At 35.7% G+C, this 121,896-nt stretch overlaps 1 protein-coding gene across 1 annotated transcript; it reads right to left on the bottom strand.

Annotated features, from left to right (window-relative positions):
- Positions 1–21,236: 21,236 nt before the first annotated feature.
- On the bottom strand, positions 21,237–109,399 carry LOC143149077 (uncharacterized). Its single transcript, XM_076316153.1, has 6 exons — positions 109,082–109,399; positions 95,823–96,245; positions 30,924–31,067; positions 25,604–25,935; positions 24,802–25,076; positions 21,237–23,896 (listed from the first exon to the last, which is right to left on the bottom strand). Exons 2-6 carry the CDS (start codon positions 96,133–96,135, stop codon positions 23,200–23,202), a joined length of 1,761 nt encoding a protein of 586 aa, XP_076172268.1. The 5' UTR covers positions 96,136–96,245; positions 109,082–109,399; the 3' UTR covers positions 21,237–23,199.
- Between the last annotated feature and the right edge of the window lie 12,497 nt (positions 109,400–121,896).

The raw sequence follows: 121,896 nt of genomic DNA, 5'->3' as shown, positions 1-121,896 counted from the left end.
GCGCATAGATCCGCAGCCATTCGCTCGGCTCAATCCAGAAATTTTTCCATGACCCTAACCTCAATCTCTCTATTTCACCCACCGAGTCCCATTGATACGCGGAGATTTTTCCATCGAAGTGGTCCCGCTCATTACATCCACGCCGCTCATCACGTCCTGATGATGATACCCTATCCACCTGGAAAGGAGTACGAGATAGTTAGCCGCTTGTAACGACGACGGGGTGATAAATTTTCACGCGTCGGCTAACAAGGCCGCTTCGGAACAGGACTCGAAAATTGCATAGCCTTTCTTAGAAATTCACCGGGTCCTTGCCACGGTTTAGCTACGTGGCTGGCTCCAGACGAAACTACGTAGGCGTGCAGGGACAACGTCCTGGCTTTCAGGGTGCGTTCACCCGCGGCCACTCGCGAACCTTTGATCCGAAATCCTTAAAGGGGGGCTGGAAGAGCCGATGACAAGGGTACAGGATCTCTGTAGATCGTGGAGATCATTGTGAGAAGAGGGCATCGCGCCCACGTTCGACAAACCGGACCTGTCGGACGGTCTTCTTTCTCCGAGCTGTCCGTGATGGTCGCGTTTCTCATCCACTGCTGGCTACCAGCTCGTTTTCACCGCCAAGTCGGCTGACTAATAGCGAAACGATCGCACGAAGGTGTTGGAGACTTTTCACTTAACCGTTTCATCACGGACGGAGAAAAAAAAATACTCACGCTAGTTCTGTACCGGCTTTTACTTCGATTTGTCACTGGAACGAGAATTGTTGCGTTTTGTTACGGATCTGCTAGTTTTATACAGCAAACTCTTACATATGTCTATTAGATGTACAGGATTCTTTGATCGAACTCAACTGTGAAGAAAATCTTAATAGCAGGTATCTTAGGTAAGAAGGAAATTGTTGAAATTCAATTGAAGATAGATTTCTTGTTGCTGAATTCGATCTAAAAACTTTACTAATAGATGACTGTTTTTAGGTAATATGTCTATTAGTTGTACACAATCTATGGATTAAATTTAGCAGCGAAGATCTTAGTAGCAGCTATCTTGGGTATGAGAGAAAATGTTGAAATTAAATCGAAGATAGATTTCTTGTTGCTGAATTCGATCTAAAAACTTTACAAATAGATGACTGTTTTTAGGTAATATGTCTATTAGTTGTACACAATCTATGGATTAAATTTAGCAGCGAAGATCTTAGTAGCAACTATCTTGGGTAAGAAGGAATATGTTGAAATTCAATCGAAGACTGGTTTCTCGATGCTGAGTTCGGAGACTGTATTCGGATAATAGGTGAACAGATACTAATTTCTTTGTCATTTTATAGTTTACAATGTTTTGTCGTCGAGTTTAATCGTTTTAGAAATTTTGTGAAACCTTTACAGAGCGTAACTCTGATAATAGGTCTACCTCTATACTTATCTCATGAACATTCCGCAGGTTCTTTATGAGATGTGTAAACTGAAGCTAAGGTAAGACCAAAGTAAGATTCGTGATTTATTTATTTATAGCTTTTTCTTCTGGAATTAGAATTTTGTGTAATTCTAATTATAATTCGTAACAGGAAATACGTTTTAAAAATCATGTACTATGGTACATCTCCATTTCTATTATATTCCATTTTCAACTTTATAGAAATAATCCAACAAAATAAGTCTTTTCATTTTTTCACTATCAAATTGATTCACTTTTTCATCAATATTGATATTAACTTTAAATAAGGTGTGTAATACATAATTGATACAAAATTAGGGGATAGGTTTCGAAGAGTCAACAATCGTGCAAATATACTACGTGGAAAGTAATTAAAAATATTTGGACGATTATCCAGACAAAGATTTATTCGAAATTATTTGAATAATCTACGACTTGTAGATTAACTATAGTGGTACAAAATATTAAACAATAAACAAGTATATGTATATGTATATATTAGACTTAAGTTTCGAAGTTAATATTATAACTATTTACATTTTATTATTTACATTATTTTTATATATTACCCTCAATTGGTTCATTTTTGTCTCCAGTAAAATATCTGAGTCTTTCCATAGTGTTTCACAGAGCTATTCCTTGAACTCTGTACAAAAATTGTGATTCGAAGATGGAAATTACCGTACATTTCTCTAAAAACAATGACAATTTTGATAAATATGTGACACTTGTACACCATACTTGGAAATCGATAACACAAATGAGAATGACATAGGCCCGAGCCATTACCCGTTACTTCGAACTTACAGAATGATTTCTCAACATCAGTTTCCTCGCCCATAGGATGCTCCGCTGTGTACTTATTTATGTTAACTATTACCCCGACTGGAAACGATGAATTTTCTTAAGGATGGTAAAGTAACAGCGTGCAGGGTGTGTCAATTCCAAACACAGCGAAGAGGTCATCCTTATCGCGAACCGCATCCCCATCCCTGCCCTTAACAGGTCTCTCTTTCAACACCTAACTCGGCAAACGCAGAGTTAACGCTACAGAGTGGACAAGATTCCGCTCACGCCTCTCTCTCATCGCTCGCAGAAGAACTGTGTCAGTGTTGCATGCCTCGTTTCGCAAAGGAACGTCGTGAATCTCATGCATTACGCATCGACAGCAGGCTAACCCTGAACGCTCTCGATTGCAAGCTTTCGCGAAGCCTAGGCAGAGGAATTCCTCTTCGTCAGCGTGTCTGAGGCGTTCTCGTAGGCAGGCAGGCAATTCCTCGTACATGGACATGCATGGCAAGGCGAGCGATGTGGCACGCGTCGGCATTCTGAATCGCGCCGCTGTTTTCCGGTTTGCGCCTTCGCTGGTTCCGTTAGTTGCGTTATGTGATTGTGTTAATGGGTCAAATCGCGTCCGTCGTTAACGAGCCGTTGGTTACGTGGGCGGTGTAACCTTCCGAACGAAAACGATCATCGTAGATGTCAACTACCGAGCATCGGCCACCGGTACGCTCGGCGAACGTAAAATTACTCGAGCGACACGATATTTGAATATTTAGCGGCTGTTCGTGTACTGGAAGTACTCGTTGGATACCATTATTCGAATATTATTATTCGAATACCATTATTCGAATATTATTATTCAAATACCATTATTCGAATATTATTATTTAAATATTACTATTAGAATATTATTATTCAAATACCATTATTCGAATATTACTCATCGAATACCATTAGTCATATATTACTTATTGAATACCATTATTCGAATATTGCTCATCGAATACCATTATTTGAACATTGCTCATCGAATACCATTATTTGAACATTGCTCATCGAATACCCTTAGTCGAATATTACTTATTGAATACCATTATTCGAATATTGCTCATCGAATACCATTATTTGAACATTGCTCATCGAATATCATTAGTCGAATATTACTTATTGAATACCATTACTCGAATATTGCTCAACGAATACCATTATTCGAATATTACCTATCGAATACCATTATCAGAATATTACCTGTCGACTATAATTATTTGAATATTACCTCTCGAATACCATTATCCGAATATTACCTGTCGAATATAATTATTTGAATATCACCTCTCGAATACCATTACCTATTGAATATAATTATTCGAATATTACAGTTCGAGTATCATTATTCCACGAAAATAGTGGGAAATTGAACAAGAATTTATGCCATTTTTTTTGTTCAAAGTGTATTTTCTGTAATTGGGCACACATCGATGAAGAAAAGAAGTTCACAACCGAAAAATATAAACACATTAGATTCTTTTATCAAAATGGAAATGTTTGATTGTGTATCGTGAATAAAATATCTTAAATAAAAATAAAATTTAAAAAAGAACGACGAACGACTGAAATACTCGAATAGTCATGTTATTAAATAGTATTCGAATTATACTTGAATTTCTCAAATATTTGAATTGTATTCGAATATAGATAAATTCGACAAGTATAATACTTCCAGCTCTAGTTGGAAGGTTTCAGCCACAAAGATCATTACTTATTGAACTATAAATTAGGTTCTGTGCTAATTCAATATCAAATAACCTGAATAACTTCTTACTTCTGCCATATATGTTCAGTTCTTCATTTTGAAGAACTGTTTAGACTTCTAAAAAGACTCGGTTTTATGCTTCACGATAGATATTGTGTACTAGTACTCGTACGTTTAAATATCTATCTATGCGTGTGTATTTATTTAGAATTCTTTATCAATGATACCTTCGGAAAAAGAATCCCAACCATTTTATATCTCCAAAAAGTATTAAATATATTTTGTCAGACGACGATTGAAATAAATTCCAATACGTGTGCGGACGTATTATTTATAATTCTTTGTTATCAATGATACCTTCGGAAAAAGAATCCCAACCATTTTATACCTCCAAAAAGTATTAAATATATTTTGTCAGACGACGATTGAAATAAATTCCAATACGTGTGCGTGTGTATTTATTTAGAATTCTTTGTTATCAATGATACCTTCGGAAAAAGAATCCCAACCATTTTATATCTCCGAAAAGTATTAAATATATTTTGTCAGACGACGATTGAAATAAATTCCAATACGTGCGCGGACGTATGTCCCAATTGTCACTCTGCAGATATCAGGTTACTTCAACTATCACGCACACTCTGAATCTCGAGCACTCAGTCAGCCCAAGGTCGTCACTCGAATAAGCCATCCTCCTCTTATAGCGAGCAACGTAGATCTACTCACGCGTTTCTTTTTTTTCCAATTTTAGAATGGTGTTCGAGTCTACCGTTCCACCAATTTCGAGCTCAGAGACTGGGTTTCGTGCATCAAGATTGGATCGATTCTCAAGAACGAGAAAGTAATGGCCCATGAAAATTCACGAGCCGCGCTGCACGGCGAGGTAGGCCGCGTGGTAAGTGGCTAATCGTGATCATGAATAAACATTATCGCAGAAATTGTGACATCTCTGCGACGATTCTTGCGGTTACCTCATCGTGCAGGCCTCTCCACTCATCCTACTTTACGGTCCCTTTAAAATGCATTGGGCTAAGCTAATTAATTCGGCTCGGAGTGTCAATAATTAACCGTTGAACCTGAGCCAGGAGAGAAACAATTACCCTTTTGTATTTCTCGAAGAGTGCAAGCGGTCGCGTGTAATTTAACGAACGATAGTAACGCAATAAACATTTGGTTTCTAAAGAGCGTTATTCGTACAAATTGAAATTTTAATTATTCATAGTTACGACAAATATCATAAGGAATATAATCCGAGCGAGCACAGCCTGTTTTAAACGAACGTTTCGATCCTCGATTCGAGTACTCTTCGTTGTACGAAAGAAATGTACGAGCAATTTAATTGTTCGGGAAGAACGTAACACACATAAATTAACATAACAATGAGAGTACTTACAATAAGAGCATGTTGAAATAACTTCTTCTTTTCTGTAACTTTCAATTGCTTCATAATCGCTTCAGATTAGTTACGTTCAATTCGTTTTTCTTTGTTCGTTCACGATACTGAGATAGAAATGTAACTGTTCGATTCGATAGAATGAAGTGACCTTGACGTGACCTTGAAAAAATAGAAGAGAACATTTTTTTGTTTTCGTATTATCGGATTCTATATGGAAAATGACGAATAATTAATTCACGTATCGATATAAATTCCAAGTACATATTATTGTTCTCTTATTCCATCTTGCCTAATTTCGAAAGTAGGGTCGAGGGACCCTTAATCGTGTGTTAAGGACGCTCAATGACCTTTCTTCTCCAAAATATTTTAAGATTATTGAAATTGACGAGATGGTCAGTATTGTAAATAATCATCCAATTTTGTTTACCTTTCATTTCGTGCAGTCGATCGATTTTGTTTACGATAGATTTGTGAGTTAAAGTTTAGGTAATCTTATGTAGGAGCACATTTTACATTTTTGTAATGGAGTACCAAAATCTATAGTCCTACAGTGATAATATTTTAAATATTAACGAGGCGACGAAATGTTAGGATTTTTCAGAGTAAATAATTACTAAATCTCCTCCTATTAGAAACAAAATTTCAATATTTCAATATTTTAAACATTAGAAGCATGCGACGAAACGTTATGATTCTTCGGAGTAAATAATTACTAAATCTCGTCCTACTAGAAACAAAATTTCAATATTTCAATATTTTAAACATTAGAAGCATGCGACGAAACGTTATGATTCTTCGGAGTAAATAATTACTAAATCTCCTCCTATTAGAAACAAAATTTCAATATTTCAACATTTTAAGTATCAGAAGCATGCGACGAAACGTTAGAATCTTTTCTTATTTTCTATCACAATTCAGAATTGGAATCACACTCAGTGTAACCTTGGAGTAAATGACTAAATCTCCTCCCATTAGAAACAAAATATCTCTTGTAAATGATTTTAATGAAACGATATTTCCGATCTGTGGTGGCAATCGGCTACCGTTTCGACCTAACAGTGCTATCCGGAGTGTGTCTACCGATTAATTGGCGAAAATTCTCGAACACCGGCAAAAAAAAAAAAAAGAACCTGGAGCTCGAGCCGCGTCCTTCATCTCCTCGAGTGAAATTCGACGAGGAAAAAGAGAGGTAACGCAGACGTGGAAGGTGCAGTCGCAGTGAAACGACCGGTAGGTAGGCTGTAAAAGGTAAACCCGTCGTACCGGCAGCGTTCGTGGTCCGCGGGCATTCCAGGCGACGCCAACGTGCCCTCCTCCTCCGCCTCCTCCTTCGCCTCCTCCTCCACCTTTTCTTTCTTCTCCTTCTTCTTTTCCTCTGGCCCGGCCACCTTCTTCTGCGCCTCTCCACCGCCGCCCCTAGGAGCCTCTCCCATCGCTGCCTTGCAATAATGCAACTGCATGCAGTTGCGTTATCGACCAACTATAGGTGGACTACCGTGCCGGAGGAGAGAGTGATACTGTTCCAGCAGTTACGTAAAAGTCGATAAAAATTTCGATTTTTCTCTCTCTCTCTCTCTCTCTCTCTCTCTCTCTCTCGCCTCCTTTCTCTACTCTGCAGTTGGGTTTCACACAGTGAGACCGAGTTTTATGATCTTATCCGATCTAACTTGTGTTTGAATCCTCGTTCCACGTCGCTTTAGTGATGCAACGTCTCATTGGGTACATTGTGGCACTCGACTTGGGGTGTAGCATTTGCATTCAGGGGGATGTTATTTCTACTCTCGAGATGAGATTCTTTATTGGTTGTAGAATTTGCATCTAAAAGGGAGGTGTTCGTAAAGTTGGACGGAGGTTTCTCCGAGTCTGAGCAAGGACTGGGTTTGAAATAAGGGTTATTTTTAAATTACCATTTTTCAATATGTGTATGGATGTGGTAGTTTCTTTCTGATCTATATCTGACGAAGAATTCTAGCTACTATTGTACCATTGCGATGGTATTTTATCGAATAAAGTTATCGCTAATTTCGTAAATTCCTTTGACTCCTCTGTGTTCTCTTATCGAGGTGGAACGTGTAACTTTTATGAAAAGTATAGTGTATTTAATACAAGAGATTGTAAATGCTAGAAATCAGGAAGTGTTGCACGATGCGAAAAGTTTGCCCTCTTACAGTTATAATAAGCACTTATTAAAATATTTATAGACTTATTACCGTTTGACCTTTAGGATTTGAAATTTTTTAAATGCCATAGAAATTATTGAAATTTTGTAAATTCCATCGAAATTATTAAAATTTTGGAAATTCTATCACGATTGTTGAAATTTTGGAAATTATATCACGATTAGTGAAATTTTGGAAATTCTATCACGATTAGTGAAATTTTGGAAATTCTATCACGATTGTTGAAATTTTGGAAATTCCATCACGATTAGTGAAATTTTGGAAATTCTATCACGATTAGTGAAATTTTGGAAATTCTGTCAAAATTATTAAAATTTTTTCGTAGTTTATAATACTAACCTACTAGGAGTATTTTTTCTTTCAATCCTAAAGGTGATGATAATCAAACTAAAGGTTTGAGAATGTGTTGCAATTTCTATAATTGTCTCCCTATAATAGTTTCAATATTTTCGTGACCCAATGTATGCACCGCAGACCGGTGTATAAGCTGCAAGGCCAGCCAGGATAAGTTGATTCATTCGATTCCTCCGCGGACTGAACTTTACGAGCTACCGACAACTGATTTTCTAGACCTACTTGTTATGCATTGAACAGCGTCGTGGACGATAGGGTGTCGTCTAATGGGGGTTCCGACGTTGCTGCATCGGCTGCACCGTGTGTTGCATCTGCTAGCATTGAATTAAGTCGGCGCATAAGCAGCAAAGAAGTGTCATGGCAATTTTTTTAGTGTGTTATATTTTATGTAGAAATAAATTGAGTTCTTGTTTTTGCTTATTTAAAAGCTCTTCATTACTGTCAGCTACCTGGGACAAATTAACCACGCTGTAAGATATCTCTTTCAGTATGAGATAACTTACACTTTACGTATCTTCTCGAATAAATTTTCAAAGTTTTGAAAATATTATTCAACGATGCTACTATTTATAGGTGTTGCTCGACGAATTTCTTAAAAGATTTTCAATTTTCAGAAATATTTACAAAGAATCGTTACCTTATATGATACACGAAGTATGCTGTGTAAGGTAATTTTTGGTAAACAAATTATCTTATTGTGGTTTGAATAGTTCTGAGAATACAGTAGTGTCTCGCTTAATGTTCGAAAATTGGGACCACCAATTATCAAAATGCGAAGCACGAGTAGAGAATCTTTTGTTTGAACTGAACCGAGTTGCTCGAAAAGAACAATGACTGGAATACTATGGAATGAAATTCTTGGAAATGATGATCGAGTTGAAGAATCACCAACAGTGGCAAGGGTGAGATCTGATCGTGAATTCGAGCAATAAATTTGATTACTGTATCAAGGTAATGTCAGTTACTGGATTAGTTTGTGTAATATTTGAAAAGGGATTTGTTCAGATGGATTTATATTTACAAAAACTTTACTAAACTTTATCCTTCGTGTTACTTATTTTCAAAGGAAGCCTAGGATCCTGGGAGGTTATTAACTTTTTCAACACATCCACACATTCTCGATAACATCGTATTCAATGAATTTGTCAATGTGTGAGATCTTGGCGTTAGTTTTTGTCCTTCGTTATCTTTTATGGATCAGTGTCAAAGTATTAAATTCAACCCTTTAAGAACCTTGGACTGGCTACGAAACTTTTAAACTTTTCAAAATACTGTAGTCAGTCCTATCAAAAAGAGTTTTTACACTTTCTTGTATATAAGTTTGAACAACCTCCAGCTGAAAGACTCTTGATCACTTGAGACTTGAACAAACTTGAACAAACTTGAACAACATAGATTTGTGTGTGTATGCTGATAGTTTTGAAATTTTTGAGCCATATGAGCTTAATCCACTTAATACTTTTGGGACATTTCCATGCTTTATTTAATGCCACACATTACAACCTTTAATTAAAATAATTATGTAGATTGTACGTGGAACTTGACTACCATTGGTTACCATAGCTCAAGTTAGTTTTTGGAATATTAATTTCTTTTATAAGCTCATGATGTACCATATATTCTACGTATTCTTACCAAAGAGTCATTACCAGTATAATAATAACAATAATTTGATGTAATCGCGTAGACGATGTGGGTGTTGGCGCTTGCAGCTCTTTGAGTTTATAATTTGATCGTGGTTTCTTCTTAGCTTGTGTCATTCATTTTGTATTAAACACACGTTTAACACCAATAAGGAACATCCCGTTGGGAGGATTTATTAACTTACTGTTTAGAATATTATATCTAATTGCTTCTCTCAATCTAACTGATGCATTGTAGGGTGTGTTTAGAAATTAAAAATTACATATAAGATTGGAACATCGGCTCTGAATTAATGACGTGTTAGGAGGATGAGTTGAAAGTTTATTGAAACATCAAACACTTAATGCCTTCGAAAGCAATTAGGCTCTAGTACTCCGTTTTCAGTGAACAGTCATTTGGTAACGATAAGTAATTATGCTTCGCGAGTTGCGAGTTCATTTGGACAGTATTCAGTTAACAACTACTAAGACAAACAGGTTTCAGTAGCTCACTGTTCGCTCAGAGATCGATCAATCAATTAGTATCTGAAACGATTAGGCTTCAGCAAGCAGTGTTTAGTTAGCAACGACTCAGTCAGCATTTATCAAAGCAATTAGACTTTGGTAGTTTAGTTTTAGTCAAAATTCTTCGTGCAGGAAGCCATCAGGCTTAAACAGTTCTTAGATAAAATATCTGCAAACTTTGGACTAATTGTCGGCAAGTATTGATATAATTAAGAAGATAAAAAGTAAACGTTCTTCTTGCTCGGTGGACTAAATTTTGTTCAACACTCTTTCCGTGTATACATGTATCAACTATTTTTATTTATCTTCCTCTTTTGTGGTCACAGTTCACTGTTTGCGTTTCAACTATTCTTCGAGATTTAAGAGCACCACAATTATTTAAAGAAAGGTGTTTGGATACATTGTTTCGTTGTTAAATTTTATCAATCGACAACTATTATCGACAGTGGTGTAAAATTGTGTAATTTACTCCCATTAGGTATCAATGCACCACATATTAAAATGCATTTTTTTATCTAGGTGTATTTTTATATTTTAAGTTAAAATCGAGTTTGTTTTTCATTCAATCATGTCGAAGACAACTGATATTTGTGAACAAAACGTCTATGAAAACCTCTGCTTGGTGATCTACTTATTCGATGATTGGGTTTTTAAATATGACAAGCAATACACATTATATTATATTCTATATAATACACTCTGTATAATACTTCTTGGCAGAGTACTTTACCTTTGTACAAAACTATTTAATTTTTCAAAATGGAAGTTTTGTTAAAGTCCTTCTCCGGTACTTAATTTCATATAATTCATCTATCAAGTACCAATGACAAACTGAACAGGTCCTAAAGTGGTCGAAACGTTAATGAAAAACACCGTTTATTATTCACTTACTCGATAGTTGCGTTTTTGTTAGAATTTTCTCAAAGGTCAACTGGAGTATTTAATTTCACCTAACTCATCTACCAAGTATCAATGACAAAGAAGTCCTAAAGTGGTTGAAACGTTAATGAAAAACACCGTTTATTATTCACTTACTCGATAGTTGCGTTTTTGTTAAAATTTTCTCAAAGGCCAACTGGAGTATTTAATTTCACCTAACTCATCTACCAAGTATCAATGACAAAGAAGTCCTAAAGTGGTTGAAACGTTAATGAAAAACACCGTTTATTATTCACTTACTCGATAGTTGCGTTTTTGTTAAAATTTTCTCAAAGGCCAACTGGAGTATTTAATTTCACCTAACTCATCTACCAAGTATCAATGACAAAGAAGTCCTAAAATGATTGAAACGTTAATGAAAAACACCGTTTATTATTCACTTACTCGATAGTTGCGTTTTTGTTAGAATTTTCTCAAAGGCCAATTGGAGTATTTAATTTCACTTAACTCATCTACCAAGTATCAATGACAAAGAAGTCCTAAAGTGGTTGAAACGTTAATGAAAAACACCGTTTATTATTCACTTACTCGATAGTTGCGTTTTTGTTAGAATTTAGTCAAAGGCCAATTGGTATATTTAATTTCACCTAACTCATCTACCAAGTATCAATGACAAAGAAGTCCTAAAGTGGTTGAAACGTTAATGAAAAACACCGTTTATTATTCACTTACTCGATAGTTGCGTTTTTGTTAGAATTTAGTCAAAGGCCAACTGGAGTATTTAATTTCATGTAACTCGTTTATCAACTATCAAAGATGAAAGAAAAACAGTTTCGTACCAAGATTCATCTGGAGCGTGCAAACGTCTCTAAGAAATGGTTCTACTCGGTTTTTCCAGGCTCGGTCCGATGCAATCGCTCGACGCGTTATTTGTTACCGCTGCAAATCGCAGATACTCTCGCCCGCGGCACGCGATCCTTAATACCGGACTAGAGAAAGAGTTTCGTGTATCGTGACAGATTGAACAGGTACAACGCGAATAATTGAGTCGTTCCGATTTCCCTTTTCCTCTTCTTTTTCTTCGTTTTTTTCTTCATCCTACCACGGCCCTTACCTTTGACGCTATTGATGACTGTTCGTTTAATCTCGTTCCATTCTGTGTCTCTGTATAAAGACTGCTCGTCCATCATACCGAGATTATGATAGGAGGGCCGCTTTACTGAAGATATTACGCGTACGATGGCTCGAGGATTCATCTTGGTCTCTGTACGGCCGCGTTTGTGCGCGAGTCGCCTTGAAACGCAATCTGCGAATCTACGGGTGATTTTTGCGAAGTAGGATGAATCGAAGATAGAGCCTGGGGCTTTCACAATCGCAGCTGTAGGAACATACAGTGTTTTCAAGAACGGAGTGGTGCGCAGTTTTTATTCTATTTCTCTTTGTTGAGTACAATCGAATTTTCAGTTGGTACTATTCGAGTGAAATCTGTCATATTGAACCTTTATTCAAACTTACAGATTAGAAATTACTGGAGTCTATAATATACATATTAGAAGTTATTAGAGTCTATAATATACAGATTAGAAGTTATTGGAGTTCACGGTATATACATTAGAAATTATTGAAGTCCATAATATATAAATTAGAAATTATTGAAGTTCACAATATACAGATTAGAAGTTATCGGAGTTCACGATATATAAATTAGAAATTATTGAAGTTCACAATATACAGATTAGAGGTTATTGTAAGCAAAGCTCGTCAGTTATCGAGGAATTAAATAATAAAGATAAGTTTTGGAAGTAACAGAATCGTAGGAATTGAGTAACCCCGAAATTTACTTCTAATTTCAAAATGATCAAAAACTAAAAATACTGTCGAGAATATTTAAGCTAGAAAGATTTCTACTCTTCAAGTGATTATCGTATATAGATTAAAGCTTATTGGGTTTCAGTCACATGTGGAAAAATGTTGTATAATTGAATAACAAAGAGGAATATCTCTGACAAAATTTCAGTGTCGAAAACAATGAATTTCAAGCAGTAAATTTTAAAATAATGATAAGCCGATGATATTTTTCAATATAGAAATAATAAGTAGTACATAAGTAATTGAACTTTAATCACAGATACTAGACGATGGACTAAATGTAAGTCTTCCCATGAAATTACAGTTTCTTTTGGAGCCAGCTTTTGTACAATACAAAAGTCATTATTAAAAATGTTTCGATACTTAAGATGACTCAATCGAGCGTTATCTTCATATTAAATGAAAACTCTAAATCTTGTTATCACCGAAGAGATTTACTCGACACTCGAAAACACACGAACAGCAATATCCATTGAAATCTTCCATTATTACAATTCATTGCTGACGAGAGGTCGCTCCATCCACATTGAACTTAATATACGCAGTTTTGGAGTAAAAATCCACTCGGAAATTTCTTTCACCATTTCTCAAAATAAGATTCTAAAAACCTTTTCATCCTTTTCGAATCGCTTTCAAAGAGGAGACAATGTTGCATCGAACGCCTCGAACTCTTTCATAGTACGCAGTACGACATTGTCCAGTTTCTCGTTCCTTTTGGACTCTTCAGCGCATCCCCTTCGCGAGAAAGAAAAAAATTGTAGGATGTCTATTACGAGTCGTTGATCCGACCTAACCCGGACCCTCGGGGTTTCCATTGTGCCGTTTCACAAGCACAAGCGATCCTTATCCTCGAAATCTGAAAGAAAGTGTTCCACTTCGTTGTAGTAATGAAAGACATTTGGTCGCGATGCCCCACTGTGCATGGTAAATATAACCTGAATACGATTCACGGGAGAAAGCAATAATAATATTGTCTTTCATCGCTCGAATGTGTAATGAGGCATTTTTCAATCGAACGATGACTGCCGATGAGAGCTGAAAATAACATCGAGTACAACTTGCTACGTTAGAATTTTACGGATCGCTTGAGCAGATCTCGAGTAATTTCACGAGTCTCGTACTGTCGTCGATCTTTCCCATTCGTAAGTTGGTATTTACATCTCTTTACAAGGAAACGAAAGTGTGGTATTCCAATGAAATACTAATATAGCTCTCAGCCATTGCTTACACTTACGTTACTTTGCACGTTAACGTTGAAAAAATCCCAACGGTACAAATTACACAAAAATAGCAAAAAAGTTTAAAAAAACGTTGAAAGACACAACTCGGTAAATCGGTAAATTGGAATTATATTTATTAGATGTCTTACCTATTTTTCATTCGTAAGATTCAGTTTCTATACATGATCTTTAACAGTACTGTTTCTCCAAGGTGAGTTTTCGTACGAGAATTTAAGTTGATCGAAATTTGGTACGAACAGCCCAGTATTTATGTAATTTTCAGGGAATTATTATAATTATTCTTGCGTAATACGTGTTGCGATATCGGACCGGAGAAATTGATACGAAAGACAATTACACGTATCGTGAACGAGTATAATTCGTAAACGAGGTAAAAAATGCGAATAATATCGCGTATAACCGAAAATTATTTCGCCATTAGGGATGACGATTAGCCTGGCTTTGATCAAGGAACAGCAAGGGTGGAATCAAGAGTGAACGCGTACGGGGAGGGGGGGTTAGGCGGATTATTTGCATTTTAATTTGCATATTAAAACATGCCTCGTCGATCAGCCGAGCGGGGCTGCGAAATATGATAGCCTGCGCTCCGCGGCCGTCGCATTAACGTTGTAAAGGTGAGTTACACGACCACAAGGCAACCCGACGGCCATGAAATCGTTCACGCATGCCGATCTTGAAATATGCACCCATGGACCAAGATTGCCGGACCCCGATAGGGCCGTTGTTTCGATACGAGTATATCACGTCCTTGCGATTCACTGTTTCAACAGATTCTGGCACGATCGAAACCAGACGGTTGACAATATTGTTAACAATAGAAACGTGAACCCAATATACCAATAGTATGTGGTATTTTTCTACCACTTGTTTCCTTATCGTGAGTTTGAACAGTTACTGAACACTCTTGCTTCGTTAGTTTCACGATAATGTGTTACCACGTGACCTCGACGTTGTACTGTGTTCATCGACAATCTACCTATTATTTTCTGGTAATCTGTTTCATTTTCTTCCTTTAATGTTGAATTTAATATTCTCGCCATACTGACACACCATGCTATACTCTTTTCGTCGGTAACGTCCCTTAATAATTCGTATTATTTTATGGTAATCAGTTTTATTTTTTCCCTTTAAATATTGAATTTAATACTCCCGTCCGTCAAGTTTATCCACTTACGGCGGTGGATCACTACAATGGGATACCTCGTCTTGGGGAAGCGCGAGGAATCTTTATTATGTTCGAGGAAAAATATGGGAAATCATAGTTTTGAGTTACGGATTTCACGTTCATCATTTTTAACCCATTCTAGACACATTTTAATTTAGTACCTTACTGAGGTATCTTTTTTTAAAATTAATATATTTTCCCTCGATTCTAGGGAGGGAAGATAATTAGTGTCTTGTATATTAATTTAGTATCTTATTAAGGTATCTTTTTTAAAATTAATATATTTTCTCTCGATTTTGGAGAAGGAAAGTAATTAGTATCTTATATGTTAATTTAGTATCTTATTAAGGTATCTTTTTTAAAATTAGTATATTTTCCTTCGATTCTAAGGAGGGAAGATAATTAGTGTCTTATATATTAATTTAGTATCTCATTAAGGTATCTTTTTTAAAATTAGTATATTTTCCCTCGATTTTAGAGAAGGAAAATAATTAGTATCTTATATATTAATTTAGTACCTTATTAAGGTATCTTTTCTAAAATTAATATATTTTCCCTCGATTCTAGGGAGGGAAGATAATTAGTGTCTTATATATTAATTTAGTATCTCATTAAGGTATCTTTTTTAAAATTAATATATTTTCCCTCGATTTTAGGGAAGGAAAATAATTAGTATCTTATATATTAATTTATTACCTTATTAAGATATCTGTTTTGAAATTAGTATATTTGCCCTCGATTTTAGGACCTTAGTTCAATTCCCATTAAGTTGAAAAATTATACGAACCATTTTGTTTATGTATGACCTCGAATGACATTCCATTATAAGTAATTGAATTTGTCCTCAAAGTCGCTATTAAAAACTATTAAGAAAATTGTACAATATTATTATACACGTCCTCGACACCTCCATTTAGAAGAAAACTATTTTCGACTTATCTCTGACGAAACTATATACCATCGTACAAAATATTACTTCAGGATACCAAAAGTGGTAAAATTAATTTGGAAAATTTAACGTATATAAAAAAATTATAGTTCAATCCTGAAGCTTCCACGAAATATACTTAAAAAAAAATTTCATTCGTCAATACGATCTTCATCTTCATGATTTACTGTAAGAGAAGAAAAAATCCGAAACGGTGGAATATTAAAATTCGTTGTTCGTAGCCTCTGTTTCATTCGGACGCGAATGCATCCCCTAAAAATGAAAAGATGCAGTTGGTCTCGCACCGTGTTGAGCTCTAGGGGCCACTATCCAATCGGTATCGTCAAGGAAAACACCTCTGCGTCTGTTTAACTCTCCCTTATTATTGTTATTTCGAGCCGTTAATATTAATGGACGTAAACGTGTATCGCTGTACTGACGATGGAAACGGCCAAACAGGGAGAACGAGAGAGAAGGCTCGTGGCTATAATTGAATAGGTGCAGCTGTGCGTACTACGTGCTCGTAAAACATTAATGACCTATAGCCGCTGACGATCGTTTCGCGTTATTATTCCTCAAAGTCAGAGCCAGCTGGTGTGTTTATCTCGGTATTTCCAATTTTCTTAACCATGGATGAACCGACTGCTACGTGGACTGGGCTAAAGCGTAATGGCGATTGGAATTGTGCGCTCGAGTGCGCTCTAAAAACTGGCCTTTAGCCGATAACTAGAACACGTTATTCGAACATGGGATATTCTTCGGTTACCTTTATTTATAGTTTTACACCGTTCGAAAGAACCGAAGGGTCCATTAGGATGATATTATCGTCACAGATAGGTTTTAGACACTCGAATTCAGATTGAATTTTATGATTTTCAATTCTGGGATCATTTAATACGAAAAGTGGGCAATAAGTGGAGAAAAATTGCGATCACAATTGGAAGGGTATTGCTTCTCCCGTTGATGGCTTTGATAAGTGTAACGAGAACGACGAGATTGGACGAGGATAGTTTTGGATGATCTGGTTCCTTTTACTTTGTACAAACAAATGATAAATGAACAAAAATTGTTTCCGTTAACGGTATACTATGTATAAAGATTTTGTGTAAATTAAAAATTTTATACAATGCGTTACAAGAGAATAATACAGTATGTACAAAAAGTTGAAAGTTGAAAACGTCTTTGTACATTTACGATTCTAATTATTCTTAGGATTGAAGATTAGGACTAAAAATGCTTCTGAATGCACATTTCGTGCATCAGTTTTGGTAGATACTTTTTTTTCATTTCTAAATCTTGTATTATTTTTCGAATTATAAAAGTGTGATCCGTTGTTTCGAAACATTATATAATAATCTTTCTCTCGTTTCCTTAGTAATGTGTTTCGTATCATTATCTCGTTGAAAATGATACGACTCATTTATTACCACTTTAATTGCATTTTCTTGTAAACTGTGACGTAACGCCTCGATATACGTATCGGTGTTCGTTATGGCAATATTCTTAAGGTCATTAAACGTCCATGTATCGTAACGTGTCCTTTGTCGTGCTTAAAAGTCAGTTGTCAGATTCTTCGGCTGAGTTTTCTCCAAACGAATTTCTTTCCATCTGAGCCAAATACAGTAAAGTCGCCATAGTTGGGAATCACGTGACTACTCTATAGATGGCAGTCGGTATCCCCACTCCACAAGGAGTTTTCCTCGGATCTAGTCAGCCGTTTAATCGGGTAGTCAACTTGAAGATTCCTTTTGTGTAAATAATTCGAAACGTTTTCGCGACGTAAAATATCTATTATCTATTCTGTCGTTGACACACGGATGTCCCGAGTTACTTTCATTTATGAAGATTTTTCAGTTCCTCTAATTACATCTCGCTGTTCTCTAACTTTGTTCTCTAACTAGGTTTGTTTTATTTAATTTCGACGTCTTTGCATTTTTTAATAAAGCATTAAATTTCATTTTGAAATAACACCGTCTCGAACGAACGCAAATACTTCACTTTTCTTCCCTGTTATGGCTTCCATACGAGGCTCGAAAATGTCTCGATTCAAATGTCACAATTCTCCTCGAATTTGTTACACTGTGAATACTTGCACATGACAAATAAAAGGCAATGACATTGTCATGGTGAAGAAATATAATATAAAAAAACATACTGATACTGGTGTATGTCCTGTTCTTGACCAAGTTATCAGTATCCATGTTACGGATCATTGTTGATCAATCACAGGTAGTTTTAATCGCTCGGTTGAACAATTAAGAAATTGGAATGTATTCCAGATGGAATTTAATCGACAACTCTGCCTCCGTTAATACTATCAGGGTGGTCAGTAATTTCTCAAAGTTTCCCATATTTTCTAGAAAAATCCTTCACTTATAATTTGATGTTTCTAATACTGTTAGGGTGATGAATAATTTCAAAAAATTCTCTACATTTCCTAGAGAAATCTTTCAGTTCCATCATTTGATCTTTCGAAATGCGAAATATTTCTTGACACGACATAAACCATGGTAAATATCCAACTGTATATAATAACAATGAAAATCATCTTCACGGTGATGTTACAGAAGCTTGAATCCTTGCCTGATAAGATCCTAAGTTCGAAAGATCGTAACTCGAATCATTCGAGGATCAATGTTTATCCGATACTTCTCGATCACCGTAGACAGTAATTTATCTATATATACTCTCGAAGTTGAGCACGATCGTTTAGCAAAGCTTCGTACGTGAAAAGTGCAAGCGTTGTTGTAGACTGTTTTCGCAGACGATTCGAGAGGAAGACACGGAAAGCATCGGAGAAGATTATGCCTCTCAGGGATTTTTGAGCGTGACAGGATCCTGTTCACCCTGAACTCTCCACGACCCTCTTTCCGTCCTTTTTTTCGTTGTTCGTAATCCCGGTTGCATCGTGACGCGGCTTTCCAGTTTCCTCGAAGCGTTTCGATGCACGTAATCACACGTTCAACGAACGATCGCTTCGGCGTCACGCAACGAAACCTCGAGCAGCTCTTGCACGAAGGAGAAACTGGTCTCCGCGCGGTATGACGAGTTAATAGATTAATCGTCAGCAACTACCACCCTCACTGCCTAGCCAGACCATTCGTCAGCAATTTCGACCTAGACCTCCGAAGGATGCTGATAATTTCCTGTTTCCAGAACGTTCTGGCTCGTTTACATTCAGCCAACGATTTCTCTAGATCTACGTGCCTCGAAAGCATCACTCCACGGTGCTTGCCCTCGGAATTCGTTCGAAGAGGACTTCTCGGTATAATGGTTCCTGGGGCGATGTCTAATCGCATGCCGGGACACCTCCGGACTCGCGAAGAAAGACAAGTCAATGGTACGAAGTGCAACAATGAAGTAATGAAACTAATCTTGATCTATGTGATTGGCTTGCCTTGTAAGGATGAGACGTGTCCGGTTGGATAGAGTAATCCCCGGTACTATTAATCGTGCCGGTTTTCATCAATTATGTGCGTTCAGGATTGAGCAATTCGCAGTTGCGAAGGTTAAGTCTACACAGAATCCGAGATAGTTCCAGCTGAACATTAATCTGCAGTATAATACTGTGAAAGGGACTCAGAAGGGACTTGAAAACATTTTTTGTAAACTAGACACTGAATTCTTTTATTCAGAAGGGACGTAAAACCTTTAGTGTGAATAAAATCATTGAATCTTTCGGTTCGGAAGGGACTTGAAACACTTGGGGTAAACAAGACACTGAATTCTTTGATTCAGAAGGGATTTAAAATACTTGGAGTAAGTAAAACACTGAATTCTTTGATTCAGAAGGGACTTGAAACACTTGGAGTAAGTAAAACATTGAATTCTTTAATTCAAAAGGGACTTAAAACATTTAGTGTAAATAGGATACTGAATTTTTAGATTAAGAAGGGACTTAAAACATTTAGTGTAAATAAGATACTGAATTTTTAGATTCAGAAGGGACTTGAAACACTTGGGGCAAACAAGACACTGAATTCTTAAATTCAGAAAGGATTTAAAATACTTAGAGTAAGTTAAACACTGATTTCTCTAATTCAGAAGGTACTTGAAACACTTGGGATAAATAAGACACTGTATTCTTCGATTTTGGTCGGTGCAAGGTCTGCATTTATTTCGTGCAGCGAAGATTGTAGGACTTTGTAGTTTTAACATTGGTGCTGTGTCGTATTACACAAAAGTATTAACCAGCTGATAGGTCTAAATTGTAAATGATTTTGATTAATGCTATGTGTATGACGGACGTGAAATATCGGCCATTAACATCATGTTTTTCGTTTAAAAAATATTTAACGTGCCTTTGTTGGCAGTAGAAATTATAATAGGATTATAGTTCTTATATAGAGCATTGGTATCGATAAATTTTTCATGTGTAAGATTTTTAATTACATTCAGATGACTACACACGGCAGCATAGTGTAAAACAGTAGAGTAACGTATGTTTCTAACGTTTAACATCAATATCTTTTTTAATGTTATATTCGTTCGTAATATTAGCATCGTTATATTTTTCAGTCAGCAAGTATTTGGTTACATCAAACCAAACAGTACAGTGTGGAAGATTATTATTACCATTAATTTGAAAATCTTCTTTTTTCCTACATTTGGTGAGTATTAATTGTCCTGAAATCCTGCACCACTTTTTGTTGATACCCTGTATAGACTTCCAAAACGGATAGTTTTGATTGTTCTAAATTTTTACATAGATATATCATTAATTGTCATCCTGGGATGAGATTCTTGTATTCTGTAATCTACAATTCTTGAAATCTACGACACATTATCCCATCAACACGAATATGGCGAACCCGAATAAAAAGATAATTTTCTTGCACCAATTAAGTGAGTCAGTTTTCATTAAGAAGTTAGAAATCAATACCGAATTACCAGTCAGTTGATACAGTTTAGATCCAGATTCGAGAGAGAATAAAACGTATCAAAAACTTTTGTTTCTAACAAGACTCAACGTATAGGCACACGCAAATAATTTCCTTGAAAACAATCCAGACGTATTAGACCCTGAAACAAAGTTCCTGGTAATTTTGCAGACAGAAACGATGCACCGGTACTCGGGTTATTCGAAACAAATAAAACGTACTGATTACTTGCAAATGAGTGTATTTTAAAATAATAACTATACAGTAAGAAAATTACAAATGTTTTCTTGCGAACGTTCACAACCAGCATGCAGAGTATTAACAAATGTACAAAATGCCTGGACGCCGCTTCAACCACTACATTAAATGGTACCAAGAAATTTACAGAATGGTACACAACACACGATCCTCTCTCAGTCCGTCTAGGATCAAGAGGATTCGATATCGTTCGAGACATCCAGAAGCTCGTTGACGTGTCAAAGAATAGCGAAGCTTCTTGCGTGTATTCGTACAGGAAGGAACCGTTTCGAGGTGCACGCCTAACGTTTCTGGTTCCTTCGAAACGTTAGGTTCCTTTTTATTTTTTTCTTTTCCTTCTATCGTTCGTATTATCGAATTTGAGAAAATTCAGTCACTTTATTGTCACAGCTCGCGGCTCGTCTCGCGGTTACGGACGCTTCGGTACGTTCGAAAAGAAACGATCGCTCGGTTCTAATAATATCGATCGGCCATAGCACAGATTCCCCACTACCGGAAGTCGCGCGGCGTCCCGAAGAGGCCCGCTACATCCTCTGTACACGCACGGGACCGTAATTACGCGATCATTTTCCCCGGTCAACAGCCTTGTAAATCTTCCGCCCGGTTCCCCGTGAAGGACGCCGCCGCTTTCAGCTCGGGAAAAGGGGAGAAAAAGACCTCGGAGGGATAATTTCTTCGGCAAATGGCGTTGTAAATTCCGCTCGGTGCATCGCAGCGCCGTATTTTGCCAAGAACGGTTCTCCAGTTCGACCCAGGAAGTCGCGTGTTATTCCCATCAATGAACTTCGAGGGCTAATTTCGACGCTGTTAACGAATCCAACGACGAATGCTCGTAAATGGACACGTGACGATGATAGGCACTTCGGTGAGACACCGAGTCAGGCTGCTCAAAGCAATCGGGTGATCACGTTTTGTTTTTTTACGAACGAGTCGAGCTAGTTGTTCGATAGTTCGCAGAGGAACGAGTGGACGCGTTCGAATCGAGACTATTTTATCTTAACATCCTAGACGAAGAGATCTGTTCGTTCCAGTTCTTTTATTCTAGATCGAGGCTGTACGACGTTTAATATTAGCTCTGTACGCGGCGACTTGTTTAACACGGTTCGAATCTGGTACATGCAAAAATATGTTTCAAGAAGTATTTAGGTGAGTAATTTTTAGTGCCGTGTTACAGTGATTCCCGTTTTTAAGTAACAGTTTCTTTTTTTTTTTATATTGGATTCAAGTAACGGAATTTTATCATAGTTCACATTTATGTAGTCATTGACTCTTTACGGACTCGGTTTGCGATAAAACTGCTCACCCCGTTTTCAAGCGAACCGGTAACCCCGATTTTATCACGAAAGCGGGAATTACTGTACAGTCGATATCGAAACGAATCACGTTGGTGAACTAATATTCAAATTGTCCATACTTCGACAATGTTCTTCGTGAACTCTTATCACCGAATTTGCGATTCTTGAAAATGATATATTCAACCAAAAAGGTATACTTTGCAATCTTGACTACATTTGACACCCTGTGTCAATACTTACGTTTCCAACTGTTTCAAATTTCAACTTGTACAAATTTAAAAAAAAAAAAGAAAAAGTGACAAGGTATCTACGAAAGTATCGCAGACCGTATCTGGAAGAATGTTTAAAAAATTTGCAAAGCCTGCCACGAGTCCAGACATTTGAATTAGTATTATTCTCTTCGTACCTACCGTTCGTAACTTCGCTTCCTCGTAACATAATTCTTCTCTAATGTTTACCTAACTCTAAAGGACTCTTCAGAAACATGAACCCTCGATTGTTTTGAGCAGCTTGAATCCTAGGTATCCGAAGACGATGCGCCAGCCCTCGGCTCATCCTAGAGCTTTCATTTCTGTCTCGTTTAACGATACAGTTTCTTTCCCCGGAACACAGTTCACGTTTGGTCCAGGTGGAATCACGATCAGCATACGGTATTATAAATCCCCTCTTCGTCTTCTCCAGCATTCGCGTCAGAAATCTCCGACTGCGATAGCGCCAGCTTCACGTATCCCCTGTCTTTCTCTCTGGTCCCATTCTTCCCTCCAGGTGGTGGTTTCTCCTCAGGTGGACTGACATTCGTGGGTTCGCAGATTTCAGCGTAGATCTCCTCCGTCTTCGGTGGCGGAGTGGACGGCAGCGGTGTTAGACTGTCCCTAACCTTGGAGTATGGTGGATCAAGGTCCTGTTGAGTCTGAACTTCCAACACGCTGGTGGAAACCGACCGTTGAACCTGTTGCCTCGAAGAAGCGGACGCTTGGAGTAGATTCGTCTCTGACTCCAAACTGGCGTATCTCTCGGATCTCATGCCAATTTCTGGGCGAACGGCGAACGTGAAGGAGGCCGACTTCTTAGCTGGATTTCTGCTCCTTCCACCCTGAGCTATCCTCGAGATTCGGTCGAGAATGCTGTGGTTGTTGTTGCTCGTTCTGCTGTTACTGCGATCTCTGATAGTCGTTCTCTTGATGTGCTCCAGACCCTCTTTCAAGCTCTGAAGGATTGGCTTTGCTTCTGTTTTCGACTTAATCTCTTTCAAGTGAAGCTCCTTCAGTTGGCCGTTGCTGCTGGGTGGCTTCGGAGGCGCGACACGGGGTTCCGTGGCTCTCTGGTCTAGGGCTCTTCTGTAAATTGAATAAAGGTACATGGTCGATGGGTGAGTATGAAAGTTACGTGTCTGGGCGCGACTGAAGCTTTTTCGAGAATGGTTAAACTCGACTACAGATCTGTAGTTGGTGACCGATGATCAGTATCACGAGCATTGGTACCATAGACTGACTCAATTTACTTTCATAGTTCCAAGATATTAACGCTATTTGTTATTAGTTTGTCCTGTATAGAAATATCTGATCGATTCCCAAAACTAGTTGTAGAGGTGTTTTGCAGTATAATTGGCGGAATGTCCTGATTCCTACTATTATAATTTAACACTTTGCCCTTAGTGACTAGGGTCAGTTCAGTAATAAAACTGACAATAAATTTGTCCTAAACTGACTCAGTTTACTTTCATAGTTTCCAAGACATTGACGCTATTTGTTATTAGTTTGTCCTATATGGAAATATCTAATCAATTCCCAATATTTATTGTAGAGGTGTTTTTCAGTATAATTGGCGGAATGTCTTAGTTTCTATTATTATAATTTAACAGTTTGCCCTTAGTGACTAGGATCAGTTCAGTAATAAAACCATTCAGGCATTTGTCCTAAACTGACTCAGTCTACTTTCATAGTTTCCAAGACATTGACGCTAGTTGTTATTAGTTTGTCCTGTATAGAAATGTCTGATCAATTCCCAAACCTAGTTGTAAAGGTGTTTTTTAGTATAATTGATGGAATGTCCTGATTCCTACTATTATAATTTAACACTTTGCCCTTAGTGTCTAGGAGCAGTTTAATAATAGAACCATTTGGGCATTTGTCGATTATCGTGTACGTAACTAGGTTCATTAGGCATCAGAAGTGCGGGGCAGTGGAACCAGAGTCTACAGTAACACCTATATTCGTGGAAGTGTTGTGACACTAATCTTTACCTGCAAGCTGAAAGTAGTCGCTGCATCTTCGGTGAAGCTAGCAACCGTGCTTCAGAAGGACAGCCTAACCGCGCCCTTTTCACACGAGGTGCTGTAGGTCCTGTGGCAACCAATTCAAGGAGTTCTGGGACAGTGGAATTTGGCACAGGCCTCTCGGGTACCAGTGGCACTGCGCAACCTAAGACTATGGGGCCCCTCGTTGCACCTTCCAGTTGCATCAGACCGCTGTAATCTCGTGGCAATGGTATTGGCAGAGGTCCAGCGACCAACCGTACCTGTCAATCGGATTGCAAACTCCTTGATCAGTATTTTAGAACCATAAATGGCTCGATGATTTCCTTCAGCGATCGCTTGTTCTTCGTTATTAAATTTAATAGCGTGTCGTTACAGAGATTTTCTTTTTGGAAAGATACAAGTCACTTGGACGAAAGAGACAACTTCCTTATTCGATGCACGGACTTTTTAACAGGATTTCATCCCCACCACTGTTTCTTCAACCCTTAAGTGTATTATTGAGACTATCACGTCCATCTGCGTGTTTGAACCAATAACTGTCTAACGTATGTCGATGTAATTTTTGGACAATTTATATAATTTTCCATTACCAATTCATTGTGTATCATAATCACGATCAATCCCACCGTATCGAAAGAGTTCAACGAGACATCATTATAATTACAACCTAACAAGAATCAGGTCGTAAGATGTTTCAATTATTTTGGAAGGAATGAATCTATTCAGCACGAATCCAGTTCGTCAGAGTTTGTATTCTTCGGTAAAGAAATAATCTGAATAAATTTACCCTCAGAGGTAGATCCCTTCTGGCAAGCTGATGAACTCTGTACAACACGGCGTCGCTTCCGGTGTCGAGACTTCCGCTCTGGCAAGTGGCGTAAAATTCTCCTCTCGCTGAAAGCGGTGCGAATAACTCGTGCCCATGGGAATCCAGACACTGCGCGTACTGATCTCGTTCCGATGACCTTGAACTCTTACCCTCCGGAACGCCGCTAACGACACCGGAAATACCGCTGGATACTGGCGCCCTCCGCGTGTCCTGGAACACCGCGGCGAGTCGTAGAACTTCCCCCGCGCGTACCGTCGTCTTCGTGTAGTGTGCCCTTAGATTGCCATTTTCTGCGACAGAAAGTTGCATTTGTTCTGATTTAACTGTCACGAACCATACCCGAAGCAATCCCTCTTTCTCTTCGACGAAGCTTTGTGGGTTTGTGGAGAGGATCAGAAATAAGGAATAAGAATGTTTTTTAAGGTAACTCAATCTTAAAGGGTGTAACTATCCTTCAAAGTTGCACCTCCTCGATACTAACTTGATAAAACGTACAAAGTAGTTTTCGAAACAAGTTTCGTATGATTTATCACAATGGTGATATGTTACATTGGTAGAAAATATATAAACAGTAAAAAAGAATCACTTTTACCATTTGTATTCTCAATATTTTTGAACAAAAAAAGAAAACGATACAATGGAACATTTTCGTTTTAAATTCAGAATTAATTGTAACGACCTTTATTTTTTATCCACTTTGTAGATATATATATTGACAACTGTCACGAACCATTCCTGAAACAATCCCTCTTTCTCTTCGACGAAGCTTTGTGGGTTTATGGAGAGGATCAGAAATAAGGAATAAGAATGTTTTTTAAGGTAACTCAATCTTAAAGGGTGTAACTATTCTTCAAAGTTGCACCTCCTCGATACTAACTTGATAAAACGTACAAAGTAGTTTTCGAAACAAGTTTCGTATGATTTATCACAATGGTGATATGATACATTGGTAGAAAATATATAAACAGTAAAAAAGAATCACTTTTACCACTTGTATTCTCAACATTTTTGAACAAAAAGAAAAAACGATACAACGGAACATTTTCGTTTTAAATTCAGAATTAACTGAAACGACCTTTATTTTTTATCCACTTTGTAGATATACATATTGACAACTGTCACGAACCATTCCCGAAGCAATACCTCTTTCTCTTCGACGAAGCTTTGTGGGTTTGTGGAGAGGATCAGAAATAAGGAATAAGAATGTTTTTTAAAGTAACTCAATCTTAAAGGGTGTAACTATCCTTCAAAGTTGCACCTCCTCGATACTAACTTGATAAAACGTTCAAAGTAGTTTTCGAAACAAGTTTCGTATGATTTATCACAATAGTGATATGATACATTGGTAGAAAATAGATAAACAGTAAAAAAGAATCACTTTTACCACTTGTATTCTCAACATTTTTTAACAAAAATAAAAAACGATACAACGGAACATTTTCGTTTTAAATTCAGAATTAACTGAAACGATCTTTGTTTTTTATCCACTTTGTAGATATACACATTGATAAGTTTACTTGACAAGTTTAATTTTCTAATTTCAGAGGGTAGTTTTATTCCTTAAATTCGAGTTACAGCAACTGACGATAATACGTGTGCCTTATTGTTGGCCGTTCTGAAATCTTATAAAGTTTCATCCTAATTGAGGGAGGAGGGGAACACTTTGTGGATGTTCCTTTAAGTAAATTGAAATTTGAATAAAAAATTGAAAACAATTTGAATAGAATCGGTGTTTGCTTACTATTGTGAGATGATAAAAATTGATTGAAAATTGACAGATAGCCTGAATTATAAAGTAAAAGAGTTTGAAGGTACCAGTGCAGTCGTTTGTTCGATCCTAAAGTTTTGCTTATTCAAAAGAATATAAATATAAATACAAATTCGTCTAATTAACAACTACAGTACTATTAACTACTACTGTCCATTTATAAGAAACCGAATGTCTGCTAGTTTGCACATATCCGTATAGGATGATAGTTTTGGAATAAGTAATTTGACGATCCTGTCAAACTTTTGTTATAATACACTGGTTGACCTCTTCAAATCTGCCAGATGGTGGAATCAGCTGAACAAATATTACTAAGCAAATATAGGGAAATTATGCCACGCACATAGAATGTGTATGAATACTCTAACATCAGAAAGTCAGTTTTCATTCAGTCATTTAGAAACTCAACTCTCAATCAAACTGTGTCACCCTCTCGGTCGGTTCTTGCACGTCAATCGTACTGAAATGCATGGGTACTAGATCTCTCAACATTTTTATATTAATTATCGTAACTATTCTTAGCTACGATCTCTCCTTGTAATATACTACCAGTTGCTGCTCCTTGATAAGGTTGAGTTGAGGTAGCCATACAGAGAAAGAGGTAATAAATATCTTTCTTGGAAATTAATGATACACCAACCACAGGTGAGTAGTCTCTCCTCTTTTGACATCTGACATCTAGGTACTTTCTTTGAATCACTTTACAGTTTCTCAATATATTTATTTTGTTCAAATTGAATTCTCCATCGCATATTACTTTCCCACCAATGAAGACCCCTAAAAAATCTAATGCACTTTGCAATTTAGGTTGGAATAAATCAATCTTCATCTCGTCATTTTGTAAAAGTTACTGGACTATTTCGTTATACGTCCTACACCTAACACCATCTTACATAACGAGTAACATTACTCGATCAATAGCCCTCAAGTTTTATAAAACTCCAAGCTGTGGATGTTAAATCTGTTTCGTTAAATCTCTCAAAAACTAACGCAGATAGAAAATATGTTCAATACAAGAAATATTTAGTTCTTAATAATAAAATTTGAATACAAATGTCACCAAGACATGCAATACAGATGGTACCACTATAGGTAATCGAATATTTAAAAAAGAAATTAATTGGTCACAGTGACCCTACTTTTTCCTGTACAAAGTTCACATTCGTACGATTGCTCGTCAAAATCCAAATATTTCTTATATTTCTATTTCAATTTTTTCCATCTCCACTAGTTTCTCAAATATTTCCCCAACTAGGTATTTCACCTTTCGAACCCAAATATCGATCGATGGAAGATCGAATATTTTCAAAAGTTCCATCAGTCTGTCGAGTATCGTTGGAGCGTGAGATCGGGTTGTAATTTTGAATTTTGGAATAATTAAATCGCCACGAGTGGGATAATTGTAAAGTGATCGACGAAATGAAACGATACCGAGTTCCTGGTGGTGCGCGATTTCACGTGGTCTCGGGTTAAAAACGCGAAATTACGAGATATCGCTAGGAGAGACACGGGCACCGCGATGCTCATAGAAATCCCCTTTCACGCGCGACCATAATCGTTATAGTACGTAATGGCATAACGCCCGTGTGTATCGTAAGAACCCCAATGGCTTTCACCGGCCCGCATGCCTATTACGTTACGTGCCTCTCGCCTACGTTTAAAAGCACGAACAAGCGCGCCGGAGAGTCGCATTAACAGACACATTGACATTCGTGTCACGGCCAGTCGCTGTACCCAAGGGAATAATCCGAAGCGCGGATCGTGCGTGAGTGCACGCACAGGTTTGGATGCATTGTCACGTACTAGACGAGTGACGTACGCTGCGACAATCCTACCTTCGCCACGGTTTTACGCTTATATACCGCGTTGAAGCCACCTTTCCGTAGTATCTATCCGAGAGATAATCGTGTTCCGCATTGAGGATAGACGCAAGGGTGAGAAAGGAGTGTTCAGGACCTGCCAGCCTATCCATCTGGGGCAATGAAAATCTGTCGCGGATATAGGTTCCTGACACGACTGCACCGTGTACCTGGTCTTGGAACGTTTGGGTGCACTTTGGGGTTTAAGTGATAATTGTTTCAGTTAAGTTGGTAATCGTAGTGATTGGAAGAAATGAAATTCTGGTGGTGTGGCGTAGGGATTATTGTTCGTTAGTAGGATTTTAGTTTGTATACTTTTTCTGAGGAAAAGTTAGGCTTAGGTACACATTTGGGTTTGAGTGGTTTTGGCTAAAGTAGTGATTGTATAGAAATTAAATGGTGTTGGTGTAGCGTAGAGATTATTGTTTATTAGTGTGATTCTAATATGTATACTCTTTCTGAGGAAAAGTTAGGCTTAGGTACACATTTGGATTTGAGTGGTTTTGGCTAAAGTAGTGATTGTATAGAAATTAAATGGTGTTGGTGTAGCGTAGAGATTATTGTTTATTAGTGTGATTCTAATATGTATACTCTTTCTGAGGAAAAGTTAGGCTTTGGTATACATTCGGGTTTGAGTGGTAATTATTTTGGCTATTTGGTTAAAGTAGCAACCGTAGAGATTGTATAGAAATTAAATAGTATTAGTGTGATTCTAGTTTGCATACTCTTTCTGAGGAAAAGTTAGAATTTATAAGTGCTTCGGTTGGGGCCTACTCGAAGATGCTAATGCGCAGCATTTATTTGAGAGATAATTACCCTATTTCTCTACTTAGGAAGTTCTAGTTTTAAGTGATAATCTTCTTAAGTAAAATAGGAACTGTAGTGATTACAATAAATAAAATGCTATTTAAGGGAGGTGGTGCAGAGGACACTGTACTCAGATTCTAGTTTGCACCCTATGTGTAAATGCTACACATGTGGTTCGGTTGGAGATTCTAATCGACTGTACCGAATAATATCGAGTCTTTAAGATCTGCGTTGGAAACGATGCCGTTATTCGAATCGTTATTGTTAGGACATCGAGGAACACACTAGTCGAAAACGTCAAAAGAACTCATTTACATAATAAGATACGATACCGTCATTTATCTGGAACAGTGTAAGTATGGTATCGATTCTTATTCGTGTCGTCAGTAATAAGATACGATATCTTTAATTGTCCTGATCGGTATGTATACAGTATCGATTCTTATCCGTGGCGTCAGTAATAACCTCGTGTATGTTGAAAGTTGTGGCGGATATTAACTATATTATCCTAAGTTCCTTCGTTTTACCTGGTCTAGAAGTAGGTTAATTTACATCAAATTAACGTCGAACAGCCCGCGGTGGTTCCTTGTCAGAGAATGTAGACGTAATCACGATATTAAAAGTGTCCACGTAACAACCATTATTACCCAACGTTGTAACAGTTAATTATATTATCGCGCATTCATATCATAGTAATTCGTGCACGTAATCACTTGCAACGGTGTTGTCTTCTTAATGAGCGAAAGGGTAACCGTTACTCGTGAAACGTGCAATTATGCGCTATACGTGAAGCGACTGTTCCACCTAGCTGATTTATTATCCGATTGAAAACTACCAAACTTACCCATCTTGGAGTGTGTCAGCGTGTAAGCTCTGAGAGGTTTGGCGAGCAGAAACGCCGGGACACCAGCTCGAACCAATGCGCCCACTCTTCTGTACACCCTGGCACTTCCAGTACCACTGTTGTTCGAGACAACGGAGAACCAGCCTGCAACGAATATTTTCACATGAAATTTGACCATTTTCAGTCAAATGCGATCGAATCCCTTAAATTCTGCAGCATTAAATATTCACTTAATTCGAAATTATTTTACTTCTACATTTAGAGGTAACATTGGTGCTATATTCAGAGTCAACATTGGCGATATGTTTAGAGCTAATACTGGTGCTATATTCAGAATCAACATTGGTGATATATTTAGAGCCAACATTGGTGCTATATTCGGAGTCAACATTGGTGCTATATTCAGAGTCAACATTGGTGATATATTTAGAGCTAACATTGGTGCTATATTCGGGGTCAATATTGGTGCTATATTCAGAGTCAACATTGGTGCTATATTTAGAGTTAACATTGGTGCTATACTTAGAGTTACTATTGATGCTCTATTTAGAGTCAACATTGGTGCTATACTTAGAGTTACTATTGATGCTCTATTTAGAGTTAACATTGGTGCTATACTTAGAGTTAATATTGATGCTCTATTTAGAGTTAACGTTGGTACTATACTTAGAGTTAATATTGATGCTCTATTTAGACTTAATATTGGTGCTATATTTAGAGTTTTTTGAGTTACATAGCAACACTTTGAGCTAGATGAGCACATATGATACTCCATGTGCAATTAAAAGCAATTAGGGTGTAGGTAATTGTTTTGCTGGACTCAAATTTCTTCGAAACATACTGGACGTCGAAATTTGCGTTAAATCAATAATAATTGAATAAAATATAAATCAATTTTTAACTCTAAAACTGTCAACAGTATTAGAGGAATGGAATAAATTTGTTGTTAGGCCGAACAATTATTTTTGCAATGTGCTAATTATGAACAAATCCTTATTTTGCAAAATATGGTTTTATTTTTTTGAAGCTTCTCTTTAAAAAGTCGCCCACGAGCTCGGCTGCTACGGTTGACTGTACCGCTCTCAAATTACATTGTTTCAATGAGGACTATAATAAAATTGAAATCGGCAGGTCAGATAGCCTATATTAATTTAAACACGGAGCGTACCAGAAATTACTGATTCCGTATAGAAAACACGCTGTAAGGCGAATACATTCTATTTCCACTTTATAGTTATTTCATTCGCTTAAAATCTTCATAAAAGTAATAAATGGAATGTTTTAAAGTATATAATCGGGATTCTACTCGATTAAAGTTTTCATTGATAGTTTATACTTTTTGAACTCCACATAGTATCAGATATCACATTTAAAAGTACTTTTCAGTAATACATTATTGCTTCTTGTAAATTCGCGAATGCATTTTCCAAGATGGCGCGTTACTGATGTAAGAATTTACAACTGGAAGAGTCATTGATGATATACGAAAGTTCTTCGGAAAGTGTCGCTGAAAACGAACAAACCATTGTCTATTCTTACGAAAAGTACATACAGGTGATTGTCTCACGAATTTACACATGGGGACGAAATATACCGAAACAAACTAAACCTGCATTATTCGAATTAGAGTCATCTCGAGAATTATCAATGGAGGATATATAGCGATACCGCAACAGAAAGCAATCATGGAGTTGGTAAATACCGAGAATATATAATTGTTATTTATAAGATAGGTCACTTTAATGCGTAAAACTTAAAAATTTAAGAACAATCGAAGAAGTGTAACAAAATCATTGGAACGATTCAATTTTTTATCTTTGAAATTTGTTTCTCAATGGTAAAGCTAAATGATGCAACAAGTATAGAAAAAGTAGCATTTATTCCTTCCTTTTTACAATATATAGAAAAGCATCGATCGAGTCGGTATTCCACCTACGGGTCCGAGAAGACCCAGACATCGCAGTCGCGTTGGAGTTACTCTCACTGAAAGAAGCTCATCGGTGGTATTGTAACGAAAAATATAAATAATTCGTCGATAAAGGTGTGTGGTTCGCGCTACGTAAACGTAACGGTGGGCATAATTCCGTTACTCGAATTTCGCGTGAAAACGATCGCTCGAAAGCGGGGATCACCGTAACTGGAAAAAAGCTTCGTGCGTCTTCGGACGAAAAGACCCAGTTATCTCATTCGGTTGACACGGTAATTTTCGCTTTCTCGTGGAAAGGACACGCGAGCCGTTGCATTTGTGTCAGGCCCGGCGCAACGTCATTCCACGACTCGTTTTGTAGAGCGGTGGTTCGTTAACGTGTTCTCGGTTCATTCTGATACGAACGTGACAAACGTTACCGTTGCGCCGTGGAAACAGCGTTCCAGTTCCCGTAGAAAAACCGGCCTTTCATAAACTCACGTCCGTGCCACCATTAAAGCAGCCCTCCGACGGCCGGTACTTTTTGCAAAGTCACAATGTCAATTCGTCCGACGTTGCTAATACGATCGAACGGCGCAAGGTTCCATCGAAATGAACAGCGACGTTTACGAGCTCGTATAATGAGATTCTGAGACTCACTTTCACACGGGTAATTTAACCCCTTGAGTGGAAACGACGAGTCTCGGCCGCGTGAGTTCTTTCTGCCAAACTCAACTTCGACGAGTCGTTCACAATATTTCACCGGTGTAATTTTCTTCCCCTATTTTCTTATTTACATAGTTGGTTTATAAATATACCAACTAACAGTTTGCACATTATCGTGAACAAATGTAACACAAGCTGAAATATTTCAGTTTTCTTTATTAATACTTAGTAATATTTATCATTTTTATTGAAGTTTGCCAAAGAACTGCAAATAAAATAATTTACACATGAATAAGCGTGACGCAAGCTGAAATATTTCAGTTTTCTTTATTAATACTTAGTAGTATTTATAATTTTTATACATTTACCGAAGAACAACAGGGAAAAACTGAACTAAGGAATTGTTTAAACGAAATGTTTATACAGATGATCGTTAGAATAAGAAGTTACCTTATTCGATTGTATATTACCGTCTTTTATCTATAGGTTAGTTCTCTCAAAGAAGAAAATAATTTTTTCTGAATTATTTTACTACTTGATTCCTAATCGAATGATTTTTATTCGATTTTGAATTCGATGAAATAAATTATGAAGTAATGTGGCAAATAATTGATCGACGTGAGAACAACAATAATACGAATACATCGTAGTATTTAAAATAATAGTTGAAAATACTATTGTTAAGTTTATTTACCGATTTCGTGCTTTCTTGTACATCATCTTGTACAGAGGAAACGAAAGAACTAGAAGTGCTGATCCAGTGGACGATGCTCGATTCCAGGGCTTAAATTAATAATTTATCGATGATTTTCAGAATACACGCCCGATTCACTTTATAATTTATAGCAGAATGTAAACATCTGCCGGTTGTCTCGGCTCTACGTACAATGGGGGCGTATAAATCGCTGAATCGATTTCCAAGAGGTTTACATCGTATTTCCGCCATCTTGAATTGATTTACAGCTAGTACTAATGCGCGAGTTCCAATGATTGTTCCGTCCTTTCCGCGAAATGTCCTTTCCACGAATGTATTACGTGGGTGTTTTATCGTCAATACGGTACGTCGCGTTTTACGAGTGACGTGGAATTTATCGCCAATTGATCTCGTCTTCCAGGCTAGATTAAATTACAGTGTCGTTTCCGAATACAACGAGACTGCCATTACTACGTTTCCAATCTGCCGTAACGAATATTTTTACGTCGACTCGCGTTCCCTCGTCATAAAAATGTCCTGCCTGTACTGGTTGAATTGATCTTTACGAATTCTCATTTTTATAAAATTTACAAAAAACTTTTTTAAGTGAACAAAAGAACGTATAAGCATGCAACTTTTCAGGCATGTTTATATGTAAATCAAGTAGCTATGTGATTTTTCTTGTATCCATGTATATAATTTTCCAGGAAAAATATTATCTCGACACTTTGACACGATTTCTTTGATTGTAAAGTTAAATATTAAATTCGAAAAGTGGCTCTGTTATTGGAAACTCAAAAACAGAGGAAATGTCGAAAATCGTTGAGAAAGCAGTATTTTTAATTAAAATTGCCCTTTTCGGTTCTCGAATTGACTCGTTCTTTTTATTAATATAGTAGAATATAGCATATTGTAGTCAATATTTTGCAGTTTCGGTAACAAAGGAACATTTGCTGAATATACGTGCCAAATTTCAAATTGATCGGAATAATAACTCTCAAAATATATATTCGGGCAATACGGTGATCTAAATGTTTACACACGAGTAATAATACAACTTCCATTCGTTTATAGTTGCACAATATTCCCAAGTTCCACCAAACAATAAAATCTCACTCAGTTCATCAAATGTTTCAAGACATTTCATATCTATTATGATATGAACATTTAACATTTATAAACATACTTAATGGGTTAACTAATAGCTCACTCGCTGCAATGACTTTTAATTATCTTTTAAAAGAATATTGACAAATATTGAAAATGACTTTTTTGCATATTGTATCGATCCATGTATTCTTCTGCACATTTGAAGCATACCTTTGGCTTGATTATTTACTCGAAATTATGACAATATCTAGATATATGAAACAGAGTAATCCTCATCACGATTAATTCCCTTTGAAAAATACTGTATTATTTATACAAGTGATCGTTAGAATAATAAGTTACCTTATTCGATTATACATTTAATAAAAATGCTGATTTATCAAGATACATGAAAACGGGCGCATCTGTGCCTGTTTCTTATAAACGGGGTAATATTGGATATTGCGAATTTGTCGCGCGAAAGATATTGCGTACGCTGAACGATGTTCTTAACTTTTGATGTTGCAAGTTAACGAGTTAATGCGATTAGAAGCGCTTTTATCCCATCACTAGCCGCAAGTCGTGTGCATTTCGTATAGTTCACGCCGCGATCCTCTGTTCAAATACTATACCCAGATAAGAAACGACCCTCGCTTGATGATATGCATTAATGCATTGGCGTTCGAGTTCGTTCTATTACGGCTACCAGGTACTGTTTTGTCATTAATATTCGATTAACCTCCGATTAATGAAAGTACGACGTTGTGTTTCGTCTTATAATAGAACAAAAGTTCACCTTTTCTTTGAATTTTTTTAGTTTTTGAGCATTCTCAGTCCACGAGTCGATCGAATATTAACGGGAGATACGGTTATATGGAAATTGAAGCCACAAATATGGAAACAGAGGATTTGTCAATATTCTTTTAAAAGATAATTAAAAATTCACCAATACAATTAATTGTTAATATTTGCTAACGGTAAATGTTAAATACAGTGCTTACAACAAGTGAGATTTAAAGTAAAATGTGAATAATAGAATACTTGTGTAATAAAAAAAAGAACATAAGTAACTGTTTTGAGAATGTTTCAAACGGATGAAGATTTGAACCAGAAGAGCATGGTTTTGATAAATAAATGCTTTATCAGCAACATTACTGCTATTTTGCGTTCTATTTCAATAGAGCCTAACCCAGACGTAACCTAATCTGCTAATCTTCCGCTGTTAAATTTAGGTATATTAATTTCAAGTACGCTTTAAGAAAACAACGTGTGGCAATCCTTAAATTCAAATATCTCTGGTAAGACGTTCACAGTTACCTCGAACATAAACGTCACTCAGATGTCTCGAAAAGCCATAAAGGACTTTCGAGTCAAAACCATCCCACCAATATATGGTTCAGAGACTCCATGAGAACTGACCCGATCCGTATGTAGGTCAGGAACAGTCAATGTGACAAATTGCAAACCGTCTTCCTTCAAAACCATACATTACCGACTATACGAGTTCAAGATTTTTTATTCCCAAGCAAAATCATTAAACAATCAATGTTACAACCACGGGCCTCTCCTCGTTACGTAACCTCGTCAACAATAATATTCTCAGTCACTTACTTCGAATATTTTTATTCAACAGCAGCTGGACCACAAGAATAAAAAGTCGAATTAACGAAATTGCGAAGTAATTAATTCAATTACTGAGTTAAACACGTACGAAAAGTGAAACGTGTACCGGAAGGTATTTGGTGCATGACACAAACCATATTTGTGCGGTTTTTGTGTCATAAGAACAGCCATTTTTTAAAAAACTTCTCAACTTTTTGTACCATTACTCTACAAACATATTTATTCACATTCGCCAATTCTTCCTCTGGTTCGATAACTACCCAACTCAGTACGATTCTCAAAAACCCATTATAATATTGCACTACAATTGCAAATGCCCTGATCGAGTGTACCTCGATCCCGATATTCAAGAGATGTTGAAGCTTGTAAGAACACAAGTTCGGTGAAGTTATGGCTAAGTCACTCTTTTGGTTAAATCACATTCGTTAAAGAAGTCCAGTTTCATTATTTATTTCTCCCTCGATCATTAATTCTCTTTTCGATGTCTGTGACAGGCATTGATCAAGGCAACGGCATCGTATGCAAAGTAAAGCGAATCTCGTTAAAAAAGTCTTCACAGTTTCTTTCTAAATATGGTACACAATAAAAATGGACAAGGTACGCGTAACTTCGTCCACTCGGTTGTATCGCTTAATCTTTCGGCCAGACACGCGCATGCGCGTACGGAGGGGCCCAATTACGTTGCTCGGAATTACGCAAGGAGCCACGTAGAGACGTATGCTAATCGTTCGTTGCGAGAAATGAAAAGAAATTGGGGTATACCGATAGTCATTAGGCTGGCAAACGTTACCAAATACATACCGATCGAAATTATTCAGATCACTCTCATTATCCCGGAGGTCAGGGCAAGCTGGAAGTAAGAATGAATTCCACTCGGCGACTTTCACGCTGCGTAACTCGCGTTCTCTCTCGTACGCGCCAACGCACGGCCCTGTTGCACGAGTACGCAATCGACGCTACTTTACTAGCGCATGAAATTCGCTGAAAAGCGCTATGGTATTGTTGGCAGAGTCATTTAAGCGGGAACATCATTTTTCAGGTGGAAAATAATACTGATATTTGAGAATTTATGGTTTACTGATATGGAGAATTTTTTTCGCCGATACGGAATGTCTGATATAAATGTTTCATACATGTGTTAAAGGTAGATACTTTGAACATTTGGTCATTAACTTGTCTAATTTTATCGTGTTGTAGAATATCACTTTGCATACTAATGTAATAGAATAGACTTGGAATTTTTGGAAAGGAAATGAATGTTGCTGTTGTTGTACGTATGGTTTTTTAGAATATTGATTTGCTCAGGAACGGAAAATAAATATTTTTCCGGAAAAATTGATAGTTTTTTTTATGTTTTCTCAAAGAGTATTAGGGAGAAGAAGAATCTTTGCGTGAAACGATAAAAACTGCTCCAATTACTTTTGAGGTGTTTAACTAAACAGATATTGTATCCTCAACTTTGAAGCTAGAGTATAACAAATTTGTTTCTAATGTTCTTTAATATTCTTTCCATTTGCCAAACATTGTTAATCTGTCAAGTGGCACTTGGTTAGTGTTTCTTTTAATTATAAGCTAGAACCCAAAAATCAAACTCAGATTTTTAAATAACCATAAATAATCCTCACACTTGGGTGCAAACTCATTACTTGATCTATTCACTCTAGTATAAGCTACAATCCAAACACCAAACTCACATTTTTAAATAACCATAAATAACCCTCACACTTGGGTGCAAACTCTTTACTTGATCTATTCAATCTAGTATAAGATACAATCCAAACATCAAACTCACATTTTTAAATAACCATAAATAATCCTCACACTTGGGTGCAAACTCTTTACTTGGTTTACTCACTCTAGTATAAGCTACAATCCAAACACCAAACTCACATTTTTAAATAACCATAAATAACCCTTACATTTGAGTACAAACTCTTTACTTGGTTTACTCACTCTAGTATAAGCTACAATCCAAACACCAAACTCACACTTTTAAATAGCTATAAATAACCCTCACAGATGAGTGCAAACTTTTTACTTGATCTACTCACTCTAGTATAACTTAGAACCCAAGCACCAAACTCTGATTTTTAAATAGCTATAAATAACCCTCACACTTGAGTGCAAACTTTTCACTTGATCTACTCACTCTAGTATAAGTTAGAACCCAAGCACCAAACTCAGATTTTTAAATAGCTATAAATAACCCTCACACTTCGGTGCAACCTTTTCGCATGTTCTGCCCACCCTAGTTCAATGCCTCGATGTAAAATAATATATTCAACGTTCAGTCTACTAAAACGTGTTGTAAAGACTCTACTTACAACGAAGTGTTTTAGTATATAACTCGACCCGGTTTTAAGGCACTTGAAATTACCGGACACTGTGAAATTTCACTCTCAATGCGTCAGCCGTGGTCTATATTCCATCCACCTTGACACCTACAATTTGTCTTCGAGCTCATTTCCTCTCATCTCGTTCGCTAAATCCTCACGGACATGATGAGTTACAAATGGCGAGTGTCAACGTGCCAACGAGGATGACCGATCCCTGACCACTGTTCAACGAACACGTTGCGCAAGGTAGCCTTCGTCTCCCCTTTTTGAAGATACTCTCCCGTCGTCGACAATTTCGCATGCAAATTCCATTCTCCTTTCGTCCAAGACACGGGGATCACAATAAATAACGATCAACATGGGCAAATTGCCACTTCTTCAAAACTTCACGTTGCTCTTTCCTTCGCGTTACGTGGCCGGTCGTACCGCTTGTTACGTGCACGCATGATCGCTGAGAATTAATGGTTTTTGCAAATGGATCGTAAAGAACCGTGCAATTTCTCAGTGAGCAACATTGAGAAAGTGTCGTGGGTCGCTACTTCGTTTTTTTTCTTTATCCTTTTTACCGTCGCGTGTATTTTTGGAACACGAATCTTTAAATAGAATCGAGTTCACGAGATGGACTAGATTAACCGTTTGTTTTAACATTTTCGCGACTGCTTTTCATGCAAATCAGCATTCAAGAATCGGATGGAAAGCTTAGCAATACGATAAATCGCTAACCCATTTTTTGAGTGAACTATTTGAAGTTAAATAATATTTTTGGCTACACTGCTTGATACTTGGTTTCTTTGAGGTTGATTCGAAACGTCTTAATTACTTGAAATGAAACATCCTAGTTGTCAAATCGACGATGTTAATTAAAATTTAGAAACATACGTTTCGCAAAATACTCCAAAATTTGTATAATTCTTCCTGCTTATTTTGATCTCACGAGTAAGTAGTTAATAATATTTATCTCTATATGTCTCACTACTGATTGAATGATCAGGTTTTTAGAAAAAAATTTCCCGATACGAAAATACAGTTTCAAGCTCAACAATTACACGACGTCATCGTGCTTTAGTAAATAATAAATTAAAAATTTGAAAATGAATCTACCAATTACTGTAATACTTGGAACGGATTTCTCAAGATTATTATTTTAGTTTTACATTTTATTCCAATAAATTCAAATTATACTTCAGCAAATCATTGCTCTTGATTATTACTTTATACTTTCACTTATTCATTAATATAATATTAATGTATACGATAATAATTCCCCTGCTAACAGTTTGTAATATTCTACATCTCATAATTCAATGATCATTACTTATAACAATTAATAGTACGGGTTACTCTGTTATCAGATCGGTCCACGTAGCAACGTTCATCGTTTTTTTATCACTTAAAACTACGCGCAACGTTCCTTTTTTTGATATTTATATACCAGGTTGTTCAATAAGTTTCGTCGTTCGATCAAATTTATTGCACAGTATAGTACTAGGTTGCTCGATAAGTTTTATCGATTGACGAAACTTATTGAACAACCTATTACGTTAAGAACTGATCAGCCTTCCATATAACCGAAGCTCTTTGGGTATCGTTCCGTAAGAGATACTTTCTTGGCAAGTAGTTCCCAGGTACGTGAATAATCTACAATATTACCACGGATAAATGCATTACACTACGAAGGAAGCTTCCGCGACTACACTTTCCAGCTAGTTCTATTCCAGCGAATGCAGGGATTCAAACGGTATTGTGAAAACGTTTCCCTCTTTCCCAAACCTCCCAACTGAAATGAGTATCGTCGCGTAACAACGTAACATCGCCACGTGAAAGGTAATTTTTTCACAATAACTGTGGGACTAGGAAGTCGATGGATTTGTGCGGTCTAGGAAGACGCGATACACACATAGTTCACGCGTTTGAGTGCATATTTACCGAGGAGTTATCAAGATTGACGGTTCGTTGGCTCAGTGTCGTAATAATGCACTTTTTAATTCGAAGACAGTACAGTTTATTATCCGGGTAATGAGAAGTGTTCGTTACATTACTTGCATTATATTTTAATATTATGTTCATTCGTCGTGGAGTTTATTATGTGTACTTACTTCTATTACTTTTTTTTTATCTATGTGTAACTGGAGTGCGTTTCTGTAGGATAGACCCAATTAAAATGAAAGCTGCGTTGCATCGTAGATTCCTGTCAGAATGGAGTTGCAGGGTGATGCGCCAATCGTATCGCATACGATGTTTAGTTTATGATCACGTTTGCAACAGAAATGCATTTTATATATTTACATATATTTTAATACGGTTACATATGTGTTAATAATAATTATGTTAATGTACCGTGGGATTTATTATGTAGATTTACTTTTATTCTTTTATTATTTATGTATAACTGGAATTAGTTTCTGTAGGATAGACCCAATTAAAATGAAAACAGGACGGTGCATCAGACACAGCACCTACGCTTATGATTACGTTTGCAACAGAAGTGCATATAATTGAATTTATTATATTGAATTTACGACAGTAAACGTGATATCAATCTTAGCAGTAAGAGAGCGGTGACAGAGCTGCGTTCACTTATGCTTGAAAAAATAAAATAAAACATACATATTAAAATGATTTGAAATAATTTTCACGTTCAAGTAATATTGGACAATTTAGCTAGATTTTGAAATGTTTCGTATGAACTCACGTAATGTATATTTATTTATCACTACGCAAATTAGATATATAAAATCACCTGCGGTTACTATTGTTTTTAGTTTATAATTATTCAAATTTTAGAACAATAAATTGCGTAAATGCAACATTACGGTTACATCGAAATATATTGGCCACTCGAGGCCACGCCCCAACTGTGTCAGCATGGTAGGGATAGGCGCTGAGTAGCCTTGAGCGAACGATTGATTTCGACTTTTTTTTATCTAGATTCATTTCCAAGTAAAAAGATATCTCCCGTACAAGATGAACCTATTATTTGTTGAATTATAATAAAACCTCTAATGATTACTGCATTGCACTTTTGATTGTATTTATTGCATTCGGCAATACTAACGCGATTTATGAAATTAGATGTTTGATCTACATCGTTTCATTTCATTTATTTTATAATGTAATAATGATGAAGTACATTTCAATGATAAACACAGAGAAGTAAGTCTTGGGTAAATAAGTACTAGCTTCCCATGCATCAGCAAGCCGTACTTAATCTAAATTGGCTCGAGATAACCCGAAGTTAGTAATTAATTTTTTACTTGATTACATTACTTAGGTAATGCATTATGCAACGATTGATTTGGTTTTTTTATTAGACTCGTTAAAAATGGTTCAAACAATTTAGATATACATACGCATACATTTGAGATCGTATTTGATTCAATTTGGATGTTGAACCTGATCTTTAATAGAATTTAAATGTTTAATTAAATTTTAAAGATTAAGAGTTTGAATCTACATCATTATCAACTATTGACGTTTATATTATGTTAGATTGTTCGGAAAGTCATTTCGGTTTTTTTTTTGGTGAAAAGGAAACACGATTCCTTTAGAGTGTATAAACATTTTATTAAATTATATATTCTCCATTTTGAAAAACGAAATGATTTTCCGAACAACCCAATAGCTAAAAGTATATGGAAAGAGCATTTATTATTTAGATATGCCTTGAGAATGAATTGGAACGACAAAATTGTAAACCAACATGTTTGCATTTCGAAACGAAAATGTAGAAAACATTTACGGTTTACGATCGACGAAAATATAGAAAACATTCTAAACTGAGTGTCCCACTTTCCGAAGTAGAAACTCCTATTACTTCCTATTATGCACTAACCAGCCATCGTAAGAACCAAATAATAAAATTTTACATTTTACGCCGCCCGTATCAGACTACAACGCAAATTACTGCGTGGATTAATAAAAATGTTTGTTTTAAATTTGTTTTCCGCAAGCTTTCGCAATTGTTGACATTTACGTGGGTTTTACAGTAGGCTTTCTAACACGAGTTTCTCGCAACCCGAATGCGTGTTCGTTTTAGAAATTTATTACGTGGCTTTGGTGTTATGTAAACAAAAGTAGAATGCAATCGTTGAGAAATTAAGAATAGCAACGAAATATTGTACGATTTATTTCCGAAACGATGAAGATATTGTCAAATAAGACGTAAAGTATATTCGAGGTATGAAATGTTTACAATCATCGACGTATGAAAATCTGTGATTTTTTTGTAAGATACCAAAGGAATAAATTGCTGTGAAAAATACTTTACGTAACGAACGTAATATTCTATAATTTGTACTGACAAACGTGTATTAATCTTTTTGTTTTATTATTTTATCAATCCTCAGGGTAGTTATTTTTTCAACGTACGAGGGGAATAAATATGATCGCGTTGCAAGAATATTTTATTGTATTTCTTATCGAAAGTATCAAATGAAATAATACTTTTTAAACTTATTCAGTAATCAATTACACTCTCTACCAAAGTTATCTTGAATATATGTATACCTTGCCACGCATGGCTGACCAAATGTAAACTCTGGCTTACAACTATATTTGAACGACTCATATAGTAACAGTTTTATGGTTTTTCTATTTCTATCAATGCGCGTTTACCACAGATACATCCACTGATATCACAGACGAATCGTTGTTTAAACAATACGAGAACGAAACATTATGTAAGTAATAGTTACAGTACTTTGGTTATATGAAATAATTTAATTATATAAAAAAATCGTAATTGTTCTTCTTTTTTCTTATAGAACAAGAATCTGTGAATAAAAATATAAGTTTTAATTTAAAAAAGTAACTTTGACAACGCCCAACAAATAATAAATAAATAGGCAGTTGTATTTCTTCCTCGAAACCGAAAAGTTTTTTTATTTAACATTTTTCCCTAAAATGTGTATTTCTAAAATATTAAAAAGTAAAATTTTCAAAGGAATACCTTATAGTTCGCGTGTGCAAGTATCCAATATATATTTTTCATAACTCGTCGACGAAATAACTATTTTTATTCAATTTATCGGAACGCAGTGCACATAGACTCTATACTAATCTTACTTTTATCACGTGTATCGAGAAATCAGTAATTTGTCACCATTGTTGCGTAAACAATTTGTCCGATGAGAATGGACCCTCTTCGGTGCAAGGAAGTATAAATGCATAATTCGATTGTTTTTGTGTACATGGAATGCACGACTGGCAATTGCTGCGTGGGCGTTTCACGATACTCTGCTCAATGACAGCTGTTCGGCCGGAAAAGTATAGCACTCCTCGAGGTAACCGACTTCTCGTTTCTGGTCCACGAACCATGACGGAGAAACAGTTTCCTCGGATTGCAAGCGAGATAAAGCAACGCACTTTTGTTGTGGCTTCTGACTGCGGATTTGGAACGGATTACTGTGTCAAATTATCGTTTCGTAAAATGTAGAAACGTTTGAACACAAAACGGGGCATCGATTAATACTTATAACGAGGAATTCTTTAATGCGTATTAAACTTATAAACATTACACCAGTGATTAATATAAATTATAAGGCGTTTTGTATCTTTAGTTTTTAGATCTCTTACAACAGAAACGTTAAAATACTTTAACAATTTAGGTAAAACGTTATCTCTGCAAACTTTCAAGGGAAAATATTCGAATTTGGATATTTGAAAAAAAAAAAAAAAAATAGTAAATTGTACAGACTAATGTTCAGATAATACTAATTTTCGTGTAATGAAGTGGCGGACGAAACATGCAATATAAACTATGTAACTGCTGATGCTATTACCACGCATTAAAATCGTCAAATGGTAGGTGATTTCATTGCGTGGTAATAGTACTATCGTTGAGTTGTCTACTTGTCCAAATACGTATGTAGGTAAGTACTTGTCTACTATTTGTATGCATGTGATTATGATTCATTTGTTTCTTCATTTTGATAATAATTTTTTAACCATATTAATTTTGAATTTTTTCGTTTCTTCTTTAGTGTAATAGAAAATATAAGCAATTCTTCTAAAATTAATAAAAATAGTGCTAATATTAATGTATAAATAATGTAAAACGAGTTATTACTTAGTGTGTGGTATTTACACTTTTAAATTTTATTATTTATTTACCACTATTGTCATAACATGTAGTTCATTTCGCTGTGATAAGTAGAATCAAACGCTTGAAAAATATTCGTTACTTCGTTTCTTTTCATGTAATTAGTTCCATGATAAAATACTAGCATAATTTTATCATTTTTATATCAATTAATAACAGTTATTACAGGTATTGAAATATTCCTTCTAAAGACCAATATATACAAAACTTATTATTTAATATATATATAATTGTTTGTATAACACTCTGATGTTTTACCGATGTAACAATAGTTTAAGAAAGTATAAAATTGTTTGTAACGAGCCAAGAGTAAACATAATTTATTCAACACAAAATATTCTCGACATTCGAACTGAGAAAAAAACAACTGTATATTTACAATGTAAATTAAATATTGTTTTATCTTAGATCATGGATAAGTTGTTTTCTCCTAAACTATATAACGGTTGCAAACAATAGTGGAAAATAATTTGTCAGGAAGGGCATTACAGTGGTCGCAAATAATAGTCGAAAATAATTTGTCAGGCACAAGTTACATTTATTTCGTTTCTACGACAATCTTTCACCTCGAAATATTTTTATTATTTTTGTGAAAGCAACTTTTTTCGCATTTAACCATTCATTCATCGTACGGAATCGTTCAATGAAAGGACTCTCAATTGCCTCGAGCAGCACGCTGTTCGGACAGAGTCTTTATAATTAAAAGCGAATTAATCAATCCGAAGGCTAGCGGTTAGACAGAACGTTAATGCACAATCTCGTTGCATTCAACGATTCCGTTCACTCATGCATATGTATATCTCTGCTTCGGTTTCCGTCATTTTAAACTCCCGCCTGAATAGTTCCACGTCATAATTACCGGCTGAAATAGTTGGCTCGTTTTTCAAGCGTAACACACTGGCTTGTGACAGTTATGCACACGGAAGACACCGTTCAACGTGAAACGAGTTCCTATTAGCGATGGGAACGATACCCACGTGATAGTTTCACAAAAATTAATCGGTTTTTATCAGAAACATTCTACGTACATGTGTCAATGCTAAATCCAGTCTGCTGATATTTGAGCAAATATTTATATGGTTTCAAAGATAATTGAATCTGCAATGTTATCGAACTTCTGAGAGTTAATTTACTTTTTAAATGGAGCTGATATTGTTGTCCTGTAATACTATCGGACATTTAATTACTATTAAATCATATTTAAAGGACTTTGGTTTTTTCAATACTACTGGTACAGTTACTGGTTATTTTTAATCGATTTTAGTTTCAGACCTATCTTTGATTTCATCTCAAAGTTTCTATTTTCTTTTTACTTTTACTTATTATCGTTATTACGTGTACACGCATTTATTCTTTTCAAGGAAATCATTTATTTTCATGTAATTGAAAATAAGTAAGTTGCTCTTATCGTAGAGGAGATTTACTCCTTCCAGACAGTATTTACGATAAAATTGATCAAATACTTGAAACGATTCGGTATACAAAACGATGTTCCTTATTTGATATTTTAGTCAGTCATTCTATTTTATATCTTAGCGATTAAAAATATTCTTTTCTTTAATACACCATTGCTATTTTTCACTTCGATACTTATACGAGCTAAGAATTATTTGTGTTAACGTTTATTGAAAATCTTCGAACGATTACGGAATCAGTCCCATCGCTAGTTTCTAGTCACCCGTGTAATATATTCTCGAAGAAAATCGGTGACATGCGATCGCCATACGAAACATATTCATTTTTACCTCGCCCAATCTGATAGACAATCTGTGCCACGGTCGTTCACACGACTGGTCATTTAACGCTACAAGTTCGTGCAGTGTACGCGATAATTTGCAAATGAATCGACACAATCATTTATCATGTTTTCGTCTGCTCGGTTCCAGTCAATAGTGTCTCTTGTTCGCTAAAAAGGAACAGCCAGTATATGCTTTGTAACATTCTTAACAACACTGATGTACTAATTTTTCAATGCTTAATGTCTTCTTTCAGTTTTGAGGTTTCGTAACTGGTTTACGATTAATATAGACGCGCTTTATGGCTTTCGAATACATATATAACTACAGGACATTTACTGTGTTCAACATGACAAGTTCTGTGAAATAAATTGGAATCTTTTTTCATTTGATTTTACGACAGAAAAGGAATTACTGTTTTTGACGTATCGACTTAAAATATATCTAACATACTTAATGCAAAATATTGTTGGATATTATTCAAATAGTGCGTTTCGAGATCAGTATCGAAAGCTTCGATAGGTTATGGAAAGGGGACAACATTTCGAGAAGAAAAGACTTTGATAATAACTTTAGACAATGTATGTAACTGCATATAAGTTAGATAAATATACATATTGAAAGACAGTTGTGAAGAGATCAAGTAATTTATCCAGTAATTATTAAAAGAAAATTGATTGAAAATGTCGAGTTTGAAATCATTGAAAGATCAAGCTTGGAATAAAAACAGTTCCGACACAACTGTGTGAAAAGGTAACATTCGATAGACAAATTAATCAGGAAAGAAGTTTGAGACAGTTAAAATATGAGATTTAATCCAACAACTGTCAAGAAATTAAGATTAATTCAGAAATTAAGATTAATATCAGTGACCTATTTTTGACAGTCCAAATGATAATTGTCTTAACTTGCACCGTATTAGATATTACAGAATTTGAAATGTATTAATTGACATTGACATTGAGCATTTCGTGTACATTTTACATTTGTATTCGAGCAATTTTGTTGTATCTCTTTTCATAGATGTAATAGTTACTTTTTACACTTGATTTACACCAACAACGTCGATGTAAATTTAATTGTTGTTCTACATACATTATTCTTAACCATGATGGTTTCCCAAAACGATCAACAAAGCTGACAAGTTCGAAGCGAATGAAAATTTCAAAATCGAACACAGAAACGTGTCCGAAATTACTTCCCAAAAGAACTGTCGACAGTCGTCGTAATTTTCAAATCAATTCCAAAAGAAAAAAAAAAAAGAACAAGTTTCGCAATTTTACGTGCAGAAACGCTGCAACACGGACGCGTCCGATCGCCGTCGATTCAGCTCCAATCATTAATCAAGCTCACGATCGGCTTGTTCTAATAAATATCGAATTATATATCACGGACGTAGGCTATATCTCGACTTTCTATCTTCGAGATCGTTGCACAGGGTCTCGCATTATATTCACGATCGTCGTAAATCCGATCGTAAACCGTAAAAAGTAGGCTGGGACGAAAAATTAAATCGATCCTCGCCCATAGCCCCGAGCTTAGGATCGTTCGCTTATGCAACCAACCTCCTTGATACTTTCGAGAACTCGGACTGGAGAACCACACGGATTCAGTTAAATGCTTTCTCTCCTTTCCAACCTCGGGATTACGACCTTGTCCCAGCTCTCTTGTCGAGTCACTCTCGATTTCTTCCGGGCTAGCCAGACAGCGGTGTCTAGTGACTAATCTGATGCGTTTTTCAATGTCCCATCGCGCTAGGGAGATCGCACGTTTCGAGAGTGAGTATGATTTCTGTTGGCGTGAGTTAATTTATAAACGGTCGTTGTGCGATAATTGAGCGATACGAACGAAGTGAACGAGCACACCTTCAAGATTTTTGGACGACGACTATTCTGATCGATTGAATTGCCATTATTTACCCCGAGTCGGCATCGAGTTCTTTTATCGGTCAGTCAGAATATACGTAACATCTTCAAAACGTATTACTCATCGCAGCTTTCTAGTTCAAAGGTCAGTTTCATGCACGGTCCAACTTCTATCTCGCTGAGTGACTATAAGGATTAGGGTTGGGTCTATTTGAATAATTTAATATTCGAGTATTTCATACGTATTCGAATGTTTTACAGGTTTGCGAATATTTTATATATAGTCGAATATTTTATAGGTATTCGAATAATTTCATTTTGGAATATTTGATAGGTATTCGAATAATTTAATATTCGAGTATTTTATAGGTATTCGAATAATTTCATATTCGAGAATTTAATAGGTATTCGAATAATTTAATTTTGGAATATTTGATAGGTATTCGAATAATTTAATATTCGAGTATTTAATAGGTATTCGAATAATTTAATTTTAGAATATTTGATAGGTATTCGAATAATTTAATATTCGAGTATTTTACAGGTATTCGAATAATTTAATTTCAGAATATTTGATAGGCATTCGAATAATTAATATTCGGAGTATTTCATAGGTATTCGAATAATTCGATATTCGAATACTTCATAGGTACTCCAATATTCAAGATTTTCTCGCCCGTTCAAATATTCAAGGTTTAATTGTTTTCAAATGTTCAAGACTCTTAAGCCTTTTTAAACATTCACGATTTAAAACTTTTGGTATTTTTAAAATTAATAAGTTTCAAATTTTCGAGCCTATTTTAGCCTCGAGGCAGTCTCACAGTGGCTCGATACTTCATATGGCTGGATTTATTTGAAAATTTTTGAGCGACGATATCGAAATCCCACTGTATACTATTGTGTGATATTTCGCGATCGTTACGTAATTCTTCTTCGCTCAGTTCGACGGATTCGTAACGTTCTGGACACGTTGACGCTCTGACATTCTGGCACGCTGGTTCGTTCTGCGTGATTGCTCGAATGCATACCGGATTAAAATGGCACAGTCGATTTCCTTTTGAATTCTGCTCATGCTTTGGATGCACTGCGGGTAAATTGATGTGAGTGTACGATATAGTACTTGGTCTTTTCTTCAGTAATCTAGCTCTGTAATTTTATCTGTTTACTTTCAACATGTACGTAGAGGGTGTAACTGAAATAGGTGGTCAAATTTTGAAAACAGTTTTTACTCGTCTTAACGTGCTACTAATTGGCTTGTTTAATCACTAACACCTACCACCAACTTTTTTCTTACAAGTGTCATACTAAGATGAACGATATATATTTCAGAAGTTTGCTTATTTATATCAGTTACACCTTGTACAAAATGAAGTATTTGTTACGATACGTAACAATACGAATTTAGATAATAAAAATAATACAAATATATTACACATACAATTGTTCTATTTTTATTTACTTTTTAATTCGACAAATAACCCGAGTATATTCAAATATTTCAATGATTCAAACATTTGGCGAATACAATTCGTTCACTATTCGAATACTTGTATATTTTGAATACCCATCATGTATCCAAATATTTGTAGCATCCGAATAGTGCGATGTATTATTATCTGAATACTAATATTCATACAGCAATATCTAACTAATGATATTGAAACATTTAAATATTTCAACAATGGGATACGGATACTCAATTATTTGAATAATGGTATTCGAATACTGAAATAATCGAATAGCTTCAGACTCGATCAGAACTCCCTCTACTGGAACGATGAGAGAACTTTCCTCCGAGAACTTCAGATCATTCGCATTTCTCTCGACTTGTAGCATTCTCCAGCCTTGAAATCGTAACCCCGGCGATTCTCACAAGTCAGAGTTGCTCTGTTGGCTGGTGATCGCAAGGTTATGCCAGTAACCAGGAGAATACGCTACGATCCTTTCGAGCAAACCGGTCACGAGGACCCGCGAGTTGCATCGTGTTGCAACGTCAGAAGGGTGCACGCGGCTGCACATTCCTTCGAAAGGGAACAAAGTGCGGCGGTTAGACACTAACAATACCCGCAGACATGCCAGACGTTCTATTAGCTGTGCCGTGTATCGGTAACGATTGGCTGCGGACACAGCGGGCTCGCCAGTTTCACCGGAAGCGACTGTTAAGACGATTGCGATGCTATGAAATACGCGCTGCTATCGTTTGGTTCCCAGACAGAGTTAAGGCTAAGGTTGGAACTAGTTGTCGATCTTCTCTGTATTCGAACATTCAGCGATTCGAATATTCGGAGAATACTACTCGTGCACTTGGCTATTCGAATGTTATTCAAATATTTGAATACTGGAATACTATCTGAATATCTAAGAATTAGAATACTATTCGAATATTTGAGTATCAGAATACTATTCGAATTTTTGAATATCAGAATACTATTTGAATATTCGAATATTTGAGTATTAGGATATTATTTGAATATTCGAATATTTGAGTATTAGGGTACTATTTGAAGATTCGAATATTTGAGTATTAGGATACTATTTGAACATTCGAATATTTGAGTATTATAATATTATTCGAATATTCGAATACTTGAGTATAAGAATACTATTTGAATATTCGAATATTTGAGTATTAGGGTACTGTTTGAACATTAGAATATTTGAGTATTATAATATTATTCGAATATTCGAATACTTGAGTATAAGAATACTATTTGAATATTCGAGTATTAATATTTCATGACGTATAATAATATTATACACAGATAGTATCCAAGTATTCGAAGTATTTGGATAGTATGATTCGCTAACTAGTCAAAGCCTTAATGCATTATACAAATACTTTTTAAATAATGGTGTTTGAACACTCAAATATCAGAATAACGGTATTCAAATAATGCACAAATAACTTCCAAGTACCAAATTCATTTTTCCTGTCATCTTCGCAGTATTTTTTGGTTGCTATTCATATATATCGAATAAATATCTTTCTTCTTAACTTGACGTATGAAGATTAAAAATCAAATTTCCGATACTATTTATTTTTAAAATCGATAGATCCGATACTACTAAGTATTTTTTAAATCGTTTCGAGCATCCAAGTTGGAGGTGCAACGGAATCCGTGCGTGTAGATCCCGATTGGACGCGGTCGCAGTGAACTGTATTACAACACGGGGTTAAACACGTGTTTGCAAGCGTGAATTAATATATTCCCTACTATCGATAAGAATACTAATTCATCTATTTAATACAGATTCTCACAGTTATCGTACCATTCAAACTTTACGGAAACGACACATGTCGTATGCAGAAACAATTTCATTTCGTCGTTCCACGATTGAAAATATTTCAAACTTTAATTACGAATAACAAGACTCAAAGTCTCTCGTGAGATCTCCTCGTTACTTGTACCACAATGCAGAAGATACCCTACGTACATTTGAACGATACGAAACCAGATCCAACTCACACCAGTTAGATCGGAACGCATCAGAGAATCTATACTCGTACACGCGATATCCAGTATATACTTAATTGCAGGTTGTTCTTAATGAGTCGCCAGTAGGAACACAGTGTGTCACTCGAAGCGTTACGATGGAACGCCTAGCTGATCAGCAAGTAGCGAATAATCCTAGCTCTTTCTCTCTAAAAAGATGATCAACCCGTAGGGCAGGTATTGCAAGGGAATCAAAAAGCCACGTAACGAATAACACAACCTGTAATTAACGCGCACGGGCCTAGGAAGACTCACCAGGCCCCTATTATCGTTCAGCCACTAGCTAGACCGCTATTACTTCCTCTACCATCGCCTCTGTTTCCTTTACCGCGGGTCAAGGTCTTTCAGCGCACGCTGCTATCGATGCAATGAGTATAAAGAACCGCGGAGACCCAGGAAGCTGATCGATGGCGCGATACTGCAAGTCACGATCGCGCGAAGAAGTCTGATGCCATACGTCGTTCGTACTGTTACGTTGGGATATAGTATGCTGTCATTGCTGTACGATTGAACCAGTGAACCAAAAATACGTCTCCGAGTACCTGGGACCAAATTTTTTCATGCTGTACAATATCGAAGAGGTAGCTCAGCAAACAATCAGTCAGTTTGCTTTAAGTCACCCAATGGAGAGCAAAAGTATTCAGATAGCTAATAGGTTGTTCGATAAAAATTTTTTGAACAACCTAGTATTTACTCCGCTTTGCTTCAAAAGGGAAATTAATTGCGAGCTGTAGAATAAAGATACTTCTTTCCTTTTTGGTTACAAACTTCTGGAATTTGTTATCCAGGTCTTGGTATGGAAATTTCAGTAGATCAAATTTTTCAATTGGATTGGAAAATTTAGTTAGTTTTGTTCCGTTTTGTTTCAGAAAGAAAACTAATTGTGAGATGTAGAATAAAGATACTTCTTTCCTTTTTGGTTACAAACTTTTGGAATTTGTTATCTAGGTCCTGGTATGGAAATTTTGGTTAATAAAGTTTTTTAATTAGATTGAAAAATTTAGTTAGTTTTACTCCGTTTTGCTTCAGAAAGAAAACTAATTGTGAGATGTAGAATAAAGATACTTCTCTCCTTTTTGGTTACAAACTTTTGGAATTTGTTATCCAGGTCATGGTATGGAAATTCTGGTTGATCAAATTTTTTAATTAGATTGAAAAATTTAGTTTGGAAAACAATTTTTGGGTATTTTGGACGACGTGTAATGATAGTAGAATGAAACGAAGAGGCAGAAGTTGTATGGAGTATAGTGAACCTTGGCAGTGGGTTTAAATAGGTAATTGTTTGGAAATTTCTACATATTGGCTTATGTACGAGATTATTTACATACTAATTTGGTAAGAAAATGACCCAAACGACATATTTTTATTAATAATAAGAACAACAAAACCGAGACTGACAATCGATCGTTACATACTTATAAATATTATTATCATTATCGCAACAACAACATTTCTATCATCAAAAAATTAATCAACTTCGCTAGAAACAATAGAAAATATCGTTCAATTTAAAGCAAAATTCGACAAACCATTTGCTTCTTCTAAAAAGCAATGTTTAACGCGTTGAATACCATAACGATCAACGATGACCAGCGTTTCGAACCTGCAACGTTTCCTCAACAGTTTCCAAGAAACGAATCCTAATACTTGTAAATAGTTAAACAACCGTTACCATCGTTATCAATGCTACGAAATAACAAGTGTACCGACATATCCCATCGAATATTTATAAATTTCCTACGACAGTACGACCAAACACCGAGAACACCTTTAAACACGGAGAAGTGAACGCGACGGTTAACGCGTTAAAAATAACATCCGATCGAGGTGCAGAAATTGTATCCAATTCCATCTCCGATCGAGACGCGTGAATCTATGAAAAAGCAAAGTTGCCTCGTTGTCACCGGCAAAAAGCAGTCCGCTATCCGCGTTGACCACGAGTACCGTGATGCCCCGGCAATTTCCCATCGATGGGGTCTCATCGATCCAGGAATAGAATTCCATTACCACAGGCAAATTATATTACTAATTTTCCAGCGAGACGCCGGGCTGTCGTCGATTGCAACTAGAACATTCAACGGAGAACCGTGCCCGTAACCTCGGTCCCTCGTCTCATCGAGCGATTCGTTCCATCAGGCTGCGCCGCGGGCGTCCGCCATTTTTTTCCCGCGCGGCACCTAAAACGTCCGTCCGTCCGCGTGGTTCGAAGCACCCCGGTTACCCACATGCATCCCTTCGCCGACCCCCCACGATTCGGGGTTAAACGACGCGTTTAACCTCCGCGTCGTGGCTGTTCGCGACGGATCACGCGAACCTCCTTGCGGAGGACTGGGATCGTGCGGCAGCCGTATCATCACCGCCTCGGACATGGTCTGGTATTAGCTCGCGTGGCCATAATACTGGAAGCGAGTCCGCGAAACCGGAAGCGATTAGTCAGATTACGTGATCGGAGGCACCGTTCGACCGAGAACGTTAAGCGTGCTGCTGTGTACGTGTGCTACCGGTTGTCACGTACGAGTATATACGGGTCCCTGGGTCGCGTCGTCCTGGAAGCCTCCGGGACTCGTTTTAGTGGATTAAGTCGATTCGCCGTGCCGGTAGCCGCGGATTTCTTCACACGGGGATGCTGGAACGATGATACGCTTCGTACTGTTACCGTGGAAGCGTTGGAAGATTATTAGCGAGGTGGCTGACGCGCGTTGGGGAGGTTTCGAGAACGGTGAGGTCAACGTTTCGGTAGATTAAGTCGATAGTCGCGATTTTGTTCACACGGGGATGCTTCAATTGCTGGAAGATTATTAGAGAAGTGTCTAACACGCATTCAGGAAGTTTTGAGATTATAGAGGTTAAGTTTGAGAAGAATGGTCGTCTCACTTGTTTTAATGGATTAAGTAGGTAGCCATGATTTTGTTCACATGGAAATGCTTGAATTTCTGGAAGATTATTAGAGAAGTGTCTAATATGCATTGGGGAAATTTTGAGACTGGAGAGGTTAACTTTGAGAAGAATGGTCGTCTGACTTGTTCTAATGGATAAAGTAGGTAGCCATGATTTTGTTCACATGGAAATACTTGAATTTCTGGAAGATTATTAGAGAAGTGTCTAATATGCGTTGGGGAAATTTTGAGACTGGAGAGATTAACTTTGAGAAGAATGGTCGTTTTTGAGTAACTTTTGGGACTTGTTTTAATGGATTAAGTAGTAAGCCACGATTTTGTTCACATGGAAATGCTTGAATTTCTGGAAGATTATTAGAGAAGTGTCTAACATGCGTTGGGGAAATTTTGAGACTGGAGAGATTAACTTTGAGAAGAATGGTCGTTTTTGAGTAACTTTTGGGACTTGTTTTAATGGATTAAGTAATAAGCCACGATTTTGTTCACGTGGGGATACTTAAATTGCTGGAAGATTATTAGAGAAGTGCCTAACACGCATTCAGGAAGTTTTGAGATTAGAGAGGTTAAGTATGAGAAGAATGGTCGTCTTTGAGTAACTTTTGGGACTTGTTTTAGTGGATTAAATCTATAGCCACGAATTTGTTCACATGGGGTGCCAGAATGATGATAAGCTTCGTACAGTTACTATGGAATCGCTGGAAAATTATTAGCGAAGTGTCTGAAGGTTTTGAGAACGGAGAAGTCAACTTTGAGAAGAACGGTCGTTTGAAGTTGTAATTTCAAGTAAATAGTAGAGCGAGAGGGACTCTAAAGGGACTCTAAAGGGACTCTTAATACAGGTATGATAATCAAGTATCGGAGTATTCTAGAGTTTTCGTGGTTAAGTATTTGAATAGTCGAGAATTCGAATACTCGACCATTCGTTACTCGTTATTCGAGTATTCGAATGTATAAGTATAGTAATCTTAGTATTCGTAACAAAAGAATAAGAAATGGTGATACGCTCTTTGAGTGTTACAACGTTGACTGTAAATTTAGAGTAGATACATTTCTCAGTTTGATTTCGAACAGTTCCTATATTCTGTATGTCTGTAACTTAACACGAAGTGAGAAATTGTTCTATTAGCTGGGAATTAACTTACGTAGGTATTGGTGACTTATTCATAGCGATCTATAAGTCATACTCATGTATTCCTCTCAAAATGTTAAATGGACTTATTACACTTGACTCAATAGTCAACACTTGACTATTCGAGTGGTTTATTCACATTCTTGGATATTTGAAGTTACCTATTCAAATACGTGACTATTTGAAGTGGTTCATTCGAATACTGAATTACATAAATTCTTGACTCGAATACTTGGATATATTCGATATTTGGCAAAAATTCGATCCCCGATTCAGCACAAAAGGAAAGTAATAGAATATTGCAAAATTAGATCAGGTAAATGGAAATCTCTTAATGTGATTCAAAATCGTTCTAGCGAGGTCAAGACATGCAAACAATTTTTTACTATCTAGAGGAATAAGAAATAGGAATAGTTTCTTCGAAAATTTTTTTCTACAGACACACACCTTTCATAACGATACAATACTTTTAAAAATCTTCTTTCGATAATTTTTGTAATTTATGAGTTATAAATGCATATTGTATCATACGAGAAGAACAATTCGGTTAAAAAGAGCGATGTTTCCTTTAAAGTACAAAAGTAAGACCAATCGAACACGACAGATTTCTTAGATCGGTTTGACGAACGATTTCACTGTTTCGTCGAAATCGGCGTGTCGTTCATCGATCGTCTCTTGTTAGTTATACAATTCATCGAAGTATTATACAGTACTCCTGACCTACTTGAATCCATTTGATGTAATCTAACTACGCCACACAGTCTCCTTTCCCTCCGTGAACATTGCGGACCTAAGTGGCCACTCTCGTAGTGGCGAACTGACAGTGGCGTTCTAGAAAAGCAATCGGAGATGACTGCAAAATTACAGGATGCCAAGTGCAACGGGAGTGCAGTTAAACTGGTACGCTCCTGACCCGTTTTCCTCGATCGGTATCCAAAGAGAATCTTTCGGTCAGTAAAGTGCTGTTTTTAGTTCGCTGTCACGTTTACCTCCAGACAGCGTAACATTCTTACGTGTCATTCCCCAAGAGAATGCACTTCGTTCAGATGATTGTGCAATGCTTCGGTACCCATATGTGTGTATGCGTGATTTTTTTTTTTTTAAGCAAAGGCTGATCATTCGTTACTCGGACCAATATTTATTGGGGACTGATTGTTACTAACGCGTGAAAATGATAGATTTGGCGCGAATCATTATTGTTTCCCTTTGGAAAGAATAGAAAAGTAGGAAAGAAATTTTCTTTGAAAAGAATTATAAAACTAGGAAAGAATTTTCCTTTGGAAAAAATAGAAGACTAGGAAAGAATTTTTCTTTGGAAAAAATAGAAGACTAGGAAAGAATTTTCCTTTGGAAGTAATAAATTGATAATAAAATATAAAGAATATTTTACTGTTGACAATTCTTTTCTCTTTGTTCGTTAGAAATTTTAATTTCATTGCTCGATTCTCACGAGTATCGACTCGAAACATTAGAATAATTATTTAGAGCATTTATGAAGAAAATAAATAATAAAGTAGAAAATCATTGTTCCTTCCAAGGTATGTATTTGGCGAAGAAAGGCGTTTTTGGTATAAAACTAAATAATTGGCAGCGAATCTTTGATTTGTAATATTCCCTTCTCGTAATTTGCATTCATTTTTATAGTTGTACCTTTCGAAGATGACTGAAATTACGATAGAACACGTTACAACGAATGCCAAGAATTTTCATGATTTCTTACAAGCAAGTAATTACTCTAAAATTTTTTCTATTTTTCATTATACTTTCACGAAAGTACTGTCGCGAGTCCGAGCACGCCCTCAGGTTATTTCGAATTACACGTTCCTGGAATCGTTCTTAAAAAACCAACCGCGTATGAATAAAATACTCAAAGTATGTTTGTGTAGAGATTCATTCTCGCCGCGAAACTTTCACAAATTCAATAACACGATACTTTCGTGAAGACGCGACGACAAGTACATAAATCCAATAATACGATACTTACGTGACGACGCAACGACAAGTACATAAATTTTAATTTTTTTCTTCTTTTTTTTTTGCTATTTCACGAACTTCGAGATCGTTTACTTTTATCGTTGTAAAATATCCGGACTTTCAACGAAGAGTTACCGTAACCGTGCACACACTCGCGAATGGAACGTACCGTGGACGCGTAACAAGTATAAAAAGTATACAAGAGATAAAACATCGAAACCAGTTTATAGAAAAATTCGAGAAGCACGTAGAAGACATTCTTTTCTCCGGGTTGTACATAAACTCGAGTCAGAAGTTCTCCATTCTCTCGAGGAGGATACGATTGTGGTGGGATCCTCCGGATGATCTTCCACTTGGGAAACCTGCGAAATGGTTTGATCGGTGTGTCGGGACGCGGATTGACATAAAAATGTCAACTCGCATCAGAGATACTTCTTCTCCCCGGTACGTTTTGCGCGCAATCACAAGCGTCACGTTGAGACACGTGCACATCTCACGATGCCACGGACAAGTTTCTGGATGTCGAGTCGAAGAATGAGTTCCCTACGGGCACTCGCGAAGGGCCTCAAACGTCTCGATCGTAAATAACCACCTTCGTGCCTAGGTTCCTATTATAATGGCCACAGAACACGCCGCGGAATCGTAATAATTCACGGTCGAATATTTATAAATAATTCATACCTCCGCGCAACGGGGCGAGGAATTCCGCGTGCTTTCCGTGAAGAATGAGAACCGAGTCTCATAGTAAGAGGGAACGCTATTGTGGGCTTCGTGGGCGCAATTGAGAAGAAGCTTGTACGAGTTGGCTCATTCGGGATGTTTAGGAAAGAACACTTTCCAATTTTAAGGCTATCGAGTTTTCCCGGATCAACTACAATCGATGGAAATAGCTTTAGTTCGGTGCTGTTCTTTGCACACTTTCACGTTATAGGCCGAAGTGAGGGTACGAGGTTAATGGATTCTCCTTGGGTGATCCATTACTTGGAAAAACGGTTGACTGCATTATTATTGTTATTATTATTATTATTGTTATTATTATTATTGAATCTCATTGTTATGCAAATGTGTAAACTTTATATACAACCTATGGAATAGTTTTACGTAATTGCAAGGTACAGCCAGAAGCTGTTCCTAAATCTTACATCGATATAAAAACGAGATTTTCATTTCTCATTTTGTCTGTTCTGTCGATGAATAACGAAAGTAATTTATCAAGGAAGTATTAAATAAATTTAAATACTTAATGTTTCTGTTAATTGAGTTAACTAACTTAGTTAGAAATACTTGAGTATTTGAATATTTTGTACACCGATCAAGTATCTGGATATTCGTAATATTTGAAGAGTGTAATATTTAAAATAGTTTTTCGTTTGTAAACAGCTTCTTTTTTCAATCATAATACTTTCGGTTGCACAAAAAGCGTGATCGATTAAGGATAAGATAGCGAACGTGTTTAAAATGTGAGTAGCTAATTTTGCCATGAAACAAAACTTATTCACCATTGATTATCACATATTGTTTTAAACAATATGCGTTGTATATAGTTTTCAAAATACAATAGTAATATACCAATAATAATATTCGAATACTGAAATATTCGCAAACTATACATAATATTCGAATACTTAAATATTCGCAAACTATACATAATATTCGAATACTTAAATATTCGAAGAGTATACTATAGTATTTGAATACTCAAATATTTGCCGAGTATACTATAGTATTTGAATACTCAAATATTTGCCGAGTATACTATAGTATTTGAATACTCAAATATTTGCCGAGTATACTATAGTATTCAAACACTCACATATTCGTAGTATATTTGAACTATTCGAATACTCAGATATTCGTAGTTTATTTGCATTATTCTAATGCTCAAATATTCATAGTTTATTTACAGTATTCGAATACTCAAATATTCGTAGTTCATATAAACCATTCAAATACTCAAATATTCCTAGTTTATTTGCAGTATTGGAATTCACACGAAACATTCAAATATTAGTATATTCGAATAGTTTCATCTTCGCGCGAACAATAATTAAATTCGAGAATTCGAGTACCGAAAACGAGTAACACTAGTCCCTTTACATCCGGAAATCTCTTGGAAAGAATTATTCGAAGCAATGGCCGAGCACCATGATCCGCGGAGAGGGTCTGGAACAATGCGTAAATCCTTGAACATAGTGCCGTCGTAAAATGTGTCCAGATAGTGCCAACAAATCGTTCCAACACAATGACGTTACTTCGCGCGAACGAACCACATTCCCGCGAGCAACAATTTTCAAGATACGTCATTTCTCAGAGGGGCCTATCTCACGAATGTCGAGCTATGATCGCCAGCGAACGGTGCCCGTCCACGGTTAAAAGCCGCAGCATTGCAAACTGGTTTCATTTCCATACAGACGTTCGGAATAAGTTTCAAAAGAGCCAGCGGACGTTTATGTTTCCTTTATTTTTTTTTTCTTTTTCCTTTTTTTCACTCTTTTTCTTTTCTTCCTTTCAAATCCCGAAATGGAGGGGGGGAGGGAAGAAGTTGGACGAGCGCAACGCTGGTTTTTCCCGGGCGAAAACTGAACACTCGTAAGGCGCGTACGAGGCACCTCGGCGTCGGTAACACCTACGTGCCCGGGAACAAAGAGTGGAATGACGCGAGGCGTCGTTTCTCACGGCGTCACCGTCCGACGATATCTTTAGGGTCGTCGCGAAACTGAGCTCTGGCCAGGCCAGCCTTTTGTTTTATAGCGTTGCATCGGTGATCCTGAAAATTATGACTGCTGGAACGAGCCGCGTTCGAAGTTCCTTACGGCCACTCAACGTCACCGCGTTGACGAGGGTTCAACAACCCCTCTGTCACCGTGTGCAACGCAAATCGGTTGCTACAAGTTCAAGGAACATCGTCCAATTCACGATCTCCGACTTTAACGAAACTCGACACGCGGATAGAACACTGAACAATATTATACATGGTATTTAGTTCTTTTCTTTTCTTCAGAAATTGCGTTATTCGCGTTCGAACAGAAATCTACCACGAAACGCAACAAATTACGAGCGTAAGAAGAGACTCCAAAGAGCTCCTTATTGTTTAGGATATTTTAATTATGGTTATATTTTAATTCAAGGTGATATTTTCATTTAATCGTTATTCGTAACCATAGGAAAAGTTTTTCTTCGTTCCACAAATAGTGGTTAATTCTTTCGTAATATTGTTTCGAATTGAATACCTGTAAACATATTCTTACCGATATAGATGCATTTGAATGATAGAATGATAAATATTTTATCAAATAGTTTGATATTTATTTTAAGTGTACTTGTTTATTTAAAAGCATTGAAAAATATTAATACCTGTATTTATATTTTTCGATGGGGTGTTATTTGCGTTCAAGGGACAACATAGGTATCTGGAATGAAATGAACTTATACGTGTAAAAGGGACCTGAAAGAGCTCCTTCAGGTGATATTTTAATCTGACCATTTATAAACATATCATCAATAATATGTGTTCATATTACCAAAGATTCTATAACACTAACTCTGCATTAATTTACATATTTAAAAATTTTTGGTTCTGTTATTTAAACGACACATGTTATCGTTTCAGAATTTAATCCATAACAATTACTATGTTCTTACAAAGAATAATAAAATTTGTCTCAACCATAGCTTTCTTCATAGATGAAACGATTCTTCATCAATAATATATGTTCATATTACCAAAAATTCTATAACACTGACTCTGCATTAATTTACTTATTCTTTTAAGTATTGTTCTTTTATTTAAATGACACGTGTTATCGTCCCAGCACTTAATCTATAACAATCACTATGCTCTTACAAAGAATAATAAAATTTATCTCAACCATAGCTTTCTTCACAAATGAAGCAATTCTTCTTCAATAATATATGTTCATATTACCAAAGATTCTATTATATAACACTGACTCTGCATTAATTTACATATAGCAAAATTTTTGGTTCTTTTATTTAAATGACACGCGTTATCGTCCCAGAATTTAATCCATAAGAATCACTATGCTCTTACAAAGAATAATCAAATTTATCTCAACCATAGCTTTCTTCACAGATGAAACGATTCTTCATCAATAATATATGTTCATATTACCAAAGATTCTATAACACTGACTCAGCATTAATTTACTTATTCTTTTACGTATTGTTCTCTTATTTAAATGACACGCGTTATCGTTTCAGCATTTCAATTTATCCGTCAGTCCAGCACACGAGTATTTCGAATGCAAAGGGCACAATGATAGCAAAGCAGGGACGCCTCGGCGCTATAATATGAAGTTATCATTCCTCCGCCGCCTCATAATATTCTCGGCGAGCGGCTTTTTATTCTTGATAGAGAGATCTAGATCCCCGACGCTGATCATCAATTGTGAATTACGGTCACACCTCAAGGCACCGAGATCTTGATCTCCTATTGAAGGTATCCTTTGGACGTGGCCTTCGTTTCGTTTCTTTATTGTGTCTTCTTGCTTATCGGCCGCTCGAAGATGTTTAGCTGACGCTATGCATGCAATGTTGTAACATGCGAAACGCTAGCTTCCCTTTAAGCGTCATTTCGTTTTTATTTGTTTCCTTTTTCTTTTTTTTTACGTCGAATAAAGATACAGGATTGCAATAACGCGTTGTGTTTGTCCGTGCATAACTCGCTGCAGGCTTTAGCAGAAGGGTCCAAATACAATATGGCCGTCAATCTCTCGAGGTGTACAAAGACTCGGGTTTGATATAGGTAAGGTTATAGGAACAATTTGATATTGTTAGAACTTGTTTTGTCGAAAATAGAATTATAGATTAGACTTTCCAGAGCGCGCATTCGTTAGATAATTATGCAGAAGATAATAATTATTTGAATAAATTCAACGTTTCGTCTATGTTTCAGGATAGACTCTTTGAAAATTTAATTCGAAAGAATAATATTAACGATTGGTATACGTAAACGGATCGTAATAAATGGAATTAAACGTATACACTTAAAATCAATTTACGATATATAGAATTGATATATAAAGAGCTGGGTAAGTATATAGATAAATTGGAGAAACTCAACGAAGCAGGGGATATTCTAACCTTAAAAATGTAAATTTCTGTACTTTACGTACAATATATAATATATTTATCCACATCGGTACATCTTAATTCTATGTATAGTGATTCGTTAATAGATTCTAAATATATATTTTTAATTCCATCCATTGTAATCCGTTTGTGTATATCAATCATTGACATTATGTTTATAATTTAGAGTTTCGAAGAGGCCTTAAAATATCCCCATCGTTCATGGTATTACATTATCCTTAATTCGAGACTGATTTTTTTATCTTTGCGTAATATTTCGTGCAATATTCGACCAACTGTGAATAGTTTTTTATAAACATGTACATACTTCTTTTTACATTTTTTTTCAAAATATTTGCAACCGCAACTGGCGAATCAGTATCCGCAAGATTATGAAATCCTTCGTTGTCTATAATATTTGAATTTGTGAATTATGTGTAGACATTCGTGATTGACTGTACATTCGATTCGATGATAATGAAGTGGTAACATTCAACGCCTATAGTTCAACTTGACAGACTTTCACGAAACGAAGAAACGATTCATGGAAATACGTGACACGATAAGCGTATCGGGTTCAAAGAGTGTCACAAACTACGACTGGATCTCGAGTATTACCATAACCACTCCCTTTTCTGGGATGAGTTGGGCGTGACTGAGGTACAGTGAGTATCACATAAGTCTACTCCCCGATTAATCGATTTCCCTCTCCGTGATCGATGTTCGCGTGAAGCGGCACGTGCTGTCGGTACGATGTCTCGCGAATACCGAATTTCGTTGGCACAGGACCACCGTGGAGTATGGGGAAATTTATGTGCGTTCTGTGCCAATATACTTCGCATGAACCTCTAAGTGTTCAAGATGATTTGATGGTTTGTTTTTTCATGATAAATGGGGTATTAGCAAAGCATATATTGTTATGATAGTTCCTGACTAGCATTCGTATAACATTTCACGAGGCTTTGAACACTCCTTTATCCATGAATTATTTAAAAGTTTCTAATAAAAAATGTATCGAAGATATTATAAATAGGTTGCACAAAGTGAATCTCTCTATTCAAGTGCTTAAAGATTAATTAATTAATCTCTGTTCGAAGTGGTCTTGAAAGCTTTACGAGCTGAGATATACAATCCTCCCAAAGAATTGTTTATTTGTTTTGAAATTCTTTTATTTGGCCTTCCATTTAATTATTCCAAGTATGCTTCTAAATCAGGGTGCAAATCCAGTCTGTTGTTACTGTGTGACAAGTTTAGTATGGCTACTACTACTATCTGGTACAATAATCCCTGAGAAAGTGTCACCTGTTTGGGAGCAAGTCGTGACAACTTTTCAGGGAAATAGATGAAACTTGATCTGAATAGATGAAATTGAGGAAATATTGATAACAAATTGGTAACAAAGACAGCAAGTGAAGTACAGTTTAGTATGGCTACTACTACAATCTAGTACAATAATCTCTGAGAAACTGTCACCTGTTTGGGAGCAAGTCGTGACAACTTTTCAGGGAAATAAATGAAACTTGATCGTTGAAATTGAGGAACCATGATAACAAATCGGTAACAAAGACACCAAGTGAGGTGTAGTTAATATAAAGATACATAACTACATGATAATTTCAAAATAAAATTGCAACAATTTTTCAGGGAATAGTGTATTTTCTTTTCTAGGTTTACTTATTAACACAGTTTAACGAACGAGGTTCTCATTTGATCATCAAGCTTTTATCGTACTTACGTCGTGCATAATGAACGTGACTGAAATTTGTTTCTAAATCTAACGAAGGTGACAATAAAGTAATTTACACAAATAATATTACAATTATATTATCGCAGTGTTATTGTTGTATTTTGTCTTTTTTAAAAATTACATTTCATCTGCTTTACATCTTAACGCACGTCATGAAATGCAAACATCTTATCTCTGTTGAACTATGCTTCGTGCGAAAGTCGTAACGTCATGGTGGTCCAAGGAAATATTCCACGCACGAAAGTGCATGGAATGAACGCATCTTACTGGATTTGCGAACAGGACAATGAATCAAACTTCTTGTTATACTTATCGCTGGATTAACAATGCACGAAGGAACAATACGTTAAGTGAGTTTTACTGATCCAAACTTCTAATCGAAATTTCTTTAAAACAGAACGAAATACTTTTATCAAAACTTTGTCTTTCGTAACAAAATAATAACTCTCACATAAATCGTATATTATAATAAAATTAAGGAAAATCGAGGATAACAATTTATGTTTATTACTCCATAGTTACTCGATGTAAATTCTGAATTTGCACCGAGTAATAATAACAAAGCAATTACGTTACCTTCGACCTTTATTTTCGTGCAAATTAATGTAATAACTTAGTTGTTTATATCATATTATAATCGATACCATTTCAATGTAGGAAGTTTAAACTCAAAGAGGAATTTCTTCATTCATCGTTACTTGTAAAATTTGATCATTTTTAAAGCTTTCCAGTGCTGGAAATTCTGTTTCCGTGCATACATATGTATATGTATAAATGTGTCTGTATTCGTTTCCTTCGTACACGAATTGAAACGAAGGAACATACGTTGAGATCTCTGTAATGATCGTTTCTGAAGCCAATCGGTTGTACGACATTGTAAAAATACATTCGAGCAATTACACGTTAAATTGCATGTCCGCGCGCATCGTACATTTCCATTTTTTTGGCACACTAATTTCTATAAAGTTTCAATTTTCTGCCACAAACCGGTTTCAAAGTATGTACTGAAAATCCCGCGGACTATCATCTGAGAATCGATAACTACACGGCGATTAAATATAAGTTCCTCGGTACTCATTCGAAAGATGGAAACATGCGGTTGGAGAAGGTACGGAACAAACATAATTTGCAGCTCACCGAGGCAAACATTTCTCTCGAATAAAAATATTTCAAAACGAAACAATTTATACGAAATTCGTAATGAAAGAAATCATGTGAACGGTTGTGCATCGTTTAAAAAGTTGATAAAAATATGCATATTCACATTTTTAATACGGTTTCGCAATCCGTGGTTTATGTTTACAAACAAACGAAAGGAAATTATAAGGAAGATACGTTTTATTGTTTCCTTACGAGTAGTTCTTTTTTCAACTTTTGTAAAAAATAAACTTCAGTCGTTACAATATCCCATAAAATATAAATTAAGCTGATTTCTGTTGAGAGTGATGTTTAATTCAGGAAGCCCGCTTAAAAGCTATATTTCTTAAGAGCCACGCTTTATCGATACTTCATGAAGTCATCAATGCCCCAAACACACAGCGTGAAAGGTATCATTACGGCGCTTCGCTTCTGGCGGAACGATTTACGTCGTCCTGGCCCAAGAAACGCGTAGAAAATGCGGAAAATTGTTATCCTGATAGTCCACGTCGGAACGTGTCGTTTTATAAATAACGTAATTACGAGGTAACTAGAAATTGCAACAACTTTAAGCCTCGACAGGTTGTAATTTTTCGAACCTCTCTCCTCAGCTTCTGTAAACTTCCTGATGTTTAAAATACTAATAAAATTATATTATTTCTTTGAAAATAATAGCTTTTGTCTTTGTTCGTTGTCAACGTCTTCCACAATGAGTTATTTTTATCGAAATGGACAAAAATTCAAATGAATATTCACATCTATCGATCTTGTGACATTGCCACACGATTACTGTTGTATCATTGAGAAATTTAATTAAAAATATTTATACACGACTTTTACAGTTATTCCTGTATTACTAAACTCTTCGAAGAAGTTCAATTGTAATAAGAATACTAAAACGTAATACATTGTAGAAAAAGTAATGCGAAAGAACTTGACGAATTTCCCTTATAAATAATTATTATTGCTGTTATAAAGTTAGTTGTATCAAAAATGTTCAGTCTTCGATATTTTTAACTATTCGTGCAAAATTAATTCAACCGATGAAGCACGCGTAGAAAATTCTCAAATAATCTCGAATACCTCGTACCTGCAGAAATACAGAAAATCCCGCATTCAAGTCACGGAATCGGTACTGCTCACTTGAAAGCGAAACTAGGTAGCGATTTTTATTTCGATACGGTATTACTCGCTATAGGAAACGGTATCCTCTCCACCATAGTTTCTATTTATTCGAAAATAACAACTCTTTGTATTTGTTCGTACTTACGCTCAATATCACCGGGAAAATTTCATCAATCCGGGGCATTTAAAACAGATCATCTGAATAACTCGTTTGCTTTTCGCGATAGAAAAAAAGTGTCGGTTCAAAGTCGTTCAGTTTCAAAGGATCCATGATCTGGTATCTATACTTCTTTCACAAGTGAAAGCGTAAAGAAAATATGAAAATCAAGCCTGTTTCTTTCAAACGGAACGATATAATATTTTATTTTATCGACGAATATAAAATTGTTAACTTTTCTAAATACAGGATAGAATTTAATTCATTTTACGTGTCTCTTTCACCCTGTGCTCGCGTTAAACGAACGTAACGACGAGAACTCGTTAACTCGAATCCGATGCAAAACTTGTGACTAGAAAGCGGGGACTGCCAACCGAAGAGAATAGCCTCGAACGACTCGAGGACGAATTGTGTCAACGACAGGTGCAGATACGAAATCGCAAGAGAACATCATCGAACCTGAGTAGAATATAGGGCGCGTACAACGTGTCTGTAGGTGCAACTAACGAGTGATAAACAACGATAAATTCCTCCCACGTAGGATGGTCGGTCGCTGCCTCTCCGTAGGTAATTTCAATGATCCCTGGCGCACCGGCTCGGCGTAAACGTGCCCACGAAGCTGATGCATAAGTACCTATAAATATGACACGCTGAGGCCCGCGGTAACGTTGCATATTAAATTACATTCTTAAGCAGCAGCCGGCGCGCACCAGAGGGCCGCATCAAGTCAGCGGGTCTGATTAAACGCAACCGAGCCGACTGGATCGGGCAACGAGACCGAGAGGGACGACAGACAGGGCGGCACGGAGAGTGAAAGGAGAGGGAGTCACTCTTCTGGGCATTCCTGAACGTTTCAGTCCGCCGTGAGTCGTTGTTCCAAGTTGGAGAGCCACTACCGGAGGCTGGCGATGCTAATTATTCTGGTTCATGTGAGCAATTTGTCGAGTACCGAGGAGCGTATATTTAATAGCCCCAGGGCCTCTTCTGGCCCAGGGGTATTTACATCTGTAGCGGATACCACCGCTGTAATGCGAAACGTCGGGAATTATCTTGGGATTATGGGCCGAGTCGTATTTGCTCGCGCTCGTCCGGTGTCGTTGCTGGACCGGGGGTTCTGGGGTGTCACCGATCATTGGGATTATCCCCGCAGATTCGAGTGTTCTTGACCTGGACATCTTCTCGAACAGTACGTTCTATGAACACTTTGAAAAAAATCAATTTCTCGAGGTATGTCAGCGATCTTTGGGATTATTCGCGCAGATTCGAGTGTTCTTGACCTGGACATCTTCTCGAACAGTACGTTCTATGAACACTTTGAAAAAAATCAATTTCTCGAGGTATGTCAGCGATCTTTGGGATTATCTGCACAGATTTGAACGTTTTTGAGTGGACAAATTTGCGAAGTGGATTACACTAGAAGACTACATTCTACAAGTACTTTGAGAAATTAATTTCTCAAGGTGTATAGTCAATCTTTGAGATTATCCGCACAGATTCGAAAATTCTTGACCTGGACATCTTCTCGAACAGTACGTTCTATGAACACTTTGAAAAATTAATTTCTCAAGGTGTATGGTCAATCTTTGGAATTATCAGCACAGATTTGAACGTTTTTAGTGTGGAGAAATTTGAAAAGTAGATTATACTCGAAGACTACGTTCTATGAGTACTTTGAGAAATCAATATCTGGAAGAGTATGGTTAATCTGTGGGATTGTCCGTGTAGATTCGAAAGTTTTTGACCTGGACATCTTTTCGAGTAGATCACAGTCGAACAGTACGTTCTACGAACACTTTGAGAAATTAATTTCTCGAGGTATGTTTTTGATCTGAACATCTTCTCGAACAGTACTTTCTTTGAACACTTTGAGAAATTAATTTCTCGAGGTATGTTTTTGATCTGGCCATCTTCTCGAACAGTACTTTCTTTGAACACTTTGAAAAATTAATTTCTCGAAATATGTCAGCGATCTTTGGGATTATTCGCGCAGATTCGAACGTTTTTAGCGTGGATAAATTCTCAATGTAAATTACACACGAAGACTACGTTCTACGAGTACTTTGAGAAATTAATTTCTCGAAAAATATGGTCGATCTTTGGGATTATCCGCGCAGATTCGAATGTTTTCAACGTAGACATCTTCTCGAGTAAAACGAACCCGAACGTTCTTCGAACATCTTGAGAAATATATCCCTCGAGTTTCTAATCCGGTTGAATGGAGTCGAGGGATAGGTTGATAACTGGCGAACGATCAGCACATATTGAAACAGGATCTTGATCGTTAGCGATTATGCGTATACAAGGCACGTGATGTCGGTAGTTCGGTAGAATGGTTGGGTGGGAAAAGAGGTGGCTACTTGCAATCGAGAGTTGGAGAGAGTACACCTAGATGAAATTCAGATTCAACGATTGGAGTTTTTACAAAAGATTGTTTCACTATTGGTCAGGTTTTCGTATCGCGTAGCGTAATGATTAATAGCATTACAATTTTATCATTCAGGTGTTTTGTCTGTAGCTTCTAGGAATAGCGGGAGGTTGGAGGAGAACTAGGTTAAGATTTGCACATAATGGGGCTGAATTCAATGTTTGAGTGATTCTTAATTAACTGAAGTTTATAAACGACTTGTTAGTACGAAACATTAATATCTTAATTCACATAGGTTTGGTCATTACTGTTGTCGTTATCTATGTGTGTACAAACTGACGATATTGGTTACAGAAGAAGATGGTAGGCTAGTTATAAAGTCACATACCGAAATGTTGATGCAAGGTAATTATTGGTATTGTCGTTATCGATCTTAGATTCTTTTTTGTGAATTTTTAGTATATTCATCGGACTATATTTTTGTTCTTAGCATGTTAAACCAGATGTTTGAACGAATTCAATCACGTGTGATAATATAATTTTGAAATGACCTTGAATTCGAGAATTTCTTCTTTTAACTCACGGTGAAAGGTGTGTTTATAATCTGAAAGATTACTTGAAAGGACTAGAAGTGTTGTAGACGCGTTAAGTGGAGTAGAAGAGCACCCAAGGAGTACTAATTAGTCTAAATAGTATATTGATAAACGTACTCTTGTTACTTTCTACCACTAATGTAGCTTTGGAGGAGTTAATTTTACATTTTATAATTTTTAGTATTTAAGATTATGTTGTGATACATTACAGAGCTTATCTTAATATTAGTTAGGACACAGAAGACATTGATCTTCCATTGATAATGACCTTCAGTTAACATTGAAAAATCTTAGTAGAATTATTGTCCTTTGAAATCACAAAAATTATTTAATCCAATATAGTTTTCCTAATTTAAAGTATACAGTACGATATTCTTTCTTTTCCATCTAAATATCTTCTTTAATTGCAATGATGCAAAATATATATTGTATGCAATTTGTATAACATTAAAAGATTAATACATTGCAATGAATATTTTTGTGTCACATTTAATTTTCAATTTTTAAGTTCATCGATGTTTTTTTGCATTGAAGTGTATATTTTTCTTTATGGTGTCGTGTAACCGATATTAAACTACATTTAGATATGTATAATCACATAACCTTGAAACGACCTTTCACTCGTAGACTTAAAATTAAACGCAAAATTGATTTCCATCGAGATAACAAATCTCAACAGAAATGACTGATAACTTGCGAATTTAAATACATATATTTACTATTGCATAAGTCTGTTCGGAGGATCTGATCACTTTCAAGCAATTTATCAGTGTAACGATTAACTCTTCAGAATGAATTATTCGATGGAAGAGAGAATCAATATGATGTTTATTTACGGTGAAAGTTGACAGTGTTCAAGTGAAGCAATTCGAATTTACAGAGAAAAATAGAAAGATATCCTGAGTGTAATTTTTCATTACTTCCTATGTATGCAAAAATTTTGTGAACGTATTGTGTAAGTGGCAGTGTTGGTGTGAAGAAGCGTGAGAGAAGTAAAACCTTTAAGCATGAAGTAAACTTAGTTGAAGACAAGTTGAGTGCGAAACTGGAACGAGCAAATTAGCATAAAACGAGAAATTGTGTTCACTTTGGTAAATGGGATTAAGAACACTAAACAGATAAATTGTTTTTTAAAAAAGATTTTATTCACCGACGAAGCATCATTTACCAATGTTTGCCAGAATATTATCTACAATATAAAATTCACTATATCTTATGAAGAAGGTGAAATACGACATATGTTTATGTAAATCTTTTGCGTTGCCTTCAGGTGTACGTAAAATATTCCTCATTTATTTAGAAATACACAGGATACAGATAACATGGAAATAAAAATATACGTAGTACAAGATAATAAAAATAATCTTTTTATTAGATCATAGAAAGAGAAAATATATGTACAGAGTGATGTAAAATGCGAGGCTCAGCTGCTTCACTATTACTTCTAACGTATAATAGTATACTATTAGTGTTCTATAATGTACTGAATAAGAAATGGTTTTTAACGCGAGAAATATCTAAGTATCGTTAATCTTAGAATCTAAAGTATTACGCAGACTGTTGATATTACAGTAAATGATGTTAAAAAAAATTGACTTATTATTGTAACGAGTGTATAGTGGACCTCTGACATCCTGCTCGATTTGGTATGCATAATTATTGAAATTATTGCGCCATTTTTATTGCTTCAGTCTTCTCATTTACTGTACAGGTTTGTGCCATTTCAAGACCACTGTGGAGAACATTCTATCGATAACGATAAAGAGTAACATTGTTTGTCACTGCGAGCCAATATTATTTTACCAAGAATGTAATACGTCTAATTAATCCATATCGTCAACTGCAATCTGAGAGACAGTCGGAGTACTTAGATCCATTCATCAACAACTCTCAGACGTTTCGTCATTATTGAGACGTTTCTCAATAATTGTTGCCTCACTCTTGAGAAACAACGGTATGCATTATATATCGTTTTGTAGGCAATGAATCACCCCCTGTGCATAATTGATCACTTTCGACGAAAATAAATTACTATAATTTATAACACGTTGAGGTATTAATGTGGTTCATCCCGGGTTGAAAAATATCACTGTTTTTTTTTTTAAGGCGCAAGTAACAGAACGAAATTAAGACGTCGTGAATAATGATCGGAACGGCAAAGAAATCTATAATTTAAATTTCATTTCGACATTCCTTGTAGTCCGCGATACCGATTAATAATATAAAGCGCGTTGCAACATTGTTTATCGTATGCGATTCACCGTGTAGAAACACCGAATACCGAGGAAATCAAATTAATGATCGAATCTCCGGAGTCCAGTGAACAAACTGACCTTAATACCAATCCATTCGTTCTCGGCTACCGTGTAGCTTTGCTTTCAAAACGAATATGCACACGCGCGTTCCCATTTAAATGCCGGCCCTTAATAAAGATTAAAATTCATACTTATGCAAATCAGATTCCACGATGGGGTTTTTCTATACGCGAAGCATCCATCACGAGTTAATTACAGGATACCATCGAAGACACTCGGGATTCCATAAAACCAGTCTGTTTTATTTTTGCTCCATAAACCAACGGTGCGCGGCTCTTGCATTAAATTTTCAATTTAAATTTCTCGGCCGCGGATTTCATTTTGTTTTCAATAGTTTTGCACCGCGGCGGCCTCACTGCACCGGGATTTATTAAAATGCCTACGGAACTACGTCAAAAATGGTTGCCCCCGTAATGAAGTTTCTTCTCGGAGCGGATCCTTGAGACGACCCGCGTCGTCGCGTAGTATACATTTGCAAATATTTGTCGATTCACTCGCCCGTCACGATGACACGCGCGAAATTTATTCCTTCCACCGCGATGATTGAAATTCACGCTTATGCAAAGTGGATTTCTCAATGGGCCCTTTCTGTGCGCCGAGCATTGAGTACGGGTACTAATTACAGGACATCGTCGGAGAGCCTCGAACCATCAGCAGCTCTCTGTTCCTGCATTTGTCCAACCTTGAAAGTCACAAAAGTCTCTTTCAAACCGGAATGTCGCGTTTTTTTTTGTTTTTTTTTTTTGTTTTTTTTTCATGCTGATTTTTTCCGAGTACTGTTAAATGTATGAATGCTCTATGGACATTTGCGGGTCACTGGATACTCCACGAACGAACAAAGCTTTGGCGTATTTAGGTCTACGATTTAGATAAGAGATAAATTATTTTTATCTACGCTTTCTTTGCTCCTGTCTATGGTGATGTGGATAGTTAAAGATAATTCAGTAATTCCCGCTTTCGAGTAATTATTTTTACATCTCAAAAGTACTGTCAAAAGTATAAATGTCCTACTTTTATTCCATATAAAAAATGGTAAATATACCATTTAGTTGAATTAACAAATTTTTGACACATTTAGGTTTACGATTTAGATAGTAGATAAATTATTTTCATCTACGATTTCTTCGGTTCTATTTATGGTGATGTGGATAGTTAAAGATAATACAGTAATTCCCGCTTTCAAGTAATTATTTTTACATCTCAGAAGTACTGTGAAATGTATAAATGTCCTACTTTTATTCCATATAAAAAATGGTAAATATACCATTTAGTCGAATTAACAAATTTTTGACACATTTAGGTTTACGATTTAGATAAGAGATAAATTATTTTTATCTACGCTTTCTTTGGTCCTGTCTATGGTCATGTGGATAGTTAAAGATAATACAGTAATTCCCGCTTTCAAGTAATTATTTTTACATCTCAGATGTACTGTAAAAATGATAAATGTCCTATAGACATTTTCGTGTTACTGGATACTCGAATAAACAAAGTTTTGGCGTATCCAAGTTTACGATTTAGATAATAGATGAATTATTTTCATCTACGATTTCTTCGGTTCTATTTATGGTGATGCCGTGGATCGTTAAAGATAATGCAGTAATTCCCTTTTTCAAGTTATTATTTTTATATCCGATTTGGAGTGATTTTTACGAGCTTCAGCCCGATATAAAAATCACTACCCCGCTTTAAAACGAATTAATGGTTCCCATTTTGTCGCTTAAAAGCGAGAATCACTATAGTAAGAACAAAAAGTATAATTTATCGAGAAAATACATAAAAGACAGTATGAACGAAGAAAGCAGAGCATAATTTGGTTCACTTGAAGTAACTGAGAGTATAAAATAAAGTTTGGAAAATTTAATTAATCTAGAAAAGCTAGTCCAACAATCTATGTAACATTAATAAACCTTCTGATGTATTATATTTAGAATAAATATTCGTAATTAAATTTTTCGACGACATAACGAACCAGCATTGTTAACGAGTTAAAATTTGTTTTTATAAACTCCACTTTCACACTGAATATTTGTTTTCGAAACAGTTTAATAATTCGTATTATATAATAACAGAACATCGTGGTAACCTACAGTCGGTAACGTACCAGTATTCGTATGATGAATTAATTTTATATAAATCAATTTTTATTATTTTGCTCTCGCTTACCTAGTTTCGTCCAATGAATTCCTATCCAACACTCAAATAAGTACTCATTTGTCAAGTTGCCTATATTTTCCAAAACGTTCGATTCGTTATTTATTAATTTTCAACTACAGACGACGTGACTGATGATCGGATAGAAGCAAGCTCCGTTTGGTCAGAACGAAATTAGAATCTACGAGAAATCCATGGAAAAAAGAAAAATTAACGATGTTAATTCTTCTAGAGAATCACTAAAACCGGAAACAGGATGCAATTCCGTCCAAGAAAGTGTTTTCCAAATAGAAACGATTCCATTCCAGTTTCCTCGAAACAGACCTCTCGAGTTTCCACGGGCCGCGACATTCCGCGTGACAATGAGTTTCTCTTTCCAAGAAACGTGCTTTCGAAGGAAACACGCGGTTAAATCGAGGAAAAGGTCTCGGCCATGTTTTCAATCGAACGTTGCTGCGGAGGTGTATTACGATTCACGTGGAACGGCGATAACAGACATCTCGTTCCCGCAATAAATTTGCCCGCTCGTTGCTGAAATGAATTCGCCGTCTTTCCTGGAGCGATTAAGCGTTGCCTGCCAGGGACGAGCTACTCGTTCACGACTTAATATCACGTATTCCACGGGTGAAATTGGAACGATTTTCTTGCCGAGCGGAACCAGGAATCCTCAGCCAGGATCCTGTTAACCTCCAGATTGCTACCCTCTCGGGAGGATCTACCGAGGAACGTCTGATTTAGGAAACCCGGAATGCACGTGCACTTGGAGTGTAATCGCGGAACAACTCTCGATCTTTCGCGGTGCATTCTCGTTGGGAATGATCCCGGTGCAGTCTGGAAAACTATGTTTTACGATCCGTTGATTTCTGTTCTTCTCACGACGAGTTCAACGTGAGATATTCGATCGTTGAGCGTATAAGTATGATCGTGAGCAGCTGGATAAGATACCAAAGTCTAGACGAAGCGATACTCTTTGAACTTACGAGCGACCATACCGAAGAGTGACGAGGAAACATATTTCGGGCCGAGAGGTATGGTAATATTTAGGATTTTTTTCCCACGATTAGGAACGTGGAATGTAAATGTTTCTTGGGTGTATTGAAACGTATCTGGAACGAAGTTTCGGTGAATTTTCGATGGGAAAGTATTCACGTATATGGAATATATATGCCTACTTGTTGGAATGGAATTAAGTAGAATTCAACGCGCGATAGAAAAGTATATATTGGGTTGCTCGGAAAGTCATTTCGTTTTCTTTTTGGTGAAGATGAAACACGATTTTTTTAGAGTATTTTTTAGATTATAAACATTCGATTAAATTATATATTCTCCATTTTGGAAAACGAGATCACTTTCCAAACAACTCAATACAATATAAGATTACGATATAAGATACGATACAAAGCATATAATGTGTAGAATACATAATAATATAAGATTATTAGTTTAAGTTATTTGGAATTGTCAGAAACTGGACGAATGACGTTTTCATTGCACCTATGGTAAAAATTCTAATTTGTTTATGAACCTGAAGCTTCTCGAGAAAACAGAGAAATGTATGAAAGAGAAACAGATTGTTTCATCTACCGAGTGAATTATCACGAAGTGAAAATTTCAAAAATGAAGAAAGTGACATTTTCATCGGAGATTTCCAGGTTTCTCGACTTTTTTGTCTTCGTGAGTCGGTTAAAAAAAAAAAAGAAATGTACTCAACATATTCAGTTGACATTCCCAGAAATGCTTCCAAAGATAGTAGAAATTGAAAATAATTCTGTCATCGTTGTATCACAATTCTGGAAAAATCGCATCATCGTATCTGACGACGTAATTCCGCTCGATTTCACGCGCAGTAAAGTCTCCGGTTCTAAGCACTCTAATTGTCCCTTATCGGCGTTTCGCATTACCTGCTTTTCGATAATAGTTGAAAAGGTGCAGTTTCAATGGGACAAGCTTGGAAAGTGGTGTTTCAAGTGTTATCTCGAACGAGCTTAAAGATACGTTTCGGATTATCACTTCACCCTGCCGACATTTTCTCGAAGTTGTTCTTCTGTTGATTGCAAGTATCTTATCACACTTCGTGACACGTCCTATACAAAATTGTTTATCGGTCCCGTCACCTTTTTACTTCGTTCGTACGTTCGAATATTTTCTACAAAGCCTCGAAACGAACGATTCGAATTAACTGCTTCAAATTTGGCAAAAAATCAACAGAATTAAATACTCTAGAATATTTCTAGGGAAGTTTGATTATTGATATCGTACAATTTTCAGTCTAATTGCTCACCACCTGAAGTACACTCTCATTATTGAATGAAACTAATTAAAAGCTGACAGGTGATGGTTAATGGATTCGATGGTTCACTTATTTCTGTTGTATGATGTGACTACTCAAACCTAATTCATTTGGAAAATATTAGCTGACTAATCCGAACTAGTGAGATCTAATTGCTTCGTACGATGATTGATTACCGACTTCCTAGTAAAACTTGACAGGTCTGGTCTTAGATCGGACAAAATTGTGCAAAATCACAGTCATGTGGGGATGCTAGACCTAAGTTGATATAGTGATTATAAAAGCGCGTAATTTGAATACTGGAAGCTGTATTCGTATCACGACGCTGATTGCCCTGTCTCGAGAGGTTTAACGAGCTGGTAAAACGATCAAAAATATTAGACGAAATTAACATTCACGTTTCCCCTTAGAACGTCAAATCGAATCGATAAAAATTCAATTCAGAACGTACGTCGAAGTATAATCCTGATTATATTGTATTCCTTCTTCTTCTTCGTTTAAGAACCGCATTAATATTACGCATAATCGTGTACTTCCGCCATGCACAATTTAATAATTTCACTTTTGCTTTGTACAGTAGGAGTTCGATAATTGTAGGAAAATGGGGTTGAAAATTTATGGAGGTATCGAGATGCAACGTTCGAGATAATTTATTCAATGATCAGCACCACTGATGCTGTATATATGTTTTGACACAAACCTGCAATAAGTATAATTACTGCCATCTGCTATTTGCTATTTTTAATTTTACTCGCTGCCACATTAACAACTCTTCACTTTCGTTCAGGATATAGATACTGGCAAGTAATTTATTTTTACAAAATGACATTGCGAACTGTCAAATATTTTAACTGTAAGATAGAAAAAGAGAGAGAGAGAGAGGGAGAGATTTCTTTCCCCCTTACATCATAATTGTCTATTTTATTTATACTCGTATAAAGTTTTTAAATTACACAATATATTAAAAAATATTTGTGATAAAAATTGTATTGTTTTTGGAGACCTGTAAATTGATAAGAGAAAGTCCTTACGTTAAAAATATTTCGGAAAATTACGAAATTTTTATTTTGCATCTGTAGTTAGCACATTCGTACGTGTGTATCGTTTCTTTGAAATTTCAACTACCGAGCGCGTGTAATGCGAGTCTCGCTCGTTGTTGCAATATCTTGTTCACTACAGGTGAAGTCCATTTACTTCCCTCGTCAAATAATAGATAAGAAGTTTGTATTTAATTCGAACTAAAAGTCTCCACTTATCCCGTTTACAAGAGAACTGAGACAGTTTATTTTGTCACTTGTAATCGAGTATTCTTATCGATTCTAAACAATCTCTAAGTACGTGTAAAATCATTCGAACGAGGTAAATGTTTGAACTCGTTTTCTCAGGGAAACCCTTTCCAGTCCATTGACAACAATCTCATAAAGATGTTACGAAAACTATGAAATTTAATATTGCACTGCGGTTCGAATAATGGGAGATACTCGTTAAGAGTCTCCAAGTCGATCCAACATCCTAACTTTTATCGAGGTTCTACAGTATGCAGTACTGCGTGAACGAATTACGAAACGTTAACAAATAATGGTAAGGTACACAAAAAGCCTACCTAACAAACTTGTGCCTCCACTGTAAAATTAGGTCGCCTAAATTGGAACATTAGAAAAACATCTTAAATTCTAATATTTCCGACAAAAGAATCAAAAATAGTTTTACCGATCGTTACTCTGTATTTATTAGACAATAGAATGGAAAACACACGCGGTAGATAACGTTAACAATTTCAATTATTTATCAACATAGTTCAATCTAAGCAATCTTGCCCGATAGGTTAATACATGCATAGTTATACCGATAGCTAATAAGAACAGATAGCTACAGAACACTGCTGTCAGATCGGTTGGATCTCGATGAATCCAACTCCTTGGAGAATATCCCCTGAAGGTCAGGATTCGTTTCCGCGGAGTCAACCAGGTGTAGACCAACCGGCACAGGAATAAACATATTTCTATTCGATCGTCGGTCGAGCACCGGGCTATAAATAAAACAAGAAATTCCTCGCGTTGGTTCACCATAAATCGCGCGTCCGCTACGTTCGATGGCTCCGAGGAACCAAGAACTCCTTCGAGCAGCTTCGATCGTAAACGCTTGGGCTACGCGCATGGGAATACCCTTAATACCTACGCCACGGCGGTGCTGAACTTTCGATTTCGCGGCTCCCCCGCGTTTCCGAGATTTATGCAAATCCAAAGGCGCGCTAGGCTTACTCCTGAGCAAGAAGCCGCTTGAAAATCCGCGTGCACCACGCACTTCTGGTTGTAAATCAACGGGTTATGCGGGGAGAAGGCAGCGAGGGCCCACTTCCGCCCGACAATACGTTGCCTGGCTCTTCCACAGAGGCTGACTCGAACCCTCGATACCCGGTGACTAGTCAAAAATTCACGTTTCGTTACCGCTCTCTGTTTTGTAATACCGTTTTAGTGGTCGGCGAGTTTTGAAACTTTTGTTTCGACATCTTGTATAGGTGTCGGATCGACAGATAGTAGGTTTTTGTTGAGAGGCTATTTTAAAATCATTTTTCTCACGAAAGTCTCGTATTTGTGTGTAAAATGTACAATGCGATTGTACTGTATTTGAAATAAATGGTACTTGTATGTAAAATGTAAAATGTAAAATGTAAAATGTAAAATGTAAAATGTAAAATGTAAAATGTAAAATGTTAAATATTACATTTTACGTTTTACAATTTAAATATTACATTTTACGTTTTACAATTTAAATATTACATTTTACGTTTTAAAATGTTAAATATTACATTTTACGTTTTACAATTTAAATATTACATTTTACGTTTTACAATTTAAATATTACATTTTACGTTTTACAATTTAAATATTACATTTTACGTTTTACAATTTAAATATTACATTTTACATTTGTAAAATGTATACATTGTGAATACATTGTACATTTGTAAATAACAATTTTTGTTATGGACTCTTTCCAAGTCTTGTCCTCGTTTTTTTTAACACACTGTAGTGGTATGTTTATTTTAATAAATTATCTATCTAGTAATGTATTGCGATTTCTTACTTTATTTTAATTCTTTATTTATTGAACATAATTTTGTATACAAATAATATTAAATATAGGTACATTCATACTAAAATAAAACAATTTAAGTATTTTCTCGGAAAGGAAGCTTCCAAGGAAAACACTTTACTCTGGAATTTCGATTTACTGCTTAATGGAGAAGAATTTATACAATTAAGAAATTTATGTATCGAGAAATTAAAAGAAGTATTTAATATATGGAACTCAGTGTCTGTTATTGCACGCATTGAAATCATCCGACAGAGCTCTATCGCGCATTGAAATCACCAGAACAGTGTTCTATCGAGCATTGAAATCACCAGAATAGTGCTCTATCGAGCATTGAAATCACCAGAACAGCGAATCTATCAGTAATCTAACGTTCACGAATTTATTATGGGGAAACTAAGCACATTATCGATTTAAACTTTTCGCTAATTGATTTATGATTTATTCTGTTAAAAATTTAAAAAGATTTCAGTGTGCCTATCTTAAAAAGTTTGCCGGGGTAAAACTTCTACTTGAAACCGTGGAAATCTGCCGCGAGGCTAGTGTGCCATTTAAAGGGCGCTGAACTCATGATACTAAACTCAAATAACATCTCGATACAATTTTTTCTTTACCATGTGACTAACGTGTTATCATATTTCCAGTTCCTTCCGCAAATCTTAAACTTTGTCCAAAAACGTTTCAAAATCTTCACTATTCGTAAATATTTCATTTCTCGTTATAATTGTAAATTTTATCCTTCGTGTGTATTTCTAGTTATTTTCCCGATGCTTAACATTTTTTCAGAAATATAACGAAACGTTTACTATTCATAGGTAACTCCTTCTTCGTGTTAATTATTTTCGTTGTAGTTACCGCTCGTATCGTACAGGAAGTACCGGTTCTCGTTCTACATAAACATCAAATAACACAAACAGAGAAAACTGTTATTTGCAATTCTTATTACGTATATTTAACATTTTTTACTTTATTGTCTTATTTAATTTAGTTTCTTTTACTTTTTTCTGTACCTTGTTTATTGCTACACTTAATCGACGCTTTGCACAACCATGTTATTACACAATCCATTTCGTGTTTTTTATACATTTTACTGCGCCGCTCTTTCTAGACGTTCACTTCGGTGTTGTGCATATTCATCACTTTCTATCTGCGCTTTGCATACTATTACACTTATCGTAAATTTATGTTTATTTTGTTGTTCACATCAAGCGTCACTTCGTTTCCTATTTCTATCATTGACATTATCTTATATTATCTCCGTTCGTTCGAGTGGCTTTTCATTTTTCTGCGTAACTGATATCGATAAATGCATTCAATTAAAATTAATTAATTCGTTACGTACAATGAATTTCCACGTACGAATGTAATTTGAATAATCCTGAGTATTATGGACGTATCATCTGTATTCAGCTTTACATTAATTTCATTATTCCGTTTACATATATATTAGTCATATATTTATCCGTATTTATTATTAGTATATCTAATCAGGTTTTCCAAAGTCTCGATGAATCGCTTCATTTTCTTCGCTACTCTTCATTTTCCTGATTAAAATTTTCATTTCGTGTTACACATAGACAATTCGTTGCAGAGAAGCTCGACATTGTTCTATTAGCTTTAATAAATTATTCACGTCCTTATTTCTCTGTTAAGTGAATAAATTTACAAAACTGAATCGTATAAAAACGTACGACGTACCGGTTGATCTGCAATATTAACTTATTTCGTAGACGAATCGTTTGGAATAATTATTTATATTTATCTCCATCGAAGGTAATTTGCAAACCTACGTTATCATTCTATATATAATACAATACTTACCGAGAAAGGTTAAGAAACAAGATGTTGAGACGTTATTTCCTCGTATTATTTTTAATTCTAATCCATCTAGATTAATTGATAATATTTAGAAATTATTTTCAAAAACGTGTACTATATCTCAGAAGATATAGAATATACAAAAATATTCGCAAACGATTATTTTGTTTTTCAACTTCAGTACAGTAAGTGTACATCCGTGAAAAAACAAATGCAACGATAAATTCTTTCTCGTGTCAAATTTACTTGTGTAATTACGCGCATAATGAAACGTTTACGGCTGGGAGGAATTTTGCTTGAAAAGCAATTTTTCGAACGGGAAGGCACTCCCACGGTTTCGTGGAGTCACGAGCGCGCTTTCACGCGATATCTACACAGCCTCGATAAAGATAGGTATTTTTTTCCGCCTTCTATCGAGAAACACTGTTTCTAGGAGGATAAACGTAGACACAGCCGCACCTGACTGATGCCGATCTAACACGACGTTGACAAGGTTATACGAAGAACAAAGAAACATTATCTTCACGAACAAAAAGCATATGAACAATCGTTAGATATTTATAAAATAATATCGTTGGTTCGAATTAAGTTTCGTAACTGTTCGTCTAGATTTTATTATCAGGTTTTGGTACATTTCGTTTGGGTTTATTAATCTTATTAAACGTCTTTATTACAAATATAAGTGAAGTGTGGATATATAGTATTATAAAATAAGGAAATAACGTTGAAGCCAGAAGCTGCCTTTAAACCTAATTTTGAATTATACAAATAATATTATGACATTATATATGGTTTTTTTTAAGCACTAAAAGATTTTAACGTGTCTCGAAATTTTCTATGTTGTAGAGATTCGTAGACAATTAATTTTATAACAATATAGAATATTTTACTGTCGATTCAAACTTTTCGTGGCCTTCGTAACACTTGTTTCGCAAAGTGAAATTTGTTCAATTTTGTACACTTGTAGTTTGATAAAAGCACTTTTAAGTGTAGATTAACATTCAATGATGTTACGTACACGTTTTTGAAAATAATTTATTTAACCCATAAACCTGTGGGACTTTAACTTCTTCATAGAATATTATTGGAATTCAGACAAGAAATTCGTAGACAATTAATTTTATAACAATATAGAATATTTTACTGTCGATTCAAACTTTTCGTGGCCTTCGTAACACTTGTTTCGCAAAGTGAAATTTGTTCAATTTTGTAGTTTGATAAAGGCACTTTTAAGTGTAGATTAACATTCGATGATGTTACGTACACGTTTTTGAAAATAATTTATTTAACTCATTAACCTGTGGAACTTTAACTTCTTCATAGAATATTATTGGAATTCAGACAAGAAATTCGTAGACAATTAATTTTATAACAATATAGAATATTTTACTGTCGATTCAAACTTTTCGTGGCCTTCGTAACACTTGTTTCGCAAAGTGAAATTTGTTCAATTTTGTAGTTTGATAAAGGCACTTTTAAGTGTAGATCAACATTCGATGATTTTCGAAAATAATTTCTAAAACCCACCCATTGGCCTGTAGGACATCGATTTCTTCAAAAACAAAAGCTGTTTGTGGATCGTTTGCCAGGTAATTAAATTCTTAAAGTGTATCAATCGCTGCCTTGACACGAATCGCGTAGTTCGAGCGAGCGTCGCCGAAGCAAATGCGCGGAGGCCTGCACGATGGACCTGGAAGCGCGCGGCGATTGTTACACAGTTGATCTTTGTGGCTAGATTAGGGCAGTCGGGACTTCGTTAGCGACCCATTGTGAACAGATGTGATCATTACGCGTCCACTTTGCATAAGTTCTTGCAGCGTGGGAGGGGAAAGAGCGCTGAGAGTGAACTAGAGGGTGAAGGATAGGAGAGGCAGGCAGAGAGCCGAAGAGAAAGAACTGTTGGAGGTAAAGAGATGAAATAGAAAATTTGGAAAAAGATGAAAACCAAAAATCAACGAAGAATATATCTAGTGAATTGGGATTGAATAATGAGATGAGTCGAACAATGACAAATACATCCGTGGGTGACAATTGAATTAAATCGAAAATCTTTCGATTCAGTGAAAATGCTATGCAGATTGCAGATTTTCAAGATTGTTTCTCTCGATGGCAGACAGTTCTTGGAAAGAATATTTTAAAGTTTCGTATTTGATATTTTCAAGATCGTTGCATATTTTATATTTGTTTTTTTTTTCACAAGAAATTACTTCAGGACCGTTCGATTCTTGGAAAGAATATCGTTCTACATTTTATACTTCTTTCTTTCTCCGCAAGAAATCACCCTAAGACTTTCCACTTTTCGGCAAGAATATCGTTCCATATTTTATATTTTCAAGATTGTTCCACAGTTTACATTTGTTTTCTCTTTACCACAAGAAATTACCTCAGGACTCTCCGGTTCTTAGAAAGAATTTTGTTCCATATTTGATATTTTCAAGATCCTACCACATTTTACATTTCTTTCCCCTTTTTCACAAGAGATTCACTCGAGACTCTCCGATTCTTCGAAAGAATATCGTTCTACATTTTATATTACTTTTTTCCTCCGCGAGAAATCACCTCAAGACTCTCCGATAATTCGAAAGAATATTGTTCTACGTTTTATATTTCCTTCTCAAACTCTCCATGAGAAATTACCTCGCGACTTTTCGATTCTCGGGAAGAATATCATTCGACATTTTATATTTCTCTCTTTCTCTACGAGGGATCGTGTTGTCACACTGCGCATGTATCGCAACGAAACGATCGATCCGAAAAGCGACGAATCGCAAGAAACAAACGTGGCTGGAAACAAAGCTGAGGACAGAGACAGACTAAGGAAGACTTGTTCCTGTCTCTGATAAAAATGTTGCACCGTTCCAACGGAGTTACAGCATCAGCGTAATTTCGGCCCACGCTGCTCCCGGTTGTGCATACGTAATTCATGCGTTTTCATTGAAAAAGTATCGTGAGGCGTTATGCTAATACGAGAGGCCGGGGCCGTTACTCGCGGCCGTATGTCACTGACCACCTCCGCCGCGGCTCCTTCGTTGAATAATAGACGCCCTGTTGTTCGTTGATCAGCGAGGGTGTGCGTACTTGGGAAGGATCTCGCCAGGCGAGATTCGTACGTTCACCGCTGTTCCCGCAGACACTCGCGGATATGCAAGGTATTACGAATCGGGACGATATTAAATTATAATTCACGGCACGCTCTGCCGCGTTATTTCAGACTTTCCTTCACTATTTATAGGCTGACGCTCGGCCGTGCCTATTCGCGACCGAGCGACGGCTACGAACCGAGCTCGAGTCCGAGCAAGTGCGCTATTGAGTAATTATTTCGAAAAGGGGATCTGATCGATTTTGACGATGTTTGAATGTGTTGTAGAAATCACCATTTTGAACAAATTTTTTCTATACGCGTAAGCGCTGCTCGGCTTCAATTTTCAAGATTTTTTCAAAAAAACTATTGTTACTATTACAATGAATATTGTATATAGCTACGTGCCTGTGGCAGTGTGTGTGTGTGTGTGTGTGTGTGTGTGTGTGTGTAAGTGTTGAATCGTCGATTGTTTATAGTTTGTAATAAAATTGTTTGTTGAGTAATTATTTAGAAAAGGGGGATCTCATCGATTTTGACGATGTTTGAATGTGTTGTAGAGATCACCATTCTGAACAACTTTTTTCTGTGAACGTAATCGCTGCTTGGATTAGATTTTGAAGATATTTTCAAAAAACTATTGTTACTGTTACAATGAGTATTGTTTATAGCTACGTGCCTGTGGCAGTGTGTGAGTGTGTGTAAGTGTTGAATCGTCGATTGTTTATGGTTTGTAATAAAATTGTTTGTTGAGTAATTATTTCGAAAAGGGGGATCTCATCGATTTTGACGATGTTTGAATGTGTTGTAGAGATCACCATTCTGAACAACTTTTTCCTGTGAACGTAATCGCTGGTTGGATTAGATTTTCAAGATTTTTTCAAAAAAGCTATTGTTACTATTACAATGAATATTGTCTATAGCTATGTGCCTGTGGTTTTGTGTATGTGTGTGTCTAAGTGTTGAATCGTCGATTGTTTATGGTTTGTAATAAAATTGTTTGTTGAATAATTATTTAGAAAAGGGAAATCTCACCGATTTTGATGATGTTTGAGTATGTTGTAGAAATCACCATTTTGAACAACTTTTTTCTGTAAACGTAATCGCTGCTTGACTTCAATTTTTAAGATTTTTTCAAAAAACTATTGTTACTGTTACAATGAATATTGTCTATAGCCACGTGCCTGTGGCAGTGTGTGTGTGTGTGTAAGTATTGAATCGTCGATTGTTTATGGTTTCTATAAACATAATTGAGGTAATGCATGCGTATATCGGGTGTACTTAATCACTTGGCTGGAATAAAAGAACATAAGTCGTACTTAATCAGTTAAATTAGTTACAAGGTGGAATAGTTAGGTTTAAGCAAGGTTTGGATTAGGTTTCCTTATTTTAGTCGCCACGAGGCGGCCGGCTACTCGGTCGAGTTATTACGTATACCAGTTTTGTCGTTGGTTGCTGTGCCATTGTTTATAGAAACAAGAGATAAGAGGCAATCGTGAGTTGACGTATACAGACAGAATTCAATGTAGTAGCAGCGATCTTTTTGAGACAAAACTTCAGAAATTAAGGACCAGCGGCGGTTACATCTACAGGTTGTTCAAAATGTTGATTTCTATAACATTAAAAAATCGTCGAAACCAGTTAAACCTCGCCCCCTTTTCTATATAATTATCCAATGGTTTTCTAAGTATTGGGTTGTTCGGAAAGTCATTTCGTTTTCCAAAATGGAGAATATATAATTTAATAAAATGTTTATACACTCTACAAAAATCGTGTTTCATTTTCACCATAAAAACGTAATGACTTTCCGAACAACCCAATATTTTAAAAGTATATACTTTGAACAATATTTCTGCCAATTTTTACAAAAAATTTTAATGTATATTGAAAATATAAGTGTCCTCTTATCACGATACCTAAATTTCCTAATTGCAGGTTACAGTAGATTTTTTTTCTGGTCCAAATGGTCAAATTTGAATAACACTGGAATTTTTAATAACTGGGCAAATGTCCAAAATTTGTATTCAGGGACAAAGGTTTGTAAGAAAAGAATTAAATTTGATTGAAAATAATTTAAATTTGTTTTGAGATAGAGGATGGTATTGTGAGTATACAGTTCAAATTTCAAGTCAAATAATTCTCAAATAATTTTTGAGAAACGTTACGTAGCGGTTAAAAATTGTAAATGGCTATTGTATTTAAATATTTCGAAAAGTAATGAAGATAGAAGAAAATTTTGAATACAGAAAATCCTTTTTACGAGCAATCGCAAGTTCTGAATAAACATTTCAGTAGGCTGTAGATGGCGTCACTACTTTTAATTAGATCGATGTTTTATAAATATCTGATTGTTTACAGTAGCATTATGTATGTAAGTTGATAAAAAAAATCGATGATTGTCGATTGAGAATGATGTTCTTTATGACTTCACTGTTATTGTGTAATTCACAGACACAAGATTAAGTACCTTGGAAACTTTTAATAAAACTTATATTCTGGAAAATGAATAGGGTTTACATAAAGAAAGTAACAACACCAACTGACAAAATTTAGAAGTGAAATTAGTAACAATACAATGATTGGAAAAAGCTACAGTTGGAATCATAAAGGAACTGTTAATTCTTTGACTGCAGAAATTGTTAATAGGCTTCAAGAATTTTTGAAGTACAAGATATAATGGTAGTATAGGTAATGATTATAGTAGAACAAGGTTCAGAAAAATTCGCGGAGGATACGAAAACTATAATGACACAATGTTTTCAAGTGAAGAGTTACGTGTAGTTATGTTATATCATAACTTAATCGAGTACTTGTAAATTACGACAAACTCAATTGACTCTTTAGTAAGTGTCATTATTCAATAAATAAACTTAATCATAAAAAATTAAAATAAGACAAAAATAGGATGCTTCAGTTATCCACAAAAGTATTAGTCAACTCAAGACTTTTGTAAACTCTTATGCAAATTTACAATGTATTCCCGATGAAAATGAATCCAAACGCAACCTCCTTTGGACCATTTTTAATGATATGTCACTCAAATAATTTTTGACAAAAATTCGAACTATGTATAATTAAAACTAATATAAATAAGGTCGTGTTCGTATTTATTTCAATTAGATAAGATTCACCAATGCATCGATAATACTCGAATTTTAATTTTTAAATATTGTAAGTATGTTTCAATATTCTATTTAAACTTTTCCATTATGTATTCCATACACGTGTTAATTTGTAAGATTATCTTATAGATTGTCGTATATCATGTTTATTCGCGACATAATTTTCCTTTTAAAATTGTTTAATTTTCCTTCTGAAGATTAAACGCTGTCATCTATCAAAGCAAGGTTTGATGGATATTCAAACATTACAAGTTAACCACTTTACGTACATATTTCATTAGGTGATCGAGAGTAAAAAAAATGAAATCTCATTCCAAATTTTAATTTCCATCACAGAATCGTACAAATCGATGCATCGTTTGCGTCGAAGAAATATACAGAGTGGAGCTTGGTGGACGATTCCATCATTTGAATTTAGTGTAAAAATTCTTACTTGCAAATTACTATTCCATCCTCTCGATCGAAAAGACCATGTGTCAGCTCGTTTGTTAAAAAATACAGACCGTGATTGCACGATCAATTTACTCTACCTCTGTCTACTCATCAACACTGTTGCTGACCTAACAAAAGTGCACACTCGATCACCCACATCGTGTACAGAACGTCGTGTCGGTGAAACTGCATTGAATAAATGCATGTGATCCTCTGTAGAGAATAAAACATTTGGTCAGGATCAAGCACGGTTCAAGTCGAACGCTCCTCCGTTGGGTAACGGTCGGTTTCATTGTTAAATCGCCACTGCCACCTACAACCATGTTACTTTCTTTCTGTGGGCCCCGGTTAAATCACCACTGTGCCTACTACAACCTGATTACATATGTACACACTCGGCCGCGGGTAAATAAGCAAACAAATACATCTCCTTATGTATCCCGACTCCACGGCAGGAAATCTCGAGAATGTTGTAAGCGATGTCACGAACCGGTATGTCGAGGGGTGTTTAACCCTCGAGCTGGCACGCCCTGACACACCACGTGCTATGTGTTTCTAAACCTAGAATTATTTATTAGGATTACATCGAGACACTTGTGTGGGTCTCGTTGGATAAAGAGGGACACGTGTACGGCGTAGTATTTTAATTTCATCAATTTGTATGAAGGGTAAACTTCGTTTTATTGCATTTTAACATCGTAACACGAGTTTACCTCGTATTTTATTTATACACACGTGGATTGTATAGTGTGCATCAAGGATTCGACGTTTGGATCTATGCTAGGAGTTCAATTTATACATAAAAATCTACAAATGTAGCAGAGTATAGAAATTGTCACGTTCGATTGGAAAGGAAAGAGGAAATTTGTTTAAAGGGTTCATAACTGTTCAAAAATATAGACATTAAGTTCAAGGAACTTATTCTATGATATAGATATTTTGAATGTTGTATAAGAAGGATATTGAACATGTTGGAGTAGACGCAAAGGGATTGTTCTTTTTATCGTTAAATTATATCATAACTTGATAGTAACTATTAATTTAAAAGTGTTAACGTACGAATAAGAAAATTAATTAATTTAATTATCTTAGTGAACAGATGTGATTGATGTTTAGATTGAAATTATACGATGCCAAAACTGGAGCAACAGTTTTCAAAAATTATATTAAAATGGAATTTATAATCCATTAATTATTTCAAACTGAATGTTATTTTATATCAAAGTTGTTAATATAATGATCCTTTACAGAGGAATTTTTATTTAATAATGTTACTGCTACATTTAGAAATCTTGACTTTTAATTTTCGTTTAGGTTGATCTGTACGTATCGATTTAGAATAACTATAATTGTTATATATAGTAGCAGGGTGGGTCATTTCAATAAAAATAACTAAAATACCTCCAATACCTATAAATATATAAAAAAAATGATCAAGATAAAGTTAATGGCACGCTTTGAATGACAAACACGATGATCAGCAAAAATTTTTTGCGCGATCATTATGCTGACATTCCAAGGTCATGTTTTCTTGTTTAAATAGAACCATATATTCTTTTTAAACAGATTTTTTTTTTGCGTTATTCTACGTATAAAAGTATTAAGACGAGATGTTCGAAAAAGGAATACTTTACGAAATATTTCAAACGCTTAAAAAATTAATGATCCTGAAATTCTTGTTATAGCAATGACGAAATACCTAATCACCTTGAAGAAAGAATTTGCATTATTACTTTATACTTAAAGGATACATTTCTCAGGCAGCCTTTTTACGACTATCTACAAGACGAACAGAATGAAATATCGAAAAATGTCATAATTATTCCTTATTTCATGAAACTGTGCGATGATTTTAGTTAGCGAGATACAATAGGTGTACTTTCACGCGTCTATCACTCACGAGATCTTAATAGCATATAATTACGTGTATTTCGAAATGTTTGATGTTCCATTCAAATTGTTTAATAAGCATTCTCCATTCCATGGTTTAAATCTGTTCAATCATTCTTTCCAAATGAGTATACCAAACTATTTACGTATCCTCGTTAAAAGAAAGATCGAAATGATTTACATAGATGTGTAAACCATGTGATGGAATCTTGTTAGCCCTAATATTCTAGAGAAATGACGGTAATTTATTATTCGTATGTGGATAATTAACCGACATAAATAAAATTAACTGCTTGTATCTTCGTGTATGCAGATTTTATAAGATACTGTATAAGTGAACACTTCATGACTTGATCAAGTAAAACAAATATCCACTTTTTAATATTAATTTCTATACGAGTACGTGCCAACCAATTAGAATAAAATCGTATTCTTGGCTACTTAAATATTTAACAGTAACAAAAATTAATAAACATGCTTTTAACAATATTAATGTTTTCGACCAATAATCGGGTCATTCTAAGACACGAAAGAGCTCACATTCGACCTGGAAAAGATACAATCTTGTTTATGCTGTTTTAAAAATTCTCCGAAGAATTTAAATCGCTCGTAAAATTTCAAACACTTCCTTTAAAGTTTAAAACCTCGAACCCAAATAATTTACACAAATAAATCCTACCGACGAGTCCACTAGCAATGTCTAGATATAACGACAATCTATTCTCGTAAATAATTCAGATCTCAGATTCCAAAATTTGCTACAAATTACTTGAAACGTTGAAAGCACATAAATGCTTAGATAAGAATTTTTCATACCAATATCAATCCTCCTAAAATCCATAACTTTCTAATTTTTGATTATATACAAATATAACTGAAACAATCATTGCTCCTACAATCGGTTCACTGTGCAACAACAAGTAACATTTCCCACCCAAACGATCACATTATTTCGTCCTGAATGTACAATTTGGTCTCTGTTAGATTCTATTTTGGGAATAATTGGCTAAAAAATCATTTCTTACGTCTAGTTTGATATTCGTGAACGTGTAGAAATTTTATCTTAATAGTAATTGCACTTTTATTGCACCACGAACGCGAATAATCGATCGAAGTGTCTTTAATTTTAGGAAAATTCGGACGAAACTGTATCGTCCCTGAAAAAAGAAAAAAAAAAAAAGAAAACGAAAACCGTAAACGTTTTCACCGATCAAAGGAACACTTTATTAATCGGTCGCTTTCTTAGCCGCGATCTTGTGCAAGCAGCTGCAATGCCTTTAATCCGAGATCGAATTCTCGATAGGATTCGCGCGCACGATCGATCATCGTCGTCGACGTGATCGATATATCGACACTCCGCACGGTTGGTCAATTCTATGCAGTTACGGATACCTCGCGGTCCATTAAGCGCCACCGGCGCACTGTACTTTAATGAATTTCTGGCTGCACGGCTATTGGCTTTCGCTTTTTCTTCGCCTAGCGTTTTGACGGTTCTCCTTGACTTGATTTATCGACCAGGGAAAAGTTCCAGCTGTCTCGCATACTAAAAGACGGGGGTGCAATTCAGGAATGATACAAATCTCGTTTGGCTCTTTCTCTTATTATACTCGGTATTCGTAGATTGCATAGATAACGACATTCTTTCGTTTCAATACACATGGGTAGATAAAATTAGGTCGCTTGAAAATTAATCGATCGGATTCGATTATTTCGTATTTGGGAGATCGAAAGATATGCACGATTGTTCAATTTTTTCACACGCGATTTTCTGTCCCGAAAGAACATTAATGCTTTGCTTCGATCATTATTTTGGGAATAATTGGCTAAAAAATCATTTCTTACGTCTAGTTTGATATTCGTGAATGTGTATCGTAGAAATACGATCTTAATAGTGATTGCACTTTTAGTACACGAAATTTAAGCAATGAATGGAGAGAAAGTATAGTGTAAGTGAAAGTATGTTACAGGTTTGGTTGAAAATATTTCAATTATGTATCTTTACGTTGAAAGATTGGAAAAAAATGACCAAAATATTTTCACATATGGTAATATGCAAAAGAAAATTAAATTTAAGCAGATTTGTATCAATTAGTGACTGTAGGAGTATTTGATGTGCCAATTTAAAAAGTTATATCTTCCAAATTCTTTTTTAGACAAAATTTACTGGTAATAAAATACTAATACTTATTTGCCTCTATAATAAGATACTAACATTTAATAACTAGAACAGCTCTAGTCGATCAGGATTTAGCAAAACCTTATTATACGATACTGGTGTGTAAAATTAGATATTTATCAATATAGTTATATTTCTTTTACAAGTAAAGAGAAATTTTATCGAATTTAAGTAAAATTTTAGTTTTTATAATGCAAAAGTTAAACACGTATATTTTCTTGACTGCATACTCTAATAATTCTCGTCCACAATGACGCCACAGTTCCGTTTGCAAAGGATTAATATTTACCTAGATAAATAATCTACATTTGAAGTTAGAGCCATGCATAAAACATTGAGAAGTTTATTTCTGGTCCCTGGGATAGGAAATTAATTTCCGAATGAAACGAAACAAAACATATACTCATTGTTGCAGAACTCTTGTAGTTATATGAAACATTTTTATTCCGAACGTTGAGCAAAGAATTTTCTTTTATTGACGAAACCATACTCATTTGTATTCATTCGAAAAGATTACACTTCCTTGAGAAAAAAATAAGTACAGTACCTATAAGATTTATTAAATGTGTCTAGATTTCTTCACACACTTCTGATAAGCGTAAACCTATTGAAAATGGAAACGAATTCCACGAACACAATTGATTTACTTTTTATTGGTGATAAATTCGTTTTCTTTCAATTAAATTCAGTTTTTATAATGTTATAAACAATTTTATTAGAAATTCTACGATCATGGAACAGAATTAGTTAGAAGTTCAAAGAAATGAAAGTGTAGAATATATTGTTACTTGCTGTAATTATTAAAGAACAAAACATTTAAGTCATATTTGGGTGCAATTGTTAAAAACTTTCTCAGATCCGGCAAATTCTCAGCATTGACGCTATTATAATGTAACATGAATTTCTATCACCTTTTTGAGAAAATACAGCCAATTAAAATGATTAAATTTCCTAATAAACATCAATTAGTCGATTAAAAATTTCATATTCATACGTTAACGGAGAAAAACTCTATCAGGAGCTGTGCTAATTGCCAAGGTAATAAATCCCTGACTACGAAGATAATAGATCTTTATTTTATACGATAACGATTCCGTGTATCTTGACTACATAATTTTTTCTATCTGGTACAATAACCAACATTAACTGTTCATTATCTGCCATAATTCACATTGCATTGATATTCTCATTAACCTTTCCATGCCGTAAGTATGATGTATGATTATTCATCCGTAAAATATGACTTCGTAAAAGTAGTAATTAAAAATAAACCAATATATTATTTTGTACATTGATATATAATCTGATAAATAAATAAATATAATTTATTTATTATAACGGAATTATTGTGGTCACGGAATCAAATGAACGCGAATAGATTTTAACTTCGAGGTAACCCCATAAAAAAAACAAAAGGATTTATTGCAGAGATAATAATTCCGTTATGATAAATAAAGAAATGACGTATGAAGTGTTTATTACTTTAAGTTCGTATTCGGCAAAAAATAAGGTAGATAATTAGGTGGTTCCATTTAGCGAGACATCCTGTATATTAACATAACTTTTGTGTTTATTAATGTGTGATTTTTTATTGCCAGTAACTATTATTTAATCGCAGTGATCACCAGTGGTCACTTAATTTTAACCAACTGTAGAACAAAAAATATATTTTGCTCTTCCTCCTAACAAGTTACATCTCCAGTATAACAAGGTGATATTTGCATTTTACTCTTAATGTAACGATGTGGAGGTAACAAATTATTGGTAATAAGAGTAAGATGATAGTAATTTATTTGACATAATTCTTTTCGACATTTCAGTAACATGTTACCTTCTTTTGACAAATCTAATTTCTAACACAGGATCTCCTCCCTGTGTCAAAATGACGAACAGAAAGTAGAACTGGGACCATTTGAATATTTCCTGTTATTTGAATGCTACGAATAAATTTTGAATACTCGAATATTCGAATTCCAATATTGGAATATCTGAGGTTTCGAATATCGTTATTCGAATAGCATTGTGCGAAAATGTAGTTTTTAAAGAATATCTGAATTCGAAAAGATTAATTTCTAATCTACATCACACTATTCGAATACTATGAATATTCAGATACTTGATCAGTGCATAAAATATTCAAGTATTTGAATAGTCAGATAACAGTACATCACACTATTCGAATACTATGAATATTCAGATACTTGATCGGTGCATAAAATATTCAAGTATTTGAATAGTCAGATAACAGTACATCACACTATTCGAATACTATGAATATTCAGATACTTGATCAGTGCATAAAATATTCAAGTATTTGATTAGTCGAATAGTTGGATATTCGAATTGTGAAGAATTCAAGTAGCGAAGAATTCAAATAATGAAGAATTCTAATAGTGAAGAATTCAAGTAGTGAAGAATTCAAATAGTGAAGAATTCTAATAGCGAAGAATTCAAATAGTGAAGAATTCAAATAGTGAAGAATTCAAATAGTGAAGAATTGTAATAGTGAAGAATTCTAATAGTGAAGAATTCAAATAACGAAGAATTTTAAATAGCGAAGAATTCAAATAATGAAAAATTGTAATAGTGAAGAATTCAAATAATGAAGAATTCAAATAGTGAAGAATTCAAACAGTGTAGAATTCGTATAGTCAAGAGTTCGAATAGTGAAGAACTCGAACAATCAAATATTCGAGTATTCTAACAGTGTTCGTTGAATATTGGATGCTCAGATATTTGAATGGAGAATAATTCGACGTGTAGTCTGAGCCCTGATGGGTAGACAAAGAATCTCGGTACTTACCAGGGTATCCTTCCGGGATCACGATTTCCGGTCCAACTTTAACATCGTGGCGGTAACGGTGCATCAGCAGGGTGGCCGTGACTCGAAGCGATCTCTGCTGTTGTTTGTACAACAGTATCGGTCGTCCACCGGCACCTTCCACCCTAACCACCCTGGGCAGCGAGAATCTGTCCAGGAACTCGCGCAGAGGCATAAATCCAGCCCCGGAATTCGCTGCTTCCGCGGTTGCCTCCCGAGAGCTTGGTAACGAATCGTCACCGGTCCCGGTGACCTCACCACTCGACAGCGTCGAAAATTCACCACTCGACGACATCGTCACACACGGGCTGGCTTTTACGGTATCATAGACACTGTGTACGCGAGCTCCGACGGCGACTAGCGAGAGGACGTTTACACGTTGCACCGTAGGAGTGTCTTCTCGTCCTGGAAAAGTAAGGTTAGCGTTCAGACACTTGAACCAGGCGATAGAATTTGTAATGTACTTGTATCTCGAGTGCTATTTTAGTTCGGACAGAGACAGTTATATCTTAGGTGCTATCTTAAACCAGTTACTAAAGACAACTTTTTAAGCGATGGTGTCAAGTAGATTTCAAGCTTCGGATTCCTTCGTTTAAATGAAACGTGCATTTTTTTCAACGTAAACCCGAAAAAAAAAAGAAAAAGAAAATATAACGAAACGAGTTCCACACTACACCGTGTTGCTGGAAGTGTCAAGTCTTGTAAGATAATCTCTCGCCAATATGCGTAGGTATCGCGTTTAACGCGATACCCTTAAAAACGGTTTTAATGTTCGTAATTCAGAAGCCAGCCGACAAGGGGATCGTAAAAAACTTTTCGTGGGGCTATTGTGCGATACACGAGCCATACTCAGGTGGGAAAGCGATAGCCTTGAGGATACCAGCCGCCAAATGTGTCTTTCGCCACTTATTACGGAGCAACACAGGTAACACGTGTCCCTTGTGTAGTATGCAGACCCTGAACATACTGACGTTCAAGAACCACTGCAAGAATACTTTGCACGAATCACGGTTCAATTTAACAGTATTTCCATTTCGTCGTTGTTAGATTTATTTTATAACAATAAAGTGTATATTCGCGATAATGCCTAGATAGAAGATTTGCAGTTCTAAGAATACCAATTAAGAAACGACGTGAATTAAACTATATTAGACCGATCTTGAAAAACTCAGTGTACTTAGATGTATTTCTGTTCCTAGTCCTGTCATAAATTCTGTTACAAATATACCGAGTTAGTCTTAAAAAATAAGAAACATTGTCATTTAGAATTAACCTACTATAAAATTTATTGAACAGTACTGTTCAGTGTAGTACTGTTCAATAAGTTTAATCGAAGGACAAAACTTATTGAACAATCTATTATTTACACAGTTATTAACAAGAGAGGAACAATGTTACTCAAAATGACCATCTTCTACAACGATCAAGAGTTGCTAACGAAACATTGTCATTTATAACTAACCTACCAGGTTGTTCAATAAGTTTTGTCGTTCGATAAAATTATTTAAGTTTTGTTCAATAAGTTTTGTCGTTCGATAAAATTATTTAAGTTTTGTTCAATAAGTTTAATCGAACGACAAAACTTATTGAACAATCTATTATTTACAATAAAATTTTCAATAAAATATATTGAATAGTACCACATTGAACAGTACTATTCAATAAGTTTAATCGAACGACGAAACTTATTGAACAATCCATTATTTACACAGTTATTAACAAGAGAGAAACAATGGTACTCAAAATGACTATCTTTTACAACGATCAAGACTTACTGACGACATAACTCAAACTTGAACATATGAAAATTGACACTGGGCGATTATTTAAAAATAAATTGTCTAAACATCGATAAATTGACCTCGAAGAAAACAATTTATCGAAACAGAATATCGACATAACAAAATTCTGCTAAGGTTTGCATTCATATCCTCGTTTGTTCCCTTCCAAGAAAAAGATTTCGAAGCAAAACGAAAATAACCCCTTGATCGAAACAAAGAATCCACTCTTCCTTTTTATTTACACAAGGTCTCGAGTAACACTTCGAAGTTTTCAACGACACACCGAACTTTTCCCTGTATATTTATACGAATAGTTTCTGCGTCGAATACTTGTCGAATACTTCCATCGGGTCGTCGATAGTATTTTCTTTCGCGTACTTGAAAAGTCGAAACGGTGTTTGGGTTTCAATCGGTATTTGCTCGTTTTGTTCCGGTGTTCCCCGTCGTCGCTAATAAAGCGTCTGCACGGTGCACACCGTGCTGTATCAAGGGAAATGTGGAGAACAAAGCCCTTTCTAGCAACGGAATTCGTTATTCCATGAAGCGTGGCAGCCTTGACAGTGATTCGCCGCCGGCAGAGTGTGCCTCAGCTAACGAGTGATTATACTCCGGTGCGGCTTGACGATGATGGTGATGATGATGAATTTATGACGATGATTATCTCCCGTGGCGTACCGCTGTGTCGCCACCGGTGTTTGTCTTTCAGACGAGGAGCCAGTGGCGTGAAAAAAACGGCCACGGAATGATGGAATGAGTCTGGTTCGCGGTTGGTTAAGAATTGTTCCTGCTAGTGGCGTTGACACGCGACAGCTCGCTGACAAATTAAGGCTAATTGATTGGGATGCGCGAGGATTGATCGTGGGAATTTTGAAAGCCGAGCTGGTTTGCGCGAATGGGAATTTTTGTGTTCGCCGGCTCGGCGATTCGCCGTGTCAGTTTACAACTGTGCAGCTATAAATCAACGTTTCTGCTATCTGTTGATTGGATAAGCGTCATCGCGCGGTATTTTACACTTTCTGACGACGAACGATCGAAAGAACGATGGTCTCTCCGACTGTTTGCCCGAAAGAACGACCAACGACAGTGACAATTGAAAATTCGACGTTCGAAACGGTTAACACCTTTGGTAAATAATTTCTGGTTCGACTCGTTGGAAATATCGAAAGACGTGGGCAGTTTTTTTTTTGGAAACAGTATACTTCGGAATCCTTCAGTCGTTTCAACGAATCCTTTAACTTGTGTGTTAATCGAGGAGGAAGTTATCCTGTCATGAGCATTTAATGGTCGCAAGTGGGTGTACATGTTAACGACTAAGGGTATCGATCGATATTTACAATTTCAAGAAAAAGAGGTACTCGTAACTTTCGAGTCGAAAGTATGAAAGGGATTGTTTACAAATTTCCATTCGAAGTCTCCCATTTTGCAAACTGGAACGTTTCTTTTTTCTTTAGATTTCGATGATTACACGTACACAGAAATTTTCACACGAATTTTGTGGTAGCACGAAGATGGCTCCTCTCGAGACGTTATGTCGACTTTCTGAATAATTTAACGACATTGAATGGAAGAAGGAAATGCGTTATATTAATCATACGTCCGTGTTGCCGTAATAAGAAACATCAAATTATGAATTGTTGCGTCACAAATCAGCCTTAAAGAAAAGAAAGAAGCCTGAAACCTTAAAGAAAAGAGCATCAAAAAATGATAACACTAAGAAGATCTTTAATTTCACCACTAAAGATTATCTTTAGTTTCACCACTAGAGTATTGAAGCTAAATCAAGACATTTGTTGTGAGCAAGATGAGATAAGACGAGATAGACCAGATTAAATCGATTACGAGAATAAGAACAACTTGTTCGACGATATAGAAATGTAGTTGAGCAAACATTTCTGATAGAGCACTGTCCACAAAGTCCTCACCGATCTCCTCGTAATCTCGATCGAACAATGAAAAAGGAATCAAACCTATCCAGAGATACCGATTCCTTCAACTCGTATCAAGCTCCATTATCTAATTGGTCCATCGTTTAATTGATCTGAATTAAACTCGAATAATTGCCTCTACCTGTCTGATCTAAATTCCATCGCAACAACTTCTCTTCCAGCAGGACAATGCAGTTTCCTAGGTGACTTGCACCTGTATCGTTCTTCAGCCGCGTGTTCGACGCAACACCGCACTCGCATCGCATACGAATGACAAAAATTAATATTCCAGCTGTGTAAGATATGATGTGCGGAGACCCTGGGCATTATCTATGGTTCCGGTCATGAATACGCATGGCCAACCACCTCTTTTTCTCTTCCTTTTCCCGTAAAACCCAAGATAAAGCTTGTCTTCAACTTCGATCGTCTCGATTATCCGTCTTATAAACGTTGTATAATGGTTATGCAACGTTTTCTTTCGTGAAATTCGTTGATCGGTATACCCCGTGCGGAAGTTCCGTAGTTCCGTTTATTGATAGTACTATTTGAACGCCTATGGGCGTTCAACGCACGTGGAGTACTGTTCGACGGAATGTAAATATCGAAAGCACTAAAAGAGTTAATTCCTTGCAAGTAATCGCTTACAAGGATTATCAGAATATATTATTATTATTTTTGTACAGTAAATTTTATTCTACAGATGGATACTGTGTATATATGTGTGTATATGGGCGTACAAAGAGTAACTTGCATAAAAGCAAGGTACAGTTAGAGATTGTTCTTAAATCGTACTTCAATGTATCACGAATTACATTGTATCTGGTTCCGCACGTTTCGTTGAAATTTTGCTACGTTGTATCTCCGGTTTCAACGATCTGACTATCGTATACAGTCGGTACTATACACACTCAACGGCGCAGGCTTTGTTCTGCATGTTTCGTGATTCGGTATGCCGATTGGGTTCGGTCAAACGCTTTGTATTCTGTTACAGGGTTGCGGACAGCTTCTGTCCTCGCATACACGAGCTTTTGTTTTAAAAACTTTGACCATGGTTGTCTACGATTCTCTCCTTAAAGAGCTTAGTATTCGTTCTTGTAAATATTTATTACAAATACGTAAATATTATTGAACGTCCAGGTTACGCGTGTGTGAAAATACATACATGAACGTTACATATAAAAATAAAAAGATAACTAAAGAGCGTAAGATACAAGCATGTAGCTGAATTGCTATTATAAAATTTAACCTCAATATATTTCCTTATATATTGATATTTATTTTGAAAGTTTTACCACAATTTCTGGAAATGTAACAGTTTATTGCAAATTTTCTTTATTATGGAAAAACGTAATATACTTATCATAAGAACGAAGATGAGTCATGTAAGTATGGAAATTACTTTTTTTTGTAATTTCATTTTATAATAAGCTTCTCGATAACGATATTTGTGATTAGATAATTCGACAGTGAAATCAATGCACGCTTTGGTAAAAATTGAAATTATACTTTCACGATGCGCTGTTACATTCACGAAGAAAGTAAGATTATAGATAGTTAAACCTTATTGTACCATTTAACTTTTCCTTCTCCAATGTTTCTTTTTCAATTTTCAACGAAAGAACTACAAATCATCCCAATTACGTAACACAACGTATTTGGTATGTTCTAAAAATTCGACTAAGTTGTATTGTATGTCTATTAAAAATTATTGAAATAATTTTTCCAAAAACTCTTTTTCACATATAAACGACATAGGTAGGTATAAAAATGGGAATCAGAGATATATATTACTCCAAATTTATTTTTTAAATGAAGTTCACATGTAACAAGCGCCAGGATAACAAAATTGTATTGTTTATAGTTTATTAATTACAAGATATCGGTACTAGTAAATATTTTCTAATCAATAGATAATTATGACATAAATATTTTTTCTAAAGTCCAGTATAATTTTTTAATCGGTGTACCGAGTGATTCAGAAGATCCTTCGGTGTGATAATAATAGATTTTGCACAAGTAATGTGTTTTGTTCATTTTCAAGGTCACCTACTGCTTATTTATATACAATTCTTATTTAAAGTAACATTTTGAATGCACGTCAGCAGTTTCGAAAGTGTCCGTTCGACAATATAAATTTTCATACCGAAGATCATTCGAAGGTCACTGAATTTGTCTCAGTGTCAGTCACAAGACCGTATAGAAAAAGTATGTAGTCCAATTAAAAAAAGAACATTGATGACGGCGGATTGCAGATGCATGTTCAGCATTAAATCGAGATGCTCACGCGATCGAAAGATCTATGCATTCACTTACTCGTGCAATGACCTTGAGTGTGAAAATTTCTATCGCGGAATGTAATCATTTCAACCGACACTTCGAAATGTGATGGTATCTTTTCAGAATATTTCCATTTCGCCTAATAGATACAAATACTTTTTTTTTGCTTCTTGTTGCATTTATTTTCATCGAAGATCGTTTGAAGGTCACGCTATTATAACTCCTCGTACTTGTCTCAATTATCCCTGAACTGTAGGCAAAAATGAACTATAACGTTGTAGAAAAATTAAAGATGACCTTGAGAAGTTTAAAAAAGCAAATACGAGTACAAAAATGTAAAAATATTAACTCGAAAGAATATTCTAGATTGTGTGATTCGCGATGAGAAAATTTCGATCGGTCCACTGACATTTATAACTCTTTGTACTTATCTCAATTATCTCTAAACTGTATGCAAAAATGAACTATAACATTGTAGAAAAATTAAAGAAGACCTTGAGAAGTTTAAAAAAGCAATACGAGTACAAAAATGTAAAACTATTAACTCGAAGAATATTCCAGATCGTGTAACTGTCGATAAGAAAGTTTCGGTCGGTTCAGTGACACGAAAAGTACAATAATAGGGTTGGCTTGGTAATACAGGTGCATCGTAATTTTCATAACTCTTCGTTCGTTCTTTGTTAAGCTCCTTCGGGAAAACAAGGAGCTTCTGGGTCGGAACGGTCGTTCCAGTCAAGCAGAACTTTCGAAACGCTTTCGTTCTCGCGAAATCGCCCTGCGAGTCATTTCACTTTCCAGCGCGTTCCTTTTTTGGTATCGCCGGGACCGGTGTAATCGGTTGGCGTCTGTCATCTGTAACACGCGTAATCGTTGGCGCGCGCCGCATCGTCCGCGAAATTGCTATGGAGCGCGAAAGAAATTAATTACAGGAGGACGTCCGTTCCCCGCCAATTAACACTTTCGCGAGCGACGCAACGTAATACGTACGACGTTCATTAGTCCTTAAATTCGAGAATCGTTGACATAGTTGGGTCAGTTATACGTTACACTTTCAAGTCTTTGACACGTTATACGGTGGTAACACCCGCTTACAAGTACCACTTTTTGCACCGGATTCAAGCAACGGAACGATTCGCACCACTACTCGTGTTTATCTTTGCGGGAGTATTAACAACGGATCGGCGAGACTTTTTCAATGAAAATAAGTCCAGGTACGATCTCGGTCTATACAAGGTGATTTATTTAAAAGGAACCGGAATATATGTATCTTTGAAATTATCGGTGACGTCGGAAAATGTTTCTCGAATAAAAGTTGAATGGTTTCGAGGGAGACATAACCGGGGTCAATAGTTTTTCGTGGATAGACTCGAAGAGAAGATACGAAGATATGTTTTATTTTGTTCTATTGGGTTGTTCGAAAAGTAATTTCGTTTTCTTTTTTGATGGAAATGAAACATAATTTTTTTTAGTGTATAAACATTTTATTAAATTATATATTCTCCATTTTGGAAAAGGAAACGACCTTCCGAACAATCCAATATTTTCTTTTTTTTCATGGAACTGTAATCTTAATCGTTACAAGGATAATGCAAATTCAGCATAAATACCCTAGCAACTTTTTATAGTAAATCAAGTGCTGCATCGATTAAGGTAACTATTGAAATGAAGGTAAAAAAGCAGAATGTAACAAAAAATTATTTACATAGTATTATGATTCCCTCAAAACTATTCTTTTGTCTGAAATATTTGTCGATACCAGCCAGTATTTAATTATACGCTCTACGATTGCAACTAATCCCAATGGAGTCGTGTTTAGACTGATTTTTATCGGGAAAAATTCACTAATTAATTGCAGACTCTCGATTCATTTATCTTTGATACGAGAGGCATTTATTAAGGGATATCATGACCGAGAAAAACCCAATTACAAAGACTAATTAACAGAAACGAATACGCCCCAATACTTCCCAACGAGAAGTATCTAATTTCAGATTTTGTTTCGTTTTATCTTTGATAGAGAAAATGCGGAAGAGAATTATATAATTCTTCGAAAGATTCGTTTAATATCTTTAAACACATTTTACGAACAAAGTAACCAAGAAAATACAAGTGTTAACTGTTACTATCCATCGATCGATGTGATTTAAAATCCAGTCAAGTTTTGAGACGAGAGTATAAAATTTAGATACAAAGTTTCTACTCATAACCACTCACGGTGGTTCACATACATACGTACGTTGAAGAAAATAATTCTCTTTTCATATTCGAAACGTGATCGGGCGGTTTTAAAACGTGTTTCTCGCGTGCACATTTTTTCAAAATTTCCCTCGATTACAATACTTTCTTTCCTCATGGATCGGTTTAAATCGGCCACCGTATGTAAAAAAAGAAGAAGAAAAGAAAAAAAAAAGAACAGCTTTTCGTAGCGCGAGCATAACTGATCGAGCCAAAGTGAAAGTTTCGGATTTAGCAATTTGCCCATTAGCGGCGCGCGCACGCCGCTTGGAAACGCTAGACGCTTTCCGCGTGACGGTATTCCGCCGCGTCCCTGACGTAATTTGACGCGGAACGCGTCCGCGGAGAACCACGCGGAACGCTCGAGCGGATTTAATTAAGCGCAGGAAAGTCGGCGAAGCCGCGTCTTACTTTCTTGCGAGCGGTGAGTGTAATTAACGAGCGCGCGGCGAGAAAGAAAACGGTACGTTATTTTTAGAGCCAGAGTATCTGAATTTATGATTGCGATGCGTTTGATATTTCGCAACGAGTTCCGTGAGAACGAAACCGCCGCCGCCGCCACCGCCGCCACGATTGCAGGCCTTTTGAAACGCGGCGTCAGCGATTTTTCAACGCTTTCCGCTTCGTTTCGCGACGTTAGAATCATGTTCACGAACGATCTCGGATAAGTAGTTCGATATCTGGGAGTTGTGTATCGTGTTATACGGATTCTCGATGTTTCGGTTAATTAACAAGAAAAAGGAAGATACATGTGTACTGAAACGAAAGAATATAATGCATTGAAAGTAGTGTAGGGAGTATTCGAATTATTTAGAACTCGGATAGTTGAGTATTCGAATGTTATTAGTCGAATATTTGAGTATTCGAATGTTATTAGTCGAATATTTGAGTATTCGAATGTTATTACTCGAATATGTGAGTATTCGAATGTCATTACTCGAATATTTGAATATTTGAATGTTATTAGTCGAATATTTGAGTATTCGAATGTCATTACTCGAATATTTGAGTGTTTGAATGTCATTACTCGAATATTTGAGTATTTGAATGTTATTACTCCAATATTTCAGTATTCGAATGTCATTACTCGAATATTTGAGTATTTGAATGTCATTACTCGAATATTTGAGTATTTGAATATTATTACTCCAATATTTGAGTATTCAAATGTCATTACTCGAATATTTGAGTGTTCGAATGTCATTACTCGAATATTTGAGTATTCGAATGTCATTACTCGAATATTTGAGTATTTGAATGTCATTACTCGAATATTTGAGTATTCGAATGTCATTACTCGAATATTTGAGTATTTGAATGTTATTACTCCAATATTTCAGTATTCGAATGTCATTACTCGAATATTTGAGTATTTGAATGTCATTACTCGAATATTTGAGTATTTGAATGTTATTACTCCAATAATTGAGTATTCGAATGTCATTACTCGAATATTTGAGTATTCGAATATCATTACTCAAATCTTTCAGTACTCAGAAGATAGGAGACTATTATTGCGTGATACAATTAATAATAAAAAATCCTGAGAAAAAATAAAACCGAATGAAAAGCGACAGCGGAGACTAAGTAGAGGAACAATTAAACTAATACTGCAAACCTACTGGAAATGGTTAATAAATATAATAAAGACAGTTCCGATTAGCTGTTACTTTCGTGTTTACATTTGGTTAGAAAATTTCAAATCTTCGTGCATTGAGTGAATTATGAAATCTCCAGTTCTTTTTGTACCGAGTATTAATTTGTTTGCAATAATGTCGATATTTATTCAATGCATAGTAGTTTCATTGGTCAGTACTTATACATTTGTATATGGCACAGTTACCAAGTCCTTCATATTACCATAACTATCGATTCCTTTTTTTAAGTATAGAATGATTAAAAAAAAAATTGAATGCAACGATTTGTGAAAAAACAACGACGGCCAACAAAATGTTAAATGATTAATGCTTAACGATTATGGTCACCTTGTATTCAAACCAGCGATTAACGATAATACATGAAGCAAATAATCAAAACGAATGTAATAATCGGATATGACCAACTCATTAATTATTAATCACGAAATGATTACATTTCTTATTGTAATTTAATCAATACGTTTACATAAAGTGACTAAAGGAAACTGATAAAAACTAAAGCAACATTTCATTGAACGATTACGAATAATTCATAGTTACAGATCATGAATATCACGATTAGTGATTAATCTCACTGATAATTATTCGATTACTGATAATCATGATTACTTTTATTACTCAAACAAAAAAGTAATCGTGAAATAATAAATTACTACCTAGTACAGGTCTCGTGCAATACACATAAATACATACAAATACTTCTAATAAAATTTGAGACATGTGAGTGTTCGCTTTTGTATCAGTTTTCATTAAATTGTTAAATAAAAATTGGAAAGTGTTCGATTATTTTACAGTCATCCTGTAATTCAATAAACAATTTTTTTAATGTCATTGATATGTGATGTATCAGTCCTACTACAATTTCAGTTTTGTTATTTCGTGATATTTTTCCGTAATTGAATTCTTGAGTAACGTAGGCATTACACATTCGTGGAGTATTTCGTATGTAACGTGTTAAATCACTCGTTATTTATAGTGAGTTATATAGTGAGACTTGAAATTTGTGAAGAAAATTATGAATTACGAAACGAGGTCAATTAATTCGAAAGTCTCGATTGTAAGTATTTTTTGCGTCTAACATAGAAGAAATAGAAATCAGTATTTTGATAAACAGAATGATCATAGGGTAAGTAACTGTTTTTGTGTATTTTTAACGCAAGTATCGATTTATTCTATAATTATAGAAAAACAAGCCTAAAAATACACTCCATAATTTTTTGTTGCGTCAAAATGATTCACAAAGGACGAAATAAGATTTTTCAGCAAAATATTCATGACCTATTTAATTCAAATTTTATTAAATATAATTCAAACATATTTAAGTTTTAAAATTCTGAACGAAGTATACGAATTATTTTTAAATTGAAAATAAAATATACGGACGAGTCAGATATTCAAAAGTAGGACGATTCAAAAATTAGTACGATGTTTCAGAAAATAACACGAATAAATGAATTAATAGTGTTCCAAATAAATTATTAACAGCGAAATTTAATTCCTTTCCATATTTATCTACATTTCTTTCTTTCTGCATATTTTACCGTACTGGAATTTTTCCAAAACAAATTAACGTTTCGTTTGTAATCTTTTCAGCCCTGATGGATAATAATTAACAAAAAAAAGACCCATAAAATCAATTAAATTCAAAAATAAGATTAACGAATCTAGATGTGTAATATATTCACCACGAAGGACCAAAAATATATTTAAACATAGTAGGTAACGCACATGTCTAATTAAAGAATTCGATAAATGACATTTTTCGAGAAAGAATTGCTCAGAACCGTTATATATAATAAGGAGCACAATGTTAATAACAAGACATCAGTCTATACCAAGATTTAAATACACACACACACACACGAAACGTCAATTCGTTTTATTATTTATTAGTTTACTTGAATACATAAACCAAATACAAAAAGATTATCAGCTACAAAATTAAATTCTATATAAATCATAGTCACAGATACAGTTAAAGCATTATAATAAATTAACCAACATAATAAACTTGACATTTCGATTAAGACGTCCACTTATATGTAAATACAAATACCGAAGTGCTTCATAAATCGTCTATATGCAAACATTACCAACTAAATTTATAGTTTCGAAAGCAAAAAGTTAACTCGTACTTGGTAATTCGAGATTAACGCATAATTTTCTAAAATCTGATAGAGCAACATTCAAGTAACGAGCAATCTGCTATTTGCATATTTATTTGCAGAGAAGTATCGGAGTCCTTCCACGGAATTCTTTTCTGAAATGTGGCCATTTTTCCAAACAGGCCCAGCCTCGCTCCAGAAGAAGTGGAAAATTCAAAATAAACTCGGCAACGGGCTCCGATAAAATGTTATCTTCGTAAAAGTGCAAACTTCACTGTACAAGCCGTTCTCATAAAAGACGAGTTAACTTGTTCTGCCCGGTTGAGAAGTTAAAAGCCGTCGTGCAACATTTTTGCTGTATATAAATATACACATAGAGCCGCTTGTTTACTTCTCTTTTACCAACAAGGAGCGCTGATTTTTTCGGAGCCCAGCATCGTCGTTATAATGGATGCCTTTAATAACTCTCTTCATTTATCCTTATTAACGTTCCTTTATTTTTCGCCTCTTGCCAAGTTTCCAATTTCCTTTTTCCCTCTTTCGTATTTATCCTGTCTCGCACGATTCACCAATTAAATATATCCAAGTTGCATTACATTTCGATAATCATCGCTGCTGGTAGTTTTTCATTCGTCCTTCAACGGTGAATCGGGTTAATTTTTCTTCAGGATTGCACACCATTTCCCTGCGACCGCAGAAATTATTTAACCGCGGAGTCGCACAAATTTCCTTTTCAGTCACGCGCTGCACTAATTTCTTTCCCTCTTTTTTTTTGCGGCCACGACGTTGTTCCTCGATAGTCGTGAGTCCTCTGAAAACCTCTGTTCGACAGCTGGTTGCACTAGATAATTCTTTCGACCTTAAATACCTCGCGACTGCCAATTCGAACGTCTCGGTATCACCGAGGATCACACCGATCTCCCTACTCGCACGTTAACGATATTTCCCTTCTTCGACTCGTGTTTGTATCCCTCGCGAAACGATATTATTTCAATTGAGAAATTGCTACGCCAACAAAACTATCGAACGGCCCGACGTTCTCGAGGAATTCCTCGATCGATCATTTATCTTACCGTAGCGGAAAGCAACTGTATCGCGGCTGGTTTCCCATCACGATTGCGAGAACATTACCTCGTTAAGTCGCGTGTCACGGTAGGCCATGATGCAGATCGATGCACACCGCCCTCCCGAAATCAATTGCGTAATCGTGGCTGAAAAAAGTAATGAACTGTTCGCACATGCTCGCTATCGCGCACCCACCTTTCTACACTGGTCCCCGGGGCTCCAAGGATGTATCGCAATAGATCCAAGATCCAAGATCTTAAGATCCACCAAACGTGTGAGTATCACGCACGCGGTTCACCTGCACCGAACTCACGAGAACCATGACCGCGCGATCGAGCTTTCGTCGGAACTTTCACTGTGGCGAGATCCCCCGTTTCGTGAGCCGAATCGTAACCGATGATCGACCGTCGAGAGGATCGGGTCGAGTTCTCAAAGGATCGAGGAGGGACGCGGTCAATCCATCCGTCGATCGATCGAGGCTTCGAGCGCGACGTAGAGCGCCCCGACGCTCCGGACGAGATCGTGCGACTAAAGCTCGCGATCCGCGAGGACGCGCCGCGCAGCGAGCAGCGTATCCCCCACCTCGACCGATTCAAATAAACTGTATCGCGCAGACTCAGGGGGCACACGAGTCGACGAGGATCTCCTCGACCTGCCTTTTCTTTTCCATTTCCTTTCTATTCGACTTCCGGGGCTCTTCTTTTCCCGCGCGCGCTCCCGCTCCCGCTTCCGGTTCCGCGGGAGATTTCCCGCTGCGCCCTCTTACACGCCACTTCGAACATTTTCCTTGTTACGTGGTCCCATGGTACGGTTAATGGAGAACCTTTAATGGGACCGATCGACACGATGGACTATTTTTAACCCGGATTCGAGTAACAGAATCTAGTCCCAGTAGAATATTTCTTAGAGTGTGTAATTAAACACGATTCGAACGAAATCGCGTTGGGAGTGTTCGCGTTCTTCTTCTTTTTTTTTAAATGAATATTAACGAAAGTATTAATCAATTTTGATGAAAATTATATTTACAAAAGTATTGCAATAATTTCCATTTTCGAGTTACTTGGGTTCAATCGGGTGCGATTGGGGTTTTAAGGTAAGAATTTTTACCCCGGATTCAAGTAACAGAATTCATTCCCGCCATTTGAATATATTTCCAAGTACGTATAATTAAAAATAATTCGAACGAGATCGCGTTACGAATATTTACAAAAGTAATAATATACAAAGTAATAATCACACTTTAATGAAAATTACATTTGCGAGAGTATTGCAATAATTTCCACTTTCGAGTTACTTGGGTTCAATCGGATGCGATTGGGGTTTTAAGGTAAGAATTTTTACCCCGGATTCAAGTAATAGAATTCATTCCCGCCATTTGAATATATTTCCAAGTACGTATAATTAAAAATATTTCGAACGAGATCACGTTATAAATATTTACAAATGTAATAATATACAAAGTAATAATCACACTTTAATGAAAATTACATTCACGAAGGTATTGTAATAATTTCCACTTTCGAGTTACTTGGGTTCAATCGGATGCGATTGGGTTTTAAGGTAAGAATTTTTACCCCGGATTCAAGTAACAGAATTCATTCCCGCCATTTGAATATATTTCCAAGTACGTATAATTAAAAATAGTTCGAACGAGATCGCGTTACGAATATTTACAAAAGTAATAATATACAAAGTAATAATCACACTTTAATGAAAATTATAATACATTTGCGAGAGTATTGCAATAATTTCCACTTTCGAGTTACTTGGGTTCAATCGGGTGCGATTAGGGCTTTAAGGTAAGAATTTTTACCCCGGATTCAAGTAATAGAATTCATTCCCGCCATTTGAATATATTTCCAAGTACGTATAATTAAAAATAGTTCGAACGAGATCGTGTTACGAATATTTACGTTTCTTTGGCACAAGCAACGCGCCGTATATATCATCAAAATTGACGATACACATTGGCAAAGTTGAACGAGTAATCATACTTTAATAAATATTATACTCACGGTAATAAATTGGTGAGATTTTTCCGGTGAAAACAAGTCCAAATAACATTTTGTTCGGACGCCAACAATTTCCGCTTTCGAGTTAGAATCAACCCGGATTCAAGTAACAAAATTATTGCTTCCATATCTGTTTATGATTAATACTTCCACAGTACGTAATATAATATTTACGACTTAGTAATTCCAATAAAGTAATCCTCGTTCTTAAGTGTCAATTTTTACACCGGATTCGAAGTAATGGAATCATCCGTTTAAAAAATTTCTAAGTACAATCAAAAATAGTAAAACACCCTTGAGAATATATTGAAAAATACAAAAATTTGTATTTCCCATTAATCATTGACACGTTTCAAAGTTTCATCCGATGCATGTAAAAATTGTTCACTTTTCACATATCTCGTTCACTTTCTTTAGAACCAGCAGTCTCTATATTATAATTCGAACACGGAAATTGTTCCAATGCATGCTAAAACGAATAGAAAGTATTTAGATATTGTAATTGCGAATTTAACACTGATGGTGATACGTTGTTTTAAATCAAGTGTTACGAATCGTGGAGTCTGTCTTTCTCGCTTCTTAAAAATAAATTTAACAGTCCACATATTAATATGTATTAATAGAAATAGTTCGTGTGGTAAAAAAAAAAAAAAAGGAAAAAACTGGTTATGGATTTGTCAAGTATAGTTACTTGAAAGACTCGTTCTATTTCATCGTCTTTAAATTTCAACAACGTCGGAAGACTAGCTTTTCCTATTTAATATTTATGCTCGATTCGTAGTTCTCGGTGATAAGCATTAAATACTACCTCCTTTATTATCGAATCGATGTTGGGTATCCTGCTTTTTTTTTAATTACAGCGTTTGCAGTCTAATTAACAACTGCATATTATATAACCTATCTGGGCAATTAACATAGGTTACTACATCGTAATTTAGCGTTTCACGATGAAACCGAGAGAGCTTCGATGTATCTGTATAGCTCGCATAAATTCCTCGAGATTGAAGCAACGGGGCCATAATCTGAATACGTTTCACTTGATAGCGTGATTGCATCGGCGTTGTGGTATATCATTAATCTCATCACGTAACGTTACGTTTTTCCAGCGTGAAAAATGCACATTTACATTCCTTTCTATACAGAAACGACGCAGAATTAATAATTCGACTTTCTGAGGTAACCTCGTGTAGAAAACTTCTGTTAGACTCTGACATAATACTTAATTAGAATGTAGTTAACTCTAATTTCATTAAATTAACGATAATTCGCGTTTAATTGAGCAAATTCCACTGTGTTATTATTATAATTAAACTTGTGCGAAAATTGATACTATCGTGATTAGAAAATTTTTCCATAGAATTAAAAAAAAAATTCTCGCGAAGTGAAACTTAGACTCTCACCCTCTATAATGTAATCCTGAAAAACTTTTACAATACATACAATAATGTTCATGTTACAATACATACAATAATTGACAGAATCTAGTAAACTGAGGCTAATAAGTATGCGAATTAATGATACCAGATGTTTATAAAAAAAGGAAATTCAGTTGATTATAGTGACGCCACCTATGGTTTGCTGAAATTTTTATTCAGACTTTGCAATTGCAAATTTTCTTCATATGAAACATTTTCTTCATCACCATTGATTTTTAAAATACTTGAGACAATATTTATTTCACCCACAATTTCTGGGATAATTTTCATCCCTTAAAGTTGAATATATTGTATGTATGTTAAATTTGATCAATTACACGTTATTGCTTGTAATACTCAGTCTTTCCGAAGAACTTTATTTCATTTCACTGAAAATTGTAATTGTACCTCCTATTCGCAGTCCAATCATAGTATTAAGTATTTAACCTAAATAACCGACCCAACGAAACTACAAAGCTTCTGCACAATAATTCTACCATTTTATCAAGTAGGCTGCCTCACCTCCGCTAAAAATTATTGTTCTTCAATCATTTTTACTTTATACTTTATACTTTAACAGTTACGACAATCAAAATTCGTAATTATAAATATCGATTTAGAATACATATTTATTCGTCTTACGCGTCGTCTCTAACAGATGCTGCTCGAACATATGGTGTGCCACTTTCCAGAAATCTCGATGAACCGCTATGCAACACGTCCTCCAACCACGGCATCGACCTCCAACGTAAATTGTAATGTCCGTTTGCTCCCCGGTGTCGACGTCAACCTTTACTGTGTCTGTATGAACAATTAACGTGAGTTTGCCTATGACTATGTCACACCTTGACCTCTAATATGCCGTATGTCCTCATCCTTTGCACATTACATTGTGTACAGATCCAAGTAGTGTAAGATTTTCCATTTACAACATCGTGCTTTAGTCCAGTTTGGTATAAACTTTTCAGTAATTCGTTTTTTCAAAACGAATTGTTCTGATCAATACCAAAGGTGTTTTAACGAAACTTTGTTTCAATCTTCATTTTAAAGGCTGAGACTACTAGAGTTGTGAGTACTCGTTGAATTCTTCTGTATTCGAATATTCGAACACTTGGGTAGTATTTGATTAATGTGATATGGACTATAAAAACAAACTTTTTAAGTTACCTGTTCTTCAAATTATATTGTTTGATAATGATATTCGAAATTTAATAACACTATGTAAATACTTGTAAAATGTTCAAATATTAAATCACTCGAACAGTTTTTACCCCAGTACGAATTCATTTTTTTAGTGAATTGCACGAAAATGTTGTACACATTTCTAATGTCAAGAAAAATTAATCGATCATGTTTAATTTTGATTTCTATATGGTAATCTTCGGAATAGTTGGATCAATCCTTTGGACTTTAAAATACGATTTAAGAATTTTCTTGTCACGATAATAAATCGAAAGTAGAAAGATGTTTACAAAAGTTAATAACGCGAAAATGATTAGGTGATAGTATCCTCCATTAACCTTAGATCTTTGGGGATTTTAACCGATCCCAGGCATTTATGGATTACTTAAAGCTAGTTTGCTTTCTGTAATGATTAATTTGAAAAAGAAAGTCATCCTGAGGTTAAGAAGACATTTGAAGTAACGTTTGATTCGTCATCGATGCGATACAACCCATCTACGATAGATTAATCACAGAAGCAAGTACCGTTAATAGATTATTGTGCATTAATATTCATGATGTCAGCGATACGTTCATGTATTGCGATACAAGGTTTCCTTGTAATCTATTCATCGGAGGTGTCTGTTTCGCGGAAAAACGAGCAACTGCGTATCGGCATGCGGGCAATAATGCAATGCAATTGATCGTTGCGCAACGTTGCTCGACTACGATACTGTTTCTACGGTGTATTAGCGCTGATCGATGCAAAATTCAAGCGTAACAATCGCCGTTTCCCTCTAGAATTTGAATTCTGGAGTAGCGAGTGGGATTGCAACTGATATTTTTGCCACTCCCTTTAATAAACGGTGGCCAGCATCCGCCACCGATAAGTTTAATGACAGAGCACGAATTAAAAAATTTGAATTCTTTCAAGTTCCGACTCTGATTATTTTACCACGATGTAGAACTGGGACAATTTATCGAATTATTCTGTATTCGAATATTTCGTGAATTCGATTACTGTTCAAATACGTGATAGTTCGAATGCTTGGCTATTGGAATACTTAATTGTTCGAATGCTCGACTACTCAAGTATTTGACTATTCGAATAGGTAATTTTTCGGATGCTCGAGTACTCAAGTATTTGAGTATTCGAATAGGTAATTTTTCAGATGCTCGACTACTCAAGTATTTGAGTATTCGAATAGGTAATTTTTCGGATGCTCGACTACTCAAGTATTTGACTATTCGAATAGGTAATTTTTCGAATGCTCGACTACTCAAGTATTTGACTATTCGAATAGGTAATTTTTCGGATGCTCGACTACTCAAGTATTTGACTATTCGAATAGGTAATTCTCCAGATGCTCGACTACTCAAGTATTTGATTATTCGAATAGGTAATTTTTCGAATGCTCGACTACTCAAATATTTGACTATTTATTTGAATATTTTATCCATCGATCAAGTACCTGGATATTGAATATTGTGATGTGAACTATGAATTCAAATTTTTTAAGTTCGTCGTTCTTTTTCACACTTTGCTTTAATTGAAAATAACACGACACTTGAATTCTGATCGAGAAAAATTAATACGTTTATATGTTGTAGTTATCTGTGGATCAGAAAATTGTGAATGTGATAATTTATGATCTAGAGTTTGGGCTTGTTAGGTCTAGATGGTCCATGACGTTAACTATCAAAATTTAGAGCATTTGTTTCCTGTTTGCGATAATCTTAAGGCTAGATTCGTTACAGTTTATGAGAATATCATCGTCGTTTGAAACATCTGATCCAAATTTCAAGACTCCTTCAGTAGATTTACTGATCTGTTCTTCTTGTAAAAAAATGAAGTTCAGAATTCAAAGCCTGCTATCATTTTGTTTCATTTGGAAACTTGCCATTTCGAAGTTTGGAAACCTTGACGTTGCCTATTCGAATAGCTGTATTGGTAGATTAGTAATCCAGAATCTAAGGAAAATTTCAATCTCGGTCCAACAATCCAATTAACCTCTTCTCATAAAAGAATGAAGATCAGAATCCACAGACTGCTTGTACCATCCTGTCTCATTCGCGAACTTACTATTCTGGGAATGTATGTCTGGAGACCTTGACGTCACCTAAATAGCCCTATTACTAGATGAGTACTCCACTATCTGAGAGAAATTTTAATTCTACTCCGACAATCCAAGTAATCTGCTTCATCTGAGGACCTTGACGTTACCTAAATAGCCTATTGCTAGGTCAGTAATCCAGCCACTGTTAGATAAATTCTAATCTTACTTCAACAATCCAAGTAACCTGCTTTTTTTGGAAATAGAGAACGTTACCTAAATAACCTTATTGCTAGATCAGTAATCCAGTATCTGTCAGATAAATTCTAATCCTACTCTGATAATCCAAATGACCTGCTCTTTCTCTCCTTCTAAAAGAATTAAGTTCAGAAACCATATGTTCTCCAAATAGGCCTATTACAATATGAGTATTCCACTATCTGAGATAAATCCTAACCTTACTCCAACAATCCAAGTAACCTGCTTTTTTTGGGAATAGGGGACATCACCTAAATAACCTTATTGCTAGATCAGTAATCCAGTATCTGTTAGATAAATTCTAATCCTACTCCGACGATCGAAGTGACCTGCTCTTTCTCTCCTCCTAAAAGAATTAAGTTCAGAAACCACATGTTCTCCAAATAGGCCTACTGCTAAATGAGTATTCCACTATGTGAAATAAATTCTAATCTTACTGCAACAATCCAAGTAACCTGTTTTTTTTGGAACAGGGGACGTTACCTACATAACCTTATTGCTAGATCAGTAATCCAGTATCTGTCAGATAAATTCTAATCTTACTTCAACAATCCAAGTAACCTGTTTTTTTGGGAATTGGGGACGTCACCTAAATAACCTTATTGCTAGATCAGTAATACACTATCTGTCAGATAAATTCTAATCCTACTCTGATAATCCAAATGACCTGCTCTTTCTCTCCTTCTAAAAGAATTAAGTTCAGAAACCACATGTTCTCCAAATAGGCCTATTACTAGATGAGTATTCCACTATCTGAGATAAATTCTAATTTTATTCCAACAATTCAAGTAACCTGCTTTTTCTGGGAATAGGAGACATCACCTAAATAACCTTATTGCTAGATCAGTAATACAGTATCTGTTAGATAAATTCTAATCTTACTTCAACAATCCAAGTAACCTGCTTTTTTGGGGAATTGGGGACGTCACCTAAATAACCTTATTGCTAGATCAGTAATACACTATCTGTTAGATAAATTCTAATCCTACTCCGACGATCGAAGTGACCTGCTCCTTCTCTCCTCGTAAAAGAATTAAGTTCCGAAACCACGTGTTCGTGTCATCCAGTCTCATCAGTGGCCTGCCCCTTTCATTGCAGATCGGACAAAAAAGACACACGTGTTTCCACGCACGGAACTGCAAACGCTTTCACATACCACCTCCCGACGTCGGCTAATTACTCTGGAACGCAAAGAATATTGATGGCAGTGTTTAAACGAGAAATTGTTACGCGACCGTCATTGTCCCCGTAATTACCGTTCGCGGAATGATTATTGACTCGCGCGACGCTGATTACAGCGACAAGGAGCGACGCTGTTCATTGTGTGCGACCTGCCGGCCTATTAATACGTTTCTCTGCTGCGTTGTTGACGAGGATCGGGGGTTCGAGAATACCGGTGCCTGTGTTCTATGGATCTTCGTTTTGAATTATGCTTCATTGTTACTTTGTTTCGAACGGCGGCACGTATTGCGCTAGGAATACGCGAACGTGATTGTTTGCCTTTGAATTGAATCACACCCTGACAAGAATTTTTCTATTCAACGAGCGAAGACATTGCGCAATATTTTGTTGCTGGCGTTATCCTTCACGAGCGATGGGAATTCGTTTATTCTTCGGCGAGTACGCTTTGTTTTGCTACCTTGTTTCACACGTATCAATGTTTCCAGACGTTTACCGGAGCCATACAATTTACAGAGGTTAATACTATTGTATCGTCCGATCTGTTTCTTCTGATCTATTTCTTGTGATTTTTCTTATCAGTACTTACTTCGGTTGTTGTTGATATCAGTTTTGTATCTTTTGATGGATTTTGCGAATCGAAGAGTCAACTGTAACGAGGATATTGTTAGGGGATTGTATTTTCAATTCTCGGTACTGAATAATTAGAATCTTTTGGTTAACAGATAATATCGTTGCAATTGTTGAAAATTGGAAACGTGCATCGTCAGATTCGTTTAGAATTAAAGGAAATTCCTTGTTTCCTTTCTAATATTTAACACGTTAATTCCGGCACTGTTACGATGTCAACAATAATGAGCATCAAGTATCAATTATTATAATTTTTAGTTTAGTATTAATTAACATCTACATATTTCCAAGCTTTGAATAATATTCAAATTTAAGATTCGTAGAAATATTTAAATATTTTTGAAAATTTGACGGTTGTAGTTTTCAAATACCAAGAATCTTGACATTGTCGAAAGTCTGGTAATTTCTAAACGTACTTAGTTCGTATAAATTTATCTAAGTACTCACATTAGTGTTAAATTGATCTTTTAATTATAGAGGCAGATTATGATAATTACATTATTTTCACTACCTCTGTCGTTATCCATCGAATCATTTCAAGTAATTTCCAACAGTTTTTGAAACCTACAAATTTATTAAACCATCGAGAAATTTTAACATTTACAAGAATTCCAAATTTTTAACCAATTTTAATGTTGTAAATTACAACACCTGTTTCTATCAAAACAGGATAAAGTGGCCGCTCAGAGTCACCGAAGGGTTATCCCCACCATGCAGTTTGGCTACCCCCACTCCTTCCAGCTCCATCCCCACCGCTTTAAATCTCGCGCCTGCGCAGGCTTGTAGATACTCGCACCGTTTCTCGAACAGAGGGGGAAGTTCAACAGACTCGTGAATCCGAACGAGATCACAAGGTCGGTGTCAAAGATTTCAGAATCGTAGAACATAATTATTATCTTTCAGCGTGTCATGTTTGCCAAGTCGTTTAAGTGAAAGTTTCCGTGAATCTATAATCGCCCGCGGTACAAACTGACAAGAAGCAACGATAATCATCGAACATTCGTGTCTGGCTGAGCGTGCTAATACGGACATTATCAAAGTGTGTTAACTTACGTGACATCCTGAACGACGAAGCAGTCAGTTAGTTATGCCGCGCGGCTCAAAGGGACCAGTGTCATCAAACATGCCGTGCGTATACCTCAAGTTTGTACACCGCTCACGAGCTAAGTACGCGAGTACACGCGTGTACTCTCGCCACATACACGACTGAACTAGCCTCAACTCAGTGATTCTTAACTCTCGATTATAGTCACAAATAATTTCCCACTCTTCGCACAAGATGTATTTTTATGTTATTTTTATTTACAGAGGTTCCTCGATCTAAAAGATATTTGTCATCACTGTGTACGAGATCTGGTCATTTTTTGAAAAGTTTAAAAATTTCCTTACCGTGGACGATAGGTTTCGTTCTAAAATTAATAAATAGATATATATCACTTTTTATTATTTTTACTTGGGGCGCATTTCAAGATCAAATATTTCAACATTGTTACGTTTTACACCGTTTCATTTCATCATTTTAGACTAATTGATATTAATTCGTTATCAGTTTGAAGCACCTTCATTTTCATACTAATTAGGTTATACTTGATCTTTTCGGGGAATAAAGTTTAGTATCAAAAGATTTCTTTGAAATAAACTACTTGTTTGGACTATATTTATTATAATACTTGTTTTAAATATAACATGTAGAAATACAATTATACTTTTAAATAGACACACGTCTGTATGTTTATCAGAGAAAATGTAAATTCTACCGACAGATACATTCTGACTACTCATACGTTAGTACAATATAAATGCTAATGAGTAAATATTTAGTCATTTCATTAGTTCGAAACAATTTTTTAAACGTTTCAATACCGTTAAGTTGCTGAACAATTTTAGATATTCTAATTCTTCTCAAACACTCAAGACTTTTACTAGGTGAGTCATAAGTAATTTAATTTCAATTTATATGTAAATGTGTTTCGATATTTTTTGGGTCTATAATGACTCTTACCCTAAGAGATATACCCGTCTATGATATTGGTTTTTATTTTTGTAGACTTTTTTTTAACACATACAGAATAAAATAACATTTTCTATTCAAGGTCTAAGATTTTCTGATACGACACTTTCTTAATTATTTTGCAATACGATTATACTCTTCTGATTCAGAGTACCTAGATATTCTTCATTCATTTCTCTCTCGTACAGTCAACTATGAAGGTACGTAGTGACAGTTTCACAACAATTTAAAAACAATGTTTACGTACAAACCTGTCAGGATTTCCAACATAAGTGACGATCATTCTGGGTTTACCCACTGTTTCGTACAATTTTCGTAATGAGCCCTCGTTATAATTCTGTCAGAGAAAGGTCGAATCAACACAGCAATGATGGCAAGATACTGACACGTTCTGCATTGTTCCGCTCTGAGAGAGCGTGTAAGTGACATGACATTGTGTAAGTGACGAATTATTGCCGACTCCGATGTACTCATGTTCTTTACAAATTCTTTGAATGTTAAACATGGAATATCTTCAATGTATCAACTCCAATATTTTTATTTTAGTTGAACCTTTCCTTATATTATACAATACATCCCACGCTACCGAAACTCTGCACGACCCGAATCTTGCGTCATTCTAGTCCCTAGCAAACTAGAATCACGCTCCAGGAACTACTAGATTGTTCAATAAATTTTGTCGTTCGATAAAATTTATCGAACAGTATAGTATTAAATTGTTCAATAAGTTTTGTCGTTCGATAAAACGTATCGAACAACCTATTAAACTTCCACAATCTTACTCTAATGTTTCTCTAATAAACGATCATTCAACTTCTATTATTTTATTAATTCATTTATAAAGAATTATCGAAAAGAAAATTCGATTAAAAGATAAAAAAGTCGATATAGATTTCCAAATCCACTTCCGCAGACTATTTTACTTCGTGAAAATTAATTATGAACACACTATAAAATGTCACGGTGTATTTAACTAGAGCATCATTTGTTAAACGATACCTTAGACAGTCATTACATTTGTTTACATGTAACAAACGTACAATATTAAGGAATTTGAACACCAAATGTGTGACCTACCTCGAGAATGAAAAATGCAAGGGATATTATCAAGATTCTGTGCAACAATAATAATAGTACAGATTTGTACAAAGCAAAGTACTACTCCTTCAACAAATTTTTCATTCGCTGATACAATTAATTTTCAAATCTACACTATATACACTTCATCTCAAACTATATTGTATCTCATGAAGTAGTACATACCCAACCAAACATAGTACCTCTCTAAAATCTTAGCTGACGAACCTAAGCATCCTAAGTACACGCATATTCGGTGAATATTTAAAATTTGATCGAGAACAGAGCCTGGTAAGAAAAAATGTCATTTCACATCTTCGACTTATTTTTGCACGAAGAATCAGTTCCACGGTTGCACTTTGATTTTGGCCGGTCCTTTTACGTTTGAAATTACAAATTCATCGAAACATTTCTTCCTGAATTAATTTCACACCTTAATCGCTTCTATCAACTAACCGGCCGTCAAATACCAAGAAATAATGATTTTATTCACCCGGAGGTCAATATATTCCTCGACGAGAGTGGCGAGCTGCCATTGCTGGCACACGGAAGCATATCGTCCATCGTTGCAAGACGGATGACCTTCCGAAGGTCAGCGCCTTTGCTCTTCAACGTCGCTGGATACACCATACAGTTACTCGCAAAAGTATTCCATAAATAACCCTATACATGCGATAAACTAAACGCATTCAATTAAGGCTCGGATCGTGTAGCATCTTGCGAATAATAATAATATATAGCATGAACGTGGCAATGCAAATAATTAATTGCCGATTGTGGGATAAAGCGTTATTAATGTTTACGTTCGTACACATGCAAGACGTGTCACTTAATATTAGGATATGCGATATCTGCTTTCAAGGACACGAGAAAACATTTGTTTACTGTTACATTTTTCACATTTCTAATTAAACATTTCCTCTGGAAATTGTGTTATTGAAAACAATGCAGATGCAACCTTTCGAGTTTTAACGATAGATGAGTCACGTTATAATTGGAATAAAGACGTCGATAAGTCAGAGTGGTCTGTTGGATAAACAGAAAAAAGGAAATATTCTGTTTTATCGACAGAGTGATCTGTTTTATCTACGAAGTATTAATCGTCTCTTTCATCGCAAAATCAACGTCTTCCTTTTATTAACGAAGAACATTTAACAAACAACGTGCAGTGTATTAAAATAATAATATATATAAACACTCGAGAATTTTATTT

This window comes from Ptiloglossa arizonensis, chromosome 1, assembly GCF_051014685.1.
Source record: "Ptiloglossa arizonensis isolate GNS036 chromosome 1, iyPtiAriz1_principal, whole genome shotgun sequence".
Taxonomy (NCBI): Eukaryota; Metazoa; Arthropoda; class Insecta; order Hymenoptera; family Colletidae; genus Ptiloglossa; species Ptiloglossa arizonensis.
This window is presented reverse-complemented; position numbering and strand designations above follow the sequence as displayed.

Excerpts from the sequence above, each read along its gene's own strand:
- LOC143149077 (XM_076316153.1), bottom strand. The coding sequence starts at position 96,135 with ATGTCGTCGAGTGGTGAATTTTCGACGCTGTCGAGTGGTGAGGTCACC. Across the intron at positions 31,068-95,822 it reads GATCCCGGAAGGATACCCTG|GCTGGTTCTCCGTTGTCTCG; the intron begins GTAAGTACCGAG and ends TATTCGTTGCAG. Across the intron at positions 23,897-24,801 it reads CGACTACTTTCAGCTTGCAG|AAGAGCCCTAGACCAGAGAG; the intron begins GTAAAGATTAGT and ends TTCAATTTACAG.